At 37.2% G+C, this 144,179-nt stretch overlaps 1 protein-coding gene across 1 annotated transcript; it reads right to left on the bottom strand.

Moving 5' to 3' along the window:
* Positions 1–34,329: 34,329 nt before the first annotated feature.
* Positions 34,330–92,396, bottom strand: PRKX (protein kinase cAMP-dependent X-linked catalytic subunit). The gene is made up of 9 exons (XM_074144211.1): positions 91,907–92,396; positions 61,099–61,267; positions 56,877–57,140; positions 50,229–50,348; positions 44,237–44,332; positions 39,919–39,976; positions 38,641–38,718; positions 35,387–35,535; positions 34,330–34,881 (listed from the first exon to the last, which is right to left on the bottom strand). The coding sequence occupies exons 1-8, from the start codon at positions 92,094–92,096 to the stop codon at positions 35,410–35,412; spliced, it is 1,101 nt and encodes a 366-aa protein (XP_074000312.1). The 5' UTR covers positions 92,097–92,396; the 3' UTR covers positions 34,330–34,881; positions 35,387–35,409.
* Between the last annotated feature and the right edge of the window lie 51,783 nt (positions 92,397–144,179).

Here is a 144,179-nt window from a genome sequence, read left to right as displayed (position 1 = left end):
TCTCAGACCCTCTCCTTTGCCTGTCTGTATAGACACAGTCATAAAAAAGCCAGCTGGAACAGCTTGCAATTTTAGGCAAAAGATCGTCTTACAAAATACTGATCTGTCAGACCTCTGCCAGCAAGGCAGACCTCTGCTGGGTCCCCTTGTTCCAAGCCATCATCACATAACAGACTTCAGAGAAAACTGCGGTTTATAAAGAGTAAATGCATTTTACTTTGTTCCAGAAAGATGCTGAATAAAAATAGTGAAATAATTAATTATAATTAACTGCCGGAGTCTGAGGAAAAACTAACTTGAGGCTTCTGAAGCAGAAAGTAAAAACAACAACCAGAAAGTTCATAAATAAAGCAAAACTTAGGAAAAAGAAAAGGTTAATCAAGTAAAGTAATCTCTTTGTCCCTTTGAAACAAATAGCTCTGCACTTACTGTTGCAGTAGTAAGACAAAGAGATGAGGAATGAACACAAATAAAAAGGAGGAACAAGAAAGAAAACATAAATGAACAACTTCTGCTGCTACAATTTTCCTCAGTCCAGGCACTGTATCCAAACCTGAATCCAGCTTGGAAAAGAGATCGGTAAGCCAACAGGTCATTAAAAGAGAAGGAAGACACTTTAAATTCATGTTACTGGTTAAAGGTTTACTTTAACTGCTTCACATTCACACTAGATACAGTCTGAGCTGTGAAAGTAACCTTGCTGTTTACAGATGGAGATCTGCGCCAATCAACCCGGCAAAGGGTGTTTACTGAGTAATTTCTTTAATAGATTTGGGCTTGGTCCTGAGACTGAAGAAGAGTATTGGAAAAGACAGTGTGACTGCTGGCTTCTGGTGTTTTCTTTTTCTTTGCTTCTATTTCTTTCTTTTGCAAAGTATTGAAGAGTTTCTGAGTTTCCATATTTCTACTGTTATGTCTATGGAGTTTCTATTCAGAAATTTAGTAAAGGGATAAAGAGACAGCATTTTCCTGAAAAAATCCATTCTCTGGTTTGATTATTTTCTTTTTTTCTTCTTTTTTTTTTTTCCCCCAAATAAATAAAAAGGTTGTCTCTATAGTTGCAAACATAAGTACAGACTCAAAATTTCTGGAAGTGTATTTTTTACCATCTTTTTTTATCCTTTTTTTCATATAGATGCCAAATCCATATGGAAATATTTCCAGAGGATCCCCCTCTAAAAGCAAAGCTGTTGACGTCTTTGAGTTCCTTGTTGTGTTTTGGGTGTTAGTAATGTCTTCCTTTACTAAAGGAGAATCTAAGAATCCTAAGCTCAAATCTTAGCCAAGTAAAAAGACAACAATATCATTTTAAGACATTGTATTCCACTCACAGATCATCTTTTATACATCTGCAGATATGGTCATGTGAATTTGGGTTTTAAAAACCTATTCAATTTCTATCTTTTGCTTTTCAGTAAAAATAATTTAAAAAAAATCCCACTAAGGTAATTTATTAGAAGGCAAAGAAGAATTTAGTAAAAAAAAAAAAGGAAAAGAGTGGAAAAATGGATTATAAAACCATAAAAGAAACATGAAGGCAAGTGACAGAGAATTATTATCTTGGTTATTTAGAATTTGTGGAGGAAAATTGCTAGAAAAACGTTGTGCATCTGGTAAGTCTTTGGCCTCAGCACTGGAAGTATAATAAGGCAATCAGTTTATATCTTAGTAGTTTTCTCTTACTTCCCAGACAAATTCCAGATCCCTGGAAGTGTGGAGTCACACAAAGAACTGTTGAAACAGGCCAACCTTACTAAGAAAAATGATCTGTGAGAGTTCTCCATGCTTTTGTAAGAGGGTTTGGTGTAGCCACATGATTTTCATGTATCAGCTGTGTATATGGATAGGGGTTCCCATAGCCTTAGGGCTCAACCCACTTGGCAAAACTTGTAGTCACTGGTTAAGTGGGTGTTGCCATTTCTCCAAATTTAAGAAACCATTTCATGTGAAAATATTCAAAACTGTAAAAAGAAAGACTGTTTATTTTTATAAGAATCAATGGTGATATCTTTTCCAGACAGATAATTTATCAGCGGGCCTAAGTCTTCCAGAAAAATTTATACTGTCCAGTTTAAGTTCAAACCAGCTGCCTTCAGTTTTTCCAGAAGCTTCAGGATGTTTTTAAACACCTTTTCAAGAGATAACACATCATCTACTTTCACTGCACTCACTGTATTTGTCAAGAAACAATTTACAGTAGTCAAGCATTTACAGGATACAAAAAAAGAGACAAAAGACAGTTCACATGTCAGGAGAAGACAATGTCATATTAAAAGAGATTAAATCTATCATTTGGCAGTGAAATATTTATTTGTTCAAATACTAAAACAGAGCAACCAAGTTGTGTGGAAAGCAAACACATTTAGACATATATATATGTAGGAAGTTACTTCTGCATCCTTAATGAAATTATTAAGGGTGGTGAGGCACTGGAACAGGTTGCCCAGAGAAGCTGTGGATGCCCCATCCCTGGAAGTGTTTAAGGTCAGGCTGGACGGGGCTTTGAGCAACCTGCTCTAGTGGGACGTGTCCCTGCCCATGGCAGGGGGGTTGGAACTTGATGATCCAAAATGCTATTTTCGCTCCAAAATGCTACCTCTGAATCATACCTGTCTTCTCACACTGCCATGGTGGTCCTGGGCTGGTGGAAAAAAAAAATAAAAATGGTAAGCTCTATTGTAATTTTATTTTGGCCTACTTCCCTACTCTTAGCAATAAGTTAAGCAAAAACCCAAACATCGATATCCTTTATCGTTTCTCCCATATACTTTCTGAGACACTGATCTTTTTAAAAACGAAGAAAGAGAAGAGAAAAACTTCAGTTTAAAATTTTCAGAATAAAAAAATTTCTGCCTCTTGTAAAAAGTCATTTTAATACAAAAAACTTCTTCAGGGTATCAAAGCACGTGATGCTGAAGAAAGTCAGTATATAAACATCCTAAGAAACAGTCTATAAAACAAGGTATTATGTTCACTGAGTATCACCCTCAGTAAAAATAATTTTAAACTAAGTCAGTACCAAATGGCAAAACTGGCATAAAGTCTGTCTAGCCACACACTTTTTTAATCTGGAATACAAAACTTCATTTTTCCCCAAAGAATAAAAACATCAGTACAATTTTATTTAATCTGGTGTCTGTAGAGGTGCTGCTGGTCCCTTATATCATGAGAGCAGCTGAAACTGCAACACAGCTTTGCAAAGAAAAGCATTAGTCTTTCTGCATTTCTACGAACATCTACCATGAGTCTTATTAAATGTAGGCTTATGGAGCTGAAAGTGGCCTATATTTTTGGGAAAACAGTTGTTCTGCCTGTACTATAGGAATACGATGTGCTTTCAGGAGAAACTAGGGCAGAAATGGGATTGCTAGAGAGTATAAGCTCAAATATCCTAATATTCCATTGCCACAGGTAATGTGGATCATACAAAACCACAAGCAATACAAACCAAAGGTAATCTAGTCTAGAAGAACAGGAAAAGAGACAGAAAATAGGTGGTTGCATCAGCAGTGGTGTGAAGAAGCTGTGAGCTGGAGCTGGCCTGAGCTGGGGAATCCATGTGCCACAGCAGTGCTTTGGAAGCTGTGTTTTTTCATGTAGGCATATGAAGTGAAGGGTCTCTGCATGGATAATCCAAACCCCATATGATCCCACCCTAAGTAATGCAGACTTGACTATAAATTTGCCAATAGTCATAGGCATAATCATGGATTTCCCCCAGAGTATCTCAGGAAGGCCTAAGAAAGCTCTCAAGTTGAATCATCCTTGACCAGTGCTCTTGATTTTATTTCCATCCTTAAAAATGTGGGTTTCAGGAAAGGTTAATTTTGAGTGAGTGTAACTGGGAGCATTGCAGTGTCTTTAGTTAAGTTCAGCACATTTACAAGAGCAGAGAACTGGTCATCGAACACAGATCTACACTCTTGTGCAAAGGGAAAATACACTTCACTAACATCTTTTTTTTTAATATAGCATCCTTCCCCACTCTTTATCTATGTAGCTGTAACTGAATTCACAAGGAATAATTCTTCTGTAAAACTAATACAGCTAAGACAACTAGAAAATGAAGACTCTGTTTCCAGAAAGATGATCATAAATAGAAGAGGAGAATTTCTGCAACATGACAGTTCAGAGATCCTGGGTGGAAGTTCTTACAGCAACTCCCCAGGGAACCCTCTCAGAAAACCAACAAAACCCCTAGTCCTCAGAAGTAACTGTATGAAAATAGCTGGATTTTGAAGACTGTAAAGGTTCTCACTCCATTTGTTATTCTTTTGAAAGCCTTATTTCCTCTCTTTCCACTTCCCAAGTTTCAAGGAAGGGACACCAGAAGGTAAAGGAGTACACTGAATTCTACTAAAATACTGTTTTTGGAAGACTTCATATAAAACAGGCAAAAACATACCATTAGCGACAATTTCCTAACAATGAACAATGCTATGCTTTTTTTCCCCTAGCTTTCCCCTTTACATAGCCATGTTCATCTGCCAATCGGCTACTCAAAAGGGAAAATTCATTAGAATATGCATTATAGTGCATCCAATGAGATCATATTCATTACTATTCTTGGTAGCTATTCCAGCAATATAAAGCAGACATCATGCTGTCTTACCATTCTCTGTTATGCTTGGGGCCCTATTGTGTTATTAAAGCAGTGGAAAGTAGTAAAACCACACCTATTTTTATGGTCATATAAAATATTGATCTCTGCTGGATAAAGGTTTCCATCTTTAATGCATTACATAACATTCCTGACTTTAGTGGTGGAGTTTACAATTTAGGTTATTTGAATTTATTTATATTTTTCATATGAAAAGAGAGTTTCTCTTTGGTTTCTGTAAAAACAGCAAAACTGTTGAGATGTCTACATGTTCTGGACTCAATAAAGAGCCAAAATGTTCATATAATAAAAAAAGCAGCTTTCATTTCTTAACTGGTATATCGGTAAGCACAGTTCTCTTCAGTTCCCAGGTATAGGTAAGTACCTTATCACCATTCTGGAAAAAGATACAGGTATGTACCATTTCCCAGGAGTCTGATTTCTGTAGAAAAGTACCTCAACATCTCAAAGTGATACCCAGGATCAGGGGACCAAGCCTATGAAGCACGCCAATGAGATCATAGCCTCACTCAAGTACAGTTCTCATAAAAAGCATATCCTGGTGTTGGAAGATTTCAGCCCTGTTTTGTGATGCTTTTTCCTCCTTTGATTTTTGTGACTTTTTTTCCCTTTCATATTTGATCTGTTGATTTAAAGCTGGTACTTGGTACATGTTAAGGACATATTAAAAAAAAAGAAAAGAAGGGAAGGGAAGGGAAGGGAAGGGAAGGGAAGGGAAGGGAAGGGAAGGGAAGGGAAGGGAAGGGAAGGGAAGGGAAGGGAAGGGAAGGGAAGGGAAGGGAAGGGAAGGGAAGGGAAGGGAAGGGAAGGGAAGGGAAGGGAAGGGAAGGGAAGGGAAGGGAAGGGAAGGGAAGGGAAGGGAAGGGAAGGGCTTTTTAAAAAGGATTTTATTGCATTTAAATGCAATTTTTTAAAAGAAATGCACAGCAATTCAGAAGGGAATTGAAAAAAAGGTAACGTTACCGGTGATTTCTGTTAATATTTTTAGCAGTCCTTGAATCAAGGCAAAATAAATCAAGTTTTTTTGCTTATCAATAATTTTACTAAAAGACTCTACTCCTCTTCGGTTTTGGTTTTGTCTTTTCCTCTATCCTTTATTTCTCACAATCCTAAACAATATTATCCTTCTTTTCTTATTCCTGTATCCCTGAAACTTCATTTTTTTTCTCTTAGCTTGCCTAAAGCAGACACTAGCAGGAGAACTAATCATTAAATTAAGTGAAATGTCTGTAAATGTGGACTACCTGAAACAGTGTAAATCAAATTAACAGTAGCAGCAATGTACATAAGAAATACAAACTAGATCAAGAGGGAAGTCGGCACAACTTTTGTAGAAAAATGTTATACAATGCTGCAATTAATAGCTATTTTGGAGCGGGTGGGATTATGAGATGCCGATGGCTTTTTGTGCTCTAAAATTCAGATTGTCAGAAAGCCTATGCTAAGTTTTCTCCAGTTCTGAAATGTTTAAAAATATATGAATGTCTGTATTGCACCTTTGCACAAATGCTTGGTGGCCATGCGTAGAGAAACCTGGTGAAGTACTATGAGTAACAGGCAATCTTTGTAGTAATGTTCGACTAAACTCAACATTGAGCCTTTGGTCAGGCCCAGAGCCCACTTTTCTGAACACCGTGCAAGTACCTAGGGAAAAAGCCCTTGCCTCTCTGTGCTTGCAGCCGAGAACACCTGTATTTCTTGATTCTCTTACGTAGATTAAGGATGGGATGAGTTAAGTAATCCCACTTGGCAACTGGACCATAGATGCAGAGAATCTAGTAAAGACAATGATAAAAATCCTCATACTATAAAGTATGTGCCCTTTGTAACTCATTCCTGATCTCCTGATCAAACTTTTGGAGCCTTTATGCACTACAGGCTCCCATTCAGCCAATATCAGACAAAAGCCAGGAATCAAATTATAAAAATGTCAAAAGAAATTACTGGTCTGTAAACCATGATTGAGTCTATTGATAAGAGACGATGACAAGCAAGGACTTAAAGCTAATGTTTAGGGAGAATTGGTCTCCTCTGTGTATTCCATTTGTTTTCTCTGTTAGCTTTTCCATATTTACATGGTCCCTTCATGTGGCTTGCTCATCTGTACATTATGAGTGTAGGCTGTGAGCTCTGTAGGGTGAAGCTGCCTTTATATGAAACATAGCAGAGTAGGGTCTAACCATGACTTCTAGCTGTACCGCAAGGAAAACAAACATGATTAACAAAAAAAATTAATTTTATTGAACTTTTCCAACTTAAGACCTAAGAAAATTACTTAATAGGCTATTCTGTTTACCAAACGTAGTATAACCACAGTTATATTTTTTGTCCTCTGACAAGTATATTCCTGCATATGCCAGTATTCTAGAAATATTACGATGAAGGGCAGGTATTTTGGATTTCTTCATGTTATTTTATGTGTTCAACCCAATGGGATAAAAGGAATTTTTAAATCCTGCAATATATGTCTGGTTCTTTACATAAAACTAAACATCATATAACTGCATCTAAGGAATTTACAAGGCAAGTGGGAGTTTCAGAAACTTGTTCTGAGATAAAGCTGTCATGTTCAGCGAGAAAGATAGTTCAGTACACACATGTGGTGGAAATGGGATGGCACATCTGGAATATGTCCTCATGTTTATTACAATCTGAAATACCACTTTCGTACTGACTGTGTTAAAAACCTTGTAACATCAAAGAATACTTTGGAAGAAGATCATTTCTCGGAAAGAATAGTTTACTGAATATGGAGCTTAAGTCCCAGAAAAAAAAGCAAGATGAGAAAGGAAATTCACAATACCTTGTAATGTACTTAGGTCACCTAAACATCCCTTCTGTTCAGAAATAACCCCTTTTGAATAAGCTTGATTTGCCTATACTGACTATCCTTATTCCCTTTCACTGTATATTCATCATAGTACTCATTTCTTTTTTTTTGAAAACTGACATGGAAGAGTCTGGTAACAATATGTTTAATTTGCATTTCATATTTTTTACAGTGCCGATCTTGCAGAACATGATTTTGGAAAAGAGGTTGGTGGTGAGCAGGTCAAAAGCGCTCTGGGACAGTCTTGAGCAATTCTAGCGCAATGGGGTCTCCTGGGGGGTGATGGTAGTATAAATAATAATAAAATGCTAACAATTCTGCCTGCCAGGCTTCCTTCTTCAGGATATTACTGCAGTGCATCTGAATGTGCTTTGACCGGGCCAATGCTTTTTGCTTCCCTATTCTGGGAACTATTTGTTCCTTCCTAAACATTTGCGACTTTCCATTAAGACAGACATTAAATGATGGAACAGATTTAACCTTATTTTTGGTCAGCAAAAGTCAATGAATTGCTGAAGATTTCTTTTTAATTCTTGGTTTCACAGAAGCTTCAAATCTGTCAAGAGAAAATACTATATGAAACTTTCCTCCTGAAATCTTGGGAAAGCCATGACTTTAGTCATTCACCTAAGTGTTAAGAAACCATCCAGATGCGGTTGCAGTAAAATTTATAACCAGAACCTACCTTTAATTAAAACCTTACTGCAACAACAGAGAAACAGTGGGCTTTTCCATCCAGCCAAGTGGAATCTGCTCATTCTGGTTTATAATTCAATTTTTATAGTGCCCTTTTCAGAGGAGACTCTCTTTCCTGTCTGTCTTCGATTATAGCTGGGCTGGTGCCACTATCATGGTCTGTGCGCCGCAAGACCAAATCTGAGTTTACGCAACAGAAAAGAGCTGGTCCAGCTCCTCAGTCACTCCAGACTTGCATCTGACAGCACTCTGGAAGCACAGACCTTGCACAAACTGCCAATAAAAGCCAACCTTCCCAACTGTGTTCCTTTAAAAGCCACTATTGTTCTCATTCATGACTGAACAGCTCAGCCTTCATTTCAAATGAAAAAAAGAAGTCCAGGCTGCGTTGAACAACTTCCAGACGCTTCCTCCAACCCCAGAGCACTTCAATCCTATCATAAGGCTTTCATGCTTGGTACCTCTGAAATGGGTATGGTTGTTACTCTGTCTGATAGGACAGAATCTCTCCAATTAATGCCAGCTCAATATTTCTTTACTCTTTCAAAAGAAACTTTTTGTATGTATTATCACGCAGAATTAGAAGGGCAGAGTAGTAAACACACGCAAGGCATAATTTTACTGGCAGACAAGTAGGTGATGGATTAAGTCTGGTGATGTTTCAGCTTCTTCAGTAATAAGCCATTCTTATTGTGATCCCACATTGGTTTTATAAGTCACATTCTGGGCTTCAAAACAATGCAAATGGTTATAATTTATTTTCATTTTACTCAATGTTATGCTAGAAAAACAATCAGCTTCAGGAAGATTTCATGAATGGACATTTTTTAAACACAAAGACATCTAGATAGCCCTTTTCACCTGTACCTTGATTATGTTTCTTAATTTATCCCTTTACTATAATTACTACCTAAAAATATGCTACCAACTTACAGTGTGCTAGAAACCAAAAAGAGGGCATCATACTTAACCAGGAGACATAGCAAGCTAAAACACAGGGCAACTGGACAGTTAAATTGGTGTGCTATAAGGCAAACATCTACCAAAATATATATATATATATAAAAATAAATTTGTATTTTACTTCAGCTGCTTTCATATTGTGATACATTTATATTAGGAAAAGGAATATAGGGATATAGATTATTCGTATTCCCTGATAGAAACTTAGATTTGACACATATAAAGTAAAATAACACTGGGTTCTCTGCAGTGGACCAGCAGAGATAGAAATGCCCAATATCCATGGCCAGGTCAGACAGACTTTGGCATTTTGCTTCCCATTGGAACAGGGAACAAAGCACTGAGGCCTCCCTCCACAGTACAAGGGCAAGATTAGGTAGATACAAATACAATAATCCAACCGTGTGAGTAGGAAAACATTTACAGCAAAACACTAAGTTGAAGGGCATCTTCAATTTTTCAATCCTGACTTCTGATGCTTAAGTGCCTTTTACTATGAGGAAAACCTCCTTAAAAACCAGAAGCCTCTGCTAAAGGTGAGTCCAGGCACAGTTTTTCATTAAGCACAGCCCATGGAGGATATAAAGAAAACAAGGTTCTATTGAGCACACTCCTGGACAGAATTAATGTCTCGGTGTGGGAGCACTGAAAGTCTCCTTCCACCTGGAGCAATTCAGACCCATGAAGCCAGGGTGGGAGTATGCCTCAGGCCCTCCAGTGAAGCTGTGCATAAAAATCACTTAAAGCTTACTTTAAGAGGAAGCACAGAGAGACACAGTGAAAGTGTGAATCTACAGCACACCGATTAGGACATTCATCTGGGAGGCAGGAGAGCAGTTATTGATTGATTTTTTGGATCAGGTTGCAAAGTCAAATCCACATCCCCAGCAAAGAGCATTCCCATGAAATGCACAGATACCTAAGTAGGAGATCCGTACAGCTCTGGATGGTGAGACACCTAGCAGTAAACATCAGCACTAAAAAGTTAGCCCACTGAGACATCATGTTCTCCCAAATCATCCATGTTTGTCCCAATGAACAGAGGATCTGTCCAGACTATCTCTGGGATCTTGTTTTGTTTGGGGGTTTTTTTGTTGGTTTTTTTGTTTTGTTTTTTTTTTTTTAAGAATTAGCTGCTGAAAGAAACCGTTTTTTACACAAAATGGAGGAACTAGCATCCCTGATATGTAATGGTCTAGTGGTTCAGCATGTATATGGGAAGCCATAACAAAGATTAAACTTGCAGACCAGTTTTTCTTACATAATGTAAGTAGCATTAATTACTGAGAAGGAGAGGACTTTCCTCAGTGGTACATCCACTGGAGAGAAGTGATGTTGGTTCAAACCTTGACAAGCAAATAAGAAACTGAACTGGATCCTGTACAACTGGATGAATTTTCTCTCCACTGAAATATTGGGAAAGTGAGCAGCCTCTACTTTGAGCACAGTCTTATTTAGTCTAGGTATTCAGAACACAGCTGTAAAACCAGTCCTTGGACATTACCTAAGGTTGTTGGTTGACAGCCAGATGAACATGAGCCAGCAGTTTGCCCAGGTGGCCAAGCAGGCCAACAGCATCCTGGTGCGTATCAGAAATAATGTGGCCAGCAGGAGCAAGGAACTGATTGTTCCCCTGTACTCGGCACTTGTGAGGTAGTACTGTGAGTACTGTGTTCAGTTTTGGGCCCCTCACTACAAGAAAAGCATTGAGGTGCTGGATTGTGTCCAAAGAAGAGCAACAAAGCTGGTGAGGGGTCTAGAGCACAAGTCTTATGAGGAGCAGCTGAGGGAACTGGGGTTATGTAGCCTGGAGAAAAGGAGACTGCTGGGAGACCTTATATTGCTCTCTACCACTACCTGAAAGGAGGTTGTAGAGAGGTGGGGGTTGGTCTCTTCTCCCAAGTAACAAGTGGTAGGATGTGAAGAAATGGCCTCAAGGTGAGCCTGGGGAGATTTAGATTGGATATTAGGCAAAAATTCTTCTCTGAAAGGGCTGTCAAGCATTGGAACAGGCAGCCCAGGGAAGTGGTTGAGTCACAATCCCTGGAGGTATTTAAATGACATGTAGACATGGCACGTAAGAACATGGCTTAGTGGCAGACTTAGCAGTATTAGGTTAACTGTTGGACCTGATGATCTTAAAGGTCTTTTCCAACCTAAACGATACTACAATACAGATTTCTGTGTCCTGCTGGGAGAGTCATGGAATAAATGCACCTACACTGGTTTGGCAATGGAATTCATGTGCCTATGAGATAAGATGGCAGCTGAAGGAGAGTTTTGTGCACACCATGAGCACATGATAGTGACATAAATTTTTTCATGGTAAGGAGATGCGAGTTGGCTGGGAAAATCTGTACTTAATGGGATGAATAAGATCTGCTACCCTAACCTCTCCAAAAGAATAATATAATAATGCATTGTCTCTCCACCTAAATTTAGCATGAGGAATGCTTATTGTTTTTATTTAGTGAATTAATAGTTACCCTAACCAAACATCCTCTTTCCTCTCACTGTTTCCTTCCCTATTGCCTGTTTCTCCTCTACAGCTGGGAGGAAGCATTCCTTGGTCCCACAGGACTGTCCACTAGGTCACAGTGCACTCAGTGAGTGCCTCTCACCCCAATTTGAGTTGCATACACGTATCTTTGAGGTGCCAGAAGCCTAAAATACATGGGTAATAGTAAATAAAGATTAGGCAACAGGAAATGGGGGAGAGAGGGGGGAAGTCTGTCATGATATAGCGAGCCCAAGAAGCTATTCCCTCTGTTCCTCTCCCTGCTGTCAGGAAGAAAGAGAGATGCTCCAAGTGGTTTTTCATTCAAAACAAGATTTTCATCCCTTATATTACTAGAAATAGGTATCTGATAAACACATTTCTCCAAGAGCTCCATTTCTCTTCCCTGCCACTTGTGTCTAGGTTCTCCTCTAGGTACTAGAATGGAATAAAGTCCCTCTTTCTCTTTCTCCCTGCTCCCCTTCCTCTATGGACAGATGTCCCCTGGCCACTCTCCCATTGGAGCACCCTTCAGCAGCTCTGACTGAGGCTCTCAGGTCACCGGTAGTGACCAGTGTGGGACTGGCCTCTTTCAGAAAAACCTGGTGACACAGGGTCAGCCATTCTGCACACAAACCCCTGGAAGGTCCTAATGTGTTCAGCATGTGCAAGCTGATTAAGCTCTGACTAGAGGGAAACATAATCGTCTGCATATAGTTGGCGGTAGTAAGAAGAGAGGTTATTAAACATGGTATGAGGGAGTTTATTAGGAGTAATAGGATGGAATTGAGAAAGCAAACACTTGAACATATGGAAAAACTGCCTGACAATGAGATCAACTCTAAGTACAAAAGGGTAGCGTAAGGAAGTGGTAGAAACCACTTTTAAAATTAGATTTAACACAAGAAAATGTGCTGTGGGGAATATGCCTGCCCTGGCAGAGAGATGTATGGACTGATGGAGTAAATCTTTTCTCTCTGCACCTAGCATTCCTGGATCTGAAAGCAGGTCCAACTACAACAGACCCAGACTACACATGTTGAGGCTTTATGCCGTCTCTGCTACAATCAGCAGAAAAATGCTATCTTCTTAATACAAATGATGAGCTTCTGGAAATTGTAACCGAGCTGAAAGTCAGGGAGGAGATGAGGAAAACAAAAAAAGCCATTTTTGCACTGATAAAGGCCAAAGAGCACCTTAGCAGGACTGTAATAGTTATATATTTCCAGACTTGCCATCACCTGTGGCTTTGTCTAAAGATTTTATTACGCATCTAGTATTTTCTGGATGGAGAGGGGGCTGAAAGGAAAGTAAGATGTGTGATATTAAAAAAAGAGTCCTTACAATTATGTCCAGGGTGTAGGAAGTGCAGGCAATGTGGTTTGCCTTTCTTGCTTTCAGTGCAAGGGGAAGAGAGCTGTCGGGAAAGTCTGGGTTGTTTATTTTTACAGACACACGACTGTTGCTAAACACGGCACGTAGACACCACCGACTGGAAATACCCACCCACCACCTACGTATTTATTGTGAAACCAAGGCAATAGCAGAGGCACCAGTGCTGCTGTTATCAAGTCAGCTGGGAACACCAGAAATCCTCACGTCCTTTCAGCAGCTGGGCGACTCTGCAGCTCCAGCTAGGCAGAAAAATCTCAGTTCTCAGCTGATATGACAGTGCATATACCGGTCTAAGAAGGCTTGAATTAACTGTCAGACATTGCCTCAGGACACAAAGATGCATAGATTTTTCCATTCTCTTTTTTTTGTAATCTCTCCACTTAATCCCACACAGCAGTTTCAGTGAAACCCAATAGGTCACTGGTGGGTTGCTTCCTACAACTCCTGTTTTCTTCCTGTGCAGACAGTCTCAAATGGAGCAGCTAAATCAGGTTTAAGTGTCTGGCATGCAAATACCAAAAAAGAGCAGAGCTTTGTGTGGATATATTAATCAATGAGGAGAGATGTCATAGCAGCCTTCCAATATCTAAAGGGAGCCTACAGGAGAGCTGGAGAGGGACTCTTTGTCAGGAGATGTAGTGACAGGACAAGGGGTAATGGTTTTAAATTGGAAGAGGGGAGATTTAGATTAGATATTAGTAGGAAATTCTTTACTGTGAGGGTGGTGAAGCACTGGAACAGGTTGCCCAGGGAAGTTGTAGATGCCCCATCCCTGGAAGTGTTTAAGGCCAGGCTGGATGGGGCTTTGAGCAACCTGCTCTAGTGGGAGGTGTCCCTGCCCATGGCAGGGGGGTTGGAACTCGATGATCTTTAAGGTCCCTTCCAACTCTAACCATTCTATGATTCTATGATTCTATGACTGAATATCCTTTTTAGGAGGTAGACATGGAAATGCATGGGAACAGCTGCAATTCAGTATTTTTGGAGGGTATTCTAGTTTTAGGATTAGAGATTTATATTCTTGAAAAGAATGTTTCTCTTGCTCTATTTTATGCTATGTTGCAGTTTTACACCCTCACATATGGACTCTGGGGCTGTCTTTGTCCTCTTGGGCAATTTTTATGTACAAATCAAGAGTATTTCACTGTGTAAACACACACCCAAATGAGGCAAATGGAACCATTTCTGTTCCCAACCACCTGCTCTGTCTCAGAGTCCCTACAAAGCAATTACAGAGCTGAATATAATGTCTATGGAATTGGATGCTTTTTCATTACAAAATCTTAGGTAAGAAATTCTGAGTTTATATTTATCATCGTTACTTTTACGGACTTTGGCAGCATTACATGAGGAAATCAAGTAAGGTTAGTTTAATTATTTAATCAAAATGATTATTTTCATCATGTGGTTTGTAAAAAATATTGCAAGTAAAATGCCGTGGGAAGTTGATGAACTACTTACTAATCAATATCTCCAAAATGACAATGGCAGGTGGAAGCTAAAAAAGCATTCAGAAAATGGTCTTAAGAATTCTGAAGCTATGTAGCTTCACTGTTAAAAACCCCCTATAATACTTGCATTAAACTGAAACGTTGTTCTTGATAATATTTCTACTCAAATACATACATAGTCAAAAGAAAATCAGGAAATACTAGAAGTTTGTGTTTGCTCTTCTCTAAGTGAGAGAAAAGAGCAGAGTGTGTTTATCTCATTCTTTTGAGTTATGTGTTCAGTCGGCCTGTAATTGCAATGAATTTTTTTTCACTACCGTGCAATCTGAAATACTTTCCTACATCTATGTTCCAGATCTGGCCTCTGATGTAGGTGTCAAGATGTGAAATGAGTTGCTCTTGACCACTGTGGAACACGTTCTTAGAAGGTTGTCAAGAGTTATCTCAGCTGTCCTGAAGTCTTTGGTGACTCAACTCCATCATATTTCTTGCTTTACATTTTAACATAGCTGTATGTGAATGAAAGGTACATGGTGCCTTTTTTCTACTGTGCTACTGTCTCAGGCAGCATTACCAAGTGATCGGTTAGAGAAGAAAAAGGCTTTGGAGGTCAGGGTCTTGGATGGAAGGCTTAAATTAAACATTTAATTGAGTGACCCTCAGCAAGTCATTTCATTCTGCACATCAGTTTTCCCTTATGACTGTCATTTGCAATATCCAGGACACTGAGATTTCTGGGTGGGTGGCACTGTTATTAATTATTCACATGACTCACATCCAAGAGCCCCGGTCACAGAGTCAACCCATCTGTGTTGAACGCAGTACAAAACTGACAAACACACATATACAGATTGTAAAAGCGTGTGTTGGGGACAAAGTAACAATAATCCATAACGCAAACAACATTAACATTAGCTGTCTTCCATGACTCTTGCACTAGAAAATCCTGAAGGAAGCAGAGCTTTGAAAACAAGACAAATAGATGAAACATCCACTAAAAATGACTTAGTCACAACAAGTTCCCTGCTCACCAGCAGATTGTTTTGAGAAGCTGCTGTCTGGAATATTTGAGGCAAAACAGCTGTTTCCAGCTACTCCCCTCTACAGTGAGCTTCGCATAGAAGGCGTATGGAGAGGATACATGCAGGCAGCTCGCAGCTATATGATGTCACCCTGAACCGATATATCATCCGAGTTTTGTTTTATTTCTAAGGCTTTTTTCATTAACAAAGCCAAATGTCATATTCTGTTATCCTAGTCTTTCCCACAAAAGGATTATAGCTGTCTAGTTTATCAGGCTTCATTTTTTTGCTAACAATGCCCACATTTCCCTCTCTTTACAGTATGATAAGGCATTAATCTTGATTTTCTGTTAATCAGTCCAAGGGCTTTAACACTTCATACTTTATGCGTGGAAAGCAAAAGAACTGTCAGCATGATATAATTAAATTCACTCTCATTGACCCTTAAAATCTTTAACAGCACCTCTTGCAGTCACATAATTACAGTAAATTGCAAGGAAAGCATACAAATTCAGATCTCCTGAATAATAACTGCCTTCTGCATTCCTGAACCCACAGCTGTTAGCATTGCTGTCGAGATGTATTTAAAGAACTTTGAAAGAGTAACAACTATATAAGCATAGCAATACTAGGTAGAAAATCCTACTTACATCGTTGGTGATTTGTTAGATATTGGAGACCTCACTGCAGAATGTTTCCATTTTCCATTGAGAATGAAGTGTCTAGGATTTAATCAAAATAATTTACTAGATATTGTCTCTCTGATCTACTTTCTCAGTAACCAAATCTACATAAACAGATATCAATTGCAAATGTTCCTGATTAGAGATATTCCAGTATCAATGTCCCAGACAACAAGTTTCAGAAAAATGAATGCCATCTCAGGCTATTTAGAGGTAAGATTCAGGAACAGAGATATGAAAAATTAAAAATCAAAGCCAGTTTTAAGACTGTCTGTCATTCTCACAGGCAGAGAAAAAACATCAGGGTGCTGACTGAGTCCTGAGACAGTCCACCGATTATGTCTGAGATAGTCCCACCTGATAATATGGTTGCAGATATCTTAAATTAAGATTTTTCTTTTTTTGGTATTTGCTTAAGATAATAAACTCTCAGTTTGAATCTCTCTGCATATATAGAACTACACAGACAATTTTGTACTGAAAACCAAGGGTTTTGTTTACTCAAATGTTCTTATTCACAACGCAGAACTTCGATACAGTGACAGCCAGGATCACCATACACACCAACATTCCCACCCTCCCAAATCATTATCTAAAATAACTCTGAGAAGACATTGGTTTGCCACCTGCATCCTCTGCTGGTCCATTTCCTGGGTATTGATTTACCAGAAATTCCTTCCCTCTCTCAGTCCTCCATGCAGGACTGACCATGCACAACTAGTTCACCGAGCAAGTGAAGGGGAGGATTTGCGTTTCAAGGGACCTCACTGCTGAGTGAGAGCAGCCACCCTTCTGATTCACACCAGCAAAGCTCTGTTCTCCATAACTCTGATTTCCCTAGACTTTTCCTGCTGATCAAAGTATCACCCAGTGATAATGCAGAGCAGAAATGGAGGTTTCTTGGCTGCTGCATGCAGACATGACAGCACTCAAGGTTAACAGATGTTTTTACTTTATCAGAAAATGATCTCAGCTTCCACCCTCTAAATTTCTCATAGTAGAGGAAAATCAGACCAAATCAATGCAGCAGATATTTGAGGAGTGGGAGAAGAGCTGTGTTTCCTTTAACCTCGGCACCATCAGGAGCCCCAGCCAGCTCTGGCACCTCCATCTCCCCTTACTGCTGTGAGCATTTAGGATGGGCAAAAGCCATTTTCCTCTCTGTCTTACTCCACAACGTGTTCAGGGCAGTTTTCAAAGCTGTTATATGCTTCCCCAGCCAGACATAGCAGCTGGGCCTGACGCCAGGAGTCCGGCTCATTGTCCAGAAATGTGATTCTGATTTGGGCTTTGCGATGGGTGAGGGAGCTGCACTGAGCTTCCTCAAGGAAGAAAGGAGTTTGGCCAAACCCTTTGTAACACAATGCAAGTGTAAACCCCAGAGCTGGAGAACGTATAGTGATAGAAGGAGCTTTGGCCAGCCTCATTTATATCACTTGCAGCACTGCTATGACTTGCAGCTGTACTACGACTGTATTGCATGTAAATGCTAATAGATCATCGCTGTGTTCAGAACTGTGAAAGGGCACAGGAACCCTTTGACCTATGACCAAGAATAAATGGTTCGCAGTGACCTCACAGCTGTTGGCCTCTACTTTGGAACAGGATTAAAAAAACACGGAGAGCAAGGAAAGGGGCTCCGTGCTGGTATCCTGCTTGTGTGGAGCCCTTCCCCTTGGAAACTAACTGGGGAAGACCAGAGAGGCATGCAAGTGCCCCTTCTATGAGCACTGTTTCTTTGCAGACTCAGTGGGATCTTAGGTGGATAGGAACAGCGGAACTCAGTAAAGCAGGCTGCTAAGGCTTGGCAACACAGCTTTAATTATTCGAGCTGTTTGCATTTTGTTTATTTTCTTGATTGTTATGTGATTATATAAGCAATCTGGTTCTAATTATTTATTCCTTATCCTTTCAATTTCCTCAGGAAAGAAAGGAACAAAAGACATTTAATAAGCAAAGAGAGGAACCTGAAGTATTTCCAAGGTCTTCTGTCCTACAGCCTTAGGACTAGAGGAGAATAAGTTCCCGAGTGTACAATTACAAACTACAACTACTACAAAAGTAGTTAGGATGCTGAGAAAGTAGGGATATGTGTTTTCTAATTAGATGGGTTTACGTTGCATAGAAATAATCTCTGGTGCAGGGATGGATCCCAATACTCCCTACTAGGCTCCAAAACCCTGAGTTTTTGCTTTTCCATCCATTCATACTAGATCCTTGTCCCTATAATATCACATTGCTTCAAGAAAAAGTGTAGCCAGGTACTCTGTGAAATTAAAGCTCAGAAAGTAAATGGTGGTCTCTGAACGTCTGTTTCAATTTTTTTTAGTAAGTAATCACAGTAGCACCATTTCCTTGGGAGACTGTGCTTGCAGGGTTACCTGTGCCAACCTGTAAAAGAGGATTTGAGGTTTTCATTCTCAGTCAGACTGAGACGTCTAATAAGTGTGTCCATGTGTGTCTGCCTAAGCTCAAGAAAGGAGAGGAAATTCAGCCTAATGACAGCAGCTTGCATATTATTTCTAACAGGAGCACTTATTTGCTTTTTCAGATACACACCTAATTTTTGCCAGTTTTCCAGTCTTCCAGTAATTCGTACTATGTGAATAACTGCATGGCTCATTTTGCCACTTCTCCTAAGGCCAAGAAGCAACTGTTTAACTGCACCGGCCCTGTGAGCAGGCAGAGCGGCATTTCGGAGAATTGGGACTCTCTTTCCTCAGTCACAGAAATCTCTAGGAAATTCACAGCTCCATGTCTGCAGGTTCAGTCTTTTGTCAGAGGCATCCTCTCAGGAATCCCACTTACCTCTTCTCAAGCCATTGGGATCTTCTTTGACTTTGTAGGGTCCTAAAAAAAAAGATCTTTCTTTTTAATTTGCCAGGATGAGACAGGATCTGGATATCGCTGTAGGTAGGATATGACATTTTATGCTTGAAAAAAAAAGGCCTTTATGTAGAGCAAGTACAAGATCTGGATCCATTTACACATTAATAATCTAGATCACTCTTTCTAAGCTTATTCCATTGGATTTTTGAACCTCATTTAAAAATCTTTCAAATAATTGCCCTTTAACTTATGCTGCTCTTTGCTTAACTCCTCTTGACCCATACTGCTGCCACCAGACTATCATTCTGCAAACAAGGGGGCACAGCAGTTCTTTTGTAGGAAGCCCGGAAAAGGAATAGAGAGACTGAGCAGGTAGGAAACAGAGCAGAAGCTATTTTAGTACTCCCAGAAGGGGTTTGTTCAGCTAATAGCAAAAGCTTGTTCTTAGTAATTAGCTGAAAAAACAGTTGCTTTCTTACCCCCTACTGTAATTTTTCTGGTGCTCTCTCCACCTCTGGCTGCAGAAAAAGATTTGGTATCCCTGGCTCTAAATGATTTTCTCTTCTCTCCTCCTACAGCATTTCTACATAATTTTATCCCAAGAGTACTGAAAAATATAAATTCTCACATGGCAATCAAAGCTCTTAAGTACACAAATGTACTGCTACGCAAAGGTACCAGGCAGACACATTTACCTGTAGGAGACATAGCACGGGTAGCAATAATATAGAATCTCACTAAAAAAAATTACTACAGCTAACGAGACCAAGCTGTCTATTTATACTAGAAAACAAACTCAAGCTTACAACTCTGGTGCTGCACAATGGATAACTGATACCTAATAAGTATGCTCAGTTTTTTACAGGAAAATCTGTGAGAGTGAAGGAGAGAAGGCTGTTGTAATGTATGCAACTACAGTAATACGTATGTTTATTTAAGTTATTCACAATATAATAAAATAGTATTCATTAAAAGTGACCAAAAGAGAGAGAGCTGCAAGGAGAGGACAAACAACTGAGCATTTACAGCCTCCAGAGTAAAACAAACCTGGGGTTCCCAGCAGGGCAATTACCTTTGCTAAACTGACAGCTGCAGCCACCAGAAAGAGAAGCCCTGCCTGCTGAAGTGAACAGGATCACACCGCTGCGAAGTGTGGTGGGGCGAGATGGTCTCCTGGCGGGAGAAGGGGATTTCTCTGCAGACTGACCTGCGCCATAAGAACAGGCCTGCTAAAAACACATTAAAAATATTTTTCCTTTCTAAGGAGGTTGTTCTTCATCCAAGAAGAGGCAAATGAAATCTCTCCATTCGAGTCCTTTTAGCCTTGTTCCTTTTTAATTCATTTTGGCTTTGTGACAGCTTCTCTTTCCTTCCCCGTGGCTCCTTCGCTTCTTCCCCCAGCAAGCTGTCAGGGCTCTGCTTTCTCTCTCTGGCTGCTATTTAACATCTCTGTGCAAACCCTAGACCACAGGCTCTACCCCACAAGTCTTTTCTTTTTTCTTTTTTTCCCTTGGACCGTGCTTACAGACTCTCATCTTACTAAAATACAATGGAAAAAGACCACTCCTTATTTTGGCTCCCATATTTATGCTACCGTTATAGAAGAGGTCTGTTGAAAGACAGGAGAGACGTGCAGGCGTTGGGATTTGCGTGTAGCACAGTGGGAAGCTTCGACACCTCCACCACAAATGCACCCACTCCAAACACCCTTTCGGGCTGTGTGTTTGCAGTTAGCAGGTACCCACAGGTGGAGGCCATCCCTCTGCAGCAGCCAGCAGGTCCCTGTCCCTCTGCTCCTCCATGCTGTCACATCTCCCTGCCCCACATCCTCCCCAGCGCTACCTCATCTGCCTCCTTCCACTTCACTAACACCAGCTTGCAGAGGTAAAATTATCAAAGAATTTTAAGTACTAACTTGATTCTAGGACATTTACAGTGACTGCTCATGGTAAATGCTGGATAACCACCTGGAAGGTACTAAGCCTTGACTCAAGTGGAAATCTGTGACTCAAGGTGCCAGACTCCCTTCAGTATAGTGTCTGATGGCATGCAAATATCCAGCGTACCGCGGGTCTTCCAGAGAATTTTTATCCACTACTTGGACATTGTGGAAAACTCAGGCTGAAAAAAGGTCTGCAGAAGCTCTTCATTGGAACGTGGTGCTCTCAGTGTACATGAGGATGACGCATTTCCAGCCTGTTGAATCACGCTTTTTTAACGATCGCATATGGGACCTGGGTACGAAAACATTTTGATGTATTAATAAAAGTTTTTCTTGTCTGTGAAATCATGTGTTGAAGTATTCTTATGAATCACTTTGTCCTTAATTTATCTCCCAGCTACTTCTCTGGGAGATTGTTTAAAGCGAAAACCAGAAATTTTGATTCAGGTTTGGATTTTTTTTTTCTTCACAGCACTGGTGAAACACTTTGGTGCAAGCTCAAGTAGCATACTCTTTTCCCCTCAGAATGCCTGATTTATACATAATCATTGTTTCATTCAGTTAAAATGGAAACATTATATTAACCCACGATGACTGGCTTAAGGGAGAAGGACTTGCAGACATGGGAAGAAATTTATTATCTTGTTTTTGTGATGTGCTTTGAAACTCCTAAACTATTACTGAAGTAATCTTTCCAACATTATTACCACATTCAAGTATAAGCCAAGTTTACAGGTGCCATTAATGTGATGACAAATCTATTTTTCAGTGATTAAAAGCAACCTAAAAAGATATCAGAGCATATCAACATCACAGCCACTGTAAATCACATCAGAGCTACTTGTATGACCTTGACATACCTGAATAGGGAGTCTTTACTGATTGCTCAGCTGCATAGTTTTCATCTGAATAAACCCATGATTGTCACTCTAAGTTAGAACTTCTTAGAAAATACAAAAAAAAAAAAGAAAAACAAAATTACTTTTGTTTTGGAAAATGTTCCCATTAGATACCTCCCAGTTAAATGGACTATGTTTTGTGAGTGACGTCTACCACGCTTACTGACCCTAATGATGTTGTCACTTTCAGAATCGCTAGTGTTTGCAAATATAAATATCACAAAATAAATATTTCAACTAAAAAATATCGTTTGGCAGACTCACAAGGATACAATAACAAATCTTGTGACCAAAGTCTCAAAACCCTTGAGCCTCCTTCTAATGTCTCCAAGAAATCCTTGATGCTCCACACGAGAGAAGATGCAGTCCCTCCGGAGGTCCATGCAATCTCCTTCCATCTAATGACATTTTGAAGCTCCTTGGCCATTTACTTAAATTCTCGGTGCAGGGTCTCCATCTCCTGATTCATTTGTATCACTCCTTTTTTGAATCAGGGCTGTCGGGAGGAATCAGAGCACTTGGTGCATGACAGTTGATGTTCTTGTCATCTCACTGTGCCTCGCCGGGCTTTTACTGCTATGTATTATTCTTCTGAGATTGTGATCAGCAGTATTAAAAGACAACACATAATGTATTCAAAACACAGCAAGCTGAAAGTGGAATCACTTCTGTACACAGTAGTATAAAGCCATTAAAATGCTTTTAATAGTGCTGTGGCTTTTTAAAGGAAAAAAAAAACCTTTTTTTTACAACACTGACTGGATTATAAATTCATGCTTTTCATATGAGAAGAGGACATTCTGTGATTCTTGACTAAAAAGACAGTTCATGGGGGAGTAATGCTTGCCAAGTTAACTAAAGAGGAGCCCAAATTCTCATCAATTCAAACAGGAAATGAGAGAGGAAGAGTGTTTTGTTTTTCTGTATGTCTTCTCAAGATAAATTCTTTAACTCCAAATTTAGAAGTTTGGAACTAAGCCTGGTTGAAACAATTGAACGATTTACTATTGTTTAAAAATACATACTACAACTCTGGAGTATACTATAAAAGTACTTCTTCTGTGGTTATTTTATTCCTTAACTTTTTTTCTTCTTGGTGTTTTGTTTTTTTTTTTCTTTTTTTTTGAGGGAGAGCAATTCTTCCTGTAATCTCCTGTCACCAAAAGGACAAGAACAATTCATGTTCACTTAACATTAAGTGGTAAAACACTTCTTGACTTTGTCTGGAATATTTTTCATTATATGGTATTTCAAAAGAGCAGAATTAAAAAAAAATAGATGGTGTTATTACTGTATGTACATAAACTGATTGCCTAGTAAATGAGTAGTATATCACAAGAAAGGCATTACTTGGAAATGCCATCAGTCTTCCTCTGTTTTCAATTAAATATATTCCAGGCCAATTCCCATGGCACAGTTTTCAGTGGAGGAGGAAGGAAGATGTACTCTCTATATTAGTGAAAGCCAAAATATGATCCTTATGAGTCCCTTCCAACTTGAGATATTCTATGATTCGAGGGAATTATTATGTTGACATGAGGAGCCCTGCATGAGCAATATGGCAGTTATACATTTGGGGTGCCTGAACAAATCTGGGTGCGGACAGGTCTATGTCATTAGACCTATCTCACAACTCTCTGCCACCCAGCCCAAAGAACAGATGTGAATCTGCTCCAGCGTTTGCCTTGAATGCCTTTCCTGCCCGAGGTAATGTCTTCTTTTGTGAGAGGTCTCACTGTGCTTCGGTGACGAAAGAGCTGGCTGGCAAGTTGAATGCTATCATACTTGGGCTCATGGTTCCTGGAAGGGCTTTTTTTCTGGTGACGCATTCTCTTTCCACACTCCAGCTCACTGTACGGGAGCTCCTCAGCGTTTATGAATCATCCAGACAACCACGTCTGGTGGAAACCCAAGCACAATGTTACAAGACTTCACTATCTGCCAGCTTGTCGCATCACCATAGAAAGAACTGTGTGGAAATCGGTTTCTGGTGAAACTTCTTTATCTGCCAGAGGCATATTTTGAGCAGCATCCAGTACTCTTTGGATTCAGTGCACATCCAGCAACGCATGAGCACATCACTCTTCTGTCCCTCAGTTTACAAAGAGCTGGGTTCTACACTGATTTCAACCACCCTCCACAAGCCAGAGAAAGGCCACACAAGCTTGCTAGACTTGAGAAGAAACAGGTTGAGCAGCACAGCATTCATCTCTCGGGTACAAAAGTTTATGAACTGCTGTAACCTTTGTTCTACACACAGAAGTGAAGATTCCTTCTATCATGGTTGACATACAAAATGAGTTTTCTTCCAAATGAAGATCCAAAGCCGTCCATAGAGAGACAGCAAATAAGCACCACGTTCAAACAGAACTTGCTTGTCATGAGCAACCAGCATGCAGTTGACATCATAGTCCATTTCATGACTTCAGACCTGAATTAAGTCCAAAGAGGTTAAACAGCCCTTCCATAGCATTTGAGAAGAAAAGGAACTGAACAAATTCCTCAGCTTGTTATTTCAATGATGCTGAAGTTAAAGTTGTGAGAACAAGAAATGTATTAGTTTGGTGGCTATTTGGAAAACTTTAAAATGGAAAAAAAAAATCTAAGAAAAATACTTTATTTTTTAGTGAAATAAAAAAAAAAAAAGTGAGCACTGTATATTGCATTTTCTTAACTTTTGAGGACAGTTCCAAAAAGGTCACTTGGGATTAATGCAAAATACTGTTTTGGTGTTTAGTGTGTAGCAGCCTTGTGTGAGCAGAGGGGTTGGACCCGACGACCTCTGGAGGTCCCTTTCAACCTTAACCATCCTGTCACTCTGTGAAACAGTCAAGAGAAAAATCAAAACTTATCCCAAGTATTTCCTTCTCTTCCTCCAAATTAATTTACCTAATTTGATCTTTGAATTCCTGAGTCCCTCTGGTGTAACATAAGGCATCAAGTATGAGATTCAAACAGAAGACTTTCAAAACCAAGGAAATAACAGTTCCTCTCCCGTTCCTGAGATGTTGCTATTCTTCAGTTTCAAGTATTCTCTCCACCCCTAGAAGCTGCATCTGCCTTAAATCAACTACTTCATGGGTGGTGGAATTTTTTTAGTTGGTTTTGGTTTTATTCTTTTAGAAGTAAGAGAATACAGTATCAAAGGAAATAGGCGTTGAAGATTTTCATTTTGCAGTCCTTTTTCCAATTTGAAAAAAAATTAGAGCCCCAACCAAAGAAATGAACACTGCTTAAATGTGCTATGGCGATATCAAGAAACAAATACCATGCAGATAGATTTTTTTTTTTTTTCCCCTTTCTTGCCACAGGTAAACATTTGTTATGCAGTTTCCATTAGAGAAATTTGTACAAAATGATTTTTTTCACTTATTCCCTTACTCAGAGACCCTCTTTTTCCAGCCAATTACTTACAATGCTACTTACTGACATCCCCTATTCAAAATGTGCACAATAAGACAGAGTGGATAGATAGAACAAGTGATATTAGTAGGAGAAATTGTTTTTTTTAAAGAACTTTTACTTAGTCATTAAACTGGAAATCCTTTTAAAGACTGTAGCATGATAGCTTGAGAAGAAACAGGATCAGAGATTTTTTTTGATAGAATAAACAGAAGTGAACTCCACTGAACGTCACCCTCAGGGTAACAGGGAAACAAGCTTGAACATGAAAAAGCACTTCCAAAACAATTCATGAAAATATAGCTATGGATTTCTTTAAAGGGATCTCACTGGAAGAAGCTAGTAAATGCATCAACTTTTTGGCAATATATGAAACCATACTGTAACTCAAACCTGATTTTAAAGGTGGCTTGTATTTTTCCTTCCAATACATCATATGCTATGGCCCTATGCAAAGAAACCCCCCTCACATACACTTTTGGGAAACATATGTTCTAAAAGTCATTGACTGTTTCTATAATGTTCTTGTAGCTTTTCTCTTTTTAGCTGCTTGAAGCTATGCCAATCTAAGATCAACCAAAGAGATTTAGAGAGAAAAAAGTGTTATGGACTGAATTATTTTAAGTAGAATGAAATCTTCTCCATTCAGTGTACAGAATACACTAGAAGTTTAAAGATATTATGAGGTAAATTTCTCATTTGCATTTTTATTGTATTGATTACTATTATTGTTGACGGTTTGAAATCAGAAAAAACCCCAGAACAGAGGCTCATAGCAAAGTTAAATAAGGACAATATGTTTCTATACTGTTCATGATTTTGGCACTGGCATGATAAGAAAGTCTATTTTCATTTTTGAATGACAATGACAAAAATCATCACTCCACTGTTTGTGCACTGAAGCTTCTTATTTTTATACTTGGAAATTCAAAAAATGTTTTGTAACTCTTGTCTATCACCACAAGCCTAGTGAAACTTTGCTTCCTAGGCTGACAGGTCATCACTACTGTGAGGCCATTTTACTCCATGAATTCCATCTGCTGGTAAACTTGTTACCTATGAAAAGATACCCACTCTGCAGAAAACTCAGAAGCTGAAAATTTGTTTGTATTGACAACTTCACTCTTCCTTTGACATCTTCCTTGCTTAACGTACATAGAGGAACAAAAGCAGTGAAAAAGCCCAATGTTTTAAAGTTCTAAGGCATACTTTGCTTTAAAAATGCAACATATCACATGTTGAACTTCAAGCCATTTAACATGTTTCATGCAGACACTTACTAATTTTGAATATTAAAAAAAAAGGTAAAGTTCACACTATTAACTCTATATTATAAACTCAGATGCTCCTTTTCCATCCAGGTAAACACTGCTTTTCAGGGTAAGAAGCCAGGTTTTGCACTTCAATCAGAGAGTTACACTTTAAAGCTGTACAAAAGGCATTTAGAGTATCAATGAATGGCAATAACCAATAATTTGTTTTTAGGAGATAAATAACCCGCAATAAATCTCATTAATTTTTTAAGGAAAGTGCCATAGTAAAAGCTGCCTAATACAAAACAGAGGACAAGCTGTGGACCATTCGCCATGACCTGGATTGCAGTTTTGAGAAATATCCTGTAGATATCTCGGCTTCACTCCTAGGCATTAGCTGGTGCCATAACTACATTTTTTTCTACTACATAAATTTTGACACATGGGTGGAAGAGAGGAATGGATGCTAACCTCCTCTTCTCGTTCCTCATTCATTAGCTTCCAGTTTTAATCTCCAGCTGAAGAACCAAAGTCAGCCCACCTTCCTGATACCTGTTTATTCAGACAATATTACTCCACTTACAATCTTAAAATATTTCACATCAAAAGCTTTGATACTTTAAGTATCTTGTTCTTAAATTGAAGTCACAATTTTCTTTATTTGACTGCCAAGTCAGTGTATTGAAGTATTAATTTTTTCAACAAATTAAGGTATTAATTTCAAATCTGTCATATTTTGTATGTAAATAATAATCAGCTGTATAAATAAAATTTAAAATAGTTAATTACTGGCAGAACCTACAGAGTCTTGAAACGGACTTCACAGACATTTTCACAATCCAAAAATTCATTATCTCAAAACCAAGGGACAAGAAAACCTGACTGAAGAGTAAAGGCCACTCATGTATTGATGGCCTGCCTAGGGGAAAAAAAAAAAACAAACAAACCAAAACTCCCCAGAAAAGCCCTCCCTTTCCTCAATGGCCAGACAGTGAAATTAAAGAACAACCTCAGTCCCTAGTGACGCTTACTAAAACAATCCACCACCACACTTTTCTTCTTGCATCACCAAGCTTTTGCTGGTGATTACATCAGTCACAAGAGCATTACATAAAGATTTTTAAATGGCTTCAAAATGTGCTGTTTCATTTTTGTATTATTTTATAGCATATTGCAATAGTCTTGCTCCCCAGTGGCAAATACCTGCAGAGAGAATAGGAGGACTTCAGCCATACTCATAAGTTATTGGAAATTCCTGTTCAGATCAACTAAGTAGACGTAGTGCTTTTGATCCAAAGTTCAGTTCCTAGCAGGGAAATATTTCTCATACATCAGTTGAGTTAATGGGCTGAATTTATTGCTGCTACGTGGATGATGGCAGACTGGCAGGAGGAAGGAAATATGATGACATAGGACTGCAGTGCTGCTTTAAGATAGAGGCCAGTAAGAAAAATCCTAAATCTGAATACAATCAAGCCACGAATGTATTAATCTGGAATAAACTTTGCTGTTCCTCAATAATGCATTTACGTATGTACTCCCAGCTCAGTTTTATTAACACAAAGACGAAATAACTTACCTACTTCTATTTACTTACCCATGCTTATTTGTTGCAAAATGTGTTACTAGAATGGGTAAAAGCTTGATCAAAAACTAAGAACATAATGTTGAGTAGTCAGCATGCCTCAAAGGAAACTGTTCATCAGCAGAAATCAAGGACATGCCACTTGCGAAGGTTTTACTTTGCTAACACAGTCTAGCAGCCTTGCTTCAGTTAAATATTTTTTCAAGCATCTTGATTAGAAGAGGGTCCTAAATTAACTTAAAATTTCTTTTTATTTGAGAAATTAAAATCAGGTCAGAGAAAGTACTAGATATTACACACAGAATTTGAAACACTCCATATTTATGAAATTTGTTCAGTGAACTTCAGAAGCACCAAACAGCTGAGAATCTTTTGATTTTGTATCCTAAATCAAAAATTGAACTTAGGCTTAACTTCTGAAGAAACATGGACTTAAAGAAAACTGCCGTTCAGAAGGTCAGAGTTTTTCTAAGGCTCAGTCTCAATATTTGCTAAGCTGCTAAGTTACTCTCTCACAAAGCTGCTGAAAGAAAAAAAAAAAAAAAAAAAAAAAGACTTGGTCAGTCAAGGTGAGAAGATGAGAAGACTTAAGTTTAGGCTCTGAAGAGAGCCTGACACTGAATGTTCGAGCAAGCTGCTGCTTTCTTCATATCATTTACAACAGTAGCAGGATTCAAAGCACAACCACCTCCTCTGCACAGCTGACACTTGTGCAGAACAGAAAAGTAAGAGAATGATGACTGTAAAGCACTTTTCTCCTCCAACTAAGGGGTTTTAGTTCCAAGGATTTTTCTAAACTAGACTAATTAGTGACTAAAGATGAAATAAACTCTGGCTCCTACAGCTATCTCTTTTTATACAATATTGAGGAGAGCAGCAAGTTTATAGCTTAGCAGCCAGCAGGAAGCTGGAACAGGCACAATTTTCTCTACAACCTTTAGTGATAGAGCAAGTACATGTACAACCATGTACCGTTCAGGCATAACAAATTATTTTTTGGATTTAAGTCCAATTCAAGCTTATTTGGTTTCCCAAATTACTTTTCACTCTTCCCTTCTTTACTACCACAGTTCAGCATATGATCAATATGCTGGAGACAAGAAAGAATAAATAAATAAATAAAATATCTCAAGTTGGTTAGTTGTTTAAGCTGAAACAGACTACACTTCTCAAGGTATCTGTGATACAATCTGGTAAACTAAGTAAATCAGTGCAGTAGAGAGCGCACCTCCACAGTGCCTTTCAGTTTTACATCCTAGAAATAAGGTAGGCCCGCATTTCTGTGCTTCAGGTTACCTACCAGCTTTGGGATTTCCCTCAGCAATTTCAGAGGCCTGTGTCCTAAACTACCAATGCAGTAAGAGACGTTTGGCTCCCAACTGCCACCACAACTCACTCTTAATGGCACTGAAACAAATGCAGCAAATCAGATAAAACCATACTGTAAGTCAAAGCTGGTATAATATAGCCCTACCTATTGCTGAAATTTTCTGTTGTCACACTTTGGAATATTCCTACAAAAGACTAGAGAAATATTTGGATACATTTAAAGAAGTTCTTACAATTCAGCTTGGTAAAATTTTACAGTCTTCCTGGTTTCAAGGATAAATAGGAAGCTCGACATACATTCACGCGTGGCATTTTTTTGAAGGGTAGATGGAAAGGAGGAGTGGAAGAGGGAAAGGAAACCAGACTCTTCCACTGGGACAGTAGAAGCGCTTTCACTACCCCTGTGAAGAGCTGCCTAAATTTTGAAGCTGAGGCTGTAGCAGCTAGCAGGAGTTCGCACAAGGAAGAGCTTGATATGTGAATTATACACCAATTCAAAGTACTGGGCAAGATCCAGGGTTGCAATAGCGCCAGTTGCTTTCAACCATCTCTTATAATGTCATACTGTTACCAGTTAACAGTAGGTCACAGAAGGGTCAGTTCTTGTGAAATGCTGCTTTAACAGTGTTTTGCAGAAGAAAGGGCTCATGAACCATGGAAGTGAAACAGATACGGGAGTAGTGAGTAATGCCATGCGAGTATGATCCAGACAAAGTTATACACCAGCAAAACTTACCTGCCCTGAATGAGTGAAAAAACGTATTTCAAATGGCATTTGTTGGGTAAGATCTGGAGTTACACGTGCAGTCAAAAAAGATATAGTACTCAGGTTAGAACAAATGAAAACTCTATCACATGGCAAAATGCTGGAGTGAGAACAAGATGCCAAAACAAATTCTTTACAAACACCCTGGACACTTGCTAACATTCAAAATTTTGTTATGCTTTAACTCAACATTTTTTTTGTTTCATGTCAAAGACATGACTAAAAGCTTGCCAGGGCTCACTGCAGGGCTCCTTCACTTTCCATTAGCAGTTTTTTGAAGCACATGACATAGTGGTTAAGAGAAAAATGTCAATGTACAAAATTTAAAATTAACCCAGGCAGAAAGAAAGCACAAAGTTTTGTTTTAAAAAAAACAAACCCTTAACCAGTCCAAATTCTATCCAGTTAGTTCTATGCCTACATAGATTAATCTTGCAGAAATATAATTATCTAGTGGATAAGAAAGAAAATACAATTGACCTGGGAGAAGTAATTTAACACCAACAGTTAAATGAATTTTGTTAAAAATGGACTTTTGAAGTTCCTGATGGAAGATGAAATAAAAGTCTAGTTAGGTGTGCCTGACATCGTATTTTTTTGATGCTTAAAGAAACATTGAAATGAGTGTTCCCGGCAGTGTTCAGGTCATTAAGTAGTGAAAATGTTGAAGAAATTAGGATCATATAATGAAAGTTTAACAAGAAGTCTGAGTTAACACTTTTCATTATCAGCATACTACCTGAAGAGAATTTGAAAATATACCTTTTGGTGCTTCTTCCATGACAACTGAAATATGTTCCACCACTTGTGTCTTGCTCTGGCAAGATCTAACTCCTGAAAAGAAGAAACAGTTGTTTTCCTACTCCTCTCCCCTTCATCATTTTTTGGATGAAGAACCTCTACCTCCTCCCAACATAAATGGAAGCAAACTAGGTATAAACATTTAAAAAGATATAAAGGTTTATTAAATGAATCCAGATTTGACAAGTATTACATAAATTAAACAGCAATAAAATTTTACTAGGGTTTATGTACAGATCACAGTGATTTTCATTGTGCAATGAGGGCTGACTTTGTAACTTTGAACAGTACTTATACATTTGAGCTACAACAAGCAACCAGCAACATACAATGTTAGTCCAAGTTAACCTCGCAGGTCTAGCAGTTCAAACTGAGTATGCGGTACACAAACGCCTGCTACCACTACCACTACTTACTACACAACAGAGTATTTATAAAGCAGTCAAGGTTTGCCATAGAAAAGTGCAAAACATGGAAAGTCTGTACACAGTACAGTACAAAAAGGAATCATGCTACAGTCATTGAAAGCTGAAAAATAATTCTATAGCATAGGAAGCACTGCATCACAACTCTTCTGAATGGCAAGCAGGTGGGCTGAGGAACAGCCATATCTTAATTGCTTTCAAAACTGCAAAATCCCTGTTCATCCATTTAAACATAGTTTAGTACCTATATTTGATCCATTAACAATGACTTTCTACAGTGGAAGATCACATTAGTTAAAGCTCAGTAGCACACATATTCATTGATCAAGCTAATTTACAGGAAAATCTACAGCATGTTCTCCATTGAAATTATGAAGCATTTATATCATTTGGTTACAAGGCAATTGAGTTTACAATGCATGTTTATCACTTAACACCTCAAGTTGGGCAATTAAAAATATATATATATATATATATATATATAAAACTCAAAAATAAAGGCTGTTTTTTAATGTTTAACATTCTTGTTCACTGAAGCAGAATACCAAAGGCCTATGGGCTCTTGCAAGAAAACAGTCCTTATGCAAGTCTGTATGCCAAAAAACATGTAAACTGAAGCAACCATAATAAAATGAACTTCAGAGAATACCATACAGGAATAGAAAATATGAAAGTGTTCTAGTCTGCTTAAAAAAACATAAATCCAGAGTTCTTAGTGCAGTGTGTACCCGGGGACTTCTGTGTGAGCACTGGGACAGAACTACATTAGTGAGCCATGAAGTCCCAAAAAAGACTTAAAATAAAACAGAGTCACTTGTGCAAATAAATAAAATGGGCAGGTAATAACAGCTCATTAAGTTCAGGAGTGCAGAGAAAATAACCGATCACTTAAAATAACGCTTCAAAATATTTTGGTTTTTTCTTTTTAGTTAAGGATTTTAAATTAAAAAAAAAACCTGAAAGCAGTTTTGTACTAGAAAGCATATTGACGAGGTCAGTAGTTAGGCATATGTACACATGGCTCTGGAAACAGTGTAAAAATCAATGGATTAGCATTATTAATAAGATTGCGTTTGTTCCTTCAGTCTCTATCATAATGAGTGTCAGTGCATCCACTGCCAGCAATGGATAAGAGTCAAAAAAGAAAATCCACTATCTCCTGTTGTTCAAGCATTCAGAACTTCTAACCACCACTGTGGTATATTAGTCCAATTCAACTTCATTTCCTCAGCTTTGAAGACTTAAACATGGTGCAGTTTTTAGTTGGAAAAAATAAAAAAAATTCTATTTAGCACACTTGCTTGTTGCAGTATGTACATTTTAAAATAAACTGGTTTTGGAGTACGCCGATTCCATAAAATACTGTAAGCTTACACATTAAAAAACCCTGTGAACTATGTTTGCTCCCCTTAAAGTAATTTGTGTTTTATGTGCTTCAGTTTTGGAATAACTAGTTACACAGATACAAATACAGTGGACCAGATTATTTTTTTCAAGAGAACAAGGTATTTTTACTGGGTTAAAATGATAATTTTCAACTGATTTTCCTGTATTTCATTATACATTCCTACAGAGTATTTACTGAGTGGCAGCTGGGGCCATCAACTTGTTGCACTTGCATAACATCAAGAAAACTTTGTGATATTCCAGAATCACTACTTGGAGGTATTGTGATTTTGTTACACACTGTGCATTTTTGCAAAGAGTTATGCAATCTCTTACAGTTAGACTTGGCTTTATGAAGAAATAGATCTAATACCCTAGAAATTGTAAGTTCGCAACAGCACTTCTGTACTGTATAGAGGCTAAACTAAAGAAAATGAAGGTCACTTTTCCACAAGGAGACTCCAGCTGCAGATCTGTCATAAAATTTAAACACAGTAATTTCATTAGTGCTTAGTAGAATGCCCACTTCATAAGCATTCAGGATTTAGTTCAGGAAAACGAATGACATTTCTTACGGCATTTCCGATCAAAAGTGTGGAGAGCAGTTTGTGGGAGAAAGTGTCTGTGCTCTACTTGAACAGTTTTATGTAGAACCATCAGTCATAGTAGTGGAACTCCACTGAGCTGATGTGCTCTCAAAAAAAAATTTTTGGTCTAAATTTTGTAATTTCAAGAAATGTTATCTGAAACCACAACATCTGAAAAAATGTAATTACATTTTGAAATCAAAGCACTTCAAAATCAATTCCCCTATACTAACACAAGTACCACAATATGTAACATGAAAAAACCCTAAAAAGAGATCCTGACTTGCATACAATCTATCTTCATGTTTATGTGTACTCATATACATAGATACATACATACACACATACTGATATGTGGTGCTACTTAAAACAGAGCTGTATTGCAAATACTTCCTAAATACAGTGCACTCAAGCTGCTAGAAAGATGTTAGTACAGGATGAAAAAAAGAGACTCCTTACATATAAGATTTGAACTCTGTACATGTGGAATTCCTGGCAGCAGAGACTTTAGGACATTTCCAAGAGCAGGAGCAGAAAAATCAGGCTCTGATATATATTCAGTCTTCCCTCTGATATTCTGAAGCACCAAGCATTCAAGAACAACTATTTCAATAGTGAAAAAAGTCTGTTATGGCTCGTGCTTTACATTTGGAGAAGACAACAAGCTTGAGAGAGAACAACTCCAGTAAGAGCCAGTTAGAGCCCTTTTATCATAATGCACTGAATTGCATGTTTACAGAGAATCTTCACGTGAGGAAACTCATTTCAGACAGCGTATAATCACTCAATATCCTATTTTGTAAAGAGACATCAGTGTAACAGAACTTCATAAATTAGCCATTAAGATGTATCTTAACAACAAAACATGCCCTTGTCTTTCTGCTTTCAAGTACCTATGGTTGCAAGTGTGAGGCATTGGACATTTTAGGTAGAAATCTTTTTTAAAACTTAATTATTTTTGTTTTTTACAAAGAATTATAAAATGTATATAAGATGATGAAAAACTCATTTATCCTTTTAAGATTTTTATTCCTAGAGAACTTCTTGAAAAACATTATTTGAAAAATAAAAATCATAGACTCTGCAAAGTACAAAAATTTACATCTTTGCACAGTTCCTGTGCTTTGTTGTATTGTATTCATTATATACATATATACTAATTTGTGCTTTTAATTACACAAGTTTAGTATAAACTTATAAAATTAAGTCTATGAGTTAACTATGCAAAAAGGATCTGGGAATAGCAGGAAACTTAACTAAACCATAAGTTAAAAAAAAAATCCTAAAATATACCATTTTATTGATAGTCTACTGCAGAGTAGACTATCAATATTACAATTTACTAACGTCAAATGTTTACAGCAAAAACTTATTACCTCCAACTCTTTAGATATTTATTATATACTAATATGCATATCTGAATGCAGTATCATCCTTATCCACAATGAAAGTCTTCATTTATGTATGAACTCCATTTTTCTTTAGACTCGCTCTTAGCGCTTCAATTTCCTTCCAGTTTCTAAGACCAAAAAAAAAAAAGAAAAAAGGAACATAAAATACAAGGTGGAGCATGTGAACTGAATGAAAGTGTCAACCTATCACAGTTTTAAGACAGAATCAATCTGACAATCTTATTTCTCTAATTATAGTCTTCATCCTTAATATAAAAATCTTGCAATCACATTTCCTTATCTGACAAATCAATCTAGACATACACTTTTAACACACTATTTTAAGTTTTAAGGATGGCAGGACTTAAGTATCTGTACACAAATAACTCTTCAGCACTGTAGAACACTGAAGCCTGTGAGATAAATTACCTTTGTCATTCCAGAAGCCTGCTTTACAACATATATTATTTCAACAGCTTACTTTATGCTGTCTATTACTGTGATTCATGTTGGTTTTACAAGCTGTAAACAAGTATTAATCACTCTTATGAATCACAAGATGTAATTTTTGCATATGGCTCTCGCTTACAGAGCTGCTGTGTTTTGAAGAGGACTCCTGACATTTGGACGTACCTCATCCAGTGTAGATATTGCATTCAGAAGTTCTTGAAAATTTCTAGGTCTTTAGGGGGTACCGGAGGCATCTTGTTCCAGTCATCTTCAGGATAAGCTTCAAAATTGGAAGTATCCCCATCATTGGATACTTTTGGTACTATGGGAGGCTAGTCAGAACAAGCACAACAAAAATTTTAGTACAGTTTCCTTAATGAGCTCCTTTCCATCAAATTAAAGCAGAAATTTTGTAAAAGACTGATTAAACAAAAGGGCTACATACTTATAGAAGTTCACCTTTTTCACTAATAATGAATGGCATGAGAGAGAAGCTTGCAGCGACACAGACATGGTCCACACTTTGTCTATATTGCAGTTAAGTATTGTGGTTAAAAGACGCTTATAATACAGATACCTATTTTATTTAGCACTCAAGTTCTAGCTGCTTTACAGACCGAAGGTAACTACTGCAGAAGATTACTACAACTAATCTCCCAGGCATGTGCTGTTACAACATAATCTGACACTTTCCTTCCTCCCTCCTCCCCTCTTCTGTGGCCTGTGAGCAAAAAGGAGTGTAATCACATTAGGTTCCTTTCAACTAACAGTCTTGATAGCAGCGTGGGCAACTGCTTTCTAATTGAGGGAATAAAAGCCTCCTCTTCTCTTCATTGCTTTCAAATAGATTGCTTTTAAGGAGGTTGAAATGACTAATGTGTATGCCTCATACTGCCTACTATGCTTTTTCCTAGCCTAGCAATAAATTCAAGCAGGTACAGAAATTGCTGCACTGTAAAAATGCATTTCACAAGGACATCTATAAAAACCATCTTAATTCAAATGGATCTTTTTAAGGAAACTTGAAGGTGCCAAGAGAAATACCTGGTTCCTATTTCTTTCCTCAGAGAATCCTTTGGATTTCTAGTATTGCCCCACCAGCTTCACAGTACCTGTCATTTCTCCTTGTCTTATATCTACCATGGAGATTACTCTGCCCTTCTGGCTCCAGGCTATGAGATAAAGCTCCTTTCTGGAACATTTCATTAATTGCAGGGGTTAACGTAGGGCAAATCCCCTTTCTTCTCTCAAGAAGATTCTATCCCCTTCTCAGTAACAGAAAGCTTAATTAACCTCATGAGTCCAACAAAACACTTTAGGATTGGGAAAACCTTATGGATGATCACCAAACCAGCTAATAAGTCATACCACAGACAGAATAATAAAGTACAGCTAAAAGTTATTCTGCATCTCCTCAAAAAGATAAACACCTGACTTCCACTAGCTTGCTCCAAGATCTTATCTGATCTTTTGAGCTTCTCAGTTTGAAACAATGCCATCAGCAGGTTTTCAGTGGGAAAGAAAGGGTCCCTGAGGGATGGCACTTCTAAGCTTCAGCCAAAGGCAAGGTCCCACTTTTGCATGTGGCAGTCACAATCTACTGCCCAGATGCTTAAGAAAACGTACGGAATCTGCTTTGCTCCACTGTGGGCAATGCCTGGTTCCCCCACCTCCCTGCAAGCATTTCAGCAGGAAAAAGTTTTTTGAAGTGACACACAAAAAGAAAAAAAATTTAAAAAAGAAAGGGAGGAAGGAAAGTCTTCTATTTAGATTAACAATATTATCTTCTTTCTTTCAGCCATTACTATTATTTATATAATACTGATACTTAAGATCTTATCAGGACTGTGAATCAATGCTTCATTTGTACAATAGGCCAATTCACAGTTTTACAGGGAAAATGGAGCACTGCATCCATTATTTCATATTTTCAATCTCTTCATCACTGTGAAATTGTGAAAACTAATTCTGGAGAATATAGCCTCTAGAAATAACGAAGTAAATTTCTGACCCAATTCACATCCTTGCTCTGAAGTATAAGTAAGAAGCATCTTGTCTTCTAAGAGCTTAATGTAACCATCACAAAGATTAAGAAACAAGTTTTGGATTCATAATAATCTGAATACCAAGGATATTTGGACTTGAGACTTTTGATTTGTACCTCTAACGTTCAGTTTTAAATACTACTTGTTTGTTATTTATTTAGTAACACAGTTGGTTGTCAAACTTCAGAGCTGAAATACTTATAAATCATGTTATCATCCAGTTTGTGTTCTTTGTGGACTTCTGTAACCAGAATTTACAGTAACTAATTTGAAAAATGTGTCTTCATTACAACAGATCTACATAAAACATCAATTGGGTGTAGTAATTATTAGAAAAGATAAACCAAAACCCAACAAACCCACACATTTAAGACAATGTAAACTTTTTTTTAAAAAGAAAAAAGTCACCTACAGCTTTGCATTAGGAGGATGTCTACAAGAATACATCAGCAACATTTTCATCTCTTATCTATGTTGCAAGAAGTCAATTTAAGATATCTAGACAGAAATTCATTGTATGATACTAATACAAAGAAAAGATTCATTGTAAGATACTAATGCAAAAGAAAACCAAACATTTAATCAGTACTTGACTGACTGCATATGGCAACCTATGTTACTGAAAATCACTGCCGTAAGAAATCGTACTAGTTCAAACTTTGAGGAAGAAAAAAAAGAAGGCAGTTTTACTTCCAAAGGACTTTACAAAGCATTTTGCAGTATTGATAGCTTTTGCAAACATCTTTCCTCATATAATACTAGAATTCAGTGCTGTTAAAAAGTATGTTAGAATTATATTCATAAATCCTTCTCTCTCACCTTCCCTATCCCTCCTACTCCGATATGCTTTGCATTTTATTAAAGCATTTACCTGAATTGAACTTGGCACAAAAATTTAAAGCCCAGAGTAAAATACTTCCATAGATACAATGACAAAGAAAATAAATAAAATCAAATCATCAAACTACCAATCCCCCAAAAACAAAAAAACACTTACAACAAGTAATTACTTACAAACCCCTAAAACTGAAAATTAAACATTTTATTAACTAACCAAAAAAGCTAGGGATTTTTCCTAGATTTTATTAACTAAACATTTTATTAACTAACCAAAAAAGCTAGGGGTTTGCGAGACTAAAGCAGGGCTTTTTACTTTTTTTTTTTTTTTAGACATTTCGTATATAGACAAAAATACAAGTAGACATTCATATAATTAATTCTGCAGTGTGAAAGGGCAAAAATGCATGTAATAATTGATATGTGCATATACACACATGTTCATACACACATATGAACACAGAGACGCAACAGGCACCAAAACCTAAACAGATCAGTTTAAATGAACAATGATTTCTTATTGCAATGTCCTATATAATATTTTGCAGAATATACCTTTAATCTCCTTTGAGGTACAGCATCCCAATCTATAGACCTGAACCATCGATGTCTCTTCACATCATCTGCTCCATTCTTTAAAAGAAAAAATCAAAATAACTATTTAGCAAGTTGTATGTATGCTAAACCACCTATTTCATCATAACAACTGTGGTACCGAGGCAGACCAATGGTCCATCTAACTTTTTTTCTTTTCTTAGGTGATAATCATTAAAAGATTCTACAGGATAAATTCATAGTGTTATTTTCCTAGCAGATCCAGAGCTCCAGCAAGAAGATCCTAATTTCTTTTTTTTTTTTTTCTTTTCTTTTTCTTTTTTTTTTTTTTTTTTTTTTTTAGCAGCATTCTCCTGACAAAAGGGAGATCAAGAATAGGCTTTAAAATACCCACAAAACCATTCACTGCAGTTCTATTCAATTCTGTTTTCTCCAACATTCTAGAGAATGTTCTTATTCAGATATACTTTCTAGTTCTTACACTAATAAAAAAACATAACAGAGGGTTGTCAGCGTCTTAAATAAAAATCACGTCCGGGAAGCAAGTAGGTCTATCAAATATTACAGACATTTAGCGCTGACAACAAGAGGTTCTCAGCACTGTTACAAAAGTATATATATATATAAAACCATTAGCTGGAATGCTACCCGAGACACGTGAGCGTAGTTTTGACTAGTAAGCTACTGCCTTCAGAAGTCTGTTCAGAATAGGATGAGTAACTCTTCTTGGTGGAAGACTATTTGACAGTTCTTAATAAGCCCCACCACCAATTAGGACAGTGACTAAACATCATGATACTACAACAACCCCTATATTCTTCAAAATAATTTTTAAGCTTCAAATTTGATTAGTGCTCCTTCTGGGATTAAACAACTCCAAAGAAAGAACCAAATCAGCTGGCATCCTGTCCTGCAGGACTTAGCACCATGTTTCTGGTCTAAGGTAAGTCTTCAAATTAATCAGTAAAGAGGTACGGATTTTGGGGGTTTTGTTTTGGGTTGGTTGGTTTGGTTTTTTTCTCCTTTTGAGGGGCGGGTATCATGAAGGATAGCATTAATCAAGACAAATAGGAGTATCATTTCCAGAAATACACAGTTAGTATTGCACAACTGAAGTAATGTACAGGAAAATATATCTCAATTTCACGCTTATAAAAACAAAAAACAGAATAGATGTTTCTACATGTTTCCACATCTTTCTACATGTTATACATCTTTGTACAGAATTTTTTAAACCTTGTGCTATGCCCTGCACTACATCTAGCATTTTATACTGACCTTCATATTTCCTAATCGTCTTGTCCTGTCAACCACAAGCAGCTTCTTAATAAGGTCTCTGCAGTAAAGAAAACATGGACTTTGATAAACAAAAGTAATTTATATTTGACTGTCATGCAAACGTTACAGAATATGAACATATTTCTCTTTGACTACCTAATACTGTGTTATTACCTAATACTGTGAATTACCTTCATTTCTTTCATATTTTAGGACACTTAAGAGTGAATGATAAAAAGGAACAACCTGTCCTAAAAGGAACTTGCAGAATTCTTGCAAGTTCCTTTTAGACTCTTTCAAGAAACAAAGAAGAAAAGTTTTCTCTCTCTCCTCCCCTGTCCCCCAAAGTAGTACCATACCTTTCTTCATATTTTTTTTATTTTGCTGGCCATTCCAAATCTCAAAATGGACCTCAAACTTATTTGGCAGAACATAACTCTAATATATATAAAAAATACAGATAAAGCCGCACCCTCGACTTTATACATTGACATCTAAATTCTGTGGCAGCTAAGTATTAGGATAAACCATGGAAGAGCTAGTCATCTGTTTAAAACGAGTAATATCCATAAGCTTTAATTTCGCTGAAAATGAAAAGCCTCCCCTGAAATTCTAGTTCATTGAACAGTTCCACATAAAGCTAAATCAACATTTTAAAAGATGAACATAAGTTTAGAGACATAAAGAACTTCCATTTTAATAGCAAAGTACTTTAAATACTAAGCAACAAAAAGCTCCAACAAACTAAAGTGAGTATCACAATTTATTGAATTAGCTTCGTTACTTAAGAAAAAAATCTGGCCTCACATTTCTACAAGCAGTTACTTTTTATCTCAAACATTATCTTGCTATTTATTTTTAGAATAATAGCAATCTAGTCTCATTGCATGAAGTACCAATGACAGGAAAGAACAAAAGTTTAGCCATCCTTGTTCTTTCTATAGCCTCAAACAGACCTGAGAGATGCAATACTACATGAAATGCTAGGCATCTACAGAGCATGGCTAATTCCAGTTTTTAACTTTGCAGAAGGTTTAAAAAACCCAACAGCTTTATTTACAGAAAAGTATGCAAACACATTAACGACACAGCTGCTTCTCTCCATCTCTAACACCTATCCCAAAACAAAACCAGTATTCTGTCACCTATCCTCGAAATCACAAAAGTATATACACAAAGAATATACAAACTGAGAATGAATGTACTAAACTGTTTGAAAAGCTGTAGTATGTGGCAGGAGAATATTTCTAAAATTCAACTGGAAAAAGTATCCAATTGCCTGATAAAAGGAGAACAAAGTAGTCAAGGTAGAAAGCAATTTTTAAAATACTTATGATAATTCCAGCCAATCAATGTTTGGATTAGATTAAATCAGGTGACTGACTCCTTTTACAGTCACCGTCGCAGGAATACCTCCTTGTAGTTATTCGTGGAGAAGACTACTCCTTCAGGAGAAGGCTACCAGAACGGCTATAATCAGACTAATCAGACTTTTTAATTAAAAACACAAGCAGGACCGAAAAGAAATCCAGAAACCTAGAACTAGATTCACAGGCTATGCAGCCAAAGATAATCATGGAGTTTCCTTTTCCTATGTAACCAGAAAACATTTAATGGATCATTCTTTCCTTGCTTCAAAAATTCATCTTAGAAATGAACAGTTAAGGAATGAGCTTGCTCAGTAATACTGTGTTGTCACTAAAGATGGAGACATTTGCTGCATTCAATAAAATATGCATTAAATTGAAACATGTAATAGACTGTTCAGTGCTTCTTTATTACATAGTTTCTAAAGAATAATTTAGAAATTATCGTGTTAAAGTCAGTCCAATAGAAATGCTGCCGTATGTGGGGAATTAAATTCTACGTCAAGGTCTTTCCAGACCAATAATCATTAAACTGCTGTAGTACTGATGTTTTGCTTGGTATTTTCCAAAACTGTCTTTGCAAAGAAAAGTTAAGAAAAAAAAAAAAAGAAATTAAAGAAATAATTTAGGAACTTATTACTGGCCAAAGAAACAGGTGGAGCACAATTAATACTTATGTTTTATCAGAAATGAAGTAACACAAAACTCTGACAACAGTCGTATTTTGGAATTTCTAGTTGGTTAATTTATTATTATCATGGCAGAAGCTGCTCTTCAGAAGAGACCTGAACAAATGGTCAAATGTGGCAAGGACTTCACGTATACAGGACAAAGGACTTGGACAAAACCTCTGATCAAATTGCAAGGTGGCTGACAAAAGGGAAACAGTAGAGATCATTGAGAAGAGATGCCAGCTCAGGCAAGAGGAAAGGCACTTATACAAGACATACAGCCGTAATACAGCACAGTAAGAGGCAGTGAACATCTAGAAGCAGGAGGGAAAGCAAAAGTCCAAATTCAAAAGGCAAAAAGTGTGTCAGGGTGCCAGGAGGCAGGCACATCAATCAGTAAGTTTATGCAATACATCTAGGTGCAAGAGTTTTCTCAGAGTTCAAAAAGAAAAATAGGTTTGCTGCCTAAGAGCACAGAGTTAAAGTTCAATTGTTATAAACACTGTATAATACTTCAGACACAGCCTGAATGTGACAGGACCCAAGATAGTCTTCATCCTTGCTGAGATACAAACTGATAGGAAGAAGAGAGAAAAAGCAAATAGGATACAAGTAAGGTAAGAAGCAGACTGTCTTCATAGGACAAAATAATCTTGGCACTTGCTTTAAGCTAACAGTGCAGAGATGTCAAAGACTATCCAGTTCTGCATGTTGTGGTTTAAAAAAAAGGAAGAGGAGTTGACGGAACAAGAGAGATACACTACGCTAACAACTCACTGCAGAAAGTAGGTGAAACCACACAAACGAAGGAGATCACCCAAAACCAAGTTGTAAAAGGAGGAAAGCCCAAGCTAGAATCCCATGAGACCCTGCACAAGCAAGAGTGTAATGGGAATGAGCTGCCAAGCACACACTGAAAGAACATCTGGCTAAGAGGTGTATCAACAACTATGTTGCTTAACGTATTCTACAATTGATCGGCAGTCATGTCCAGACTGAAGTGCAAAACCTGCATATGTATGCTTACTACCATAACTAGAAAATTTCAAGTCTCTTCTAGCTAGTAGAAATCAGTGTTGGTCTGTGAATGTCAAGCACAAATAGAAGCTAACAGCATCTTCTGCTTTTAAGTGCTTTCACCATATCAGATTGCTAATGATGATAACCTAACTGGAGTTGTTCATCTTCTGGTCACACTCTTATACTTTAGTGCTTATACTTATGCTTAGTATATCAAATTACTATGTGATATACTCAGTTAAGACAGACTGGGTTAGGAAGATCAGACTGTAAGACTACACTAAATAGGAAACAGCATCAAGATAGTAAGGGAAAATTGAAGAACAGACACAAATATGAGACAGCAATCAGCCTAAGGTGATGCAGACATGCTTGATTCAGTGCAGCTGATGCTTCAAGGGAGGCTTAAGAAGTCCTCCCCAAATGATTATTTTTGCAAGAGTATTCATGGAAGTTTAGAGAAAGTTGGACAGGTTTAATAAGTTTTGCTGCAGAACATTTTATCTATTTACTGAGTGGTGAGACAGTAAGCAAGTGCCATCTCTACGGTCACTTCTTCAAAACACCTTGAATAATTATCCTGGGAACGTAAGAAAAACTTCCTGTCCTTTCTCACTCATCTCTGCTGCTGCTATTTACTAACAATTATTTCAATTATGGGATTTTTAAATAGGGAAAAAAGCATTTAATCTGCAATATACCTGTAACAACTGAAAAATACTACGAATAAACCCCACACATACATATATAAGACTGAATATTGAATTGTGGCCCTGCTATCAGAAGTGGAAATTGCTTTTACACTGGAACTCCTGAAGTATCAGAGTTCACTCAAGTAGTTAAATTGAGAGTGATTTAACTGGCTTGTATGCATACAAAGGAACAGTTTAGTGTTCGCTTCCTGCTCTCCTAATTTGTACTTATATTGAACTATCTCTTCATCTCTCTCCTCTTTTCTGTCTTCCAGGCACCAAACTGGTACCAATGATCTTTTTACAATGTGGAAAAGCATTTAATATTCCAAAATATGCAGAAAAGTAAGAGAGGCAGATACTATCTTACAATTGTATCTCCAGCTTGAAGTCTACAAAACATGTAATTTTACTTGGACTATAAGAGTAAACTTAACCTAAAATATTTTCTAACATGGTGCTTTAGAAAATCAGAATCTGTTATGTGGTCTTCTATGAAGATCCTTTAGAAACAATGCTCAGGAGGTGTTTAGAATATGTAAGACAGTGTTGGGAGTCATGGACTTACTTCACATATAAATCCAAATGTCTCGGGAAATCTATTTTGCCAGCAAGAATCTTCTGATATATACCAAATGGATTGTCATCAAAAAATGGAGGAAACCTATTTTAATACAGCAAATTTGTAGAGGTTAGAAAAATAATTTCTAAAAATCTTATCAACAGTATTATGCTATAGTAATTCCCCTCAGAAAGCATTGATTATATAGTACTTTTTGGTAGGGCATCATCAATCAAATACTAACTTGAAGATTAACTTAAGTTATAGCTGCTACTGCAAAACAGAAAACATTTTTGTATGCAAAACATTGAATACAGAATTAAAATTGAAGTATTACAAGAGGTTTGTTACATTAAAACAGTACAGATAACAATTATGAAACAAATTTTCAGTGTTAAAGTAAAAAATGCATTGCCTTTACCTATAAAACCCAAGGCTATACTTTCTAAAACAGCATTACGATTTTTTATCTTCTCCTGTAACTGCAGGCATACACTTATTCACCAATTTCTACCTAAAGTGTCAAAGGACCCTCATATGAATAGATTGTCCATTTCATTATTTATTGTACTTCTTGAATTCAAGTATATGTTTTGTTAGAGAAGGCTTGAAAGAGACAGACTGTTCAGAATCTGGAATTCTCTCAAAGTGCAGCTCTTTTTCTGTGTTGGACAGATAACGTACTTATTTCATAATCTTCCGAAGATGATCAGTAAATCAAGATGCAATTAGAATTCTATACTTACTATTTTCTAGAAAGCTCTTTACAAAGGTATGAGCTAACAGAGAGACTACTTCTTGTCTTACAGCTATAGTAAGATTTGAGAGAGTTTTCTGTTGTGCTTCCTTTACTAGTATAATACATAACCTGATTACTGCAAGAGACTCAGAGAATACGTGCATCAGTACAGTCGGAATAAGCAGCTTAGCCCAAGCGGCAACAAGTTTTCAGAGTGGCAGTCACCTTTTTAGAAGTTACCACAGAAAACCTTTTAAGGGAATGGAATAACTAACTACCCATGCACTAATCTCAGTCCCACTTTGACTTCTGAAAAATGACCAAGGCATCCCTCTTGCTATGCTTCTGTCTCAAAACCCCTACAGAATAGAAAAAACGAAGTTTTTGAATATCAACCATATTAATAACGTCTAACCACTATTACAGTCCAATGTTTAAAATATTTTCACATCTCCTTAGCATTCTATAATTACTTTCTAAGATAACTGCTTGTATACACACACAAAAACAGTGCTGGTGGCTTTGAAAATCATTGGTAGCACAAACAAGGGTGAAAACAATGTCTCTTCATTTCACGTTCTTTCCTTACTAGCTTATTCCTCAATAAGTGCTAAACATTATTTCTGTTACGTGTTTTTAGGAGTACTAATTTCTTCATTACTCAGCTGATGGTCAAGTAGATAAGCATTTCCTTTGAAATACTGTAAAATTCAGCCACAGACAAAACCACATTCCATCAGAATCAGTAAGTAAAGCTGTCTGTATGTATAAGGTAAAAAAAGTAATACTTCAAAGCACAGAAAAGCATGACAAATCTAGTTAAGGAAAGACTAAAGAAAATTTGCTGCAGTTGTTCAGAGAGCCAGAGTAGTTTCATTATGAAAAACCTGAGTGGTCTCAGCTAGAAAGAAACTGGAAAACATAAGAATCTCAGGAAGAAATATTTGTGTGTTTATAAATTGCTGCTCTGACACTAAAGAACAAGGAAAACGTGATAGATGTTTAACATGCACAAAATTTTCCCACGCCAGAGAGACTATCATATAAAGTTTCTTTTTCAGTCAGGCACATTATGTCCTTCACATTCTCCAAGCAAGCTGACAAACAGTATACTCTATTTCCAATTTTGTATTTTTTATTACATACTAGCATCTATATATGCATAAAGGAGTTAGAATGACACTTTGCAGCTATGTATTACAAAGGTGCCAGCTACAGTAAGCAGACTGATACGAAATGCAAAGGTTTTTTTCCTCCATCTTCAAACATTCTGTATGCTATTGAGGTATGAAATCAAGAGGAATAAGAGGTATGTATATGTTTTTACATTTTTACATATGCTTAAATTGCTCTTTGCTTCCCCACTTTGAAAATCTGAAATTACTACATCTAGAATTCTTGAGAGAAATTTATATTACACTTGATAAATTATATAATAATTTAATAGCAATACTGCTTAAAGTACACTTGAACTGTATGCAAAATGAGAACAGCTTTGAAAGATTACATAGTTTTCTTACGGACAAGCCAAATAACTTGACTTTGATACTGCCTGCAAATGTCAATCTGCACATATTTTAGACAAAACAAGGCAAGTATTGTGCTGGAAGCTACCTAATAAATCAACAAAAAAACCCTTGAGTTTTGGACTGTCTTCACACCATAACACAAATACAAACAGCTGCCTTTTTTCCCCCAACTGAAGCTAAAAAAAAAAAAAAAAACAAAAAACTTTGTATATGGGACAACAGCTGCAAACCATTCCTTTTGCTAACTGATGCATAATAATGGCACTAACATTGGTCTCAGAGATAACAATTTTAGCACTGGAGAAGTTGTAAAACCTTAAGGGAAAACAGACAGGTCTGAGAACATGAAACTGTAGACAGCAACCATTAGCTACCTAAAATGACAGACCACCAGCACAGCAGCTATGACCACCAAAGCAAACACAAAACACACAAACCCCTCATTAATGAGAAAATTTAGTTAGCTACACGTCTGATGACAGTACAACTATGATCTAACATATCTAACATTAAACTACAAGTATATTTTCCTCTATGGTAGACAGTAACAGAACATTTACTCCAAATAAATAGATCTTCTAACTCTATCGACAGTTTGTTTAGCTTGCTTATATTAACTCTATGAAGTTGGTATTACTAATATGTTCTGTAAAGATTTCTTATCACCTCTGGCTATCCCTGCTCTTTCCCCTTCCTATATTTTACTATCTTAAACCTAAATGAGACCTTGCCTTAAATCTAGCATGTGGAGAACTAAAATTCCATGGACCTCTAGAGATTAAGTTAGAGAAATAAGACACTGCAGAACAGGAAAGTGTGGTTTTGTTTGTTTGTTTTTAGAGAGATCATTTCCTTATGCACACATCTACCAATTCTTTTCAATTGCTTTTGGGGTTCAGAGAGAGTAACTTCAGGAAATAACTACCAAATGTCTTAAGTAATTTACTTGCAGACTATAACTTAGTCTTGAAGTCAGGTTTTGTTCACCTTCAAATAATCTTCATATTTTTTAAATCTCCTTTGAATTTCAAGAGATGAAGTTACCTAGGACTGTTTTTGCATTAGTGGCCTTGATAGCAAATATCACTCCACAGCTTGAGATGGTGAGGAAAAGTGTTTTAAAACACTACTGCCAACAACAGTGAAAACCTGATAAAATGCCAAAAGCATATGCCCTATGTGACAACCTGCTCTCCTAAAGAAAACACACACAAGCTACAATGCCTGCCCCTCTCGCCCCCCAAACTCCAGAATCTTGAAAAACCTAAGCAAGTAGTATCAATCTACCCCCCAAAAAAAACCAAACCAAAACCAAAGTCCACAGCACCCCCCCTCCTCCTCCCCCCCCCCCCCCCCCCCCAAAAAAAAAATCCAAATAAACTTGGATGGAGTCTTTATCCGAGCTTTGGATAGGGATATAAAAAACAGACACACCCAGACACTAAAAAATAAAGAAGCATCCAAGAATTATGAAGGGCATATCTACACAAATACTGTAATAAGAAGCCTTACAAAAATCACTTGCAGCAGACAGCTGCTCTGTCAATCAGCCTATATAAGATCTCAGTTGCCTTTTAGAAATGTTTAATTTATCTCTATTTGTTAAGATTCTCTATAGCTGCAGTGTTTATACTAAGCTTGGGGGAATCCAGGTCTCATCACTTGAGCCAGACAGTGTCAGGACACAGAAGATCCTACACAGAAATGACTGCAGCTGCTCCCTTTCTTTATGAAGAATATATACCAGTCACACATATCCAGCAGGCATTCTTCAGCACCCTGTAGTCGTGAGGTCTCACTGGCTCCAGAGAAAGGAGATCTTGCTTGACTATCACCTGTAGTCAGTATGTTAACTTTGGAAACCATATTTCTATTACTGCTTTAGTAGAGAGAACCCCATCAACATCTCTGTAAAGCACAGAAAGGAAAACCGCCCAGTATCCACTTACATTGAGACCACGCAAACCAGAGTGGTCCCACTGAAACCTGTGGCAGGAAGGTAAATCACTCTGACTACAGCTGGGAGACTGCAGCACCTCCGCTCATGTTACAGCACTGAACAGTGTTATCTGCAGTCTTCATTGCTGTCTAGGACTAACATTAGTGGCAACAAGGCTGCTGGGAATCTCTTGCTCCTTTCATCCTTCTGAGAAGGATTCCCTTGACTAACTTGGGCTGCTCACCCTTACAGGGAGGGGTGGAAGAAAGCTGAAGCCTGGCCTCTGCACAGATCAGCCTACATAAATAACGAGTTTTTATTAGACCAGTCAGCCAAGCCTGCCTGGGTCAGTAGGGAACTACTAGCATATTTTTATGCTTTTTCTGTCTAGAAATTGCCTTGAAATTCAAAGTAAATGCATATGCAAGCCTTCAGGAAATTAAGAAAGCAAGCAGCGGGCAGGAATGCTGTCCTGGGATAAAATTTTGATGCTACTGTGTGAACTTCTTCACAGCAAACACATGCGATGGATTGGAGCTCTGAAGTGATCATCCATCATGGGAACTGTCTGCTCAGGCAATTTTATGAGATTGTCCAAACACCAGAGGAGTCACCAAGCTTACCATGAGCCAGTGGTACTATATACAGAAAAGGAGGAGTAAATCCATGCAAGGATGTTTTTGTTCCAACTTCACTCTATGGGGCTGCAGATCCAAAACGAAAGGCCACAGAGGGAACTCACATGCACTTAGGGAGCGAGAAGGCACAGAGCACACTGGGCCTGGTACCAAAAAGTTCTAACAACTACAAACCAAAACTGATGAAATATACTCTGTTTTGTCCGAAGCTATGTGAGACTTGCTTTCACCTGCATTTGTTCTAGTGCACCAATCATGGCAAAACCGATTTCTTTCAAAATTACCGCTTCCTCCCTCCCCCCACTCAAGTACCTTCAAAAGATACAATAAAGAAAAAAACCAAGGAAAAATATGGGGATGCCTTGTTCAGTACACAAGCAGAATTTCACATTCTCCCTAAAGCAGTTATTTATTTTACTGAAAACAGCATTTGTTTTTTGAAATCAGAGCAAATTAAGATGATTACTTTTATCTACCTAATACTTAAAGTCAGAAACACTCAATTATATCAATGCCAGAAAGCCTCCTTTCAGTTTGAATTTGTATCTTTTAGAAACATTGCTTATCAAGCAAATTCCAAAACATCAAAAGTACCATTTCAGCAAAATGATTTCCAAATAGACCTTTTGAGCTTTTCCCTGTTCCTTCTTTGCTTTAAAGAAAACCAGTGCTTAGTAGTAATACAAGGTTTACTAATAAAAGTCTTTGTACTTGTCACCATGCTTTTTTATAGACTAAAGCTCCCACTGCAATATTATTTCGCTGTGCTAGAAATTAATTACACAAGTTTCAAAGAAATGTGGTAGTCATCTTCTTCACCCTTTAAATATAAAGGATTTTATGTATAAAAATGTAAACTTCAACAAAACCTGAATTTCCAAAACATATAAGGAAAAAGCAGCTGTTAAAAGTCTTAAGTTAAAAAACCAAAACCAACAAACTCAAAAGACTAAAAAATTCCAGTAACAACAGTGATATATATTGTTTTGTTCAGCTCCCAATTCCTTTCTTCAGAAGCAGAAAAGAAACCGCTGTATCAATAATAAACTTGGCCCAAATTTGCTATTCCAAATATTATAAACAGAACTAGTAAAGAATCCTGTATTACTGTGTTACATACTATTGCTGTGATATAGTAATTATCATCACTTACCCTGACAACATCTCAAATATAAGAATTCCTAGGGCCCACCAATCCACAGCTCTTCCATGGCCTTTGCTTTGTATAACTTCTGGTGCAAGGTACTCTGGAGTGCCACAGAGCGTCCACGTCCTGGGAGGAAGAGAAGAAAAAAATCCCACGAAACAAAAAACAAAACCAGACTGAAGTCAAACTGAAATAACAGTAATATAAAACAACACACACACACATAGGAAGTATACCTATATTACTAGGTACTTATAGGAACAAGAGAAAAAAAATGAAGACATCTATAAGATCTAAAAAGACTGCTTTGATGATGCTCTCCCAATTCTACTGTAACAGAGTTACATAGAAATTAAGAAACCTCTTAGCTGCAGGAAATATCTGTGCACTGAGTTTTCCAACTGCTCGTATGGTACTCTGTCCATTAGGCTATAAACTGTTCTGAAATTATTAACAGTGGTTTTCATGCTGTAAACTGAAGACCCTGGGAGTTCGGCGTGTTCACGGACTACTTCTGACAGGCCCAGAAAAAGGCAAGCTTATTGGCCTTTTCCAGCAAAAGGAAAAAAATTTCTTTAGAAAAAAACAAAGGGAAGAGGGGCAGATAAAAAAGTAGTAGCTTAAATTAGTAAATAGCTGCAGACATAAGAAAGATTCCTTTTACAATTTAAGTAACATTTTACAAATAGTATTGAAATGTAATCTGTCATCACTTTGACAACATCCATTAAAAGGAAAACACTTTGTGTTTTTAATAATTTAAAATATTTATAAGGTGTAGTTAAGCAAGTGTAAAATATGTAAGTAACATTATTTTTGATATATTTTAATGTCATTTTTAGCCAGAGCTTTCTTAATATAAACTCAGGACATAAAAGTATTCTATTACTACCAAACTGAAATGTATATATCAAGTTCTACATATTGATGCAATACATTGAAGCTAAGCAGTTAAAGTTTACAAAGATCAAATTACAATTTGAAACAAAGAATATTCTGAAACCATTTCTTTCAGAAATGTGAAGTCTTTGTAAAAATACCCATGTATAACTTGCCTGACTTCACTTCCTTGACTTATGCTTAAATACGTGCTAGAGAAAAAAAACTGTGCTCTCATTCTGAATAAACTACACTTCCCTGATATCAAGTCAGAAGATGAAACTTTGTCAAATCTTACTAGAACTCTTCTTAAAATGCAATACGCTTTTTTCTTTCTTATTCTGAGCTGTTATTTCATCCTCTTTTGACTTGGTGAGCACTTTTTCAAAGAATATGGCCACAAAATTAAGTCACTCCACACGATTTCTAACTTGCAGCAAAAGAAACTATTTTATTTGTGAGTGCAGGAAGAATCTTCTCCAGTCAAACTGGTAACACAGTTCTGAACAAATGCATCAAGATGAATAGCAATCACCTTCAGAAGTAATACGTGCTCCAATCAACTTCTATTTTTTCCTGCCACTGTTCAACCAAACTTAAGAAACCTTCTTTTTCCTAACCACAAATGGATATTCAAAGCAGCACCTCATGGAATCTCAGACTGTTAACATTTTTCTTAATTTTTTTAAAATGAAATAGTAATTGTTTTTGATTGCAGAATTATTTTAAACAGAGCTTTTCGGGTGGTTTTTTTTTTTATTTCCTTTTGTTTGGTTGGTTTTTTTAAGCTTTAGCCTTAATTCATAAAAATACCTAAGATCAAGGAAGAGGAGCTGTGTAGTCAATCAAGATTTTAAATGAAAATTTATGATGCACAGAGTTGAATTTCTTCAAGCTTGATTTTAATATGGCAAAAGCTAAATTACTCCAGCTAAACTGTCAAAATGCATTAGACACACTATGCACCCATGTGCTCCATGGTTCTCGAAACTACATTCATTAGAGTAAAGAATACATCTTTAATTTTTATCATAAAAGGGTGGTATAATTTTTATTGCTAGAAAATATGAACTCTCATTTTCCAAATTAAGCACACAAGAAAATTCTTAGGTACAGCACTGCTTTACACACTACTGCCATCTAGCAGTTGCCTAGATCAGGACTAGGTGAATAATAAAAACAGCAGAGCTTTGTTGTCTTTTAAAACAAAATAGCCCTCCCTCTGTGAAATTTAAAAAGCTGTATTACAATCCATCGTATGGATTTTTATTCATAAAGATTTAGACTGCTCTGAAAATGAAGCAGCTGCCAGTTTTACTGTGTTTGGGAAGAAATAAAGCTTACAGGGCAGGCAAATTTGTTTTAATAGACAAGCTACACTGTTAGCAGGACAATGTCCCACAACAGTCATCCTCTCCTCCCCCAAAATTGCCAACACTACGAATGCACAAACTCGGCAAAGATGCAGTGTTCGGTGGTTTTCATCCCTTAGCAAGGCAATTTACATACAAAAAAATAATCAGTCTAACATTTGACCATGACTTCAGGACCCACATAATTTGCTGGTAACAATGTAACTAAAATGACCCTCAATTAACATACAGGTTAATAACAAGATCTTTTTCATTCAAGCAAAAGGAAAAACACAAATTAAGGGAAGGCCAAAATAACCTGAAGTCCCCTAGGACTAGAGTGACTATTTCCTAGCACTAGGAAATAAAATTTATTACCACCAGCAGGTCATCTCTTAATTTCAATCCAGAAATTTATGTTTACTATCTACACAAAAACTTGTAGGAAGCTCAAATTCTTTGTCAAGCTGTGTACTTGTGCCATAAGACCATGACTTGTAATTTCCTCTTTTGTTGGTCATGAAACAAACTATTGAGTATTTTGGAAAATGCATCAAGTAAATTCTATAAAAAGATCCAAGTGACTTAAGTATTTCTTTTTATCATTACTATTTCATGACTGCTGCATATTCATTTGAAAATCCAGATCACCCTTTTGAAGATAAATTATAAAGCAGAAAAATAAGAATAGACTGTTTCCTTCAAACTGCTACAAAAAGCCCACTGGTCTGGGTTTTCAAGATAAAAGTTGGAATACAGGTAGGCAATAGCTGATAAGGTTGAACATGCAATTTTAAAACATGAAAATAAAACAAAGAATCTACTCTGGTCACAAAGATAAGCTATAAAATAAAATTTGCAGTACATGTTAACAGTATTATTTGAAGAAGTTAAGTCTCAATGGTTAACGTATTTTAGCGTTCTACACCATTCAACATCCACCTCTGTAGTCCTCAAGAGGCTTCTCGCATGTGAACCAGAGACTAACAACCATGTCCTTTTTGGTATTCTCTTCTGGAAGTTTCTCCATAATAATATTCAATGGAGATTGCTTTGTTTCCAGCCCACAAAAGTTGTTCTGCAAAACATTCTTGCAAAATGTGACAAACAACACACTTAGAAAACAAGACACAGCAAGTCTTGTTAGCATTCTCTTTAATCCACTCTGCAGAACAGTCATGAGGCACATCCAGCTTAATTAACAGCACAGAAGTATCCCCAATACCTTTAAGGTTAATCACTTCAAGTTTCTAGGAAGACTTTTGTAGTTTAAAACTATTTATGTTTTTAGCAATGTAAACTGAACAAACTAAAATTAACAGTGAATAACTTTCCTAAAAAAAAAAAAAAAAAAAATGAAAGTCCTAACTCTACTTCTGTAACATTTTGAGTGAAATCTGTGCATAAAAAAAAAATATAAAACTATGAACTTCAGGTTTGTGCCTCTCTGAAAGAACACAGGAATTACCCCCACCCACCCCTCCACCCAAAAAAGTGAGAAAGATCAGAAATGTGTTTAATGGATATACTATACCCAAAAAGTGGTTAAGCTTTTCCAGAAAAAAACATAATGGCTACAAGTTCAAAGCAAATCCTTTCTACATCCTTCAAGTAACAACCCCATCTTTTTTCTTGACATTCCCCTTTTTTTAAAGTGGTGGGACATCTATTTTATGTGAATGTACTTACAAGACACTGAAAAGGTTATTAATTTGTCAGTTAAGCAACATCAACATGGAAAAGAGAAGAAATAAACAGCAGCTGAGGCAAACACACAATGTTTTGGATAAAAATTAAGAATTTTTAAAAGTACACTATGACCTAAAAGGGAGGAACAAGGATAAACAGGACATATCAACAAGGAGCAGAAGATGACAAGAAAACTTTCTCTCTTACCTCTTTCTCTAAGAAAAAAAATATTAAGAGACTAGCCCTTCAGAAAATGTACTAATAAGAAGGTAAACGAGGAGGTGGGAACATGAGCTACAAGCCAGCCACTCCCTCTAAAGAGCAGCTTAATTGTCGATGGACCTGGCAAACTTCACCCTTTCACACATGGTAATGGGAAAAAGGGAAAATGTTTACAGAAAAATCCGAAGTAAGCAATTACAGAATCATTCATGGGATGCATAATGTATCAAGAATGTCTAATAGTATTGAAGGTGTCCTGCAGACCATGTTTTATTTTATATATCATATCTTCTCTAGGAATACATTTGTTGGTCCTAAGAGGCAGGCTTCCTCACAGCTGTTTGAAAAACATGCGTATTTTGTGTTTTATTTTCTCAATTTATATACGCTCTATTATATATATACACATATATTCACATACATATACATAAGGTTCATGTGTACAGACATTTGCCATGCATAAAAATTACAGAACATCTCCTGTACTTTTATCAAATACTCTATGAAATAAAATAACCTACTGGAGTGCATTAGTGGATAAATTCCTGACAACTGCGTATTTTCACAGTGACAAACCCAGCATTGTGAAAATGACTACATCTAGTGGGGAGAACACTATGTAGTTCTAAAAAAACCCAACCAAACCAACAGAAAAAACTAAACCAGACCTGCACAGGTAGCTACTTGTGCTCTAGCTGATGAAGCCCTTGCTCCTTCCCACTTTATGTTCTGTATTTTTATTACATGTTGTATATTTACAGGTAAATCAGCTACAAATATAAAACTACTATAGCATTCTATGATTCAATTCAACAAAAATTGATCAACTTCACTGCTCCCCCCAAACAATACGGGATGCAAAAAACCACAATTAAAACACAAAGTAGTGATCACTTGTTTGGATGTCCTAAAATGTATTTGTCTCCCCAACAATATAGAATGCAAAAAAACCCACAGTTAAAAACAGTAGTGATCACTTGTTCTGATGTCCTAAAATGTATTTGAACAGATTCACTCTTATAGATTCATCCTCCAGATTGAAAAATATACACTGATGTAAACTATCACCTTATTTAATGAAGGGTTACTTCTGTTGTGCCTTAAACCTATAGAAATCCAAATTAAGAATAACCACTAAGTGGCAGTATCTACATGTAAAAAGGAAGTTGTAAGAATTCGTATGAAAGTGTCTCATAGACAGTCCTACTTTCTTACAGAGAAGTAGCCTTACCTCTTCCTGCAAAAAGTTATTTTCATTTTCAAACAAAATATTTTAAAAAAAAGTGTCAAAACTTGTAGACCTATCTGCTCACCTAGTGGAAACCTGAACTCAAACGTTGATATTGAAACAGCACGATTTTAAAACAGACTTTTAGTTCTTAAGGGTGAACAGAAGCAACGTACTTAATAGTTGCCTACCATTCTTCTGTGCTAAGGCAAATCAGCACTGTGAGCATGCAACCCACAGGTAAGCAACCTCTATCACCTCCGTAACACAATTGATTCAATTGTCTCATCTGACTTTTACTTCATAAGGGATCCATTAAAAGTAGCTCCCTCGGATCCACCTTCATTTCAAATTGACCTTCTAGAACTCCCACACACATACTGAACTGTTGCAAAAGCAGCGTCAACCAGATAAACAAGATGAGTGAAGAGGATGAGAACCAACCTAACACCTAACTTGCTTACTAGGCTGCCGCAACTAGAACAATCAGATATTGTCTCCCTCAAGAGATGGCCCAAGGGTATAATACCAAACCTTGTCACACTGCTTTTCTAATATGACAGGCTAGTTTTTTTCCTCCCTTTTTTGAATCCCAATGACAGCTCTTGCTTCCTTTAAAGAACATATATTATAATCTTGGAAGAGTAGTTCAAATGGAGAGAACAGAGAAATCACTGGGAAAAACACCTCTGCATTACCAGGAAGTTTACATACACTAGTAAAACAGACATAAGGCTGACGGTATTGTAGAAGTTACAGTTAAATAAATCACTTTTGCTGAAGCTGGCCTTATTGTTTCATTTTAGCAAAAGGCTAGTGAAAACACAGTATCCAGTTTTAAAATGTTATTGCCATATTTCAAAAATTTCTCGAAAAGGAAAACAGAAGGAAACAGCAGTTACAAAACATTCAGCAATTCAATGTGTATGGAGGATTAATGTCCCATTTAATATACTGATGTACATATCTCAATATTTGCTCATATTACTTCACTGAACTCCCTTTTCACAAGATGACTGCTGAAAACTTTAACATACAAAACTAGTCATATAAAAATATTTTTCTATGGTAGCTTATTTGTTATATGGTTCTTAGTTACAACTAAGGTGCAATATTGGTTTCCATGCAATCATTTTAGGATGATTACTTCCTTCCTATTAAGGGATTTGACATGCGTGAACCACACGGAGTATTAGGTGAAATGCTGAGCTCTGAAATCAAACTTTTTTTTCTTCCAACTGTTTAACATGCAAAATATAATTACCATAACAAAAACCTACTTACCTATCCACCAGTTTTTTAGCAAATCCAAAATCAGTAAGCTTGATATGTCCTTCTTTGTCTAGTAATATATTTTCAGGTTTTAAGTCTCTGTAAACTATTTCTTTGGAGTGCAGGTATTCTATTGCACAAATAATTTCTGTAGAGTAAAACAGTCCTGTGCTGTTGTTGAAACGCCCCATGTTGCGCAGGTAACTAAAAAGTTCTCCTCCTGGCACATATTCCATTAACATATATAAGAAACGTTCATCGTGGTTGGTCCAAAATCTGTAATAGAAATATTATTTTATTGAATAAACAAATTATATCTCTGATTTGCTTTAGAAGTAAATTTTTGTAAAATGATCTCTGTTGCCCCAACCACGTACATAATTAATTCATGGTTTATATTCTGTAAATATTAAAAACCAAAGAATCAAGCAGGATTGTGTAACATATTCAAGTATCTGACTTAACCTGAAAAGTAAAACAGATACTTCAGGATAGGAGTTGCACAGACCATGAAAGAAAATCTAACTGATAGACTTCATTATGTTGTACAGAACAGCTCTCTGCTAAGCATCTAACAACTTAGTATACTGCTACTCTGCTAAGACCACACAATTCTAACACACCTTACTTTTTGTTTAATCATAGATTGTCAAAGTGATGGGAGGCAAACAGAATCTGCTTTTGTAAAGACATTTATGACAATGTATTCAAAAACAGGACAACAGAGATTTCTCCTTCCCCTCTCCTATCCCTTCCTCCTCAGAACATGAGGCTTGCTCTTTTACGGTATCTTTAATAAAAACAATAGAAAAGCAAAAATGACAGCAAAACAAGATTAATTTCTGTACCTCAGAATTAACCTAGTGATAAGTACCTTCCATTCCTCAGGCTGTTGCTTTTAATTCAAGAACTATTACTGTGGTATGTTCATTACTAGCATACAGTAAGGAGCAGCTAAGGAAGAAAGAAAATAATTCCACATGGCCTTCAAATGCTTCATTACAGAATACAGGAATCTTCTCTCCCACATTCCCAAAAACTAAGCTGTTTTTCTTTTTACCCACATTAAACAACTCATGTACCACACACTCGAACGTAACTCAACAGTTAAGAAAAAAATAAGTATCCAGTAATATCTTGAAGAATATTCTACCTTTTTAAAACAAACAGCTATCCCTGTTACTGTGATAACAGATAAAGAACACTGTATCCCTACCTACTTTATTGATGGAAAAAGAGAAGACACTTTAGCTTCTAGTAACTGCTTCTGCAGTATCACAAGAAAGGAAAGCTCAAGTATCTTTTTCTTCCCCACGCCCTTTTCCTTCATTAGCTGGTTCCTAATCAAGGCACAGACTCTCAAGAAAGATAAGCAGAGCAAACTGAGCTCCCAAACCCATGAGTGACTTTGGCTCAGTAAGATTTTCTTTCTTGATACTGGCACTGAGGGCAACCAAGAAAATGAGACAGAATATCAGACATCAGTTACTCCATTTCTTCAAAGTCCTGAAGAAAGCGGAGTCCAGGCTTGCCTTTTATTTTTAGGACACTATCTCCCTGTCACAGTCATCAACATCATTAATTGTCTATTGATAATGTTCAGAATAACTTTATTGGCTATGTAAAAACACTCTTGAGATGTATTTTAAAGGAGTTAGGTGAAGTTGCACCTACAATAAACAAAAAAGAGGGACAGGAATGGGCAAAATGAAGCAAACCATGTATTTAAAAAAAAACATCTACACAGGAGAGGAAGGGCAAATTATGACTAAGAATACGGAGAAAAAAATAGAAGACCTAGACCATTAAAACACCGTATTTTTACTGGAATTAATTTCTTCAATAAGTGACTCTTAAAGGATTTTCTATCCACAGAAAAATGGATACGTTATTTGGAATACACAGAAAATAGCAAAATAAAGAACTTCAATATTTGCAATACAGATTGCTTTAAATGGTATTTTAAAACACAAAAGGAAAACATCACATTAGCTGTGATTAGAATAATATGCATGGTGTCACGTATTTTACAATTCAGCTTCACAACATGAACTTCGGAAGCCATTGTGAACACATACAAACAGATAACATTGTTTTTTAGTTTATACAACTGTAAAACATGGTTGATTTTCATTAATTCTTGTTGTCTTGAAAAAAATAAGACTCAGGACCTCCCTACGTGCAGGAAAGGCATTTCTCAAAAGTAACACGAAAAGGAAAAAAAGCCCCACAACTTATATAAAAGTCTTTATATGCAGAAAGATATAGGAAGGAAGAACAACATAAATATGCAGCATTACTTTAAAACTCTCCTCCATAAAGTGCTACAAAAATACAGTATTATGCTGCACTAACACATATTCCTTGTTTTGCAACCAAAGGAAGATACTATCCCTGTTCAAGGAGGTGACTAATTGAAAATATAAAAACTAGACCATGTAGATAACAGTTCAAAGGCACTGAAGCAGAATTATATAGAAATTTTTTATCGCCTTTTTGCTGATCAACTATACTCAAAGAACTAATGGAAAAAACCCATGTACTGGGCAGGGGAAGAGGTAGCTGAAAAAAAAACCTGTTAGCCACAGAAAAAGCTTGCAGAAAGTTTTATTTGTCATGCAGTTAGTGATAATCGTCTATGAATGCTTGTTTAACCTAAAGCACACAAATGTTAACATGACTTAAAATTTAACTACCTTATTTCAGCTAGGTTACTCTGACTCTCCTTTGCCAAGGGCCAAAGGCAGCACACGAACAATTACATGAGCGTAGCTGATGCAGCACCTCATTGAACATGGCAACAGAAAAGGCAGAGAGCTAGATGACATGAAGAATCTTTGCCTTGCACTGAAGTGAACTTCCATTTGAATTGTGTCCTTCCCTAGGCAATTTTAAAAATACAATGTTTTGGAAATAAGGCATGAACGAAATCCAAGAAAACTTATCAGTTTTGATTTTTGATCACTTCTGTATGGACACGAACCCTCACATCCCTGTCTCTGACTTCTCACCCAAGTTTCTCTATTTGCACACTTGCCGCACTGTTCCAGATGCATAAACGTACCCTGTTCCCCCTGTTCCATCCATCTTTTAACCAGTCTAACCAGATGTACTCAGCCTCTTCATCTTGCTTTCCTGCATGCATCTCAAAACTCCACATACCCTAGAACTCATCTTACTAAGACTACGCCACACACAGGATTTCAGAACGCTGGCTGGAAACTAATAGCATCTTGATATCAGCTAGAAAAAGCAACAGCACATCAGGGGAAAAGGCTTCTTCTGCAGGGCTCTTTCCGTCTTTCAGATGACTACCATGCTTTTGCCTCTTCTTTTCCCTCTGATACTTTCTTAGCCCTGGGAGGAGGCTGCACTCCTTGCAGCTAGAGATTAATTAAGGCTAATTTTGTCTAATTTTATGCAAAACTGACTAGGGCAGGTAAATGCAAAACAAATCTTGATCAATGGCCCTGCATCCATGCATGAGAAAACATAAATGGAAATTAACTGTGCAATTACCCAGAGGTTTCATTATCTCATTAGCAAATATGGATTAAGCTACACAAAAGGCATTGTAGTGCTGTGCACAGAAAAGTATGATGTTTTCTCTTCTTAATGAAGGGATCATTAGAATCACCACAATTCCACTAAAAAAAAGTATTCTTCATGAACTATGCTTAAATTGTTTCTCAACAGATTCCATCACAACAGATTCTCACAATATGAGAGTAGCAAAGCCCAATGCTGCAGTCATTTAAACTCTTTAATTTTAAAGTCTGCAAAAGTAAAGTTCACAGAAGTTTTCAAAAAGCAGATACTTAAATCTAATTATATCATTATCTAGATATCTGCAGGAAATATACATGTAGAAATACTGCTTTTCTCGCCATTCTAATATCAAGAATCATTATAGAAGTCATTTTGATGAGCCAATCTGAACATTTCTTCATTAGTATTTTTCTTCTGCAATATGAAAGTAAGAGACAGTAAAACTACAGTATAAAAGGAAAGCTTATAATAAATTATTGCTTAAATGTTTAAGTTATGCCTTGTTTTTAAGCTCTTGATTATTCTATAATAAATATTTTAGTCTGAAGTCTATTTCAGTCCAGATTATGTAACAGAAATTAAATGCTTAGTGTTGGTTAAGTGCGTAAGAACTTGCAATGAGACTCTGGAACACTTTAGCTGCTCTCTATATACGAGTTAAATGAATTAAAAAAATACAACTTACAATCTGATCAAAAAGGGGTGGTTGACCTCTTTCAAGACCGATTTTTCATTGTGCACATGTTGCTCTTGCTTCAGTCGAATGACATCAGGAATGCTCATTACTTTCAGTGCAAAGTAACGTTTGGCCATTTTTTCCTTCACCAGATGAACACGCCCAAAAGTACCCGTGCCTGAAAAGTCAAAGAAAAACCGTCAACTTATTGTAAAAAAAAAAAGTAGAGATGATTTTACTAAATTAAAGCCTACAGAAGCCCAGTTACTGGTTAGTTTGGGTTTTTTTCCTCATCAATGTATCAGTATTACATTTTTTACCTGTCTTCACACAATTTTTTTTTTTGGGTTTTCTCAACTTTTAGTGATAATGATTTAATAAAAATAATGGCCACTCTTTGGATAGATACTGGAAGTATTTATTGCAAAGAAGTGGTCCTGAGAAAGTGTAAGGGAGATGTATAAGAAAAATATGTATGCGATGTATAAGATTCAAATGTAACCGATATAAATGAAACAAGCAAAACTGTTCTCAAGTACTGACGAAAGGCTGGGAAACACTTAAATTTCAGAGATCAGTTTTAATTTAGATTGGGTGGGGAGAGGCAGGATAAAATCAAAAGTAGCATTCAGCCTATTATATGCACAGAGTGTGGCACAAAAGAAAAAAGAAAGTCATCACTGACCAAGAATGTAATGTTCAATTGTAATGGATTTACTAGTTCCTCAACACAAAAAACTACTTAACTTTCCACATATTATTTATTAAAACAAGGTTGTTAAAAATCAGTCAGGGTTTAAAATGTAGGAACTCATAACATGAAGAGTACAGAATATACAAAAATTATGACAACAACAACAAAATTAAAATATTCATCTACCAATGTTTCATGACTGAGAACAGCTGTCTGCAGCTATTCAGGTGAAGAGATTATTCCCTTACATGTACACAAGAAAGGTGAAGTGATTCAGTAGGAGGGATGCAAGGGGCAAAGATACTTAAAAGTTGCTGACCCTTCTGAAAACAAATTAAAAAAAAAATCTGCTTACAGTGCTGCATCATTATATTAGATGGAAACAGTAGATTTCAGGCACTCTTTTTATATAGTTAATGTATCCCTTTTTCAATTCACTCTTAAAAATATAAAAGGAAAATAAAAACATATTGTCTTTTAAATAATGTATTACACATTTCTCTATTCAATACAGTAGTCATTATAGTTCCTTTTAAGTGCATTGCACTCAAGACAATTATATCTAACTGAACCGAGTATTTCTTTTAGTTTGAAATGAAAGTTAAAAGTAGCACATTTAGCCACACTGCTATTTGTACTGCAGCAGAGTGTTATACATTTGAAGACGAACATACATTTCAGCTCTTTGGGTGGTTGCTCATTGTTTTTTCACTCATTAAACAATGACATGTAGGTTCCATTAGAACTGTACACCAGATATTTTTAATCCTAGTCTCTGACAGAAATATGTGCCACTATAAGGGATGCTTGGTATTCAAACCAATTGCCTAATTTGTAAAAGGTCACTCTGTTGCTGAGAAATGCCTTCCAAAGAAGTAAAAAGCCTTTATTTAAGCTGATAATTATCCCCTTCGTTGCACATGCTCTACGAAGGCAGCAAATAGACCTGTTTCAGTATTATTAACTGGTATATCAATTAATTTCAGATTGTATTGACCAGTTATGATCACTCTATAATACAAGACAATTTTCTAAAATGTATAGTGGGTGCGGGGAGATGAGATGTATGTGAGAGGAAATAGATTTTTGAGAGAGGCGCAAGGGGGAGAGACCAAAAAATGAACTTCCAAAACTGCATTACCTGGGGAGGGGAGAAAAAACAATGGAGTTTTTGCCTCTAGTAGTTTCAGGAAACTTGAAAATTTATAAAAATAAAAAAGTGTTTATTTTCTGTACATGTATTCTCACTTAAAACATTTACATTTTATTGAACAGTTATTATTTCCAGTCAGTTGTAATAGTGTTTGAGGGCATGGCATTTACTAAAAACCACACCAAAATACTGATATTATAAACTAGAAACTAACAACTTCAGCAATCCAGTTTCATGTAACTTGCAGCTCCATTACCAATACAGCTTTCAAAACCAGCTTTCAAGATAAAACTTCTCACTACACAAACCCACCAAGGATTACAGTTGTCCAAGCACAAAAGATTCTGTCAAAGCAGTTTTACGTTCCCACCTGTCCTGAGTTACAGTTCTGTAACTATCAAAACTGTAAACAGGTCTCAGATAAAGCCTGCTGTTACAGTGAAGTAAGCCACCAGGTTACTCTGGAAATTTATCATGCAATTAAATCCTTTAACAATGCAGTCACATTACATACCTGGAAATTACCTTATTTGCACAGGGATGGGCTTCTGCAGTAAAAAAAACCAATCATACAAAAAAAAAAAAAAAGGCTCAAAAGCTTCCAAGCTGAGCCATCTGTTCAAACTACTTAAAATATAGATTATTTACATCTATATTACGGAATCATGGAATTGTCAGAGTTGGAAGGAACCTCTAGAGATCATCTAGTCCAACTCCCCTGCTAAAGCAGGATTGCGTATAGCACATTACTCAGGACTGCATCCAGGTGGGTCTTGAAAATCTCCAGAGAAGGGGACTCCACAACCTCCCTGGGCAGCCTGTTCCAGTGCATATTGAATGCACAGACAAAAAAAAAAAATAACTTAGGTTATTTCCAAATTAGGAGCTGGAATTTTAAGTTCTGAATAAAATCACTGTCAAGAGTAACTGTAATCGTACTGCACACTGAAACTAAAAATGATCTTAAACTTCTAAGACTTCCAAATGTGGACTTGGGGAAATTAACAGTACTAACACCCTAAGTAAATGCTTGTTTTATATGCATTTTGATGCTTGTATGGACTAAGTGCTTCCATAGACATATCCAACAAGAAAGTCAGAAGTGAACACGTATCTAATTTCTCCTAGGTCTCTAGCGATCTCATGTTTCATGACTTGTTCTACTTGTCCTAGAAATTTTTATTTTAGAATGCTTTAATTTTTCCTTGTGTCTTTATTAGTCTAACTTTACAAATGGTGCTGCTCAGAAATAATAATAGTAATAATAATAGCAATCACAAGTTCCATCAATTTTCAGTGAAGGGCCTGTAGCAATAGTTCCAACTTTGGAAACGTGGCCTCTTTAAAAACGTCTCTGCCAGGAACAGCAAAGCCTGGCAGGCTATTCCAGAATAGTGGCAAGCACCTAATCTGGAGAGCCTCCGGGAAAACCAGACGACCACACAGGCAGGCGAGAACATACAACTTCCCTAACCAGTTTTATTGTTGAGCTGATTGCAGGCAGTCTTTTTTTCAAACATCTTTAGCTCAATTTCAAGCAACTATGGAAATTAAGAAGACAGACCAAGAAGCCATCTAACATTTGTTTTCAGACATCTGTTCTCATAATATGAATTTTCTCCCATTAAAGTCTTCTCAGAAAATCCATTAAGCCTACATTAGTTGGTAGTGACAGTACCCAGACACACAACCATCACCCTTCCAGTACTTCTGACAAACAATATGCTCTCTTAAAGCCCTAAAGAAAAATAATAGTGATGTCCTGGAATTTGCTTACACCATTTAAGCTGTTCAGTCAAACTCCTCTCACTGCAGAGAGAAGCAAAGAGCAAACATGGCGAGTACTGTGTATTTTTTAAACAAGGAAAAAAAAAGACCTTAACCACATGGGGCCACTAACAAAGGGGAGCAGGGGAACTTGCTGAAACTTAAAAACAGTTGTATAAAGTATGCAAATTTGGTTTAATATATGCCTTTGCACAGCCACATACAGGCTCACATGTTGAGCTTTTATTTTTTTTTTATGCTTAGCTAGTCTTCAGACAACTGGATCAAGTTTGCATACAAGGATGACTACAATTCAAGTATCTCACTTAAAACTTTTGGTCTGGATGACCTGCTCAAGCTTTTAGCCACTTCTGCCAATATTTTTAAAATTCTCTTTCCAAATGAGGGTCAGGAGGGAAGAACAGGATGGGACATGATGGTCAAGGTGGGAGGCTGCAACAAGGTGGCGTTATAGTTGTTTAGCACAATCAAGAAAATCTAGCTGTTTTATAAAACAGGTTTTGTTGTGACTAGGTGGAAATTCTGGCCCTCACATTCATGGAAAAAAAAAAACTAAAAAATCGAAGCAGTGAAGTGGCAGCATTTAAGATGGAGGCTCAGCTGCATAAATTAGAGGGAAGGTTTTTTGGAAGCAGAAAAAGGCAGTGTTACTAGTTTTCTATCAAAGTACCTCTGCCTCCTGCCCTCCAGGAAGGAGACACTAGTTCTGTTAATCCCCATGAAAGAATTGTGCAATTTTTTGCCCTGATCATAACAGAGCTCAGCTGTATGAACCAGCTAAATTTGACCTTCTGTGACAGATAAGTAAAAATTCCTTAGGTTTACCTTAAAAAAGAAATATTCTGTACTTGCTCATCTTGCACATAATAATGAAAGGAAACACAGATTTGTTTACAGATCTGCACAATATTCTACTGACTAGTAGATATTCTACTACTAGTTCAAACCAAGAGAACCTCAGGGACTGTGTACCATTCTAGATGAGTCCTGGGATCTACCAAGCACTATCCTGCTGGAGGAAGAGCAATGACTACACACACACACACACGCGCATATCCCTGTCTGTGTCTCCTTATCATAGTCTGTAATGCCAGAGTTTTAGAGCAAAAATGTGCTTACATCAGAAAATTACACCTCATGAAAATTGTTGTTATCAGAAGGTCTCATGGAGGATTTGTCATTTCTTTGCACAGCCCCCTTCTCCCTGCTAAGGCATATAGCAAATGGAGGTTTCTGGCCACCAGTATCAAAAGCAAATGAAGTGCCTGTGCTATTTGCAACATGCAACAATTCAAGATTTTCAGGACTAAACGAGCAAACAGAGTAAAACATGCAAAATGCTAACCACTAATCCAGTCTAATCTGTTTACAACAGAAACAATAAAATTTTTGGATCCCTTTGCAAATTTAGTGTGGTTGCAGAACTTGAAGGAACGCCAGCAATCTTCTCAATTAGGTAACCTTCTCATGTTAAACACACACAAAGGGAGGAGGCCAAAAACTGCAGAGGACCAGCTTGGCCTAGGTATCAAACACAAGAAGGGCATTCTCAGCCTTACAAAACAAGCTGGATTCCCTAATGCCATGCCAAAATACCATAGCCAGTTTCCAGGATTTTACTCTCTTTGAAGCCTGATAGAAAAGAATAAAGAATGTGGGAATATTTCTGATGAAATTTTAGATACTTTTGATGCTAGGAAAACCAATCCTGCAACTTTTGATCAGCTAAAACAATTGCGTGAGTAGTCATGTAGTGACTACTTTGCTATTGATGTAGGTGACTAATTTAATGCTCAGTTTGCCTTTTTATTTGTTCCCATTAATTATGCCCAGCTGTTCCAGTTTCCCATTCTTTTAATCCCCAGCTCATTCTTAAAACCAAGTTTGCCTTGCTTAGATAGATACCATCTGTTTTACTGAAGAATAAAATAGGTCATGTGAGATCCATGACCCTGAGGGCTGCTTTCTGAGTCCCAAAGGGGCTGGTCTTGACTTCCACAGATGCCTACAAAAAGCATCAGATGTATTTGCTTTTATTTACAGTTAGAAGAAACGTTTCCTACTGTGCCACATATTAATCTTTACTGGTAGCCACAAGCACAACAGACTTAATTCTGTTGAATATCAGAGATAAACTACGTGAATTGTATCACATTACAAACTCACTATTGAATCTTTAAATTTGTCTGCCATTTAATCTGTCTCACCTTGGAACAGAACTTGAACAGCCTAGCAATAAATATCTTAAAAGGGTAGTGGGGACTGTTAATAATTCTTGACAAAAGAAGGGGAAGAAGTGGCACAGCAAAGGAAACCAGCCTGCCCAAATAGACTGGTAATCCAAAGATTAACACTTGAGAGAAAGCTACGGGAAAACCACATGACACAAGTAACTGTGGGCTTCTACAACAGAAGATGTGGCTGGCACACAAGCAGGGCAATGTAGAACGAGGATGATGATTTTGGACAACATAGTAGTCAAGTTTATGGGGTTTTTATTTTTCAACCCATAGACCAGCGTTAACTGAAAATACCTTGCAGACTATCACTCAACCTTCTCAAATTCAGTGTCTTCACCAGCTCTGGATTGCTCACCATAACTCTTAGACCACTGTTTATATACTTCTGTACCACTCTAGAGAGTTCTGTTCTAAACCTGAAAAACATGCCAGAGAAATAAAGATATTTAGAGGAGGTTTTACAGGTTGCCTGTTCATCTGTCTAGAACCACGCATCTCATACTACTGCATATAAGAAGTGAATGTCAGACAACACTTTTTGCAAAGCTTTGTATATCCTTCAATGATCATGTATCTGAGAAGACAGTCTTATTTTAAAAGACCTTAAAAGCATAGAAAACAGATGCCTCATGCAGTGTTCACCATGTGCAGCTCTACCAGAGCAGCTTGCTTCTATGACTTTGCTCATTCATTCACTGTGCTATGATTTAGTTTACACTAGGAACTCCTTGGATAGAAAAAAGTATTTCTACTTCGCAATAATATGAAATACTATACAGCAAGGAATACACCTGCTACTTTCCAGGCAAGATCATCGCTTTTCAGACTACCTGTTCCAGAAATTTTATTGCCAGTGGCATGCCAGCAGTTCTCTCTTACTTCTATTTTAGATTCTACACTCACCCCTTGTCAACCCATTTTTCAGCTGAAAGCTCAGTATCATTAATTCTTTATCCCAGCTCAGCTGAGTTTGAAAAGAACGTAGCAATGGCATGTTCGAAGCACAGCCTAGCTTTTGACTCAAAAATACTGCTGTAAAGAAATTCCCTCTCTTTGCTGCTTCCAGATTCCAAAGATCTGACATATTTTCAGGCTCTTCTCTCTTATTTGGTATACAAGGAGCCTATAACAACACACAACTAAAACTACATTTAACATTCTAGAATCTGGTATAGTCTCTTTTCAACTTGCACAAGATTTGATATGCCAGAGAATACCAAGCAACTGTGTCAACAACTCCTGTTGTTGACCCACCCGTTTAAATCTTTCTGAATTACAATCCTTAAGAATTAAGAACACAGGAATCACCAGGCTAATTAATACCCACCAGGCAAGCTTCCTGTTTTTCACATAGTTCAGAGACAGGTTCCTGATTTTGAAGAAGTGCCATTCAACACAACACCCATGACAGAAGTTCCTTTCAAATTCCAGATAACTTTTTTTTGGGCTCACTATTTCTTCGGTTTCTATAAAAATATTGTAAATATCAGCATGTCTTTAAACAAAATAAGCAGAATCCTTAAAAGTTTCTCCTCTGTATTCTCTCTTTATTTATTTTGAAATACCAGGGACCAATAAATAAATGAGAACAGAAATTCACCAGCCTGCTGGTGATAACATAACCCTTAATCCTTTCCATTTCTAAACAGCTCTTAGAACACTGAATTTAAGTACATGTCCATGTACTTAACAGAACTTTAATATCCACAATCTTCAGAACCATTCTCATAAAACTGGTATTTCCCCACTTCACTCATCAATGGTATTTTTGTAACTCTTCCTATGGTTTCTGCTACCTGTGATTCATTACCTGATATAAAGAATATGAAGAGATGAGTGGATAAAGTTTTTCCTCCATATTGAAAATAGGACATTGCAAAGTCATTATTACTCCTCCTTTCACCTATTTAAATATTGCACATGAAGTGTTGATAAGTCTCAACTGCAAAACTGTGAAGATGTAAACGTTTTACAAAAACAGCTCAAAGCCTGTCAAGATGTACTCCTTTTTCACCTAGAAAACTAAGCTCTATAGTGCTTTTCCTGAACTAAATTTATGAGGCCTGTTGAAAAAACAGCATTTCAAATGATACCAAACCCCTGCTAAAAGTAAAGTGTATCAATCTGTATTGACCCCACTTTAAAAAAAATCTGGTCTATTACATTTTAAAAGATAAGTACAGTTAAGCTAAGAATCAGGTACCTGGCTGGCTAGTAACACATTCCAAGTTTAAACACTAGAAAGCATTAAATTATGTATTTCATCTGATAAGAATTTCAGGTAAAGTATTATCAAAATGTGTCACTTTTTAATAGTTGGAAAATAATATGTAAATTAGAAAATGTAGTAGCAAGATAGGCCATCTTTATAACTTTTAAAAGTTGTAAAACGTCATTTAAAACCTATTCACAGAACTGCTTCTTTCAGGTAAGGAGAGATTAAAATAAGCATGTTAACTGAGACCTTCTTGGAATGCAAATATTAAAGAGAAGGATTTTTTTTGTGTTGGTTTGTTTTCCTAAAAATCTTACAAACACCGAAAGCCAGATATACAAAACCCAACATCTAGTCATCTTCTGTCCATCAACTGATGCTCAAAATTCCCAAGTGTCCCGGTTTGAAGTAAAACTGAACCAATTTTCTGTTCTGTAACTTTACATCCTAGCTAGGCCTCCTCTAACTCTCTGAAATTAACAGCATATTGTGGAGAAAACTGCTCGTTCTCAGAATGATAAGACCAATGTTTGTGCTCCATGCCAAGGAATGGTATGCAGGGAGGCCCTTGCTTATACTTACTGCCATAACAACCAAGGTCAGCCAATTTCGTTATTTGCCCCCTTAGAGGGTCGGAAACGGAAAAAACGTAGAGGGGTCACATCGGTGGGGAGGAGTGGACAGGACAGGTGACCCAAACCTGACCAACTGGGGTATTCCATCCCATCTGCCCCATGCTCAGTATAAAGGCTGAGGGATCAAAGGGTCAGCCCCCTTCCTGCGATGGCCAATGTCCAGAGAGGACTCTGTCTGTTCATCTGCCTTTGATCCCGATCCGTGTGTTCCTGACTCCAGAGCTGGAATCCAGTTCCCATTCGTCACTGAGTCCAGTCTGGGACTTCCCCAGTGCCTGCCGGTGATGTGACTGTCATCCTGGGAGCTTGATACGGTTTTTTATATATTGTATCTATTTCATTATTTTCTTCTTTATTTTTATTTTAATATTAATTCTTCATTAAAGTAGTTTAGTTCATTCTAAACTTCTGAATCTCCTTATCTGTTTCTCCTCCTCTCTCCTCTTTTTTTTGGGGGGGAAAGGGCGGGGAAGGGCCATCTGTTGGTCCGGTTTTGGTAAATTCGGCCGAAACCACGACACCAAGTTTAGTAATTCAGCATTGTTTCTAAATGAATTTGTGCTCAAAGTTTATCTTTTATAATTGCTTTAATTTTTTTTTCTTTAAGTGTTTTAAAACACTATCTAATAGCTTCCTTCAAATGAAACCTAAAACAAATTGTTGGACATTTAGGCTAAAAGTTACTGTTTTAATTAAAATGTATTATACTCACCACAAACAAAATACATGAATGCATCACAAAGTAATTGGACTCAGGCAAAGAGAAGAAAAACCAAAAAGTCTAGTATTATTCTAGGTATCATCACAACCCAGATTTTAGGCTGCAGGATTCCTTTTGATTGTTTAAGAAAAAAAAAAAATGAAACAAACAAAGAACCAAAAAAACCACCCCAAAATGACAGAAACATTTTATATTACAACCCAAAATGATGAATCCTGATCTCTCTTCAGATACTATTTAATTTTGGGTCTGCTGTTGTGGATACACAGCTCCTACTTCTTGAGTTGGGCTTAGTGCTACATTGAAAATTTTGAACTGGATGTCACAGAAACAGACTAAGTCAAAACGGATTGACATCCCATTTTCTATGAAGACAAGTAACTTGCAATTTATCTCTGGCAGTGCATAAAGAATCAATTTCAGTAAATCATTAATATACTGGTTTTCACTTTTTCTATTCCGATGATGAGCTAGAAGTACTTCCCAGTGATTCTTCCCCCTCCCAATGAAGGCAGAAGAAAGATGGCAAGTAAAACATGCAGGGGCATGCTAAATTGGAAAAAATAGCTCTGTGGCTAAGCTTAATCCCCACAATCAAATCTTTACCCAAGAGGACAGTAAGGCTTAGTCTCTTGTCATTTGTCTGCACTTCTATCTTCACCTTCAGTTTTCCTGTTTACGGGAAGCATTTACACAACTGATTTGGCTAGTTGCTTTACTCAAATTCTGCATGGAGCTATTTAGTTTGGTTTTCCACAAAAACACCCCAAAACAATTTGCTATGTCACTAATCAAGGACAGACTTAGAACCTTTCCAAGTAACTTCAACTAAAGGATACAGTCATTAAGTTCCTAAAAGTTTAAAACAGTGCCTCTGCAGAAGATATACCACAGTTCAAGTAATTAATAGATTGTTCCACTACCTTTTGCTCTGTCAACTGCTACAGTTGAACCAAACTAGTATATGGACAAAGCTTATAATTATATCCAAAGAAAATAGAAAACCTTAAAATACAGTTGGACCAGCTAAACAACTACAAAATATGGCTGTGCCCAAAACTCAGGTTCTCATCCCAGAAAAATAAATAACACTTGATGACTAAAAAACAAATACTTACAAATGCAATAATCAGTGAAGAGTCACTTTGTTCCACAGAAGTTAAAAGTTACAAGGAGTCTGATAAAGATCAGAGACACATGCAGCAGCATGGGTCAAAACTTTAACAGCAGCCCTCTCTGAACTATTAGAGGCTAAACAGGGGTACTTAGTAGGTGTCTAACACCTGATTAGCCACTTCCCTTTTCAACCTAGAAATACGTGTCTCTACACACTTCTAGGTTTTTTACATAACCAGCATATTTTTGTCTGTCCTGAAACTCAGCTCTTGCAGATTTTTTCCTTTGTTTTCTCCAAAAGAACTACTTGATGCAAGTAAGTCCCATATTAACGCAAAGAAAGTATCAGGCTTAATATTCTTGACTGTGTCCTTTTAAAAAGCAAACAAAAAAAATCTTGTTAAAGTACAAAGGTTTATTATTGCTGAATGAATGTAATAAAAGCCACATTGTTTGTACTTGACCGATTTCCTCCTTCACCAGTGCTGGACAGAAGCCTTTGAGAGACTGGTACCTCTTATAATACATTCCTTTCAATTACATTTCACTTCCATCTTCATCTAAAGTAGTGCTAAAACATTGTATTTTTCAATACTTTTGGAACAGATTAACTATTCACTAATATGTTATTTCTACAATGATTTCAAAGTATAAGAGTGAAGAGTAAATTATGTTGAAGAGCTCCTAGATGAAGACAGACCAAAGACTTTGGCTTCATTTAAATGCACTCAGTACATTCTAGTTCTCTCGTATGCTAAATAGGTAACTAATAAAAAACTGTTCAAAATTACCTACTCCTTGCTATTTTGTGTGTTACCACAGAATTGGGCACACAAGGCTCGAGTCCAGAAACACAATTACATATGTATTTACACACACGTATACCAGCAAAATAGAGATTTAGCTAGAAAGGCCAGGTGGAAAACGAGATACACTAATACTGAGAAAGAAAATTCTATCAAATTAACAGTGAAAATCAAGTTCAGCGGCGGTCAATACCTACTTCTCCATTTTTTTTTAAAAAGTTTAACCTTTTTTCACTCAGACTTTTGACTTTCATTTTAAAAATTTCACTAACATACAGATAACTCAGAATAACAAAAGGAAAAAAAAAAACACCTCTGGACATTCACACTGAAGACAAAGTAGTAGTACTTGTTAAAGACCTCGAAGCATCAGAAAGTTCGTTCTTCACATTCTACCTTCAAACCTTAAGGCTGATATTTTTGAAGAATGACAAACTGGAGCTTTTTCTTTTTTCAAAGACAGAAGATTACCACAGAGGACCACAGAACCCCATATAATTTCTTAATGGTTGGACATTAAAAGATAAAACAGATATATCTCCTGAAAGACTGACACTACTCTTGGCCTGTTGCAATTTATGGGGGGATCTTATAAAAAGTCTTTTCACGATACAAAAATAAAAAACTAAGTAGTAAAGTTGCAGGCTAACAGAACACAGGCAACAACTACCCAGCTCCTTTGTAACCCAAACACAAGCTGAGAGAGATAATTTCTTTTAGGCAAACAACCAGACACCTTGAGCTGGAACTTCCTCACTTATTACAGAGCTTACCTTTGGACCAGCCAGGTGGAATCCTTTGAAAGTCAACAGAAAGGGAAAAAAAGGCACTTCTATATTCAGTTGAACAGTTTTACTCATCCAATTCATGAACTCAGAAGTACCTATTTCCCTCTGCTTATTATAAAGTGATTCTACACATGTAGGCTTGATAGTCATTTACACTGCACAGGTCTACATTCAGACAGAAGAAACCAGCTTCAAAGTTACATGGTCTGATAAGTACATGTGGGATTTCATGACACGGAAATTATTGGCATAGAATATGCTAATTTGAATAAGGAAGTATACATCTGTGAGGTTTAAAAAAGAATTGTTAGCAACTCACCAATTGTTAGTTACTAATTGCTAGCAACTATGAAGAATTTACTTCATATACATCATCAAAACTATGCCAAATGGTACCTATACAACTTTATAATCTTCATCACTGTGACCCAAATAAAACTTACTGGCACAATACCACAAACGTGCTATTAAAAAAGCCAGTTCATTCACCTAGCATTTTTTTTTTTTTAAATACTGATATAGTTAATAAACACACATTGCACACAATGAAGAAGAGATATAGCTTTTACAAATAAATACAGAATCACAGAATGGTAGGCATTGGAAGGGACCTCTGGAGATCATCTAGTCCAACCCCCCCTGCCAAAGCAGGTTCACCTAGAGCAGGTTGCACAGGAACGCATCCAGGTGGGTTTTGAATCTCTCCAGAGAAGAAGACTCCACAACCTCTCTGGGAAGCCTGTTCCAGTGCTCTGACACCCTCAAAGTAAAGGAGTTTTTCCTCACGTTGAGATGGAATTTCTTGTGTTGCAGTTTGTGCCCGTTGCCTCTTGTCCTGTCACCGGGCACCACTGAAAAGAGGCTGGTCCCATCCTCTTGACACTTGTCCTTTAGATATTTATAAGCGTTGATGAGATCACATCTCAAACACATCACGGATCACAGCTCAAACCACGTCCAATTGGCAAGCTTGCATTTAGCCATATAATCTGTAGTTTTACATATGTTATTGAAGTTTTTATCACACAAAAGAGTCTTACAAGGTACATAACACTATTGTTGTGTTTACACTTGAGCTGTTATGCAGACAAAAACAGAAAAAGATTTCTGATATAACTAAGCCCTTTTCTGAAAATTTTATTTAGTTTGATCTTTGTTTTGAATGGGTTGTACTGAGTACTAGAGATTTTATTTATGTTATGCATAAAGGACTTAGTGTTGTAACTATAGCAAAATGAATACTTTCCCAAAAGACTCAACCAATTTCTTTGCATGTAAGCTATGAACAGAGTACTGGGCCACTGAGACCCTGTATTCTATCTGCTATAACTTAGGTTTTACCATACAAAATCAAGCTACAAGCCAGTAAGAATCTTCTCCTAAAACCCCGTTTCAATCTGGAACAAGCACTGCAAATGGATTTATTTTTGGTTAAGGGTTAATACACCGAGAACTTGAGTGGAACAAAGTATTCCTCAAAGGGAAGGCTTTGTTTATATTCATAAGGCAGTATCAACGGATATTCCCGAGAGACTACAGAGTAAGATGCATTATGTATCTAGAAATTACTTCATGTGCTCATTACCCTTCCAAATTCTCTCATACTATACCATACAAAAAATAGTGTAACACTGTCCAAGGTAAGGTGATGAAATCACTGTTGTTTGACACTGGAAGGGACATAATATCCTCCATACAAAGAACTATTATGCAAGAAAGAGGAAATAAGCCTGGAATATCCAAATAAAGTTATATCTGATATGGAACTGGAACAAATACACTAACGCAAATATTGTTTCAAAATCCCAGTCTCCAAATTTCATTATCAAATATCAATTAAACATTTCAGAAGAAAATCCCTATAGTGCCCAGGGACTGCTGATTAAACTGCTGATAGAAGCAGAGACTGAAAATATTCTTTGTATTAATATCTAATGTTACTGAAGACATGCCAATGTTAATTTAACAGTTACGTTTAGTGTAAACACTTAAATACTCCAGCAGAAAAGGGCTGTGGTCTTTAAATTACTCATACTCTTCAGGACTGTGCGGACCACTACAGTTTTTTCTCTATAATGCAGAAAAATATGTCTAAATTGAGTTAAAATCCTGCTGTTTTCTAACTTCAGCCTACTATGCAACTGAAACATAGAATGGATAATTAATTTTTTTCTATTTCAACTGTGCAGGAAACATACGAAAAGAAAAGCCACTCTACCAAGTTTCCACAGTTAGAAGCCAACTGCCCTTGTTAGTTTTATACACACACTCTCCTTTCCCTCCCATCTCCAAACTGGGATCCAATCTCTCTTAAATATTATAACTCTGAGTATCATACCCAAGAAATCTATCGAAGTCAAGAAATACAAATTTAAATAGAAGGTTGTACATATTTGACAATTCTTAAATGGACAAAGATGAACCAGGATGAGAACATTTCAGAATTTATGAAAGAGTACACCCAAACAACCTACAAATACATTTCTGTCATGAAACATCCTTGATTTTCAAAGTAACTCTCAAGAAACAAACTGTACAAGAAAATGGAAATCAAGAGGTGAATGGGCTGCTACAATCAATACTAAAGTAAGTTTCAGAGGCTATGGCATATATCCTAACAATACGATTAATTTTGCAACTGTAAGGATAGACTTTTTGACCAATACCAGATAGCATTTTTGTGCAGGATATTGTTTCTGTACAATTTTTCCTATATTTTTTCTTTTTTTTTTTTCTTTAAAACATAAAATCCTCTAAGGTACAATATTTATTTTAATACCATTTGTATTAGACATATTTTGCTAACTTCATACATATGAAAACACAGGTGGGAAGATGCAGCATGTCACAAACAGGCAAGGATATAAGTGAATTCCCTAAACAAATTTTTCCCCATGCAAAAGCAAGACTGACACATCAGGTTATGGAAATAAATCTCATTTGCAATAATGACTATGAGCTACTTCTGAACAAAAATATTTAAAGAGTAAATATATATATGTATAATAAATACATAAAGAATTTATCAGATTTGAAATTATTCATGAGTCACAATATGAAACAGAATCCTTCATTGAGTCACATGAAGAGCAAAGGGTAAGGTTCAAAATTAAACATCAATGAGATAGCGAAAGAAAATGTCATACAGTAGGTGTGTTTCAATCACACATAGGTCACGGCTTTCAAGATTCCCCGAAAGAATGCTTGCTTTGGACAGGTAAGCACAATTCAGCTTATCTAGATTTAGGTTTACCAAGCTGCAACATTCACTCCTAAATTTCCAAGCTAATGTAAATACTGGAGAAAAGTTAACCTCATTAATTCTTGGAATATTTAGATCAAAATGCAGGTAAGTGATTTCAGACAGCTATTTGATAGCTAGTTTTATAGAATGACCAGCTTACCCAACATAAAACAGTATGTGTAGTGTGAGAAGGCTATAATCTAAAAAAATTAAAACTTGTATTGCAGAATACTACTAAGACTTTTTAGTGGCACAGTATATCCTTCTTTAAATTGTATATAATCTTTCAAAACACATATCTCAAGTGTCATTTCTGATAGCAATCGTGTTCATTTATGTTTTCTGAATTGTTTACAAGTAGGCCTTTCTTAAATATTATCTGTCAATCCAAGGACTGGCTCCATTAAAATAAAAATAAAAAAGTCACCTCATCCTCATGTTGTAGAATTTGAGCAATACCACAGACAAAAATCTGTGTAAATCCAGAAGGTAAACAGTAAGCACCTACCTGAGCATGTACCCTACACAAATCTTCCCATAAGACTTGAAAACTCACCATAAAATCTGAAACCACTTCAAACGTTGTCAAACAAATTTAGCTCTGTTTTCAAATGCACTGAGAAGAAAAGGCCACATAACTCTTCACATGTATTGAGTTCAGGCTGAATAAATCTCCTCTTTATCAATCACCCAGCAGTCAATACACACCTCCAATTGCAGAATCTCAGCCTACCAATTCATTGGATTCACCCACTAACCCGATGGTGACTAAGTTCAAACTAGTACAGTGGCAACTCACTCATGATGTGTACACAAAGAAAAAAAATCAATCAAGATGTTAAAAACTGCATTTCAGGACAACTGTTCGGACAATACATTGAGTCAATACACACAGACTGCTCTCCATCCTAATTGGACCAGCTAATCTAAAGAATGCTTTAAATGGAAAACAAAGCTTTAAAAAGAAAACAGAACAACCCACCCCACCCCCCCAAAAAACCTCTCCATTATCTGTGACGGTCAAAAGCATCAATAGATCAGAACCCTGAGATCTAAAACAAATCAGTCCCTGATTAGTGTTAGCTGATTACACTCCTTCTCACAAACCTCTACTCTACACACAAGAGTTTAACTTTTACAGAGTGTATTTAGAATACTGCTTGGAAACCTATTCTCAGCATTAAAAAGTTATAAATTGCTCTGTTCTGCAGGCCATGAGGAGTTATTTGCTGGATCTTAACTCATAATGCTCCGTATGGTCATAAAGAGTATCAAGTACATTATACAGGAGTGATAATAGTGAAGACTACTAGATAGACCTTACTAATAGAAACAGAATTTCCAACCCATCATATCACAGTTACAGTTATGAGCTAGTCAACCATACAGAGCCCTTTTTATAACCCCAGTGTTCTCACTTTCCAGTCACTGAAAGCAGTTAGTCATTAATATTCAAATCTTGAAAATCAACCCAAGTTCTCTTTTTTCTTAAGAATCTACATTTTCTTTTAGATTTTCAGTTATTTCACTCTGCTATCCTATGCATGTCTTCACCACACATCAATTTTTTTAGCAAGATATACTCCTTATATGCAGATATATGTTTATATAACATATAGATACACACACATACACCCATTTACCCAATGACAGGTTAATTTATTTCATTGTTTACTGGCGTAGTTGCTTCTCACTTCTACTCTCTCCCATGCTCTAATCCCATAAAGTCTCAGAATCAGTTATCTGAACCTAGTCTGATATATTTAAGAACAGGATCACAGTCTGCAGTAAAGAGACCAATGAATAGCAAATCCAACCCCACCTTGATAGAACAGATTAAATTACAGCTAATTGAATTCATGAGCTGTAGTTCACATGCCAAGAGTACTTCACATGCCCTTGTAGACTGTTTCTCCAAAATTGTAGCATCGTTGGTTACAAAGAGGTTCACTCATTATAGTTGACATAGCACACCTTTCAATAAAAATGTATTTTAAATTATTCATTTTAAGAATAAGCATTTCAATATAATTTATAATTCAGGACTGCTCTTAAAGAAATAGTGCACAAGCACAAATGTGCTAAAATTAGAAGGCAAGGCCAGATATAAAGATCAGAAATGAACACAAAACCAATCTATCTGGGCTGGATCATCAGTTCATATATAACCCAAATTAGTTGTAACTGAAAGTTGCTGGTTTCTACCAGTTATCAGTTTATCATCCATTAACACTTTTTACAGAAGCTGAAGCATGCTAAGTTTTCAGCAGCAAAGATAAATGCTGCAAAGATAAACTTCTGCCATGAAGAGAGATGAAATATGCCAAACGAAAAATTATTAGGCATATTATATATTTACTGTTCTGTGAGCAAACTGCAGTTTGTTTCAGATGCTTGCACGTTTCCTAGGAACAAGTAATAGTCTCAGAAGACAAGACAGAGACTGATGAAATTATTCTTTCACATGTAAAAGGTCCTCCTACATCACTGATGGAAGAAGAAACTAGCATTGCACTACCCAAAATACATCTCCTCAGCAGGTATCTGAAGAAAGCTGTGCCAATGACTAATAAAAATATCTTACTTCTTGACATAAAAATTAAATGTTATCCTTAATAAGATTTGGCAGCATACAAGTTAAGTACCATCAATGTTTAAAGAGTCCCTGAAGCACCTGTTTTCACTGTGCTGCCCTTTCTAGTCAGTCACCGAGTTCCTCAGTCCTTAAAATGAGGTCTGTGTATGACATGCAAAACTCTTTAGAGATGACTGTACTTTATGGTAAATTATTAAAAAGTTTGCACCAAAAAAAAAGGATTTGTCCTGTTTATAAAACTAAAACAACTTTGCTATGGAAGGATCTCCAAAGCAAAGTGATCAAACAGTAGGGCTTTTTCCCTTCTCTCTGCTCTCCCCCTCCCCCAAGTGTCCCAGCATTTCTAAATTGGGTTGTCGGGCTTTTTTTTCCCATTACAACAATCGTTGTTTAATTTTATTTCAAGAATCGTATTTCAGAGGACCAAAGGAGGCCAAGCAACAAAGTGGTGTTTGTTCTCAAACAATGCAGCGCCTAACATCTCTATCAAAAATGAAAGCCAATTAGGCTAGAAATCACAACTAGTCTGGGATTATCTGGAGCTCTGAATCTCTCCCTAGTTGTTAGATCCAATTGCCAGCAGAATTTTTTCCTCCTACAGATATTTTAAATGCCAAAACATGTGAAGATTACAGAGACATTTATCAACGCATTTTATTACAGGAGATAAACTGGTAATATTTCATGCAAGAGAGCCCAACTTTAGGGTATCAATGAATCCATAGCTGGCTTATTTCCACATAAAGTTGCTGACATCGCACACTCAGTATTAACTAGCAACAACCACAATTTCAGATACACCTACCAAATCAAGCACTAGTAACGTTTGTTTCTTCACTTACGATTATTTAGAATGCCCAATCATGCTCCTAGCCAGACTTTTACTCTGTTCTACTTGTTTTGCTCTGAAAAGATACAATATGGAAGAAACACAAACCTACCGAAACAAAATGGAAGCGTGTCTCAAAACAGCATTAAGTCCCCTTATCCTACTCTCTTTTTCCAACATAACTTCTAAGTAGGAGTTCCAACATTCTGAACCAAATGTACAGCCTCACCTATGCATTCATCTGCGTTACCACCTGCCAGCTTTCTCTGACTACTCATCCACTTTGGTAGTCCCCATTTCACTAGGAACCCTCTTTACTAAAATACAGCCATGCAAAGAAGTCAGTAAAATTCAAAAAGAGTATTTGAAACTAAGACAGAGGTGTGAACTCTTGTCTCCAAATACTGTCAAAGCATTTCACTTGCAATTAAACATTTAAGATCAAGACTCAGAGACAAACTTATTTATATTGCAGACTTTTATCACCAAGGTACACTCTTATGAAAACTCTTAAAAGCAATGTGAAACAAGCATACTCTGAGCTATGAAATCAAAAACTATGCAACCAACTCCTGCTTTAGTTTTAAGTTAGATGAGTTTACCTGCAGATCTGTCAGAAGGAAAAAAATAAAAAGATTGATGAGGGACTGGCTAATTAGCCACAAAGCCAGTTATCTTCCACATTTCCCATGTCACAATGTTGTTCCTCTATTTCCTATTAGCATGTATCGCAAGCTCTTCTCAACAGATAAAGAATTCACCTGTAGTATAGTACAATTCATACATATTTCATGTTAAAAAAAAAATAAAAGTCCTTGCTAAAGAGCATTTTGAGAGTCTATTTCTCAATCTGCCTCTGATGTCAGCCAGGTTGAATATTTATGGAATTATACCGTAGCCACATCTTACACTCAACTTCTGCTCACAAAACTAAAACATGTTATGCTTTTTTTTGGGGGGAGGGTGGGGAGGGAAATACCCTTTAGATTTCAGATGTCAAATACCGTTATTTCACAAAATGCACATGACTCACTCAAATTGTCCCATCACAGATTTCCAGACCATTGTTTTCCCAGAATTATCCCAAATCAAGCCAACAAGGCTTCACCCTGCCTAACCCACAACTGACAGTGCAGTAAGAGAACTGAAAAATTTAGGACTACTTAACAACAAAGGCAGCAAAAAATCATCTTTGCTGCCACCAAAATAAATCTTTTGGCTTACACTAAGTCAAGTGTTGCAGACAAAGAGTTGACATAATTCTAGACACACTCTTCACAGACATTTAGAACAAAAGATGGAGTTAACACTTCAAGGGGATAGCTTTCATAGGTTTTACAGCATCAGGAATGGATGTGCCCCTATTTGTTTCTACTTTTCAGCTGATGAAGGATGAGACATATACAACTGAAATCCAAAAAACTGACTTTAAAAACACAGGGGTTTTTTTCCCCCCCAAAAAAAGAAATATATTTCCATGTATTTTAAAAATTTTGCATTAACTTTGGTGTTAGTTCTTTTTTTGAGATTGTTTCCAAATCTCTTCTCAGTTACTTTGTTTTCCTTCTAATGATTTTGTCTTGTAGGACACACTGTCTTTCTCACAGCTTCTTTCCAGCTGCCTTTTTCTAGGAGGAAAAAAAAGTAACAAAACCAACTTTAATCAAGGAAAATTTTCCATGAACAGATCCAAGGAATCACTGCTACTCACTGTGAAATTACTAGAAGAGATGCAGAAAGCTTTTAAACAGAATAATTTGAATTAAATTGCAATATTGAGAAACTTTTAGAAATATTTTAAAATTTATTATATCCCAAATAACATTATTTCCCCAGATATTAATGAGCGAGCAATTTCTATACATATGGTTGCTAATGTGAATTTTAAGTGGACTGAACTACGTTGGTAACTAAAAAAGGAGTAAGAACAATGCTGTTGATTCAACAGAACTTATGTATCCACCATTTCTGAGTGCGCCGAGGTGGGTTAAAGAAGTCTTCAGAGGCCTTTGAAAGTCACCAAAGTCAGGGAGAGTTTAGTGGCCTCAGAACACAAATTCAGCATACTGACACGCAACCTGAAACATCTTGATGAAAGAGAGGACAAGAATCCCAGTTTAGAAACCGACCAGCAGCTGTCTCTATTGTTCGTTCTCCAGGGACAGACACAGAGTTACCCACTAATCTTCCTGAAAACAAACTAAAACTTTACCATGCATACTCCGAAGTTATTTTTGGCAGGCTATGTAAATTAAAACTGTGCAGGCTATCATCTCCTGCGCCCAAGGAGCTGTAAGAAGCCAATACCAAGCTGGGGTGGAAGAGGTCTGAGACTAGAAGTCTGTCATCAGTTTTGGGGCAGGTGGCTAGAAGAGTCTGCTATTAAAGCACCCAGAAGTTTTACATAAACACAGTCAGTTCCCAGCCTCTTATTTTTCATATTTGCCATCCATATAGCTATTACAGTTCATCCTAATTAGTAGATCAGCAAAGTAAAAGTCTTGCACCCAGTTCAGCCTGTTTTTGAAGAGTCTATGGAGGGATAGCTTTCTTAACATCTACCTAAACAATTCTGGAGCATTTAATTTACTGACTGGAGCACTACCAAGAAGGCATAAAAAGCAATACTAACTAGACATTATGCTTTAATCCAGACAGCTCCCTGCATCTTCAACAATAATGGCAGTGTCATTACCATAAAATTTCAGTTTGCTCAGAGTCCCCATACTCCCTAATACAAAGAGAACAACACTTAAGCAAATGCCATGAATGCTGTGTAAAAAGCTACATTTTAATGAAGAACCATACCAAAACTCAATTACTGCATAGTGGGCACCCTAAATGTTCACTTTATATGATTTTGGTAACACATCATTACCTCCTATGTAAGGATCATGTAAAAAACCCACAAACAAACACAAATCTTGGCAGCTCCACATTCTTCTTATATTAGACCATGTAAGAGACTAGACCAATCACTTTTTCCAGGCAAAATAATGTATTGCATTGATAGCTTTAGTGCTTTTTAAAGTATGTATAAGACAATGCCAAGTGTACTCAAGAAAAATGTGCGTATAAGTCACAGGTTACAACTGATAATAGTAGTTTGTATTACATAGCTCTTCTGCCTTTAGTTGCCTTTCCCAAGTACTCCAATAAATACAAAATACAAATAATTACATCTGAATTCTTGCACATTGCATGGTAAAATCAAATTAACAAATACCAGATATGTGACCTTTCCTGAAAAATTAGTTCAGAATTAATTCTTTAAGGAAGTCAAAAATATCCTAAGTTAAAAAAAAAAAAACAACAACCAAACAAACAAAACCAAAACTACATGATGTAGATACTGTCTGAATAATGAAGGAAAGAACTGCTAAGTGCAATAGGTAGCAAATTAAGAAGTCCTGACAGAAAACAAGCAGAAGACTCTTCCTATATCCAGCTTAGAACTGTAGAACTTAAGTTTTATGAATTTATATAAATTTAAATATATATGCCTATATATATATAAAAAATAATCCAATAGAGAAAGCTGTAGGCAATATTCAAACTGAATATCCAGAAAAGAAACAAGAGCAAAGAAGATTTTACATAAAAATTAGTCTGTTTTAGATACCATAACCTGTTGACAAAAGGGCTATGAAATACACTGCAAACCCAATAAAACCATATAACCGATCTACTTTTACTTTGGTATTAAATAAACACTCCCCAACAAATAAAGAGTCCCAAGACTAGAAATTCAGATACTCCACAAAGTATTCAAATTGCCTGAGGGGTGCAGTTCAGATTTACTTAACTATAACGTAGGTCAAATTGAGGTGGACTTCCCTGCTCCCTCAATAGACTATGAAAGTTGAGGGTCAAAGCAAGACTTTGGGAACAGTTCCACTGACCAGATCAATCCAATGGACAAGTCTAACATTCCATCATCATCAGTATTATACAAAAATATGTTATACCATGCAGTTTAGTCACATGGAAACAATGCTTCCTTCATTAATTTTAATGTGTTTCAGTTATAAATAAATAAATAAATCATACACACTAGCAATTTGTCTGAGGTGAAGCGTATTGAAGCAGACCAATTGATTCCCTGGAGAAAAAAATAACAACACATTTAAAGAAAAGTTACTGTCAATCAATTAATAGACCAGCTATCAACTGCTCCAAGCTGGGACTGGAAGAAAGAGGGCAGCTGAGTGGAAAGTTTTCATGAACAAATGCCACAGATCACTAGAATTTAAGACTGGACAGGGCAGCTGTCAGAATTCACCAAAAGAAAACTTGAGCATCCACACATTTGAAAAGCAACTCTCCAATGCAAACACCCTAAAACTACCTTAAAATAGGTATACATATTAATACAAATCCTTCAGCATAAGCACTACACAGCAACTCCAGTAATCTCATTTTAAAAACCCAAAAGCACAAGCATCTGAGCAATACAATTAGCAGTTGTACTGAAATGAAATGAGTTTAAATCTAGTTTAGGTAGGTCTAAAAAGGAGAATTGTAATTGTGCTTTTCTGGACATGTCTACGTTATAGAATATACATTCCGAATACTTGTTAAGTATGCTAGGACTTACAGTTTCAATACTGTTTTCCCTGCTCCAGTCATCTTTGGCTTTTCAGTGAAAGAGCTTGGGTATCTACACAGTTAAGTTAAGAACATTTAAATTGCTTATATTTAATTGTAAAAACACAAAATTTAGAGTTCAATAAGACTGTGGCCCTTATACCATGTAAAAACGAAAGATTAAATTAATCCTCATAATGAGATTGCTATTTTAATATTTTCAGAATGCTCCTTGGAGTAAAAGATGTCTTCTTCAAGTTCAAAGAAGCTTTCAAAAATGATAAATCTGTATTTTTATTTTTTTAGATTATCAATGGGTTCAGGGCAAAACTGCTCACAAAAACACTGTATCTATTTTACCCTCTGTCCCTCTAAACCTTTAGAAGAAAACAAACATCACTCACTGCTTCAAAGCTAACATCTTTTCAAACACCAGCCCCTGGAACCTCTCGAGAAAGAAGTCTTTAATTTGCCAATTTAGAGTCTTACTATCACAACTGAAATTACTTCAATACCATTGAAATATATTATTTGCCCAAAATAAAATGGTAAAGATAATAATACAGAGAGCAAAAATTTGAACATTTCTTTTACCAAAATTAACAAAGCAAGACTACCATTATCCACAGAAATTCAATAATGAGACTTTCCAAATATGTGTTTTGTTTACTACTTTCATAATTTACTCACTTGTCTCCCAGGTGAATTTCCTTGCCACTCTAAATTTACAATCTCTCTAGTAAAGAAGAGGCTCTTCTAAAGAAGAGGGAAAATCTCTGATCCACCTTCAGTATTAAAAAAGAATAATAATAATAATAATAATGCAACACATATTTCAAATAAAAACTAAACCACTGCTCTAATGTGAAGTGCAAACAGTGGCTAAAAAAAAGTTGTAATGTATACCTTCCCCCCTCCCTTTTTTTTTTTTTTTAAAAAAAAGGCCACTTTTGTTCATTCATTTGAAAGATAGTCTTCTTGTGGGAAAACAGAAATACAGTCTAACTTGAGAATTGCTCCTCCCTATCACCTGAATATTTCAGGTGCACACTAACACACAGTACTCAGCCAAACTTTACTTACCATTATTTCTGAAGCTGCTAAAACCCTCTAAAACTGTGCAGAAATGCAAGGATGCTTTCCCAAGTAAAGACATTGTGTTAAACTACTCCTGAGTAGTACAAGCTAATAATGCTGAAGATGTTTTACAGTGATAAGCATCAACAGTAAGGGAATTGTATTGTTTAACCTAAACTAATTTGGTTAAGAACAACTTACGCCCAGACAAGCCCTTTAAAGGTAAACACAAAGTTCCTATCTTTTACTTCACAAAAATCCACTCTTTGGTGCTGTATACACAGCTATGCCTCTCATAACAAACAAAAGTGGTACACAAACTCCACCACACCTCTCTTTCTTCTAATACTTTTATGTGGCATATCACCCTTAAAGTGGACCAAACCAGGATTAAATACACTTTAGCTTGGGATTTGTTTCCCTAAGTTTTCATGACATAAAGCCAAAATATCAAGGTGCTCATCTCCAAAAGGCTGCTCACCCTGTCTACTACAAACAGTCCAGACACGCGAACTCAGGAACCTAAACATAGAAAAGGTGAGTCAAGCCCTAAGAGCCTACATGTTGTCAACCACCAATACTTCTAAGTTCTTATTCACTCTCTTTGAAAAAGGGGAAAGAAAGAAAAATTAATTCAATTCTCTATTTCTCTTAAAGTTTTCTATCTTTTTCAGTTCGGGCTGAGACAAACCATGATGGAAGAACTTTTCAACAATGTCTTCACCTGGAACATTACTTTTATCCAAGCATAAACTTGGCAGGGGGAAGATGCGGTGTTAGGTGCTTTTGATTTTGTGGGAGAGGAGGTTTGCATGCTTCTTATTTCTGAAATATTAGCATTACTTGGGTTCCAGATTGATTATTTGCATTGCAACAAGCACTTTTGGGCATCTCTGGGCTATTTATAGGACTTAAATTATTTATCTTCAAGAAGTATATTTGAGTCTCAAAGCCCATTCTATGACATACACTCAAGTACACAACATCAGAGAAAGAATACCGAATTTCTTTCTGTGATCAGTTAAATATCTAAATAAGGTTAAAGCAAAAGAAACAGGTGACAGGCAAACACTGGCCATTTACCTCAACACTGATTTTAAACACTGAAGATAGAAAAGCAGAAATGTGAACTTTCACTTTTCACATGTTCAGACTTCTTCCATATACTCTCACTTATCTGACCCTTCTGAAAGACAAAAGAGAATACCTGTTTCAATCTATTTTTTCCAGCCTCATGAGAACAAGAACCTTATGGGAAAGGACCTGTTGCTGCCTACTCCCACAATAAACATTATGCTACTGAAATTCACCTCAGCAGTGGATAACAGGAAAAGCAAGAGAAGAAAGCTGAGTCACACCTGGTCATTTTCTCTCTAGAACATCAGCTATAACAATATGAAGCATTTATTTTGGGACAAGTATGATCTTGTGGGAGGGAAAAATGAAGCAAGAAAGACATTCCACAGACAGGGAGTGAAAACAAAATCCAAGTCATTTAGCTTTATGACTAAAGTCTCAAAGATGTACAAATGTAATGGTGAATTCAGGTCACCATTACAGTCATAACGTTCAGACCGTGTTTTCTTTCAAAACTTGTGGTATTTAAGGACATTGCCAAGTAAAATCATGGATTACCATTTATCATTTCAGTATCAAGAAAAGGTGACAAAACAGGAAAAAAATGCTCACACATCCCTCAGAATATAATATTTTAAATAGATGACGACCTTGGTAGTGAAACCAAAAATAACACTTGGTAAGAAACTGAACTAATTTGAGCCCCTTAAAAAAAAAAAAAAAAGAAAAAGGCCACCAGTGTTCCAGTGTTCTTTACTAGTAAAGAAGAACTTAGCTATTCTGGTATAGAATTTTTAATTAGACTATGTGCAGGGAAAATACTACTGTGATGTCCTATACAGGAGCAGATTCCTTCTTACAGCATTAGACTACAGTTTTGTACCCACTGTCCTGCTGGTATAATGCCATTTGAAATATATTTGGCTAGCATATTTTCTGTGTGTACACAGTGAAATTAAGTATTTAAAAATGTGTTGCAACTCAGTTTTCCCATGTACTTTTTAAAATTTTCCCATGCTCATAAAAATTAAAATACTGGTTTGCCCAATTTTTTATTCTGCATTTGCTTAGTGTAAAGCACCTCATGGGAACAGTTGTTTAAAAGAACCTTTTCACATGAAAATACTACTATTAAAATATTTCAATCGAGTAGATTTACAAAACCCAATTTACATTTATAAAGTGTGCTACAGAATTCATTGCACTTTGAGAAATGGGCAAGAAACAGATCTCACAGGAGAGAGGGCAAAAATAAGTTTGCCATCTTTCTCCTCCTAGAGTTCTCTTCCTGCCCCCTTCCTTATTACCATACATTTCATTTAGGAACATAACATTTGTTCTCCCAACTTCACCTACCCAATATCTTCTGGTTTTCTTGTACTTACTATTCTAGTTTACCTGAATTACTTCTTCATCATGGCATAATTAAAAATTTAACATCTCCATTTCAGGATATATGTGAGGTGCCTGACTGCAGCCGCTCTGGCTACCGGAATAGGAAGGTTGCTCTTGTTAAATGCTCATCAAAACCAAGGATGGTTCAGAAACTAAAGCCACTAGTGCTCATAGTCTCTCTTCCACCAACCAGACCTACAAAAAGTTTGAAATCAGTTCAGAAAAGCATGAGTAAGCTGTGAACTTTCAGCAGCTAAGTTTCTATGAACATGGTGGTCATAGCGTGTAAATTTTTGCATCTGTGCAGCACAGAACTACCTCAGTCTTGGCACAGCTGAGTACGTAAATTCAACTGAGACTGATGGAATATTTCAGCCCAGTCTGAGCAGCTGTTTCTGAGCATGCTGAGCAAACATTCATATTTTGACCTCCTCTGAAAGGGAAATTAATTCACAAACAAAAGTGGACAACCAGGCACCTTCAATAGCTCTAGAGCAGGAGTGCTCAGCTTTCATATAAGAGACTAGTTAAAAAAACAAATACACCTCAAAGGTTCAACACTGTATCTCGAACCTCTCAAGAAGTACTCTCAAAGAAATATTCTTCCTGTTCCATCTCAGTGCCAGACACCAGTATGCACCCCACTCCTGTGACTTCCCCAAACCCATAACTGCACTTCATCAACTAAATATTAGGGCACTTCCCTCAAAAGCACATCTGTACTCTAGTCTCTGCTCCCCATGCCTTTTACCAAAAGGCCCACAAATACAAAATAAAGGTTGAGTTCTGGGATCTTTCGGGGAGATAAATATCCTCCCAGTCATTATGCTAAACTGTTCTCCCCTTTTGTTCTTTCTTCCCTCACAGTGAGTTCTTTACTAAACCAGGCACAGTGTCCAACAGAAATCACAGAGAACACATGCAATCCAGCTTGCATTATGGTGGTCGGGTTAACAGATTTCAATCCTCTTAGACTATGAAGGGTATTTAAAACAGTAGCTATTACATTCAAAGCAGGTACTGCTTCCTTTTTTTTTTTTTTATTTTTACATGAACTTTATTCTATCCTCCAAGAGAAGGTGCTTAAAGTCAGGAATACCCACAATCTCACAGACACCAACGTCATTTTGTTACCTCAAGTATTACTCATAAACAGCTGTAAGAGCATGGAGCTCACCTCCCTCTTTTGCCAGTTTCTCAAGTTGATATTTTCCAAGGCCTCTTTCTAAGCCTGGGTAGATCTATAAGCAACAATGATTCTAGTAGAGAAGATATCAGAACTTCCTGTCCTATAATTTCTGGGTATCCCCCTCCCCTCCACAAACACGTCCACATATCTCAGATACAGCACACAGCTTCTGAAAGCATCAGCAGAAAGAAAATGGCTATTCTTATCACAGCAATCAAACTGCAGCCGAGTCTAAATTGCTGTAGTGAAATTGATGACAATACATTAATCTCATCTATTTGTGCAGGGAGATCAAAACAGAGGATAGGGCAATATTGACTTAAACCACTGCTAAAAAAAAAAAACAAACCCGCAGATATATTCTTTTGGTACATGTGATATAAAACCAAACTGCAATTAACTACCTTAATTAAAACAAGGTTTAAGCCAAGTAAAAATGTGTTTTTCAAGCTAAACTACACATCTACATATTATTCTTTAGTATTCTGCACCGATTTAATTTGCAGCCCATTTAACTCAGGAATGCAATGTAGCATGTTAGCAGGTGCGTACAGAGCAGCCCAACCTCAGGCAGAGTTACTGGCTCAGACCTCAGATGCACTACAGAGACATTAGCAGGGTGCTGCATCTTTTATAAACTCTGCCACTCAGAGGCAGGTATAAATATAAATGTGTTCAGTTTCAGTATCACTTTGAGGCTGCTGTATTGCTTCCTGGTCAGGAGCTAGATCCCTTCCCTCCTCACAGCCTTCTGTTGAGGCCCGTAGGCAAGTCATAAATTTGTTTAAAAAACAACTTACAGTAAGCCAGCTCAGCTTCTTTGATAAGGTAAGGCCTTACGTGTTATCTGAGTACATTTTTATACCCTTCAAGTTTCGCATTTTGTCTTCCTTTCCCTACAAAACCCCCAACACCACAGTTCACAAGAGATGCAAAGAACGGTCATCTTCTCAGAGCTATTTGAGAAAAGAAGGAAAAAAAAAAAAAAAAAAAAGAAGCTGGGGAAGACAGAGAAGGAAGGGAGACTGTTCTTTTAAGTATTCTGTCAGTGCCCTGCTAGGCAGCTATCTGCTGCTCCTTTTATATTTTACTCCCTTCTCTGTGTCTTCATAGCAAGCAGGCTCACTTTTTTTTTTTAAGTCTCCCTTTATACCTTGTGGAATCACAACTTTCCTATTCCTTAGCCTCTAATGAGCACCTTAAAGAACACTCTAAAAATAGATGCCATTTAAAACTGACAACAGGATTATTTCCACATTTCTTCACTGGCCTGAGGAACATCTCCATGACTATTACGCCTTCTGTAAAAATTACTATTTTTCTGCAGCCTACGCTTCACTTGAAGTCATAACCCTCTGTGATGACAATTGTATTCACAGCAACTGGTCATGATGTAACAAACAAGATCAACCACTTCTGGTGGAAAAAAATATCACGAACCTTTCAAGTAATCTCTTAATAATCTCAATTAATTTCTCAATAAAATGCCTGTTCACATTTCAAAGTGGAAAAATTATCTCAAGAGACATAATGGACAAGAGAAGATAATGTGGTCTTCACTGATCACAACATTCTCAGGCTTTTCCAACTCCATTTTTAAAGACCTATTAAAACCAACAACTTCACTAAGAAAGGGTTTAAATCACACCTTTCTGGCTGAAGAAAGCTTAGGGGAAATTAAGATTTACAGCACTTACTGGAATAAATCTATCCAAAATCATTCCAGAGTCCAATAAAGAAAAAGATAATAAAACTTCCATACAGTCAAACATACGAGCCTGCAAACAAGGTGCAAAAACATACGTAACTACATGTACGTACAAATACAATGCACTGACATACAGTGGACATGAACACAATGAACACTATAACTGATGCCTGAAATGCTCATTTATTAAATACATGCATTTACTCTGCAGTGCCGCTGATTACAGGCAGTTTTTAGTTATGTGTAGTAGATGTGAGATGCAACGTCGCCTTCTACCGAAATTCTGCACACGCAAAGCACCTTTGCATCAATATTCAGGGCACCAGCGTGTTGGGGTTTTGAAATGCACTTAGCTGTATTCAGTTAACCCGTTTGATCTCTCCACTGGTCCAACAACTACATTTAAACGATGAATTATTTATTTTATTTTTTTTTATCACGATGCAGGCATGAAGCTAAACCAGATAAATCAGGTTCGACACCGAAAGGTCTTTAGGCTTCAGCAGTGACCGTCCCCATCTCATAGACAGGCCAAACCCGGTTACAGGCTCATTCAGCTGCAGATAAAACCCACGATCTCGCAAGCCAGGGACGATGACACGAGTGTGTGTGAAGGTGTGTGTGTCGGGGCGGGGGGGGGGGAATCACCCCCAACGGCACCTGCCGGCCGTTCAACGGCCGACGGTCCAACCCCGCTGCCTCAGAACGGGCCCACAACGCCCAACGGCCGCAGCTCCGGGAGAAAGGAAGGAGCGGAGATGGGGAGGTCGCCCGAAAAAAAGGAGGGCGCCCGGGAAGGGAAAGGGGACAGCCGGCCGCTGGGGTATCTCCGGGGGCCGCACCCAACAGGGGGAGGGCGGGCTGGCCGCTCTCCTCCCGCCGCGCACGTCTGCAGGCAGGCACCTGGGCAGCTCCTTTGTTCCTCCCCGCTCCGCCGCCTCACCCCTTCCCGTACTCACCCACAGTGGCCAGGGTCTCCAGGTCCTCCAGCTTGTAGGCGGTGGGCTCGGGCGCGACGGGCGAGCCGGGACCGGCGGGGCTGGGGGCCGGCGCGGCGAGCTGAGGCGCGGCTAGCCCCGCTGCCGCCGCCGCCGCGTCGCCGCCGCTCTTCGCCCCCATTTTGGCCTTGGCGGCGCTGAAGGCGTCCATGGGGCCGCCCGCTCAGCGCATGGAGAAGGGCGAGCCGGGCCGGCGAGGGGGAAAGAGGAGGGGAAGGAGGGGAGAGAGGGAGCGGCGGGGGACGCAAAGTTTCAGTCTTCAGCAGGCGGGGTGGCTGCTCCGCGGGGCCGGAGTCCGTTCCCGCTGCCGCCTCTGAGGGGGCGCGGAGCCCTTCAGCATCGCGGCCAACCGCCGCGCCGCCCGCCACTCGCACCAGCAACCACCGTCCGGACAGACAATGGCGAGGGTGAGCCCGGCCGAGCCGCGCCGCGCCGTGCCGACCCGCGCCGCAGGCGGGGCGGAGGGGCGGGGTTTGCCTCCCTGCCGCTGCGGCACGGTCCCGCAGAGGAATGGCGGGGCGGGGACGGGGGACGAGCTCCGCGATCCCGTCGTAGCGGCAGAGCCTCGCTCCCCCGCCTCCCCATCACCTCCCGCCGCGGGCAAGCGCCCCGAGGGTGTCTGGTAACGGCGGTGCCCTTTGCTCGTCCTTCCCCGCGTCCGGCCTGAGAGGCAGCGCGGCCCTGCTGCTGCTGGGGGGGAATGGCGGAGGGGGGCACTGGCGCCTGCCTCCGCCCTTCCTCAGGGCTGCGGGGGGCGGGAGGGAGGTGCCGTCCGATCCCCGCGGAAAGTTAAAAGTGATCCATGGGGCCCCTTGCAAAGCGGGTTCCTGGCACACCTGGCTTCACACTGACAGCTCTGGGAAGGGTCGGTCGCTCCACACGCGTGGCAGCGGGTGTTGGAGTAACGCGCTGTTGCAGGGTCAGCGAATGTTCCTCACCCGTGCAATTCAAGGGTTTCCCACGCGTCGTTTTACTCCGCCGTGTTCAAGTAGGTGTGGGTGTTGCAGCGGCCACGGCCCCTCCGTGTTCCCTGCAAGACACCGAGGTGGCCCGGGAACTGGGAAAGGCACCTCGTGGAGCGGCGGTCGAGTACCGAATATAGCTCCTTCCACGGCAGCCAAGAAACTGTTGACGATTATGCAGAAAGACAGGGAAAATCGGTGTGGGAGCCAAGTCACTGAGAAGCGCTCGTGTCAAAATTGGGAAGGAGATCCTAATTTTTTCCATGCCTTGTTCTGGCCCAGTTTTACACTGTTCATTCTGCTCAAGTAAGCAGCATATCTGTAAAGCTGATGTGCAGATCGAGTCACACAGGTGGTGTTTTGCATCTCCTGTTTATTCAATGTGAAAACATGGAAGTACTAGTTTCTGTGTGGAGTAGGTAGGTTCTGCCTACTAGTTTCTGTCTGGAGTAGGTATAATAATGAGAAATAATTATCTGTGTATATGCAAAAATGAGTACGAATATATAAATTATATATAAGAATTACAAATTTGTCTATATCTTTCCTTACAGTCTTGTCTATAGTAACAATACTCAGAGGATACAATGTGTATTTTTATCTTGTAGTGTGTTGACACAAAGGGTTATGACTAATTCGGAAAAATGCTAGGTCATCTCTGCTTCCTGTCAGCCTGTGGAAAGAATCACCAGTCAAGGCGGATGACGTCACTTTTGCTACAAAATTTCAAATTTCATTTGTATTTGTGCTTCTATTTTGCTTTACTACGTTACTAAATTTCTTTTTGTATTATGTTTTGTTCATTATATACAAAAGTTATTGTGATTCATGCCTTGAATGGAATATTTTAAAGATTCCTTAAATTGTAAATTGTAAATGTCCTGGCAGGCTGTAAATGTAGTTCCTGTTTGGTCAAAAGATGGGCAAGCCAACAAACCTCTCAACAATAACAGAAATTTTTGTTAAAGATAACAGTTTGAATGATAAACATTCATACATTGAAGAAATCTCAGTGTCTATAAAAATGTAACTTTGTTTTTTAGACAAATAATTGCAAAATGAGAGGATCTTTAGAAAAGGTACAAGCTAATTGTGATCATCATTTTCAAAAGACAGTACCTTTAACTTCTGTCTATCCAAGAAGATCAATATATGATCTTCCTGAAATCTTTTTTTTTCTATAAAAACTGAGAAATCGTTCACTGCTCAGATGTTAAAAAGGACATAAAATACAGTATTGATTACTTTCAACTGATATTTCTACTTATGCTACAAACGTTACTTAGTGATTAAATTACTTGCATTCAGGAACTTCAAACTCTCTTTAAGTAGCCTCCTGCTGCCATGCTTCAACAGTCAGTGGCCTGTACGACAGCACACATTCAAAAAGGTGATGATTCAGGAAGGTTCGTAAGCACAGGATTAGCCCCATTCAATGCGGTCTCTCTTCTTATGATTAAAGTTAGCTTCCTACCTTGCTAGACTGGCATCCAAAGCATTTGCTAGTTGTAGTTGGAGCAATATAATTGCAATGTTTATATTTAGAATGTCAACATATTATTAGTGTGCTTTACCACCTCTGTATAACCTACTTAGAACTTATCTTGCAGATACTGATTGTTATTCACAATATTTCAGGAAAAGAAAATGCCATTCTTTCTAAATACAATCAGTCTGAGAATCAAAACTCATAACTTCATAAACTGAGTGTGGAAGTAGAGCTGGCCATTGGGTTGCAATTGTGGATATGAAACTTAGTTTCTTGCCCAGTTTGGTCACGCTCTGTGGGAAAGTCTGCAGCCCTGATCTCCTTTTGTCTTTCATTTTTGACACTATTTTAACTTAATATGTGAACATCTGGTCACAGGTACTTTTTGAATAATCTTAGCCTTTCCCTTGTCCTTGATAATTCATAGTTCTCATCTTTCTCACTTTCCCCACACGTGCAGTAGATGCTACAGCCAGGTTCCTTTAGCTAAAAGCAGAGTTTAACGCCTTACGTTTCCACTCCTTTACTTTGCAGGTGCTTACACCAAGGGTTAAATTTATTTTCATTTTCCCTTAAAAGTACCAGATGTTACAAATTATTCTTTCCAAAGGCGGTGAATGCCTTACTAAAAGAGGTTTTATTTAAAAAAAAAAAAAAATAGAGAGAACAGTAGTTTAGTTTTTCTGATTTCTTATTATTTTAGGTGGGGCTTTTTTCTTCCATTTCAGCTGCAAAAAGCGTTCAGTGTACTTAGATTCCTTTATAAGCTCAGAATTTTGGGGAGCCAAAAGGGTCCGAGGTGTCAATTAGGTTGCTCCATGCTGCCTTTCACATATGTACATTTGCCAAATTTCAGTTTGCTGCACAAACTGCCACATGGGTAGTTCAATGATTCTTTGGGTACTAAATTACTAACCTACCTTCCATTCCTTCCTGTTTGTAGGTTTTTTACTGCCCCCCCCCCCCCCAAACCTTTGGTTAACAATTTTAAACTAGTAGAAAGGATTACAAGCTTTCTACCTGAGTATCTATGAATTAAGAGATCATTTCTCTGTCATTTTGAGGGGACATTGTGATACACATATCATGCAAATGGAATATGATTTAAGCACCTAACTTTTGGTCTTTTGAGTCTCTGAGAAAGGAGTCAGTCATTTAAATGTCTCCATGACTGCAGACAAAAGAGTCTCTCCCATGGCCTGAGCAGGTTTGCATTTGTCTACCTGAAGCGTACTTTTTTCTTACCTGCAAATATGTAATTTTCCTTACAAATCTTGTTAAAGCATATCTTCACCATCACCGTCATAGTAAAACTACTATAACAAGTTTGCTAGAGAACCTGTTCAAACCCGTAGGGAGGAAATGGAGAAGTCCTTCAATGGTGGTTATTACTAATAAGTAGCTCCGTATCTTCTCCTTTTGTCACATTATGTACAGTGCCTAAAAACGTGGGACTGCTCTGAGGAGGAAGAATAACTAGTAAAGATAATTAGTGCTTGTATGTGCTTTTCATTTGCTTTGCTTTGCTAAAGAAGCTCATGATCAGGCGAGTTCTATGAAGTAAACAAGCACCTTTTCGTGCAAGAAATCCCTGCCTGTGACAAAGGAAGGGGGAAATTGTTCCACCCAGCTGAAGTAGTTGCTTTATACTATGGAAATAAGACCATTCATATAATGAACAAGCACACATCATGTAAATGTATCTACGCATTCATAAAGCAACTATCACACTTGTATTTTAATATGATTATATTTAATGTTTTTTTTAAAAAGCATTTAAAGGATTATGAGTATAGTGGCTGAATCCAAATGAGAATTTAAGCACCAAGAATATAACGTAGATGCCTACTCCAAAACCGTGATTCTGTCGAGTCTTGCCGAGTTGATGCCTCACTTCGGAAGTGCATTGACTTTGCCAGTTCAAACATGGAAATGCTGTTACCAGGGTGTCTAGACTTCTGCCCAGTCTGAGCAAGTTTGTGCTTAGCTTCTGCCAAAACTAGATTGAGATCTGGAAGCAAGACGTTGCTTTGCCTATGTTTGCTGAGGAACTTGTTCTGTTAAGCATTCTGAAAGCCTATCTCACATATATGCAAAACTGCTCCCCTCACAAAATTAAGCCGTGGCCACCTTTTTAGAAAAAAATGTTGAAGGAACATGGTGTTACCTAATAGGAGACACTGAAATACTGGTGTGCTGGACAAGCTCTTCAAAGACAGATGGTGATATTTTCTTCAGATGGAAGACAGCATAGAGTAGCAATGCAGTAGGACATCTTTTTGTTCATTCCTTTCCCCAAAGAACTAGTTATGTATATTAGTGCTAGCACATCTGCTTTTGAATACTCAGGTTAGCATGCTGGTTATAGCAGTCACTCAGCAAATGGAATATCCAGCATTTTTGATCTTAATTGTATGAAAGGAGTTCTCACTCCAGCCTTCTCCCTTTAAATTACTGAAGGCAACTGCAGGACATATTCTCCCATATTGCTCATTCCTACTTCACGAACACTTCTTTTTTTACTGTGCCCATGAGATGAGGTGTTTGGTTCACTGCTCTGTGGAATGCTGCAAAGGTTGTAGAAATTGAATATAGTACAAGTCACATTTATTTATACAATTTATGGTATGTAGCTATGGTATGTTTTTACAAATTTTATCAAGGTTCTGCAAAGATTACTGTAAAATAATAAATTCCAAAAATTATTAAATCGGTATGAGATTTATCTTTTTTTTCCTTTCTCTTTTTTTTTTTTTTTTTTTTTTTGAGCAAGACATGCATTACGTGAACTTTATAACATTCAGGGTAGTCAAACAGAATAATAAAACCCATCTGTTTCTACCAACCTCAGGGAACTAAGCTACCTCATCAAGGAATCCTGTTAGACAAATAGAAAATTTCTGTGCCAAACTATTTTTTCCTCTATATTTAGAATAGTTAAAGGACTTTTAAAGTGAAATTGCATACAATGTCTTCTTTAAGGCACACACATCTAATGCATGAACAGAATGAATCTTTTAATTCCACATTTTTTGAAATTCTATTTGATTTCACGTTATCTTTGTATCCAAGACGAAGGACTTGTGTGAGGAAAAGGAAACAGCTAAAATCTTCTTTTAGTCACAACCATCAAAGTAAGAAAGATGCCAGGCTTAAGAGTCCATCGTATCTTCATTGATTAAGTGTCAAGCTTTCCCCATGTCACAATTTATGCGGGCCTCAGGCTTAGAAAGGTGTGGTTCATTTTAAGCTGATCCAAATCCGGGCTGCCACAGTTCTGTCCTCATCCTCCTCCCTCTCTCGCATCAGCAGTCCCACCCACGCCCTTGCTTTTGCATTTGACATTTAGATAGCTCCCTGGTGAGCCAATTCAGGAATTAGGTCAGAGATTTATTTATTAAATACAGTTATTAGGGTTTTTAGCCAGATCAGTTCCCCAAACCATTGCCACGCACAAGGTTTTGGGGCATTCAGTGCCCTAATCACTCAGCTGTGGAGAATTCTGGGGCTGGTTCAGCATTATTCTCCACTTTCTTCTGCTCACACCTTTGCTGTCTCACCCATTGCCCCTTGTCAAAAAACCAGCATTTTGAATACTCCATGGTTTTACATGGTGGCAGGTGCGATTAGTATTTCCCATGGATGTTTTTAAAGAGATCTTCACTCAGTCTTCTGCATGAATAAATCACTTCACAGTGGCATTGAGACTGGCCATAAAACCAGAGGAAAGAGATGGGCATCTCATTTAGATTACCAGGATTTTTTTGTATTCTGGAGGTATCTGCCTAGCTCTATCAGGAAATACATAGAATCATAGAATCATAGAATGGCTAGAGTTGGAAAGGACCTTAAAGATCATCTAGTTCCAACCCCCCTGCCATGGGCAGGGACACCTCTCACTAGAGCAGGTTGCTCAAAGCCCCATCCAGCCTGGCCTTGAACACTTCCAGGGATGGGGCATCCACAACTTCCCTGGGCAACCTGTTCCAGTGCCTCACCACCCTCACTGTAAAGAATTTCTTCCTTATATCTAATCTAAATCTCTTCTCTTCCAACTTAAAACCATTGCCCCTTGTCCTGTCACCACTCTTCCTGACAAAGAGTCCCTCTTCAGCTCTTCTGTAGGCTCCCTTCAGGTATTGATAGGCTGTTATAAGGTCTCCCCGGAGCCTTCTCTTCTCCAGGCTGAACAACCCCAGCTCTCTCAGTCTGTCCTCATAGGAGAGGTGCTCCATCTACGTAACTAATATGTAGTTAGATTTACCCGTTAGCTCCAGGCAAGAGGCTGGCATTCTCTCTCGTACTTCTGTAGTACTTAAAATCAGCTAAGCAAAGTCTGACCCTTACTTACGTAAACCCTTACTTCAAGTTTGGGCAAATCTCCACAATCTTTGCAGTTTATCTCTAAAATGAAGATGACACCACAGTCCCCAAAGTAAATGGCTAAATGTAGGCAAGTCTTGTTACTTTATTTTTGAAAGCAAAATGCTTGCATTTGCATGATAGCTACATCTTTAAAAATTGAATTAAATTGTGAAAAGAAAGGACATTATCAGATGAATCCAGCAACATTAATTATGCTTTTAATATCCATAACTGATATCTTCTGCTGTGAAGTAATATATTTTTTTTCTTAATCTGTTCTCTGGTGTTCTGTAATTCATTCATTTAATTTAATTAAAATACCATAGATTCTGTAAATCCATTCTGTAATGGCACACTTACCACTTTAGTATTCCAAGCTGGCCTGAGTTATGCTTTTATCTTTCACTATCAGTTAATATCCTTACAGAAACATGAGCTAAAGCAGACAGAAAAGCTTTCAAAATATTTCTGTTGATCCTCTTACAGTCTGATCACTACTGAAGGAGAAGAAATAGATTTGAGATTTCTTAGAATTCATTTTTGTGCTCTTATGTATGAAATAATATTTATGTATGATTTTCAAACTCTTTTTCTGCTAATCAAATATGTATTTTGCCAAACAAATACAAAGTGAAATAGCTGTGATTCATTCTTCTGTTTACAGTTCAGTTCATGAACTGTTCAGTACATGAGAGTCATTGCAAACTTATTAAGCAAAGTATTTAAGCACCTACTTAATTTCTATTAGTTTTAAGCAAGTGCCTAGATTCTGTTAAAACCAACGGAATTAGTTACAAGGTGCAACGTTTCAATGACTGCGGTTGAGTTTCCATGCATACTTATAGTCATGCATGCACTTTTTATGAATGGGAGCATAAACCAAAAAAGTGTAAAACTGTTCAAGCAACAAAACTGAGAATGAATCTATTTTCAAATATAAAACGGGAATATATTTTACTCAGGCATCTTGCCCATTTAACTATGAACTTCAGCAAAAAAAAAAACATTGTGGCTTTTTGGAAAAGTCAAGTTAATATATGATCGTCGTAGATCTCTGCAAACCCTAGGTTATATCCAAGCTTATATGCTACGTAGCTGGTCACATTCACTCCTGAAGAAGGACAATTTATCATGAAGGGGTTTATATGTTTAGCACTCTCACATTTTTTGCTAATTTATGGTGCATTTTATTTTTCCTTGTATATTGCTTTTGTGCAGTATGAAATCTGCAAAATAGTCAACATAAAAAATACATAATGCAGTGAATTTTGGGCAATACAGAATATGAATGTACATGAGTTCAGCAACATATAAGCAGACCAATAGTTCATTCATCTTGCAAAATTCCTAATTGCATAACTTCCCTACTATACTTAGCAGCTGATCTCTGGCTTTTGAGCTGATCTTGTTTCCAGTCTTTGTGTTTGTTGGAAGGCAATGGATCATTTCTCTGGACGGCTGGAGTGTATCACTCGTTCATAGTTCTATTAAGGATGAGAACTTTGGGAAAGCCAAGGTGCACAGCTGTTGTGTTATCCAGGTTTCAGACTGATTTAATTTTACAAACTTTATACAGATGAAATTAGGATTACTTAATTAAAATTAAAATCTGACAGCTGGAATTCAAGCTAATAACATTTCAGGAGATACATTCAATTGACACACTGTCAATGTAATTTCCTGCAAGTCTGAGGAGAATGGGGATGACAGTGGCTTTAATCAGAGGAAAAACTCATTTAGGAAGAAGAAATGTTTTAAGTCAGCTAAAAATAAGTGGAAGAATTCTTTGTCAGCTTTGAGCCTGGTATATCTAGGTATCAGATCATGTCTGTCATGAGGCAGAGAAGTTATTCTCATCATTAACAAATTCACTTTATCAAGGCTTGTATCCAGTGTTTTGGGAAGTTTCTCAACATGTTTATCTCTTTTTGCCATGATTGTTTTTCTCCATCCACCCATCTACTCCTCATAGGCATGGGGATATTTCTGTGATGACAGAGGCTTTGTATCGGGTACAATCTACATATGCTTGGGGTTGGTTGGGTTGTTTGTTTGTTTGCTGTGATTAGTTAATAATGACATACTTTAGGTATTAAAAGATAGTTGCTTAGGTACTGATTCAAACCTAGAGGAAATTAATGTGAATCTTGCACTTACCAATGTCCAGGATTAGTAGATAATATGATTTTGTAAAAGAAGAAATTCTTTTTGAGAGTCTTAGCTTATAGGAAAAAGATCCTCAGTCCTGTTGTTTCCCGCTCTCCATTTTAGTAATGTGCTTATTCACATTTCCTATGATGTATATGTCTCTATAGATATACATATAACAACTTTAGGTTATATTAAGAATTACTTTCATTATTGTAACTTGGAATTCAATTTTAAACATTACCATTTAAACATATCAGGTGTTTTCCTTACCATTCATATAGGCAATCCTTTTAATACTTTAAGTTTGTCGGAAATGCTGTGGAAGCCTTTTTGCATGCATGTGGACATTCCTCTTGTGCAGAAGGCTCTCGCTGGCTCTGTAGCTTTTTTCCTGTTTTGGTATATTTGCAGGTAAAGGAAACTGCAGGTAGAAGAGATGTTTAGGAGATTGTACTGGAACTGCAGATAACCCCTTGTAGCTGCTGCTGTCCTTCATAAATGTGATGGAGAATCCTGCTCATGTCAAAAAGAAGAGTTTTGCCATTGATTTTACCAGGCTCAGCATTCGGGTCATGGATCTGGCCGCTAATCAGCACACCACAGAGCCAGAGAGACCTCTCATTAGTTTACTATTGGAATGAATTGTGAGGTTTTGTTTTCAGCCATGGTATGTCTCTTCACAGTCCCCAGCTGCTCCAGACAGGCCTCATAAGGCAAACATTTGGGTCCACAGCCTCAGTTGAACATCCTGCTTCTCCATTTCTAGCCGTGCCTGAGAAGGGAAAACATCAATCCCCTAGAACCCCAGTTCCTTTTGGTCTGATACTGCGATGCGTAAATGGATAAAGAGGAAAAGGGATACTGTTCTATTAGGTATCATATAAGGCATGCCATTTCTTTTATTTGTGCACCCTTAATATTATGTATTAATTTTTAAAATATATTTCACATAGTGTATCTGTAATCTATTTTATCTAGTATATCTGCACTCACTTTTTTTCCACAGGTAAGTTTAGTTCTTATTGCTGTTCAGATATGCCTGTGCTTGTCTGCAACCTATTAACTCGAAACAGAAGGGAAAAAAAACCCAGAATTTTTGGGGTGGGAAAGAGAACAAACACTGTAACAATGCTCTTTCTGCACTTATTTCTGAAAGACATTTTTTTTGGTGTTTAATCAAATTATTTTCATTTTGAACAGTTCTATTTTCTGTCTTTCTCCTTCCTGTATGCCATGAAAACCACACAGATTTACATAATCTATTTTACTAAAAAACCTCTGACTATATATATTTTAATAAAAATATATTTTTTTTGTAACTCTGTTTTTAACTTTTCCTGCATTTAGCTACTTGGTAGGTCCTGTAGCATAGGGGTAAGATTTTGATCTTTGTTTGGTTACTCCTTTTTTTGTGACTGTTATTCTTCAGATACTTCACTGCCTTAACCACTTTATCAGTGGTGCTGCTTTCATGTTATAAGAAGCTGTTCTCCTCACATTTATATACTGTGGGTTTTTTATCCGCTTCTGTTTTTACACACCCTTTCATCAGACAGCCAAGCAGTCGCCTTGCTTAGAACAAGGTTCGTATCTCCCTATGACACTTACACAGCTGAGAAGTATACTGCTCAAAAATGAATTGAAAACTGTGCCAGATGGCTTCATCTTTTTGCTATTCTCCGTTAAAAAAGATATCCAAATTCACTGTAGAAAAGCATAGTATGAGAAAAATAGCTAATGTAAATAATAAATAATAGCAGACATACCGGCTAAGGAGAAAAGAGTGTTCCAGTTTGAAAACTGACTGAAATGGTAGTGGGAATCAGAGCAGCACTTCCAGGTGACACTACCGAGGAGAATGGCTGCCGGGGATTTCTGAGCCCCAGAGAGGGCTCTCGAAGGAGAGCATTGGCAGGGTTTCCTCTTTCAGTTTCCTTCTGAACTTCTAGTGGAGAGCAACAGATTTACATTTCATTGGGGACTGAGAAGCCCGGTCTACAGAAACTGCTGAAGAGAGAAATTGGATTTGAACGTACCATGTTTCACAACATGACTTTCCTGGCCAACTCTGTCCTTTTCAAATCCCATAGGTGGAATGGCCAATAAATGCGCATATGGTAGCACATGACTTTTGTGTGTGTGTCAAGGCATCTGTGCTGCCTGTAGTTTATGTAAGCTCTGGTTGATTTAGACTCCACATATAAGTCTGATTCTAAAATTAATGGGAGAAGGATGAAGTTCTTTAGCAATGACTTAGCTGGGTTCATCAGTTGTTCTTAGTATCTGAATGTGAATGACTGGAACTTGGGCAATACTGAAAAGAAGAAAATTATTGTGATTTGGAAAGAAATGTAGGTAAGGGTATACAGGGATTTCACAAAGGAACAGTGGTGAAGAGACAGAATTGCCTCCCTAAAGATAGAGAGGTACAAGTTTTAGGGTACAGGTGACTAGGGGAACACCTGGCAAGGTGTTTCTGAATGAACATACGCTCTTTAGGCTGGGCAGCTGACCACCTCATTTTTCCATCAGTGGTAATACCTGACTGTGACAGCCTATGCCCCCAGTGGATGTCTTAACAAAGGGACATGCAGGCAGGTTTTCAGATAGGTGAGGAAATCAAGAGCTGAATATTTGAAAATCATGTTATGATGGTGTTACAGATAGTAGAGTAACAAGGATTAAATTGGAAGATGGAGACATCAAAGGTTTCTTCCAGTTTATTCAGTACTCTTCTTCTCTGTTATGTGGGATAGAGTAACTTTTACCTGACCATTGACAGATATTCCGTTCACTATAAATATTCAAGATCTTCAACAGTGTAGTCTGCTGTTCTACCAAAATTATTTCGTTTATAATATTTGACAGGAAAAAAAAAGACAGCACAAAGATGACTTGTGCATTTGAGAAGAGATGGAAAAATGATTGGTGATATTATTTCTGAGACTCAGTAAGAAGTGGTTATCATTAGCTAATTTGAAAAACACTACTAACGTTTATTTATTATTCAATTTAACATTTATTTTAATTTCTTTAACATTATTTATAATATTACAAATATTGCATAACTTAGTCTTATTACATTGTAGATTATTTTTATTTCTTAAAAATCAGTAGTTATTTGTCTAACATAATATTAAAACTTTGATACTTATTTGAAGTTTTTTTACAGAAAGGTTTTAACTTTAGAAAAGATTTCAAAGGTTGACAATTTAATCTCCCCAGCTATACTCAGGGATTTTGAGCAGGATAAAATCTTTAATGAATTTTAATGGAATCAGATGGCAGCTTGAAGCTTTTCTTGGATAAGTCCATTTAGAATGTATTTCTCAATTTGGTCTTGTTTCATGAAAGCAAATTTGTATGTGTTTTGGTTTAAGCTTATATATGATTTGAAGTCAGTAGGAACAAAAGAAACGTTCAAGTGCTTTGTTAACTAACAAAAACCTAAACATATACTTAGCAGTATGTGCTTTACTAGATTTAAACTCTTATAATTTAAACATTTTCTGCAGTTGTGGTGAGAGTCAAGTGAAAGAAGAAGAGAAAAATTACCTTTGATCTCACTGAACCATTTAAATTATAGGCATGACTAGGAACCTTTTGTACCAAATCAGGCCAATTCAGCAGAATGAAGCTTCAAACTACATGTTCTTATTACATGTAACACTAATTTCACAGCGTGTGAAATTGTTTTCTCCTAATCCAAAAGCGTGAAGTAAGCACAGAGCAAGGAATACTTCAAAAAAATGAAGTACCACACTGATGGTTTCTGACAGTGGGTAATGATTTGACAAAGGGAAAAGATGCAGTCATGACACGGGTTTGCTGGAAACTCAAAAATTCACTTTCAAGTATATCTTTAGCACCCCAATTTATTCTTTTCCAATGATGTACTAAATTTTAGTTTCATAAAGCAATAAAAGTGTCAAAAGTGGAACTATTGATGCAAAGGAAGTATCGTAATAGAAATGTCAATTTTTGTGCTTTTATAAATTTGCTGAAAATATGAAATAATTTCTTGCCAAATGAACCCTACAGTGCAGTGCAGTGCAAAAATAAAAGACTAGCAAATGATACATTACTGACACATGTAAATCTCTGTGCTACGGCCTTCCAAATAAACTGTTTTCTTTTACAGAATCACAGAATCTTCATGGTTGGAAGGAAACTTTGAGATCATCGAGTCCAACCACAAAAAAAAGACAAAAACAAAAACCAAAAACAAACAAACAAACAAAAAAAACCACCCTACCAAACAATCAGACACAAACAAACAGACACAAACCAACAATCTTGGGCACTAGCACATGCCCTGAAGTGCCGTGTCTACACGTTTCTTAAATACCTCCAGGGATGGTGACTCCACCACCTCCCTGGGCAGGCTGTTCCAGTGCCTGACCACTCTCTCAGTAAAGTAATTCTTCCTAACATCTAATCTAAACCTCCCCTGCTGCAACTTTACACCATTTCCTCTGGTCCTGTCATTATTCACTTGGGAGAAGAGGCCAACATCCACCTCTCTACAACCTCCTTTCAGGTAGTTGTAGAGGGCAATGAGGTCCCCCTCTCAGCCTCCTCTTCTCCTTATTTAGTTCACACATTAATATAATCTAAAGAACTGTGTTCCCCCATGTTACAGAAATACCATAAGTTGTCATTAGAAGTGATTATGCATTAGACATCTCAAAATAAAACTCCAATGATATAAATATTCTGAAAAGATTATTCTTTGCATGAGAGGAAGGTCTGCCTCTGTTCAGAGAAAAGTTTCTGCTGAAGCTGTGATAATGATTCAAGGCCATGAGAATACCTCCTCTGCAGTGAAGACTGGTAAGGGAACTATTTTAAGATGGGGAAAACTATATGACCTCTGGGGCCCTCAAAGACCTCTTTCTATACCACAGAAAGATTTCTGGTACTATCTATTTGTCCTTACTCAGGAAAGTTTCATATCATTACAGTAAGGGAGTGTTCATATCAAAACTTCTATAAGAATTTTACATGCTGCCTCCAAAAAATAACACAAATTACTAACTCACTATTTTATTCTTTAGTTTTTACTTTTGTAATGTGTAAACTTGAACATAAAGTAGTCTACCACTTATTTCAGCATTCCTGTTTTTATCTAGGTTTATGCTACTGAAAATCAGGCATTTTCTGAGTAGCTCATTTACCTGACAGGGAACTTTAAAACTAGGTTAGAATCAGAATTTGTATTGCCATATTTTAGTTTGAAACAAAATGTTTCAAATTTAAACCAAACATTGCTTAAGGGCTTAACATTTTTATTCGAGACACATTTGATAATTACTTGAGACCCTCTATGACAGTTATGTTTTGCACTTTCTCAAAAGCATACAATTACATTGTGAAATGCCATGCTGTATCGTTGGTTCTCTTTTAGAAATCTCATCTAAGATTGTTCTTTTCCACTTTTTAAATTTTGAAAACAGGCACATTTATTCAAGATGGCACACAGCTTTCTGAACAAAATACCATTTCTGTGAGTGCAGGGGAATTACCTGATCTTTATTTTCACTCTGCAAAATTCTGTTTCCCTGAAGGAGTAGATTATTTCTGTGGCATAAAAAGAGGAAAGAATGAGCACTGCTAACTACACTAACAAAATACTGAAATCAGAGTTGAAGAGCCCAGTGCATTGAGTGAGAAACTAGTAGTCATGCATGAGTGGGTGCAGGTGAAAGGAGGCAAGGACAAGTGAGTTGAGGGCAAAGCTAAGACTTTACCTTTGATATGCAGATTAGTAGTATACAAAATCAAGATGGAAATGCAGGTGCCTTATCACTGCAGCCATGTGGACAAAATGTGATTCAGGCCAAGTTAAGCAGCCCTCAGCTGATTGTTTCTTTTTCCTCCAGCCCCTTCCACTTGGCCCCTCAGTTGCACAACCACCCAGTGAACTGTTCTGACAAAGTCATCAGGCTGAAAACTGATGTAATAGAAAGACAGGGCTTTTTTCAGCCTCACCAGTTCCTTGGTTTGGGCTACCACACAGCTGCAAAAATAGCTCTCCCAGAAAAATGGAAGAAGTGGTCAGGAATACAAGATGTATGTGAGCCATGTGCAATGGTGATGCAGCTGAAGAAACCCACATAAGATGATGACCTCACAGACATATTTTTGTCAAACTATTTCTTGCCATTGCCTCACTACAGAATATAGTGGAGTCCCAACACCTGTTTCCTCTTGCATCTAGATATCATCTAAAGCTGTTTTATAAGACTGCTGTTCTTAAAATAAAACAGCTTACATTTCATAGAATCATTGAATCATAGAGTTTTTATGGTTGAAAGAGACCTTTAAGACCATCAAGCCCAACTGTTAACCTAACACTGCCAATTCCACCACTGAACCACGTCCCTCAGCACTACATCTACATGTCTTTTAAATACCTCCAGGGATGGCGACTCAACCACTTCCCTGGGCAGCCTGTTCCAATGTTTGACAACCCTTTCAGTGAAGAATTTTTTCCTAATATCCAATCTAAAACTCCCCTGGTGCAACTTGAGGCTGTTTCCTCTTGTCCTATCTCCTGTTACTTGGGAGAAGAGACCAACCCCCACCCTGCTACAACCTCCTTTCAGGTAGCTGTAAAGAGCGATAAGGTCTCCCCTCAGCCTCCATTTCTCCATGGTAAACAACCCCAGTTCCCTCAGCTGCTCCTCATAAGACTTGTGCTCTAGACCCTTCAGCAGCTTCGTTGCCCTTCTCTGGACTCACTCCAGCACCTCAACGTCTTTCCTTTAGTGAGAGGCCCAAAACTGAACACGGTACTCGAGATGTGGAATCACTACTGCCAAGTACAGGGGGATGATCAATTCCCTAGTCCTGCTGGCCACACTATTTCTAATACACACCAGGATGCTATTGGCTTTTTGTCTTATCTACATTTAATGATGAAATTGGTTGTTTTACCTAAGAAATAATTCGGTTCATCAAAATTAATGAGAAGCCAAAAAAGACACCAAGATAGTGAAACCTGTCTTGAGTGATTCCTAGCATTCTTTGGACTGCATTTACAGTTGAAACTTAAGCTGTAGTCCTTGAGAATATACTCCATGAATTCATTCCAAGTGAAGTGATTTCTTTTGTATCCCTACTTCCTTTGCATTTCTGTAATGCATTATCTGCCTTTTATAACATAGACATATCTTTTGTTGTTGTTGTTGTTGTTTTTTTCTTATTTTCGCCTTATCCTCACAAGTATTTAGGAAGAACCCATCTTCATATTGTTGAAAAAGAAATCTGACATTCTAATATCTGTTTTGTTGTAATCTTATTACTGCAATCTCTCATCAGAGCCAAATTCAACACAAGATCTTGCCAATCTTGGCTTCTTTTTATCATTCATAATTCTTTACTATCTTCCTTTCGAACATATTGCCAGAAATATTGGACAGGTCCTCATATGAATTTTATTATCAAGGTGCTATTATCTTTTCTGATTTTTGACATTTTTTCATTTCTTTTTCCATTATTTCACATCCCTGTTTTTCCTGTCTTTAACTATCTCTTTTGTTTCTTCTGTAATTGCATCTCACCATTTATAATATAAAATATATGAAAGCTGTCATGACTCTTAGTTTGAAGACTAGACCCTATTCTACTGTCAAATACATTTTAACTTACCTGTGTTAGGTTTTGTTCTTTCTCATGACATATTTAACATTTTTATTCCTCTGTATTTCTCCCTATCTTACATCTATTTCATCATTCTGGAACACAAACAGTCTGTTTTGGAGTTCTTGCTACTTTTTGTCGTTTAGTAGCATACAAATTTACATACCCTTCATTCTATCTAATTTTCATTTCTGTAAAACATAACAATTTCTGGCATATTTCACTCATTCTTACTCACAACTGTCTTCACTTCTGCTGTTTTAGATTTATTTCAGCTTCTGTAGTGGCATTTCTATCTGTTTATGTCTTGCATATGTGTCTTTAAAAATGTATTGATCCCTAATAATTCAATTTTTTACCTATTTTGCAGGAATATAAATATTTAGCAGATTTCCTATACCAGTGTCCATCTCTGTCCTTCTCATCCATTTCACATATATTTGTTTTATCAACTGAACCCTTATTTTTTTTCAAAATCTTTTTATCAAAAATTCCTTCAGAGTGATTAATAGGTTGATTAATTGTTGCTATGACTGGTGATAAATGAGCAAAAGGTAAATAGAGCAGCTGGATTTCCCTAAAAAGGATTGCAAATCAGGAAAAAGTTAGAATTTGTTTTCACTGTGAAGTGAAGGGTGGAACAGAGTCCATAGTTATCCTCACTCAGAATTTTGGAAGCAGTGAAGTATGCAAGTACCCATCTCACAGGGCTTTTAAACTCAGATGCAACATTGGCTAAGGCAGCAATGCTGCTTTTATGTTGTACCAGGTGAATATATTAACGCTCTTGTGCCCTGTAGTTGTCACCTTAGCGTGGGAACGTTTTTACAAAAACATCAGTGCGGACCATACGGAAATAAAAATTCAGCTGAAGAGGAGAAACATACAGACGGAGTATGATATAAGCTATATAAGTCATTACAAAGTCTGCTGCTTTAACTGCATCTCACAGCCCGAGGTATCCATTTCCACCTCTGGCCTCACTGTGCTCTTCACAGCAATATCAGAGTCACTTCGCTACTAAGCTTTGTCTGGCAAAAGGCCCTGGAGAAAAGCCCTGCAGAGAAGGTGTTAAATATTTGCACAAAATGGAAAGAAATAGCTTCAGGCTTCCTAATCTTTTTGCGGTTGAGAACAGCCCTGGTTTTGATCCCTGCATCACTAGCTCCAGAAAATGGGCTACTCAATAACCATTTCTTCTTCTCTGTGTGATTCCTCAGCCCATGACATTTCTGTACCAGCTTGAGGAGGCTTCATGATGCCAGAGGGGCAACCAAACCAGTCTTCTGCGCTACAGGGGGAAGAACTGTACAGGCCAGGTCTCCTCCCAAACTGACTCTTAAAAGAAATCAGGCAGTTATAGTTTCAGAAATAATTCCTGCTTTGAGTAATGGAAGTTTCACAGATCAAATGATGTATGTCCCAATTCTGTAAGTGCTCTTCACAGTTTATGAGAACTGCTAATTGATAAGCAGAATTCAGCCTTTCTGTAAGAAACACTTTCTGAAGCATCTTCCATAGGGCTAAGCAGCACTGGACAGATTAATGCTCTCTAGCACATTCCCAGGTCCTTATTAATATAAGAATGAAACATGCTATGTCAAATTGTTTACTTGAGAACAAGTCTTTTGATCTTATTTAGCATTTATAACTAGAACTTAAAAGTCATGCTGGTTTAGGCAGCTACAAGATTATGGTCCACATTCTTCCCATATTATTTCTCATTAGATGTTCTTTCTCCCACACTTTATTCTTTTTACTAGCATTTAACTTTCCCACTCTTCTAATTGCATTCTGCTGATTTTATGCTCTGTTCCATTGCCTCTCTTTCTCTCTTTTCATGCCTGTTACAGAGTCTCTATTGATTTTAAAGATCATTGTTATTGTTCTGGATTGCAGTTGAAAGCAGACATTGAAAAATGAAGGATTGGATATGGCAGTGGCTGTACAAATGATCTCTTCTATTGCCCAGAAATTACCCACTCTTCTGGTTTTATCAGGAAATAAATTATCATTGTTTTAAAATAATCATATTAAAATAGCACTTTATGATAATTTCTTCTGAGGATTGTTTTTAAGGCTGTCTAAACTTAACACTGAAAGTTCACTCTTGGCTCCTAAATTAGGTTCTGAGTTTCATTAATGCTCAGTCTCTGGTAGTTTCACCCAAGACAGTTGCTGCGTACCCTACTGCATCAGAAAATCATACTATTGGTGTCCCTCTGTGGACATAGGAAACCAGTTTTATATTTCGTTGAACTAGAAAACCTCATAAATTTTATTTTTATGTTGCCTGTAATAATTCACATTGATTTTAAGTTCTTAAGGATGTGCTCTCCTTTTAAAGGACAGAGATTGTCCTATATATTACTCACTGGAATTAATTAGGAGTGACAGTCACAAAAATATCATGTATCCATCATACTGCTTAGGCTTTCCAATTTTTTCTAAATTGTCATTTTTCCGGACTAGTGAAACCGATACAGATATTTTTGTGGTCATGGTCGTAGTCATGGTCATTCAATAAATCATGAATAATATTTTCTACTAAATCTTTTGCTGATAATCTACCTTGTGTTTTTTCAAAAATATTACTTTAATGACTTATTTTCATTATTTTGGAGAAATGGATAAATAATGAAAAATGTGTTGTTATATTTTAATGCATGTTTGATCATATATACAATTCTAGGACATAATACACCTTTAATTTATGTACTTTTTGCCAGATAATTCCATGGTCATTAGCATGCCTTCAGATTGCTACTATAATTAGTCACCATGTAATCTAGAGCCTAATAATCATATATAAATTCCCTACTAATTATGCTGTAATCTACTATTTGTTGATTAGAAGAGCATGGGATGAATATTTCTACTATTATTAATCTCAATTTACATGATAATTATAGGGCTGTTACAGATTTTTCTTGTTTACTCACTTGGCTATGTTGTGGGGCATTTTGTTATGTTAATAAAATACTGCCTTTTTATGTTCATCCATTTTAATCCCTACTCAGCCAGCTTCTCCTTACATGCACTTCTAGTCTGCATTGTTCTTGGGCTGGTACACATGCAGGTCACTACAACAGGTCACCCTTTGTTTTCTCTGAAAAGTACCCAGGCAAGTTTTGAGGCTTCAGGATATAAGTCAACATTTATATGAATTAAACGTCTAGTTTAAATATAGGGTGAAACCCTGCCCATGCTGAAGGAAAAACATGGGGAACTGTTGCTGTGTGGATCAAGAATGTACACATACCTGCTCTGAAGTTCAGGAGGAGGCAGTGTGGTTGGATACTTGGGTGAAGATGAAAGGGAAAAAGAGTAAGGTTAATTTAATGGTAAGGATTTACTATAAACTGACAAAAAGAAGGAGTAGGTGGATGAGGCTATTTCTGTGTAGCTAGGTAATACATTGAAATAGCAGGGTTGTAGTAGATGGTTTTAATTAACTTTTTATCTTTGGAAGAGCAATTTTGCTTTTCACACATGGAATAACAACTTCTCAGATAGACACAATATTTTTATTTGAATGAATGGTTAGTACTAGCAGTTTTAGATATGATTCTAGCTAGCCAGACGATAACACTTGAAAATCCAAAGACAGTATCACCGTAGGTATCAAGATTATGATGTATCTGGGATTCTAGGAAGAGGATGCATGGATGGAAGAGGAGGATAAAGGCTGACAAAAGTATATTTCAACAAAGGAGACTTAGCAAATTCAAAGTGCTGTTAGGTAGGGTCTCTTGGGAAGACAAAATGAAAGGATAACTATCAGGTTAGAAAGCTATAACTTACTTCATTCTAGGGGGTATTAGCAGTTGTTACTACATAACACAGGTAGTAATTATTCTGCTTTTTCCAGATATAGTGAGGCCTCAGCAAAAATGATGCATCTAATTTTAGGAATTACTCTCTATGAAAGATGTAGGCAAATTAGAATGAGTTCAGGGTAGAGCTAAAAATGCTAAAAGATTTAGACGGTATGCTCTCTGAGGACAATTCGAAAGCACTGAGTTAACTTAGTCTAGAAAAATAAGATTTTTAAAGGATACATCCTCCAATACATGCAGGCTGTTACTTAGTGATAGTCAATTATCTTCCATGTCCACTGGAGGACAAGTGCAAAATTGGCTGAATTTGCAACAAGAGAGGTTTAAGTTGAATGAAAAAAAGATAATATTTAAAACACATTGATAATTAATAACAGGAACAAGCTGCCTAGTGTAAAAATAGGATTTCTATTATTGGTGGCTTTGAAGGAGAGACCAGTTGAACATCTATTAAGAACGGTCTAGCATGCCTTGGTAGAGAGAGATGGACTCAGTAACTTTTTGTTCTTATGCCATGCTGATATTTCCAGGGTTCTTTTAAATTCATGGCAGTAACACCTTGGGCTTTGGAGAGGATTTTACCCAATGAGTGAGTTGGATGTGGCTAAGAGTGGAGCTACAAACTGGTATAAAACTGGTATTCTACAGCTGGACCCTGTGGGGACTAGGAAGCTAGGGATTTGGTTCAATACATGGAAAATGTAATGGTAGAATACATGAGTGAGCTACATGCCTCCTTATCTCTTACCAGTTTTTATACTGGATCACTGAACCACAGGATTTAGTGTATGATCTCCAGAAACTAGATAATTAGATGGAAAATATACCAAGCGTGTAGAATGAAATCGCAGAGCTCAGCTACATCATGGTATTTAAAAATTTTTGTAATTTTAGGAGTTCAGATTGATGTTAACAATTTAAAATAAAATAATTTCCACTTGAGTGCTTTCTTTCAGATTCAGATTATAAATTCTCATTATAATTGACTCATTCTAATTAGCTTTTATTCTTGTGGGTTATATGTTATCAATCTTACTTGAATCATTGACAACAAATGCAGAAATGGACACAAATAAACGAATAAGTCCAAATGAAACTATTCCTTTTTTAATCAGATAATGTTGTAAAGAAAAAAACCCACCTCATCCACATTAAATATTGAAGAAAGATTGGCTTTCAAGAAAATGCTTGGAAAATTTGAATGCCAGAGCCTTCCTCATCTTAATTTTTTTCAGTGTAAAAAGAAAACTTTACTTACATCTCCCTATCAAATTATGTCAGCCATGAATTACAGAGAATTCATCAGTCAAGAGCTAGCCTTGTACAATGGAGGCCACCAGCACATAATTAATACAGTGATTTAATAGCCCATTCAGATTATCATCTGCCCTTAGAGAGGGTCAGAGCTGCTACCCAGGTATTTTATGTTAGTAGATTTTATGGTTCTGACACTGAGTGTCCACCAATGCTGTCTGACTACAAGGTATTTTAGGACTTTGCACCTGAAAAATAGGTGTCACCCAAACACATTTCAAATTACAACCCTTCTTATGAAAAATAAAGGGCAACATAAAACAGCAGTAAACATTGCATTATAAATGAGAAAAAACCCACAAAGTGTAATACCACAAAAATTGTTGATTTTCTCTGAATAAATATAAAAATAATAGTTCCACACAGTGGCAGCCTTTGTGCAAGTAGTGATATATTAATGTACTCTTATTGTATAAGATGTTGTGAATGATCACACTGAGATACCTATCTACCTAGAATAGGTTTCCCATTAACATCTTTTATGTACAAGAAAATGTTAGGGGTATTATTTTTTTATGATAACATAACTGAGACTCTTTAAAAACAACACACTCATTAGTACTAGGGTGTGAAAGAAGTAAGAAGAGGTGTATCCTTAAATTGCTGTAAAATCTATTTCTTACAGGCAACTTAATCTGTATGTATGGTTGATTGTCCAGATACAACAGCAATATTAAGAATGTGCCTTCATTTTGAACATTTGGTCATGAAAATAGAGATAGTCTACTGTACTAAGTTTCCATCATTTTTTGCTGTCTCTTTCAAAATCCAGCCATTCTAGGTTTTGAAGAAGTATCATCTACAACCATGGGGTAGATTTCTTAGATTTCATCAGCAAAAAACTGCAGATTATATCCCAGGATAAATAAGGGAACTCCCGTCACTGCTGTCACTGCCCAAGCACTATAGATGATGTATGTACCACCTAAAATTAGGTCTGCAAGTTACAAAGCCATTTTGCTTTGGAATCCTGTAGAGTTTGTGAAGAGCTAGAGACTTCTAAACTGGGCCTCTTCTCTGAACCAGAGGATCATTGAAAATGGTCATGACCAGAGATCAAGAAAATCTCTCTGAATACCTGCCTCAAATATAGAGGTGGAAAATCCTTGACTATCAGCTGGAAGCAAAGGAGAAGGCTGTGACACACAGCTGAGCAGAACTGGGACAGGGCAGGCAGTAACTGCTGGGATCATCAGGGGCAAATTTGGTTATTAGTGAAATATTGAGACAAGATGGACAAACTGTGGGAGTGAGATGCTGAAAGGGGGAAATCATCATTGTGCAGTCAAGAAGAACGGAAAAGAGAAAAAACAGGTAACCCATGAGGAAAAGCCTGGTGTGGAACAAATTGGAGAAGATGGAAAAGAGTGGGTAAAGACCGAAAAAGGCTCTGTGACCGCAGTCACATGCTCCTATCAGAAATTAGGGTTGAAGTAGATACTCCTCAAGTGTCATCAACCCTCTGTTGTAGTTCCCGATTCTACTAATGACATCTACAGGCCATTGCCCTGATACAACAGTTCTGGCTTATTTTGTTTTACTTCAGCTTACATTTTAGAAAATAGGTACAGAGAAGGACACATTAAGGAAATAAAAAGTTTCCAAGTACTTATAAAAAAGAAACGCCAGACAGATGCTTGTCTCTTATGCTATAGTATTGCCTTTATTTGCATGATCACAGGACCTAGACGCATGGGCCTGTTCTTATAATAGAGGTGGTTATCATCACAGTACCTTTAAGTTTCATTTTCACTGCGGCTGGAGGCTTTGAAAAATTAGCATCTCACTTTCTATTAAATAACCATCTACTCTGTGTAATGCAATTATCCACTGAATGTACAAAAAGAACAATGAGCATCTAATAACATCCATGCTAATGTAGATGATATAGTTAGAGCCTGAATCAAGGTGGCATAGGTGCCTTAATTTAGTTGCTTGATTTTTTCTGAGAGCTTGATTTTGTCCGTTGAATTCTTCTAGTCTGTACAGTTCTTTGCCTTGACCTTAAGCGCAGTACTCTAAAATTGCCTGTGAAAAGTATGAATTATCATGGGTAAATATCTCTCTGCAATCTGTTTTTTGTTTATTCTGAAGAGGAAAATTTGCTTTTAAAAGCTGCTTTCTCATCCAAATTTCACTGGAGCTTGTTATACTCATCCTCATTTCTGGGCAGATTTATACCAACATTTTTCATCTATTTGTGATTATTTCTTTCTCTGTTTGTGTACATCCCTCCTTGATAGTAGATAGTTCTAGACAGTTCCATTTTTATGATAAACATACTTTTTCAGTCAACATTTCAGATTTCTTTTGCAGTGCATTGTCTCCTTGATATTGCGACATAAGAATATTTTTCTCCAAATACAAAAAGTTTTATTATTTCTCTTTTGATACGTTTAGCTATTTCCCTTCTCTCTATTCAAAACCAACCTATAGTGAAGTTCTTCAAGACAGCTATAAACACTTTGTTTGGCAGAGTAATTTTGCCTCGCTGCCTGATTTGTATTGTTCTTGCAGCTTTATTGCTGTGGACATAGAGTTTTTACTAGTTGCACTTGGGATGTGCATCTTGATTGTAACTAGACAATGAGTGGCAAGATTTTATTCTTATAAACACTTCATGAATGCAAAGCAGATTTTTTAATTCATCTCTGTTCTTTATCCTTTATATTCTCCTTCTAACATCATGAGAGGGAGAAGCAATTTATTTGTACAGTTAGGGAAAGAAGTCCCTCATGATTCCCCCCCAAATTTGAAAATATATGGTTGATTGAAGGAAGAAGTAGCAGCACTTGAATGAAAATTTCCTTAAAACTAAGAATAAGAAGAAAGTAAGAGTATAGATGAAGAAAAGAAGATGGAAGAAACCTGGTGAAAAGATGAAGTGTCTCATGAAGAAGGAAGAAAAAGGAAAAGAGTATGAAGGACTCTGTCTTAGTGTCTGGAGGCCTCAACATTTGCAGTATGCAACTTTACCTTTTCCTAAACATTTCGTCTGTACATGAGTCGGGGAAAATCCGTCATGACATGTGTCCTTGGAGCTACTCTGACAGTAAAAGGTAAATCAGAAACACAGTCTAGCAAAAAAGAACTGTCTCTGGAAGATGTATAAAGCCGTCCTCTCCAAGCCTCATGGTCCTCTTCTTTCATCTGAACATCCCTCTGTCCTCTGGGAATGCTGCTGCCCCAGGACTGTAGCTGTAATCCCAGAAGTTTGCTCCCATCATGAGCTAGTCCTTCATTTAGTGGTGCCTATATCTAGCTTGGAAACTACTTTGTTCAACTCATCCTCCACAAGTATGAGTTGCAAAGGATGTGACAGGGCAAATGTTCAAAAATGCTCTGTGTAATGCAATTTCACTCATGCTACAAAAATAGCTACATGTAAACCCTGTGGACAATAAAAAAATGAATTATTAAATAGTGCCAGAATAATTCATCTACTGGTAGATTTGCTGTGTGGGAAGAAAGAAGATGACTGGAACTACTGTGATAGCAAAACATAACTGAACAGGAGACAGACAAACAGACAGCAGCTGACTTGCAAATTATCTCTACTACTAAGAAACTGTTAGTGAACTGTCTGTGTGCCAAATGCTGCTTTCAGAGGGTAGGGTACAGTTTATTCTACATTGCTTGCTCCCTCCTTTTCTTCCTCTTTCCCTTATGCTAACCGAATGGAACAAAACGTTCTTCAAGAAAAAGGCAACATGTGTTTTCAGTAAATAAAACTGTTTCTGACTTTTTTTCTCCCACAGGCATGGTAGCACTTTATGGAGTAACCTATTCAACTGTTCTTGAGGAAAATGTGGTCATAAATTTGTCAGAAAACAGGAAGGTGACTGTGCATTCATTGCATACTGCAGTATTCATTGCATATTAGAAAACTGGAAAGTTTTCTGAGGAGGTGAGGAAAGTTTAGATGGTGTTTCTGTGGACCCAGAAATAGCCTCTCGGAGCAGTATCTATCCAAGTTTATCACTGACAATTTAGATAACAATAGATAAACTGTGACTTCTGTCACATGTTGGATTTGAAACATAGGGTAGGCACTATGAAATTAAGTAACTGGGTCACTCAGTGTGCTTTCTTTCTTGTTTTCCACTTTCTTACATGGCCCTGTTGAGTAGGTATCTGTTCCTCTAGTATTACATTTATATTAAATATCATTTAATTAAATTCAGCAACACAGACATTTGAGAAGCTAAAAGAAAATGGAAGGTTGGCAGTTAGAGAAAGGAGCACCTAAAACAGCATAAGACAATGTTTGGTTTTCAGTATCGAGGGACCAGTTTGATTTGGAAGAGACATATTTCTTTGTTCCTTGACTTTGCTGGCCAAGTAGAGAATTACTTTAAACATGCAGTGAAAAGATGTGAATGTCTTTAACCTCGTGCAGCAAACATTTGCCAAAAGCTGTAGGTATGTCCAGTGTGGGTGATTACAGTTGTGGAATAATTAATGTTAAGAGAATTGTCACCAGACTTCAGCAATAACATCCTGCCGGGAAACAGAAGGCAATTTCAAGCCATTGTTCCAGACTGTAAACTCAGAGAGACATCACTGCATTGATTACACACTCATTTTATGTTTTAAAGCTCTGGGACTAAGGACATTTTAAATATAAATAATGAATCTGGAAGACGGCAATTTAAAAAATCATCTGACATAGTACCGCAATTTGCCCAGGTCTGTAATCATATTATACACATTCCCTGGCAGTAAAACCTAGGCAAAGTAGATGGGATATACCTGGCAGTCACTACCCTTAGCTTTATGTGGGCAATAGAAAAATGAATGTCATTATAACCGGTCTCTCTGGTCCTAATGACATTGTGGATCTTGTGGCCAATTATTGTCAGGCTACTGATGACTTTTTTAATAAACTATATAATTCTTTCAAAAACTTCTTTACATTTGGTCAGTGCTCTGTCAAACAGAAACCAAATCAGCAAAACAAGACACTTGGCTCAATGGAGTTCCTGTGACCTCAGTAATTGGTGATCAGGTTTGTACCTATCTGAGCATGGATTTAAATCACTAGTGTTAGATGTGCAAGTCTGACATTTTAGAGATGCTATTTTTCCTCCTGACTTTGCATTTCATTACGGTATAATTTTGCTCTGGTGGATCAGAACTATAGTAGTGGCCAAATGCCAAGTGACTTTTTCATTCTGTTCATTTTCTGCAACCAGGAGAGAGCAGGCCAGTATACCAAAGCTTATTATTACTTCCGACGACTCCTAAAATTATCTGGTTTGAAGAAAGATTTAATGGGTAGACTTACACTATTAAACAACATTTAATAGTTAGATATAAATTATGCTAAATCTTGTATTGAGGTCTGTTGCTTGCAAGTAGAGTAAGGGACAGCATGTACCAAAGCTGGAAGGTATTTTGGACTAGGAGCTCCTGAAGTGTTTTGTGTACCTGCAGGCCGGGAGCAAAGTAAAATCAAGTCTGATAGCTCATACCAAAGAACAGGAGGCATTGTGTTTTGACGCATACCACATGCCAGTGTCACCCTTACTTGCCCTTTGAAGGAGAACAAAGCAAGTTGCTTCCATGTCTTTGCTGGGCTGGTTCTTATGGCCAAGGCAAAGGCAGGCAGAGCCAGGATCCTGACCTTTATTTTTGCATCCTTTTCTTTGTGAGAAGGCTCTGGCTGTTTTCGGTATTAGCTCTAAACAAGCTCCATGAGGGGGAAAACCACCTTATATCCTGACCTATGTGTCTTTTACAGGATTGTGATGACTTAAGGTATGGTGTTAGGTTTATGACTTAAAAGAGAGTGGCAGTATCTCAGAAGCACGTGTCAGAATTTAGAATGAAGATATATTATTAGACATTTTTATATTCTCTTAACTACAACTGTGCTGTCTTTCAAGGCTGATGTTTACATTAAAACTCAACGGTGCCAACAAAAGCAAGGCTTGCCTCTAACAAAAGGAACCCTGTTATTACATCTTGATGAGTGTTAGGAGAAAAATGTCTCCCTGCTGCCATTGCTCAATTGGGCAGGAACAAGCAGTGTGAAAGGAAAACATGTGACCCATCACAGCTTATCTCTGAATGTGACTGTATCAAGAAAGTGGGGATGTTTTTTGCAGCCTGTCACACAGAAATACTCCAGCATCTCTGCCTATTGTTAAGGAGCTGTCAGTGCAGAGGTAGCCTGACTCCACTAGACTGCTGCCCAGAGAATGTTAGCAGTAAGGGGTTAATGCAAAATAAAAGAGATGGAAAACAGAAAACAAGATGAAAGAAATGAAAGTAAATAGTCAGCACAAATGATGCTAAACCCCTTTCCAAAAATAGCAGATTTAACATTCCTTACGAGCAAGAGCAGAAGTATCTCACTGACATTGGCTTTGCGGTAAGAGAAATATAAATAGAAGCAGGCGGTTATGAAAGCCGTTTAAAGGAGAACTAGAAAACACATGAAAGACCTTGAATCACTTAGTCTGATTACAAAGAAGTAGGAACCTCCACATTAAAGACAATGTTAATATTCTCAAAATTAATTAACAGAATAAAAATAATTAAGATGAAATAGGAAACAGGCAGCCTCACTAGTCTGTTACCCTGATTTGGTTAGAAGAGGTTTGGTGGTGGTTGGTTTTTTTTGCTTGGTTGGTTGGTTGGGTTTTTTTTTAAATCCATGAGTTATAAAAAACAGAAGGATAGATGGACCTATTTTCTTTCTTCCTTGTCTGATGTGGACTGTAAACCAGTTGTCTGTTTACCTTTTTTCATTTGGATCACCTCTTTGTTCAGTGGGAAATGGTTTAAAAAGCTTCATTTTCTTTCTGTTTCCTGATGGATTGTATCATTGCAATTTTCTTTTATTTACCAAAAAAAAAGAAAAAATAGAATGAGGAGGAAGATGGTAGACACAATGCAGATTCTTATTTTTAGGTCCCTGGTTTGTTTTGGCACAGTTCAAAAGTGACAGTCAAGTCTTTGGACATGGACCAGCCCTTTGAAACTTTTTGCTGAGATTTAAATCTGATGAATCCCACCCTTAAACACTACCCATCCTGTTCAGTTTGCACCCACGTTTCTCACATTAAATCTTGAGGCAAGATCCAATGACTTTCTGGGAAGAAAAGAGGCTTACACAGAACCGCCAATTTCCCCACTGTATGAAGAGGTAATGCATTTTTATCGGTCTTTTTTTTTTAATGTAGTATGAGGTTTGAGAAGTTTTTAAACTTCAGATGCAAAGCAACAAAACCACTTAGATTTGACGTGCTTTTGGCTGAATCTTTGACCGTAGATTACTTTGGCATAAAAACAAATGGATCAGATATACTAGTTAGGTTGTAGGGAGAGTGTTCGACTGATCAGCTTTTGTGGATGTGGGTGTGGTATGTTCACAGGAGGTATAGGTTTTTCTATGGTACTCTTGGGACTTGAACTAATAAATTATTAAAAATAAAGGATGATGAGCATATCAGTTTTTAATGCAAGAAATCCAGCCTTTTTTGCCAACAATAAACTCACTTGTAGTATTTAAAATTATTACATTTAAAAAACGGAGAACCTAAGAAGTACTGTGAAAAAACCTACATAAAAATGGGGAAAAAAAAATGACCCCAGAACCCATGGTAGAAAGAAGTATTAATAAAAGTAGCAGAGCAAAGAATGCAGAGATGTCTGATGGGTGGAAAGTCACCATAGAAAAAGAACTCTATTTTTCTCCAGTGATGAAGGACCAGCAGGCAAATGCAACCTTAGACAGGAATGGAACCTGATATGAAGGGTGTGCTCTATGTATCATGTTGCAGAGAAGCCACAATGTTTAACCATAGCCTAGATTTACTGAGACTCAAACAAAGGTCAGCCTAAGGTCATATAAGGACTCCTGCATTCACTGAAGCTCCTCAGACTACAGGAAAATTCAAGTACTTACAATTGCAGAGAGATTTTAAAAAAATAAATATTGATTAATTAAAATCATCAAGTAATTACTAACTGCTAAATTATAGTAAGATGACTCAGGAAAAGTTCCAAGATTTTCCATTAAAAGTGCTGTTTGTGATAGACAAAAGGAAGCAGGCAAATGTAGGCTATGTATACTTCTGCTCAGGCAATCCTCATACTGCATCTTACTCTGGATTTGCAGTGCTCAGAAGGCAAAACTTTAGCTTTTGTGCTCTGCTTCCTGTCTTTCTATAGTAAACTCAGGAAAAAATATAGGTGAAAAGGAAATTAGTGCAACAAGTTGATGTTTAGTAAGTTGCTGTTTACTTGAATGAAACAGAACAATTAAAGCCACAAGGGCGATTTGCATTTTGTCTCATTCATCTGTAGTCTGAAGTAATGCCTTTTGGCTATTTAGATAAAATTAGTTCTGCTAAACTAAAATAGAATTAGTTCTGCTAAAATTACATAGATCAGTGCTGCTAGGATATAATACTTTAATTTTTCACATATAGTTAATAAGCAATTTTCAGCTGCAAATAGTACAAACTTCACTATACTATAATTGCACTTTCAAAAGGAAGTAAATGATGCTCATGGGCATCTTTGACTGTTGATACCTTCTAATAGACCTGCAATGCCTTGCAATGTAGATTGCAAAGAAAGCAGTCCATTTAGAGTAGATATTTTGCTGATGAGAATATGTCCACTGTATCCCATGGATCTTTCTTTCTTCTCAGAGAAATATTTGAGGTATGACCTCCAAACAAAGTGACGAATGCTTTAGCACACTGAAGCCTTAAAAAAAAAAAAAAGAAGGGAAAACCAAATTTGTTTTGGACTTTTGTCTCCTGTTTCCATTGCTAGAAATAGTCATTCAGCATCAGTACATGAAAAGCCACCTTTGCATTCAAGGGATTATCAGTTCAAATCCAATTGCAAGTTTCTAAGCCATTTTCCTGTTAAAAACTATCGTGGCCATGTAATCGCATTAGTTGTTGACTGGCTTCTATCTGGGCAAGGCAGAATGTCATGATTGATGCAGAAACTTGGCACATGCTAGCTCAGGCCAAAGAGCATTTTAAAATGGATTATCCACAGAACAGCTCTTGATACAGGATCACAGAGGAATCCACAGCTGTGTTTGCCCATCTCTATGCCTAATGCTTTTTCATGCCTATTCAGTGGAGAATTACTGAAAAGCATTTTGTAGAGCTATTCTCCATCTCTTATCTATGTGTTTTGGCTTTAGGCATTCTTTGTAGATTTATAGTGGATCTGCTATACCACCAGATACTCTTTTTTTAGGTCTAAGTATCATAGCATGGCTTAAGGCAGGAAGAGTTAAGACACTGTATACTTAAAATATGTAAACATTTATGCAAAATATACTTATGTATTCAAAAATAGAGGAAAAGTGGAATTAATGATGTGTAGATTACAGTCTAGAAAATAGCTGCATGGTATAGGCTAACCCACATCAAAGATACAGAATAGATAAATTTGTGGTCATTCTGTTGGGATGGGTGACTGTTAATTACATACACGTTTCCATGCATTATTCCTTCCAGGTTAGCACCAGAACAAACTCTATTAGCATATATTAGCATATTCGAATACACCTCACACCAGCCTAACTCTAGCATTCCTGTGTAACATCAACAGTTTCGGGGGATGGAAATCTGATGGCATCCACCATGTTCTCTTATTTTTATGGTGGTGGCTTATATTTGAGAACATCTCCAAGCTTTCTTCTCCTTTTGGAGTTCTGTATTAGTATAGTTTTACCTGTGGTCTTCATGTGGGTTAACCTAAATTACATATCTTGATCCTGGCAGCACCAGATACATTCACTTCCCAGGCCACACCTGTAGACCTGGAACTACGACAGCACTCCACCAGCTCAAAATCCTCTGCATATGACTTGTACTTCAGAAGTGCGGTATGAGGAGAGTCCTTTTTATTCAAAGGAGTTCTAACAGAAATCAGGATGCAGCCTGTCAGAATGGATGACCCTCTTTTTTCCAAGGCATGGCATGGAGAACAGCAAAATTACACAGGAGACTCACACAAAAAAAAGCAAAAAGCAGGCCAGGAGAACATATGGAGCAGAGTAGCAGGCATACAGAACGTAGCAGGCACACAGAAAGCCATTATGCTGCCAGAGTCTTGGTGTTACATCTATGCTTCAAGAGAAGTGTTTGAGAAGAGCATTTTTAGTTCTTTTAACTGTTTACTTATTGAAAGAGCCTTTATTATGCTAAGTCTGTGATCACTGCCCTCTGAAAAATTGCCCAGAGAATGTACTTGGAATTACCCGGTGAACTTTGTTCTGTGTTGCCAGCATATTTTGTTTGAACTTCATGCACGAACATGCCCATTTCTCAATATAACAGTCTGAATTTTCTTTCTCTTCTCATATAATTCTGCAGCTGCTTTAGAGAAAAAGCAAAAAGAGCCATTTGGTGTTGACACTTCTGAATGCCTTGTTCAGTCACAAGGAGAAAAAAAGTCAGTGATAGGACACTCAGGCTCTGTTTAAGGCATCCAAGAATTTAACTAGATCTTGCACTAAAAATAGCATCAAAACTAGTGTGTGTTTATGTGAATAATTTACATTACTCTGCATCATGTGTAGAAAACAAAACACTTAAATAATTGATTTTACAAGAATAGAAAGCTTATTTTCCATCCAACATTGCACTAACTAAATATTTCTAAATTTCTATCTTTGGCATAAAAATCAGAGAACAAAATTAGGTGAAAAGATGAGAGAAACTTTACTCATGTAGTAATGTGATTTTTCAAGGTTCAGCATGTGGATGCTCTGGCAGACAGAATTGGATTAAGTTTGTCTTTTTAAATGCTTTCCAAAATATTTTGAAAACATTTATGTTACAATATTACACAAATCCAAATAATTAAGAATTACATGGTAAACATGATTAACTTTGTAGTGGAAGCTATTCAGAATGGTTTAGGCAAAAACTGTTGCCATCCTGCTGAATTAAGAAAGAAATAATATCACTGTAATGGATATTTTTGCATTAGTGTATGTCATAAGGGTTTGTAACTAAACAGTCTACGATGAAATTGCATGTGCCCGTTTTGACAACGTGTTCTTTTAAAAATAAATTTCCTTTTCATCATTATCTTCAGACATTTAACCACTGATAACCTGTGGATAACTTTCCCCTCTGTCCCTCCAAAAAGACCATGCAAAACCCATGTTTTCTTCTATCTCCTGTATCAAGACCATATTTTATCCCCAAAATTTTCTTTTGGATCTGTTCTTTTTTTTCTTCTGAACTATTCCTGTTTCTTTTAATATGCATGCAAAAATAGACAGATGGGCAATTTCATCGAAGATAGCCTCCATTTAAACTACAAATGTGAATAAGAGTCAGATTATCCCAGACTGTTTTGCCTGCGTATACATCTGAACTATTGTTACAAATCACGGCTAGTAGAACTGCAGTGACTTCTTTGCCCCAGAGGTACATGGATTTCAAGGTGCCCTTGTGAGATTGGAGACCAATCTTGCAATGAATGTGATATTATCTAGTGCTAATACAAAAAGCTGATTATGAGCTTTCACTCATGTGTCAATACTACTGGGAAAATATCAGTACAAGCTCATGCGGACAAATCATTCCACTCCTAACTGCAGAAAGAAAGCTTTTCCTTTATAGTGTCTGTTAATTTTTTCAGTTTGTATCCTAGGGTTAGGTACTCTCTATACAAATACACAAAGCAGAATAAAGTGAATACCAATGACAAGTGGGACTGGGTTTCTTTGCCATAAGAGTGTTATATTTCAATAACAGATGAATAATAAATAAATGACCATGGGTTCAGAGTAGCTAAGAACATGAGGCTCAACCAGCTGCCCAGAGAGGCTCTGCAGTCTCCACAATGGAGCTGTTCTAACCTGGGCTGGATGAAACCAGAACAACCTCACCTGCCTTGGAAGTTCACTTTGATTTGGGTTCTCCAGAGTTGCCTTTCAATGTACTTGTATTTCTTAAATTCTTGTATTTCTTAAATGTTCATCTTGGCAAAATCAGCAATCTAATGATTGGACTTTTCACCTTTCCTCTTTTCAGTTATGTATACACCTGGATATTTGTAATGAATACAGTATTTGATAATAGTTTTTATCAACCATTTGTGATTTTTTTCTGTTTTTTTTTTCTACTACTGTATTTACTCCTCACGGCTGTCCAACTAGCAGTCTGTACTAACACATAATCCCATGCTATTTTTTCTGACCATTCCTTCTAACTATTCCTACAGCTTTAAGGATGGTGCTGCCATTCCTTCTAACTATTCCTACAGCTTTAAGGATGGTGCTGCCTGTGTTCGGTCATGGAATAACACAGACAGGAATATTTTGGCCATGCAGTTCTAAAGACTGCTTCAAAGAAGTTACAGCTGGGGATGTAACTGTGTAGCAGAGGCGTTCCTCTTCCAAAATTCAGCAAGTAGGCGATATTGCTATCACTCCTGAGGTCTGTAACAGGAGTGCCATAGGAACATCATTAAATGGGGTTTGACCCAAAACTTGTGCATGTAACAGGAATCACCCCAAGCTTTTCAAGAGCTTTTGCATACAGCCTTATGCCTTATGGTAATTTCTCTCTTTGTTCTAGTTCTGTTTCGTGAAAGGTGCAGGAGTTACAGCAGACAGCACAACTGGCTTTTTATGGCAAAATATTAGCCATCAAGAGAAAGACATTCAAAAGGAAGAACTGATGTTCATGTGGTAATGTGAAGTCCTTGGGTGGAAGAGGGCTGCTTCATTATTATGTCACCTCTTATGAGGTGACATTTGATTTATACTACTTATCTAAATTACTTTTGGCACAGAATAAACTGGATGCAGGGCCCCATGTTGGAACAAAAATTTGTTGACAGAGAATAAGAGACAAAATAAAGCACAAAAGTAGAAAAGCCGGTAATGAAGGTTGGTTGTTACTTCAATTTTCTGCCTACATGTGCCTACATGATCAGAGGGATGGAGCACCTCCCCTATGAAGACAGACTGAGGGAGCTGGGGTTGTTCAGCCTGGAGAAGAGAAGGCTCCGGGGAGACCTTACAGCAGCCTTGCAATATCTGAAGGGAGCCTACAGGAGAGCCGGAGAGGGACTCTTTGTCAGGAGGTGTAGTGACAGGACAAGGGGTAATGGTTTTAAATTGGAAGAGGGGAGATTTAGATCAGATATTAGGAGGAAATTTTTTACTGTAAGGGTAGTGAAGCACTGGAACAGGTTGCCCAGGGAAGTTGTGGATGCCCCATCCCTGGAAGCACTCAAGGCCAGGTTGGATGGGGCTTTGAGCAACCTGCTCTAGTGGAGGTGTCCCTGCCCATGGCAGGGGGATTGGAACTCGATGATCTTTAAGGTCCCTTCCAACTCTAACCATTCTATGATTCTATGATTCTATGTGCAATATAATACTATCTCCAATGAAATAAACACACAGTGTAATATTTCTTAACAAGAAAAGTCCCAGTTCTGTTTTATTGCAAATACAAAGTTTAATGCAGAAGTCCTCTCCCTGACTCCATTCCTCTCTCCTTTCTCCTTTCCTCCCTCCCGCTCTCCTGCAGCCCTTGCAACCCACGTCTCCCTCTCCCCCATGCAGGACCTGCCCTTGCTGCCTCCCTGTCCAGGCTGATGTCTCCATCACCGTTCCTGAGATCCCCGAGCCTCCAATGGCCTTCCTGAGGTACTGTTCTGTCCCCCCGGCAGGGTTCAGCCTCCCTCACCAGCTGCCCTTGCTGTTGGCTTCCCTCATGGTGTGGCCTGTGGCTGCAGCCACCTCTTACACTGCTATCCCTCATCCCAGCAGCCTCCCTGGGCCTCCCAGTGGGCCTCCACCTTGCCCTCCAGCCAGGGCCTCCCTCGTCTGCCAGCCCCATCACTTGCCAGGAGCCATTTTGGCAATGGGATTTCATTAGGATGTGCCATATTGCGGATGGACGTTTAGTTCCCTGTGCTTGCTGTGATGAGGTAAATGGTCAAGGATGGAAACGGATTCTACTAATTCATTTCCTCAATTTTCTTAAATAAGTAATGCTACACAAATGATACTATTTCCGCAACTTACCACTTGTAGTGACCTAGGTGTGCATAAACTGGGTAGGAAAAAAGTAATCATATACCAAAGTTTCTAGCTGCTGAATAAAAACTCTGCTTAAATTTTTTATATTGTAGGAATTGAAAAACAGCATTGCAGCTTAAAAATCATCCTTCTTAATAAAATAAAAGATGAAATTTAAGACTTGGACAAGTGATTGTCTGTCAGGTAAAATAAAGTAGCTGTTGGGCTTACTGTCCTTCATCACCAGTCTGAACCTCCGTGGACAGGTGTTGGCCCATGTTGCATTATTTTGGATGTTGCATTATCTTGGATGTTACATAAAAAAAGGATGGCCTCAGTCTAATGTTGAGGGATAAATGTCCACGTTGCTTGAAACTTAAGCTGAAATTATAGGTATTGTTGCATTCATTAGCGGACAGTTACATCCCAAGTGGATATTTCAATTACAGTGGTAGAGTGACACTGATTATTTAGTACCATCATTCCCGTGTTCTTGCTTTATCTTTCTCTGAAAACATTTAAGGTAAATACTTAATACTGTTACTCTTCATTATGAAATACAGCAAAATCTGATACCAGACAGTTTTCAGTTCTGCAATCCTTATGACTGAATTGAGATATTGTGACTTCTAAAGATGAAAACAAAGGAAAAACAAATAGATTGTATGTGGAGCGGTTCAGGAGGGAATCACCTGCTCATAAGTAACGAAAATGAATTTGACAGTCTGACTACTCATCTCTAACCTTGTGGTGGCCTTCTAGCAACAGCTAGCAATATCACTTTAATGAGTTTGAATTGCATGAATACAGAGAGAATTTACAGACTTCACCCTTGCCAAGGGACCAAGAGAGGAATAATCTGTGATCACGACGTTAAATGAGGTTGTCATCAGCAAAGCAGACTATGTCTTTCCATTTTAGTCTGAAGAAATTTTTCAGAGGAAAAGACATAACAAAAGCGCAGCACCTTTACTGCTGCTGTGAACCGGCATATTCACGTTTTAATAGTTTTGTAGGAAATGAATGGTATATTGAATATTCTTACTTGGGAACCTACTTCTACTTGACTACTATTTCTTCTTTTCACCATGTCAGAAATCTTCATTCAGTGAAATTTGTATGAAGTAACAGCAAAAATCCATTTGACCAATCCAAGTACACAATATGTTGCATAGTGCATGCCAGGGCCTGCTTTATTTTCCAATCTTGTGTTTTTTGAAATATGCTTTGCTCTTAATTTCATTGACGCAACAGACAGTACAACTCTTTACAGCTGTTACAATATTTTGATGGCAATGCATGTTAGTATGGATCCATAATCTGTGCCTTATATGCATGACAGATTTTACTAAAAATCCTCCGTCAGTAGGATTTTATCTACTTTACACAAAAGATCACCTCTAATCTATGTACAGTAGGTATAAAAATGCCTAACATTTTAATAAAAAATGGTTTAATAAAAAATGCACATTGATCCTATATTTTCTTTTCAACTAAAAAATTTTGCTCTTGGATTTTTATTTGTGTTCTGAAACTTTTGCATTGTGTTCTGCTGGCTTGCTGTTCCTTACGTTCATTTTTCACAGAATTTAATATGCAATTGCATTCTGTTGTATAGGATTCTTAAACCATCCCACAAAATTTTCTATCTGAGGCAATTATCTACTGTATCTTAGTAATCACTACAAAATATGCTTACTATTAGTAGTAAACTAAACAGTAAAAATATTACTTACATATATATTTGATTTCTAATACATTTTATTGGATTTTGCTGTAAGGCACACTACACAAGGGAATAAAGAAACAAATTGATTTGTTATATTTATAAACAATAAAGTCTAAAATAAACACCTAAATTGAACATTGATTAATTATTCCTTTCCATGTATTCTATGAAGTTCCCGTAGGAATTTATGCAGCTGTGAGGCATTTCTGAACAAAGACATGCAAATGTTTTTGTTTTCTGTTTATTTATTTGTTTGCTTTGGAGTCAAAAAGCTCATTTCAGCCTCTGCACCGCTCCAGTGGAACCCTCTGTGTTTCTTTGTTTTTAATGAAAGCAAAATAGCTGCCTTCATATTTCAAGATACTTTTCAACTAAACTACTCCTAAAGGCTCCCCTTTCTAAATCTGTTTAGCTGTTCTTGTGATAATATGTAAATTCATTCTGTTAAGAAATACTTTAAAATAGTTGATACGGCCTGTTTATAACTGAAGCTGTATTTCAGGAACTGTAAAAGCCCACAAACAAACCTTTAAGAGGAAACAACTGTCACAATTATAGTACCTTTATTTTGGCTTACTGGATATTAATTCAAGTACTTTGCCTTGTACATGCTCTAATAATTGGGCACATAAAAAAATGAAGATTTCAGCAACAGAAATATATATCCATACTGCTGTCTGACACAAATATCTGCAGCAGTGATTATTTTTGTTTGCTCGTCCATGAAGCTTCACAGATTTGAAATATGCAAATACTTTGCACTTCTGTAGACACAATGCAACTTACACCTCCCCACCAGGCTGATTTGTAGGGAAAATGAATCCACAGTGTTATAGTAATAGTGAAGGTATATTTCATTTTCCTTAGATAAAAAAGCCCCAAACTTTGGGTAGCCGTGTATATTATTCAATTATATATTTAGCTGTTCAAACAACTATTAATACTATGAATTTTAACAGGGAAAGATAAAATGTGTTCTACTTGAATAATCAGCTAGCTACAACAAACCCATAGATGTGGAAATACTTTAAGGAAGATACAAACAATTTTTTTGTTTTGTTTGCCTCTTTCCTCTTATCCAAATAATTTAAGCAGTTGTTACTAGAAGAGCTTGAAAAATTAATGGGACAGCCTGATAAACTGTAAAATAGCAGAAACTCTTATTTGGATAACATATTTTTCCATCAGCAATCTTTGAAGAGATTAAGAGATGAGTTATTTACACATCGTAGTGCCACATACGGACTTTTGTGGATTATTTTTCACTGTGTGACTCCGGCTTCATGAAAGTAAAATTCCTTTTTACTTTGGCCAAGTTAACTGGTTTAAAACTGCATTCATACAGAGAGGATGCAAGTATGCCTTTCTGAATTGCTGAAACATGGGAGAACCATACCCATTTTTTGCTAGTAGCAATGGTCAGCTCTGCTACATTCAGCAGAAAGTTTGTAGGAATATATCCATAATCCATGGATTTTTACATGCTCATTTTCCCATCTCTGTTCATGACTGAAGAACTAAAATAGGAAGCATATCCATACAATGCTTCATGGGAAAACTGTAAAACGTTGGCTTAAAAGTTAGTACAGCAAAAAAACATACCTCTTTGTAAAGAAAGTCTTAATAAAATAGTACATTTTGAGACCAAGTAGAACAATATTGACACTGAAGCAACAAGCAAAAGTGTCTGTAAAATGTTTATAATTAATTCATAGCTTCTGTAGAACATAGTCATATCAAAAAGCTCATTTAAAAATCAGAATTATCAATGTTTTGATACAAAACACAGGTGCTGGACATATTTTCTTCCACAATTTTTTCAGAGATAATAGAGAAAACTTGACAGAAACTTTAAGTTATGAACTTGTTTAACAGATGCAAGTGTCACAATACTGCAGAACTGTTTGCTCAGTATTTGACAGAAAACGTCTATTATTTGTGTGTGTGAATATCTGTGGTTGCTATACATGGTAAAATTGTTTGATTGATGTTCAAGGAGTCTTTTTTATATCTGAGGGTATAAGAATTCAAGCAAAAAGGGGCTATGAACTCTTCCATTCACAATGCATAAACCTTACTGCATGGCTAAAAGAAGTAACGCAGATTGAACAGTAAATGCTTCCACTGGTGTTTTTATAGACAGCTCCAAGAATTAGCAAGATCTAAAAATCACCCAACTCTCCATTCCCCACCAACTGGAGTGATAGAAGGTAACAAAATATTTGAGAAAAAAATGTATTTTTAGAATGTGGTGTGTGTATTTCATAAGCAGCAGAGTTCTTTGGAGAAATACTTTATTAAGAGTTAGTGTCCCAGTTGTGTTACTACAGTATTTTATATCAATGCCATGTGTGAATTTTCAGAGTACAGGTCTTGGCTTATCACTAGGGCATTATGTTTAATTAGTCAAAGTCTAGTTAAAATGCTAGATTCTCTGGACATATAAACATATAATCCTTACAAATATAAATCGCTTGTGTCCCCACTGTGTCTTATTTTGGTAGAGGTCAGAAAAGCACAGATTCTTTTTCTTTAAACACATTCGTATTTATTATAGTCTTTCCTCTGATTAATGATAACTGATCTTGTGATCCTAAGGCTGTATACAAAAATAACAGGACTTAATTGCATTGGTAGTGCAAAATAAGCACATTCATTTCAGTATTTATGTGTGAGGTATTTTTTTATAAACTATATCTTCTAGAGGACTCACTTATTTGACATATGATGTGCAATTTTTCTCTGACTGCATAGAGGCATTTCAGAGTGCATTTGGTAAAGAAAGAACAGAGTATAGAGGTAGATTGACTAGTAGATTTAGACAATTATACGTGATAAATGTACTTAAAACATAATATAATTTTAATTATGAATAATAATAGAGTGATCTAGAAGAAAGATTTGGGGAGAAAAGTAACTAGCCTTATCTTTTGGCTATATAGTGGTCCAGCTACAGCAAAGAGGTGAAGTGTGTTCCCTCTTAGTCAATCCTATATTTGAGTAGCTGGGCACTTTCCTAGAAGAAAACATCACTGAGAAAATACAAGAATCTCACACCTCATCTGAATATGTTGACAACTAGGGTATTAGAGAGGCTGGATGGTGACATGCATGGCTAAATGATATTTTCCTTCTGTTTACAAAGCATGACTCCTGCCAGTCTAGGGGCAAAAGTCAAGAAATTACTCTGGTTTGAATTCACCACAGGGAATGGGCCTAACGTCCTATCTGGCAACTTCAGGCAGTTTCCTTCTTAGTGTGCATAAATGTTGAATTGCCCATTGGAGATATTTAGCTTTTTCTGTGTATTGTGTCCTAACTGCGTTTGAAGTCCTAACTATATGGGTGAGTACAGACATATTCAGGCTATGACTTTGTCTCTTCTCAGGAGTCTATGGACACACACAGGGACAGGCCCATGTCTAAACCAGTAGTCATGTTTTCTTCTATCTCAGCAAGTAGAGGGGCTTTTAGGATGATTTGTAATGTTTGAAAAAAAAAAAAGAAATTAAAAAGTCTTGCATGTTTAATGGTATCAGGACTCACCTTGCTAAGGACAGATGTCCATGTTTTAAGTGTTACAATAGTTATCTGCTGCCTAGTGCAGCCATTTAAACATCGCCTCAGCGCTGACACAGGTTTGAGCTAATCTTTGTGATACATGAAGTTGAACTGGGACTTTGGGGGACTTCGTCAATGTGTATAAATATCTGAAGGGAGGTTATAAAGAAGATAGAAGCAGGCACTTTTCAGTGGTGCCCAGTGACAGGACCAGAGGCAGTGGGTACAACGTGAAACACAGGACATTCCCTCTGAGCATCAGGCAACACTTTTTTACTGTGAGGGTGACTGAGCACTGGCACAGGATGCCCAGAGGTTGTGGAGTCTCCATCCTTAAAAGTTTTCTGGACATGGTCCTGGGCAACTGGCTCTAGGTGGCCCTGCCTGAACAGAGAGGTTGGACTCTTCAAGACATCCTTCCCAACCTCAACCATTCTGTGATTCTGTGACACTATATTGTGTGTTTTCTTAAGAAGATTTTAGAGTTATGGCTTGTTTCACTGAATTGTTGTTACAGAGATTGATATCTAGCTTTTAATACCATGGGGTAGGGAGAAGTGCTACCCAAAAATATGCATGTGGCACTATTTTTATCTTATAATGTAAATAAAGATATAATCTCAACACTTGGCTGAGTTTCTTGAGCAGGAATGTATCTGCTAAGTAGTGCAATCATTGGAACTAAATATGCTGTGCAAGTTGGAACAGGGATTAGGACAGGAAATGGGATGGGGTTTTCCCCTTCTGAAGGTGTGGCAAAGAAATGGTTTTCCAAGCAGTAAATTCCAAATTCATGAGACTTTGTAGTTTACATTTATTTTCATTCAATAATTAAAAAAAAATACTTTACATTAAATTCTTAGACATATTTGTGTTGTATGACCAACTTGAGTTTTACTGTACTTCATTGGTGGAAATCCTTCAATGCTAATCCATTGGAACGTCATTAAGAGACACACTCTGAAGTTAGTATTTGTTTATCATTGAGTTGCAAACATACAACATCATCTCTACAATGCAAATGTCTGTGTTTTTTGCATATAAGCATATGGCAGATAAATTATATTGCATATTTCCACCCCCTAATGTGCTTTTTATTTTCTTTAAGCATTTTTCATTGCTGAAAGTTCTGATCTCAAATACTTTCTGCAATTTCCTTGAAATGTCTTTGCTCTTAAATTGCTTGCATATATTCATAGTCCTAATTCTGTTTTGCCATTAAAATCAATGAATTATGACTGCTTTCTTCAATGAGGATCAGTTGCATAGTTTTTTTTCTTAAAAATACCAGTAAACACCACAGAGCTTTCAGACTAGTCCTTGGCTGACAGACCAGTGATCTACCACACTGAAGGCACAGACAGACTCTGCTAAGCAGAGGATATGGCTCAGGTAGAAAATGTCATTCCACATATACTTTACTCCTTGTTTCTTGTAACTATAGCAATTTTAGTAATGTGGATCACAGTTTCTTCCCAGCTGTAATTTTCCATTACGGTGTTTTGTAATTTTGTAATGTTTTGTGAAGACTGCAGTACTCTGATTTTACAAGAGCATATGACTGTCTAAGCAGTGCTTACTGGCTTTGGTGAAGTTATTTACAGCTCTGCAACATGACCACAAAATAAGAGTGATTCATGATAGCTCTGCTTGGGTAGCATTTAGTGTCCTATCCCACTTACTTCAAAGAGGTGTAAGTGTTCACATAGGAACAGACTTACAGGCACTAGGGTATTAAGATATTCACAGAATATTCAATTTTTATTTTTTTTTTTTTACTTAAATAAGACTTATACCAAATAAGTGGAGAGGAAAAATAAAGCCAATGTAACATTAAAAAAAGTTCCGTCATACATGCGATTTATCACTGATAATCACAATTGAAAAATGGTGATTTAAGTAATACTAGAGCAGATTATCACTCTATGCACTCCTTGCATACATACACTCACAAACATACATGTGCACACCTGTCTGGGAATTGGTGGAGAATACAGGCTATGACAGAGTGTACTGATCATATGACAGAGGAGCTCAGTTCTTCTACTGCATGGGCATCCATAAGAAAGCAATGTTCCTTACTACAGTTCAAAATCTGACCAAGCATCAGACTCCCCTGAAGTGATGATTTTTGTCTGCATGGTATTCAGAGGTTGCTGAATTACTTCACAATTAAGTTATTCACGAGCAGCTGGGCTTGTGGGTGAGTGCAGCGTGTGTATGTGCATGTGATTTACACAAAATGTGATGCAACATAGAAAAATAAAATGACCCCTCATCAGGAGCAACCAGGCCAACAGAACAAGGTTGGTGTGACTTTACAAGAAATGCACCTAGTACAAAAGTATATGTTTCAAGACTGAGAGCATTTCAAAGCATTTGGCTGTGGGTTGGCATACTTTTTAATGAGATCCAGAGAAAACTCTTGGTTTCTGGGGGGTTTTTGTTTCATTTTCTTGTTTTGTTTTCTGTTTGTTTGTTTCTTTTCAACCCCATACCCTGGTCATAACAGAGCCGATTGTAATACTGACATTGCACATGTGAGGTTTTCACTTTATGTGAAAATGTGTAAAGATGGAGAAGAAAAGGAATAGCTTTTGTTCCCTAAGAATAACATAATTTTAAGCAGTTGATTTTTGCCAGTATTCACTGGCAGGGGAGGAGGTATAATGATGCAGTGACAAAATTACTTCTGTGTAGGGTGTGCTGTGGAGACTTAATGGGTAATGTGCAGTGAGGTGAGAACAGAACCGCTGCAGGTGTGCAGCTTTGCAAGGTGCTAATTAGAAAGCAGGTGAACATAAATAAGGAGCACAGATAGTACACATTGAGGTGATTGAGAATGAAGGTACAGAGCAAACTCCATGTCTTGTAACTTACAACGATAAAAAGGTCCTGGTTCTTCTCTGTTTTACCTGAGTTAGCCACAGCTGAATAAATTGAGTACAGAGTACATGTTCAGTTATAGATCTTAGAAACCAGCAATCTCCACTCTATTATAAAATTTTGACAAGAACAGAGAAAACCCTTTCTTGTTAACTTATACATGGGAAAGAGTGTAAGATTTGAAAATCTGTTGGTGGAAAGGGAATGTTGACAAAAACAAAGAGATTACTTTTCCAAAATTTGTGCAATAGGCTGTTTAAGCTTAAACTGTCATTTGAATGCCAGCTGCCAAACAAATCCAACCTGGTATTTCCTGGGGGAAAAAAAACAAAACAAAACAAAACAATCATTAACTTTATCTATTATTAGGAAAGCTAAATAGCAGAAATTCTCTCCCGTACTTGAGTATTCAAATATAAAATAAATGTTTCCACTGAGACACTAAATCAAAGTTCCAAACATGATCCGGTAATGAAACAGAAAATCGTGATTGACCAATCAAATACTTCATTATTATTGTCTTAAAATCCTGAATTCCAATTTTCATAGCTATTTATTTATTTTTCATAGAAATAAAATTGACATTTAAAAATCATATTCTGAATCAGAAAATGAAATTTTAATTGAAGATGCGAATTCTGAACTATAAAGTTCAACAAATGTGGAAACATGGCATTATGTCTTCTTTTGAAACATCATGTTTGGCAGCATCTGTCTTACAGATCCCAGTCTTGAAAAGAATGCTATCACTTTGCTTCGATGAGTAGGCAGAGTGTATTTCCTTTGAGGTGTATTCTTTCCATACAATATTTTCACATTCAACTTCTATAACAGGAGTTAGTGAAGGTAACACAATGAAATAACGCACTTATTTAGTCCTTTTTTGCCCTTAGAATAGATATGGAAGAATATAATCAATTATATTTTGCAAAAATATATTTGTTGCTGTCAACAGAATTCAGTTTACACAAACACCTGTGTAGCTTGGTTACATTTGAATATTTCAGGTAGTGGACTGTTTGTAAATTTGCCAGATTGCAGTGCTTAGTTTTGATTAGTTATTCAAGTAAGCTGTATAAATGTGGAGTACCTTGATTCCAGCACCTAAACTTGATCAATATAATTTTCTCAGGCGGAAATATTTTCATTCTTGCAGCAGTTCAGTTAAATAATAAAAGTAACCCCATTTTCTAAGTGAAGAAATGAGGCATGGAATGATTTCAGTTCTGATACACAGAAATCCATTTAAGGATAAGTGAGTACAGGAATAGCTTTTCAAGTGAAATAAAGGAATTTCCTTAATGAACTAGGTATAAAAGCAGGTCAAATAAGTGGCAATATGAAGCAAACGTCTGTAAGTAATGCTAGATATAGATGGTCTCTTTAACTGGAGTAGGGAATATTCTGAGATATCATAAATCCCAGGTTATTTTAATAGGGTTATTTTTAGTTCTGTGATTTAGGCAGCTGACTGAGATTGAATGAGATTTTAATGGCAGATAATGAAATACCTATCAGAATCTGGGTATATGCAATTCATACAAAGTCACAGAGGAGACACCTGGAAAAGCAAGGAGCTGAGTGGCAATCTCCTGAGGCCCAGATTAATGCTCACTCCATTGCACAACCTTTCCTCCTTCAGGTAAATTAACAGAACCGGTCATGTTTCTAATTAGAGGGACATTGCCTTGTGATTGAGTAAGCGTACATTTCACCTTCAAGGCCTTGTATATAAGAATTTGAAATAAAACCCTGTGAAAATTTTGTCTATGAAATCCATACATAGTTAGAGTACAATTCAGATATACGCTGCAAGTGACCTCAAAAGATCAGGGCTGAGGCAAATTCATATTCAAGGGACAATTATTTTCCAGTTGCTCACACAAAATAATAGCATTGACAGTACATTATGCTAACATGGAGTCTTCTACCACAGGACCTGACAGAGTTAATGCTAATTAATTAGCTGAATGATAATGCTGAGAAAACCAAAGCAGAGTTTGGTGCCCAGTGTTAAAATCAGCAGAACTACATAGTAAGCAGGAACACGAATGTGGCCCAGACAGTAGAAAGTTTTACTTGAATATCTATTACAATCAATGGGAAGACCACCACATAATCCCAAGTCCTTCTGCTGACTCCCACAGAAATTAGTTCAGGGTCATGCAAAACCGATTTTTCCTTCCAGTATTGGCTGACTGATTACAGCTATAATGTTTGATTTTTATTTATGGTATTTTATTTATGGTATTTAAAAGACTTTTCCTCACAGCAATTAACACAATCACATATATAAGCAAGGCAGAGCTACCCTGAACTTGGAGCCACCTTGAACTTTGGAGCCAGACTCTTTTCAGTGGTTCCCAGTGACAGGACGAGGGGCAACAGGCACAAGCTGGAACATGGGAAGTTCCAGTCAAATATGAGAAAAAACTTCTTTTATGGTGAGGGTGACAGAGCCCTGGAACAGGCTGCCCAGGGAGGTTGTGGAGTCCCCTTCTCTGGAGATTTTCAAGACCCGCCTGGATGCAGTCCTGAGTAATGTGCTATACGCAATCCTGCTTTAGCAGGGGAGTTGGACTAGATGATCTCTAGAGGTTCCTTCCAACTCTGACAATTCCATGATTCCATGAACTTGGAGAATTTCCCTGTCAGTTATATGAGCTCCATAAGATAGGGACATTAATCAGTGATTTGATTCACAACTCTCCTAAGCCAATAAAAAGAACTCTAAATGCATAAGATTTTGAATCAAGACCTATTCTCCAAAATCAGCAACATTCTGCATCTCTTTTGAGCGCAGATAGTTTCTTCTCACTTTAGGGATTTAAACCATAACAATTTTGGTATAAATGCATGTATATCCACAAAGGCTATGAAAATTGGTCATTAAAACATGACGTTTCATCCTGCAGTGATTTAAAGGGAATTAAAATGTAATAATTAAAACCAAAAAAACTATGCAAAGGCAGGACACACAAACCACAAGAACCAGTTCTTTATGTGCTATCAAACTTCCATTATTTTTAAGATACAATAATTTTGCAAAGAAAAATGAAAACAGTCCCACTGACATGTAATTGATTCCTACGAAATAGGTGATAAATGAATCAGCCGTACATATCTAGTGGTTTGCCTGTTAAGGTAGATATCTCATGCTGAAACTCACTGGAGATTTTCACTCTGTGGATGCACAGTTCTGCTTTCTCCTATGACCCAGTGGGGATTAACAAGTTGTATTCCACTGCCATTAGTTAAACATGTGATAGCTACCATTTATTTGTAGAGCTTGTGAATCTTGCAAAAAGTGACAAGTTTTTCATTCTCATTCATGCAACCAGCATTGTGTGTCATTTAATAATCTGTGAAAACTGTGGATCCTCTTGTATTTTACTCTATTCTTAGCTTCTTAGGAGTGTGTGTACATTTGCATGTGTCTTTAAGGTCAGAATGCAAGACTATACGGTGTTTTATTTTTAATGGGCTAGAAATTGAAGAGAAATTAAGGGCCATGGTGCAGAGATCCATCCAGGTGGTCAGTAGTTGATTGTGAATTGTACATATTGTGAGGCTGTCCCGGTTTGAAGTAAAACCGAACCAATTTTCTGTTCTGTAATTTTACATCCTAGCTAGGCCTCCTCTAACTCTCTGAAATTAACAGCATATTGTGGAGAAAACTGCTCGTTCTCAGAATGATAAGACCAATGTTTGTGCTCCATGCCAAGGAATGGTATGCAGGGAGGCCCTTGCTTATACTTACTGCCATAACAACCAAGGTCAGCCAATTTCGTTATTTGCCCCCTTAGAGGGTCGGAAACGGAAAAAACGTAGAGGGGTCACATCGGTGGGGAGGAGTGGACAGGACAGGTGACCCAAACCTGACCAACTGGGGTATTCCATCCCATCTGCCCCATGCTCAGTATAAAGGCTGAGGGATCAAAGGGTCAGCCCCCTTCCTGCGATGGCCAATGTCCAGAGAGGACTCTGTCTGTTCATCTGCCTTTGATCCCGATCCGTGTGTTCCTGACTCCAGAGCTGGAATCCAGTTCCCATTCATCACTGAGTCCAGTCTGGGACTTCCCCAGTGCCTGCCGGTGATGTGACTGTCATCCTGGGAGCTTGATACGGTTTTGTATATATTGTATCTATTTCATTATTTTCTTCTTTATTTTTGTTTTAATATTAATTCTTCATTAAAGTAGTTTAGTTCATTCTAAACTTCTGAATCTCCTTATCTCTTTCTCCTCCTCTCTCCTCTTTTAGGGGGGGGGAGAAGGGTGGGGAAGGGCCATCTGTCGGTCCGGTTTTGGTAAATTCGGCCGAAACCACGACAGAGGCATGTATTACTTTATGAAGTTACACACTGTTCCTAGAAGAAGGTCAATATTGCAGAGCATTCCTCCTAGTTGGGATGGGAATACCTACCTCTGATCTAAATGAATGTTCAATTCTTAAAAGTAATGTACCATGCAGTAGTGGAGCCTTTGGTTAGTGTGGTAATAAAAAGAAGCTTAATTGGAAATTCTTTTGAGAACTTGCATGTACTGTACATTATTAGCCTGGGGTAGGTCATTCTCGCCTCCATTAGTTTTCTGACGGATAGAACACATTTACATTCTGCAATCTCTGTAAGTAGAGGACATGAGGTTTTTTTCCCCTGCTATTTTCCTCAATACCCTTGCACTTTTTTCTTGCTCCAGTAAAACAGGCTGATGTAACAATCTGGTATGTATTGCTTAAAACTACGTCCATTGTCTTTAGACAGGTTGGCTGCCAGTTCAAATGGATTTGTTGAAATAACGTGCTTTTACCAGGCTACGCTCACTTATTCTCTTAGCAACAAGAGGTTCTGACGTTAGCAAGCTTATTTTGGAAAGCTCTGCTCTGTTCAGTGTGGGATCAGAGCACCCCAAGGGCTTGAAGTCAAACTTTGTAACTTATAAATTAATTGACAAGCTGCAGAATCCTCCTAGAGACAAAGCTAAGATTTTTTACTCATTAAAAAAAAAAAAAAAGAAATCTGTAAATATGGTAAATAAAAGACTTAAGGTAACAATTAAGGTGCAGTAATGGGTCAAATATCCCGTTTGCTATTGATTTACACTGACACATTAAATCAAAATAGTATTAAATAGCCTAATGGCATTGAGAAGCCTGGAGCTGAAATTAAGCAGTGTATGTTAAAAAATTCAGTAGGAGATTCTGGTAAAAATAGAACAGAATAATTGTACAAAAATAATTGATTTGAAAAAACAAAGAAAAAATAAAAGAAAAAAGTGAGAAACTATCTTGCTACTTTACTGGCCTCTTTTTTCCCCCAAGAATCAGCTGAGTGAGATTTTATTTGTAAAAATGTTTACAGGAGAGACAGAGCTAAAAATGCAGATAAATATTCCTGAGAATTCCCAGCCTGGGAAAGCTCCCAAGGCCTTTCAAAGCTTGTTCTGTGATTCTCAGGGGAGGGGAGGGACAATTTAGCTAAGAAAGGATAAAGGAGAGAATAAATCCTAATAATAAGGGGCAGTAATAGTACACATTTCAGTGTGATTTGAGCGTGAATATTCACACACCTAAATTTAAGCTCTTGCCTCAGTTGTTTTGCTGAGCTAGAGCCTAACTGAGGACAGCCTTGAATAACTGAGAACTGGCAGACTATACGTGAAGGAAAATACTCATATTGTGTGTCTGAAACTGTGTTTTAGCTGCACCTCCAGCTTTCATAGATATTATTCATGTCTGAGTCTTAATAATGACTCTGACCATCAGTTTGGGCCTCCCTTTGGCCAGGCTTTGATCACTCTTAGAAGTAAAGTGCGCTTCAGTTCCCATTGACTTCAGCAGGACTTAAGAGCACTGAGTGTTTTAAAGGTATGCACAGTACCATGAAAAGACCAAACCCATATAGTGCTTATGCAAGAGGTGGTTTCTCAGAATTGGAAATAGGTGGTCATTCTTTGGGAAGAGGAATTTGAAATAATCAGATGTTGCCTCTGGTGTGCCATCAGAGGTGTTTCCCTTTGATCTCCAGAGTGTGTATACGTCAGCATCAGTGTTAAAGAGGGAGTAGACTTGATAAACCCTTGAGGACTCTATGCTTATAGGACAAATATTGCTGTGGAAGAGACTTACAGTCACTGTCTGCAAACAAAGCAAATTCAAGGGGAAAATCCTTCTGAGCTAATCTTTTTAAAGTAATCCTTTTAAGATTTCATGTTACTTCTGTTTTACTCTATTTCTTTTTTAAACATGTAAGACTGTAGTTTTGAGAAAGATATTTTAGAATAAAATTAATGACAACAGGTTATTTCCAGGGCTTTTAATGTGTAAGCTACTGCACAAACCCATAGCTCCAGCTGCTGGCAGATTTTCCTGGATTTTCTCAGCTATACAAGTAGGAGAAAACATGAAAGTGAAAGAACTCTAAGAAAACATCCTTTTCTGCATAGAAAAAAACCCCAACACACAAATAATAGTAATACGTGTTCCTAATTTTTCCTATATTCCCATATATTTAGAAACCTTCCAGTTCCCTTTTCAAAGCCAGCCCTGCATAATGTACCCAATGGATCAACAGGATGCATCACTAGCGTGGCACAAATCACAGGCTGTACACTGAGTCACAATGCTGATGTGCACAAACTATGTATATGACTTATCTAGATGTCGTTAATGCCTTTGTGCCTGGCCACCAAGAGGAATGAGTGGATTACAGGTTTCAAACTAAAAGGCAAAACAAAGCTTCTAATTTAGATAGAACTCATTGCTTTTATTGTCTCTTGACAAAATAAAAATGCAAATAAATTCTTGCATATTGGAGGACTGGACTCATGCCACCTGTCTGAATGATAAACCAAAACCACAATTACATCATAGAAGTTGTTAAAGATAACAGGAGCAGTAGCAAGTAATAAAATACCTTCCTTGAGGAATAAATCAGCAAATAATCAGAAACAATTTTTTCTTATGTATTTGTTATTTATTTTGTGATTGATATTGTTTTTTTATAAAAGACTACAATGAATCTATAAACTAATGAAATATAATTCAGTACAGAGAGCAAACATATAGATTTTATATGCAGATAGATATTTGTGGCAACTAAATTTAGACTAGCTCTAAATCATTGCTTTGTTAGCCTGGTATTGTCTGGTAATAAAGAAAAAAAAAGATACAGCAATTAATTCCGATTGCGTTAAGCACTACTATTAGAATATGTGCTACAATAATACTGCAAATCAGGTGACACTAACTTTTTGAACTTGTTTTTCATCAATAGATCACTGACGAGCACTTCATTTTGCTTACTCGAGCAGATATTTCTTTGTCAGTAGAAGTTCATTCAAAATTATTCCCAGTAGACTTCTCTTCAGGGAATATTATGCTGAGTCCTAGGAAAAGAGAGCAGTGGGTAATGTGTGTGCTTTGCCAAATGTACAACAGGTACTGAGTTCTTGAGAAATGTGCCATTTGTCTCAATGTGGAGCAAAGCCTTCCATAATTCAACACATACAAAGAACTTATTTTCTCAAATGTTCTGTTTACTAAATGAAATAGTTTTCCCTGTAATAGGTTAATCCTATAAACTACTCACTTAAGCAAACAATCTCTGTTTCTACAAGAATCATAGGATCATAGAATTGTCTAGGTTGGAAGGGACCTTTAAGATCATCTAGTCCAACCATCAACCTGATAAAAAAATATCAGTAAACCATGTCACTAAACACTATTCATTAAGACTAATAAAATGTTTTATTACAGGCAAGCTTAGGAATTGTTGGGCTTTCCTTTCTCTTCCATTTTTTTCTTTTTTTCATTTGCTTCTAAATTTGCGAAATATTAATCATTTGGATGCATATATCTGAAGCTGGGTTGATCCTGGAATGGGACTATGTTTTAAATTGAAGCCACAAAAGTTTGGCCATTATTGAGAAAAAAGCTAAGGAACAAAATATGGCCCCCAGTCTGTTTATAAATAATAATCATATTGGAAAAGACTTACGTATAATGGATTGTTATTATAGCTGTACATTCTACTATTCTACTACCTCATAGCAATAACTGCTGATGATCTTCCTTGCCCTTGACGAATGAACTCAGTATGAGAACTGGGTATAAAATGTTGCCATGAACTTGTCTTTTGAAACCCAGGTTAGAATTTGTAGACATTTAGCCATGTTCAAAACTTAAGAAAGAAAAGTGGTTTGTGGAGTGGAGACCTCTTCTCTTTTTCTGTGGACTTCCTTGAATGTTCTATATGTGGTG

The sequence above is a fragment of the Numenius arquata genome, chromosome 1 (genome assembly GCF_964106895.1).
Source record: "Numenius arquata chromosome 1, bNumArq3.hap1.1, whole genome shotgun sequence".
Lineage (NCBI taxonomy): Eukaryota > Metazoa > Chordata > Aves > Charadriiformes > Scolopacidae > Numenius > Numenius arquata.
Note: the sequence above shows the minus strand (reverse complement) of the source record. Positions and strands in the feature narration are given on the sequence as shown.

Coding starts and splice junctions, on each gene's coding strand:
- PRKX (XM_074144211.1), bottom strand. CDS start 92,096: ATGGACGCCTTCAGCGCCGCCAAGGCCAAAATGGGGGCGAAGAGCGGC. Junction 50,349..56,876: donor GCTAAAAAACTGGTGGATAG/GTAAGTAGGTTT, acceptor TCTTCCTCCCAG/GACGTGGACGCTCTGTGGCA. Junction 38,719..39,918: donor GACGATTAGGAAATATGAAG/GTCAGTATAAAA, acceptor TTTCTTTTAAAG/AATGGAGCAGATGATGTGAA.